Below are 144179 nucleotides of genomic sequence, written 5' to 3' on the forward strand. Positions count from 1 at the left end.
AATAATAATAATATAATAATAATAATAATAATAATAATAATAATAATAATAATAATAATAATAATAATAATAATAAGAATAATAATATATAAATAAACAATAATAATAATAATAATAATAATAATAATAATATATAATAAATAATAATATAATAATAATCATAATAATAATAATAATAATAATATAATAATAATAATAATATAATATAATAAATAATAATATAATAATAATAATAATAATATAATAATAATAATAATAATATATAATATAATAATAATCATAATAATAATACATAACTATAATAACAATAATATAATAATAATAATAATAATAATAATAATAATAATAATATAATAATAATAATAAGATATAATAATAATAATATAATATAATAATAATAATATAAATAATAATAATAATAATAATAATAAATAATATAATAATAATAATAATAAAAATAATAATTAATAATAATAATATAATAATAATAATAATAATAATAATAATATAATAATAATAATAATAATAATAATAATAATAATAATATACAAATAATAAATAATAATAAATAATAATAATAATAATAATAATAATAATAATAATAATAATAATATAATAATAACAATAATAATAAATAATAATATAAAATAATAATAATAATAATAATAATATAATAATAATAATAATAATAATATAATAATACTAATAATAATAATAATAGTAATAAATAATAATAATAATAATAATAATAATAATATAATAATAATAATAATAATAATAATAATAAATAATAATAATAATAATAATAATAATAATATAATAATAATAATAATAAAATAATAATAATAATAATAATAATAATAATAATAATAATAATAATAATAATAATAATAATAATAATAATAATAATAATAATAATATATTTATTTATTATTTATTTATTGAGACTTCATTCATTTCATAAAGACAAGGTATTAACAATAAATATCAGGGACACTTAAAACTGTCATGTATTATTCTAATATCATTATATAAAATGGGTATGCTACATGCTTAAACATTCTTTAGATATGTAATTGTATTTAACAAATAATCAATAAATAAGATAAATAGTGTTTGCTCCCGACACTTGCTGTAGCGAATAGAGTTTTATCTATATTTTGATGTGTACTTATAACTAGGACTTACAACTACAGAAAAAAAAAACCAAAACAAAGCAATTAAACTAAAATTATGAATACTTAAACTATATAAAAAAACTACCCCCTATGTGTTCCAGGTGTAGAGTAAGAATAAAAGTTTTGGCCAGATGAATTTGACCCTCCTTGAATTATTCCTAAGGCGGAAAGATAATTCGTATTCGTCCAATTAAATTCACGTTCGCTGTTTAAAATTTCCTGAAAAATAGACCCATTGAAATCGACAAGTCTTTCTACGAATCGCTTCATCAAATCAAGTGCCTATGTTGAAAGTCGTGTAATTTTGCTCTCATAATAAATGAATTCATTTGAATATCGCTTAGTAAGTGACTGAAAATTTCGACCTAAGCATTTCCGAATAATGTTCCGCTCAAAAACTTCTAATTTTTTCATCGTGGTTGGAGAAATGTTGAACCAAATAGTAAAGGCATACAGAAGGACAGGACGTATGCTAACTTTGTAGAGGAATAATTTAGTTCTAACTGATAAAAATTTGTTGTTAAATAAATTTGAAAATGCACCTTTAATGCGATTCGCTCTTTCTAAATTATAATCAGCATGTCTGTTGAATTTTAGAAGGTGGTTGAAATTAACTCCTAAGTATTTAAGGTTATCAGTGAACTCAATTTCATCACCATCCAAATGCAGCTCTAACTGTTTACTTTCCGGCACTACAGTATATTTGCATTTTCCGGAAGCATTTCTAATGCAAATTGCTTTACTCTTTGTGGCATTAATTTTAATGCCCCATTGCGAATAAAAAAATTTCACTCGGTTAAGATGCGACGAGACATGTTGAAGAGCAACTGACGGGGACTCATCGTGAGCGTAGAGAAGAGAGTCATCGGCATAAAGTAAACCCTTGGATCCATCAAATACATGGGGAAAGTCGTATATGGATATTCTATATCTATAAAAGAGGAAAATGTTTGTATGTTTGTTTGTTTGTTTGTTTGTTTGTTTGTAATTTATGGACTCGAAAACCGCTGAATAGATTTTCCTGAAAATTTCCATATATACTGCAACATCGCCTGAAAGTAACATAGGCTATATACATTTTTGAATTTCCACTTGGAACTGGAGATATAGCATCAGAATCGGAGGTACCTCCCAAAACTTTAGATTTTATATGCACATATCTATTGATTGGTTGAAGATACAGTCTCCAAATTTGGAATACGTAACGGAATTTGGAACAAAAATAAGTTTGCCAAACTATATTGTAATCGGTTCAGATTTGGATATAGCTCCCATATATATTTTCGACCGATTTCGTTCATTTGATGCCTCAAACACAATATGAATGTTCGATTCCAATGAAATTTGGAATGTGTGACGGAATTTAATCCGAAAATAAATTTGTCAAATTATATTGAAATCGGTTCAGATTTGGATATAGCTCCCATATATATTTTCGGCCGATTTCAAGCATTTGATGCACCAAACACGCTATGTATCCCCAATTTCCATGAAATTTGAAACGTGTGATAGACTTTATTTAAAAAATGGATTTTCCAAATTATATTGAAATCGGTTCAGATTTGGATATAGCTCCCATATAAATTTTCGGCCGATTTCATGTATTTGGTGGACCAAACACTATATGTATTTCCAATTGTAATGAAATTTAAAATAAGTAACGGAATTGGGAACCAAAATGAATTTGTCAAATTAAATGGAAATCGGTTCAGATTTGGATATAGCTCCCATATATATTTTCGACCGATTTCATGTATTTGATGCACCAAACACGCTATGTATTTCTAATTTCAATGAAATTTGGAATGTGTAGCGGAAATTAAAACAAATATACATTTGTCAAATTATATTTAAATCGATTCAGATTTGGATATAGCTCCCATATATATTTTCGGCCGATTTCAAGCATTTGATGCACCAAACACGCTATGTATCCCCAATTTCCATGAAATTTGAAACGTGTGATAGACTTTATTTAAAAAATGGATTTTCCAAATTATATTGAAATCGGTTCAGATTTGGATATAGCTCCCACATACATTTTCGGCCGATTTCATGTATTTGGTGGACCAAACACTATATGTATTTCCAATTGTAATGAAATTTAAAATAAGTAACGGAATTGGGAACCAAAATGAATTTGTCAAATTAAATTGAAATCGGTTCAGATTTGGATATAGCCCCCATATATATTTTCGACCGATTTCATGTATTTGATGCACCAAACACGCTATGTATCTCTAATTTCAATGAAATGTGGAATGTGTAGCGGAAATTAAAACAAATATACAATTGTCAAATTATATTTAAATCGATTCAGATTTGGATATAGTTCTCATATATATTTTCGACCGATTTCATGTATTTTAGGCACCATACACGATATGTATGTTCGATTCCAAAGAAATTTGGAATATGTAACGGGAGTTTTATTAGAAAATAAATTAGTCAAATTATATTAAAATCGGTTCAGATTTGGATAGAGCTCCCATATATATTTTCCGCCGATTTCACATATTTGATGCACAAAACACGATACGTATTTCCGATTCCAATGAAATTCGGCATGAGTGGCTAAATTTGGTACAAAAATAAATTTGACAAATTATATTGAAATACGCTCTGATTTGATTATAGCTCCCATATATATACTCAGCCGATTTCACATATTTGATGCACCCAAAGCGAGAGAGACGAAATCTGGCACCAGAAAAAATTGCCAAATTATATTGAAATCAGTTGAGGTTTGGGTATAGCTAAAATATATATTTCGGTCGATTTCTTACATGTTATCCACAAAACATGATGTATATGACCGATACCAATGAAATTCAGAATGTGTGGCGGAATTTGGTTAGAATAATAATTGTGACAAATTAACTGGAAATTAGTTAAGATTTGAATATAGCTCCCATATATATATTCTCGGCCGATTTCATATATTTGACGCACCAATTTCAATATAATATGAAAGGTGTGGCGGAATTTGATGAAAAAGTATTTTTTTTTTAAATTATATTTAAATCGAATCAGATTGGGATATGATTTTAATAAGAACCATTGACCCACAACGCTTTAGGCTAACACTAAAAAACAACACAACAATTAATTTGAAATACGCTTATTACGGCGAAGTATGTTACTATCTCGAATTCACTAATTGCAATAGAAATGTCACTCAACTTCAAAGATTGCAGTTTACTGCACGCTGGACATTTGCTATGAAATAAATAACTGATTACTGCTTTTCTAATGGTTTTGTTTATTTACGCATTAAAGTAGTGCAATAATTTTTTTTTAAATTTTTAAATTTGTTTTTTTTTTTAACCATAACATAAATTAAATTTTGAATGCAAATAAAATCAAAAGGGGTAGCGAAGCGCACCGGGTTCAGCTAGTATTATATAAATGAGGTGCTAATATGGATCCTTGCGGCACGCCGCAGGTTACATCACAAAAGGATGACAGGACGTTATCAATTTGAGCATAGAATTTTCTTTCGTCGAAAAAGCTTTTAAAAAGCTTCACTGTTGTTGGTTGAAAACCAATCTCAATCATTTTGAATAAAATACCATTGTGATAGACTTTGTCAAAGGCTTTTTCGACGTCAAGTGACACCACCACAGTGCATCGTTTTTCCCTAAGATTCTGGATAATGTCGTTGTGGAATTTCAGAAGAGCATGAACTGTTGAATTTCCCTTCTTAAAACCAAATTGATATTGAGAAATATAAGGACCCACTCAACTCAGCATCCATTTTTTCCTTAATAATTTTTTCGAACAATTTTCCAAGATTTGAAAGAAGTGAAATCGGTCTTAAGTTATTAATATCACTGTCTCCAGTTTTTTTTCTTATAGGAACAAGTTTTGCTATCTTCCAAGCTCTTGGAAAATAACCGTTGTTTATACAGTTATTAAATAATATTGTCATATACTCCAAGGCCTTCGTCGGAAATTTTTTGATGATGTAATTTGACACGTTATCCACGCCGAACGATTTTTTGTTATTCATTGGTTGTATGTTTGCCTGAAGTTCATTTAACGAAGTAAAAACCGATTCGTTTAGATTATTTAGGGCTGTTGTGGAATCATCAAACGTGTTGATAGAATCTTCTACACTTGATATGACACGGTGTATGGTTTCATCTATGTATGTTGTGTCTCTTTCGGGGGGAGAACCTTGATAAATGGAACTAAAATGATCCTTCAGCGATTCTAATTTTTGATTTACATCAGAAATATTAACGCCATTTACAGAAATGTCAGTTACTTTGGACCTATTTTTCTTACCTATAATATTAAAGATCTGCTTATAAGCCCAAGGACCAGGTTTAATTTCACTTAATTTCGAATTAAAAATGTTGGCCTGCTCTAATTCTACTTGCTCCTTTATGATTATCTTTATCAAATCAATTTGTTTTGATATCAGCAAATAATCTGGGTGGTTCCTATTAAAAGTTCGGGCAAAAATCCTTTTCAAATCTTTTTGCCAATTATACTTAACTCTAAGCAATGATTTCAATTTATCCGATGGAATGAATTTAAAATTACCTCTTTTAACCTCACGAGAATGCAACTTAACTACGAAATTGAGAGTCGCTACAAACTCCTCTATATAATAGTCAATCTCAGAATTTGTCAGATTTCGGTTGATGGGAGGATAATGGCATAGCAAAGAGTTAATAATATCTTGTTTGAATGAATCCCAATTAGTATTCTTAAATGAGATGGAGATTTCGGGGTTTTGCAAAATGAAATCAAATTGCGAAAATGAGAGGTGAAGTTTCAGAGGCAAGTGATCTGAAAATGTGGGTAACGTACTTGTTGTGACATTTTGATTGCCAATCAAATTGCTACTAACAATAAAATGGTCCAAATGTGATGAACATCTGGGATAAGTGGGATAGGAATCACAAATCCTACATACATTTAAGCTCTCGGCAGCCAACCAATTTGACAGAACCTCACCATTATAATTATTAATTGTGTCGCCCCAAGTAATGTGTTTAGCATTTAAATCTCCTGCAATTACAAGCCCATCAAAACTTAGAGAAAAATTTAGAATTACTGACAAGCCATTAATAATTAACCTGCGGTCAGAATTGCTTGGGAAGTAAACAGACCCAAACAAAAGTTTTTGAGCTGTTCCATTCATCAAAACATTGATTTCTACAAATAAATTTGGGAATTTTAAGTCAGGAATTGATATTTTCGAATAAGAAATTGTCTTTTTAATAACTATGCCAACTCCAACGGAACTCTTGTCCCTTAAAACAATAAAGTTGTCTAGGTATATATTGTTTCCCTCAGGCAAATGTAACTCCTGGAGAAACGCTATATCAGCATTACCTTGATCCAGTATTACATTAAGTTCCAATTTTCTAGCTATGTTGACTAGGGAGCCAACATTAAAAGTTACTAAGTTCAAAGAATTACGGATGGTATACATCTTGGACATCTTGCATTAATTTCAAGCATTCAGCCTTTGCTTGATCTTTTGTCATTTGTTTGTATTTACCTAAAAAATTCTTGATCCTTTCTTCTAAAGTTAGAGATTCAGGATTGCATAACATTTTGGCTACTTTTAAAAATTCCTGAATTAAAACAGGTTTTTCTTGCTTCTCTTGTGCTCTATTTGTTTCACTAAGAACATTAGCAAATGTTCTATTATCACTAGTCCAGTTTGTACCATTTACAAAACTTGACACATTTTTTATCGCAGCCATTTTCCGTACTTTTGATTCTTCAGCAATTTTGTTTCTATAAGAGAGAAATTTCTTATAGGAGCTACATCCCCTATAGCTAGCTGGGTGCCCAAAAGTATTGCAGTTAACACAAAATACTTTATCGTCGGGACCTATTTCACATGAACCGGGTTCATGTTTTTTATTACACTTCCCGCATGAAAAAGGGCGACTGCAGTTTTTCGAAAAGTGACCCCACTGTTGGCACCTCCAGCATCGAGGAATTTTTTTGGAAGCTTTCGGTTTTTCCCAATACACTCTTTGCTCAAGAATATACCTTATACCAAGAATCTCATTAGCTTTACGATTGCCTTTAAAGTTACTAAGAACAAACTAGTATCAACACCGTGTTTTCTTGAGAAATCTGTAGAAAACTTTGTTACAGTTTCTACAGTATCCGGAACGAACTTATCTATTTCAGACTTAATGTCATTTACGTCAGTTTTAAAGTATAAACCTCTGCAGACTATACTTTGACGTTTGAACTCTTTGGGAGTATATGTATAAGAAGCAATATTTTTTTCTTTTAATAACGCTATCATCTCAGTATGAGTCGTGGCATCTTTTAAAAACAATTTGCTTTTAGAATTAGATTGATTTTTAATTTTAAATTCAATTTTTTTAGCCTTCAACTGCTCAATGAGAGAAGTTATATTGACGTTCTGTAGGAAAATAGGAGCTGTTATGTATTATTTTTTCATTTACACTAGACTCAATATCTAAATTGCCCAATAGAGAAAATCTATTTGTACGATTAATATTAGCATCTGTAATAACGGTCGGTTTAAAAACATGCTTTGATAAATCAATTTCCATATCCGTTTCACGTTTACGTTTTATCTTCGGTCTCACCTCTTTAAAGTCTTGATCTACGGAAAGAATGGACATTGTATCCTGATCCCAATCATTACATAACGTTTCGTTGCTAACCCGAGATATAGAATCATCCTCAATGGTACCATCAGTTGGGCTTGGTTTGGTTGCGGCATTATCCCCAAGAATAACATTAATTGGATTTTCAAAAACAGCAGACAGCAGTTGATTCCCAAGATCTGCTTTCATAAGGTTTGATGATGTTGAAATTGATTCTTTAGGTTTCCTGGTACGATTCAAAATAGTTTTTGGAGTGGCTCCATTCGAATTATCTTTCGTTACTCCGTCGGAACTATTGGGAGGCCTTCCTCCCGCTTGCAAAAGCGTTGAATGTTTTCTCATTCTTTTCAAAAGCAAATAATTAAATGTATATTGGTCTTTATTTAAGATTACTTGAAATTCCAAAAATATTCAAATTTTCAGTTTTCTTTTTTTTTTAAATTCAATTCAATTTAATTTTTTTTTTTGATTAGAAAAGCACAACCGGCTCGTTCGACAGACAAAATTCGAATCATAATAATAATAATAATAATAATAATAATAATAATAATAATAATAATAATAATAATAATAATAATAATAATAATAATAATAATAATAATAATAATAATAATAATAATAATAATAATAATAATAATAATAATAATAATAATAATACTAAACATAATAATAATAATAATAACAATAATAATAATAATAATAATAATAATAATAATAATAATAATAATAATAATAATAATAATAATAATAATAATAATAATAATAATAATAATAATAATAATAATAATAATAATAATAATAATAATAATAATAATAATAATAATAATAATATAATAATAATAATAATAATAATAATAATGCAACGAATATGAAAATATTCTAAAAAATATATAATCCGTTAAAAATTCTGTTGAAATCTTAAAAATTCCGAATACAGGGAGTAATTTGAAACAATTCCGGTAAATATTGTACCTTAAATCGTCAAAATTCCGAATATAAAGAGGTTCGGTATATGGGGGCTATACAAAGACCTGGACCTTCAAAGATAATTTTCTATCATAGACTGTAGTACCCATTAGGAACTTTAAATACGAAATTTTAAACCATTTCGGTGAAAAATGTAGCAAAAATGTTTAACATATCGAGTATAGGGAGGTACCGTTATATGGGGGCTATACGAAGACGTGGGCTCGTATAAGTAATTTTTTGTCATAGGTTGTAGTGCACATTAAGATCTTCTAATACGAAATTTCGAACGATTCCGGTCTATAATGTAGCTAAAATCATCAAAATATCGAATATTGAAAAGTGCCGTTTTATAGGGGCTACACCCTACGCCACCTTTGTGCATTTGTTTGTAACGTGGAGAAGGAAGCGAGATAGACCCATAGTTACTTTTGAGGATCTTCATAGAATCACTTTCAAAATGCAGGTCGCATTTATTATCCGATTGAGATGAAATTTTGCAAACAATATTTGTTTGGCCCAAGGACGAACCCTATTGAAATTGGTGATAATCGGATCAGATTTAGATATAGCTCCCATATATATCCTCAACCGATTTCGATCGAGAAGCAAGTAATTCAAATTTGGATAAAATCAGTTCAGATATAGCTATGTTGTTTTAAGTCCCTCACATGCGTAATAAGCCCTCCAGATGAATTATATTTGGTTCCGGATATCAGTTACTGTTCGAAAATACTTTCTGAGATGAAAAAACTGCAACCAACTTCAGACTGCTGTCATTTCTAAGCCACTCGTCCGATGTGGCACCTTCGGTTGGCCACCAGAACTTAAGCGTCGGCCGCCATAACAGCCGATGTGGGATGTGGGCCCCACAACAGCCGAAGGTCGCTCTCTGCTCGTATTATTCGACCGTGGCATCAGAATAAATGCCGAATATTATCGCGAAAAAATTCTGGACGGTGTATTAAAGCCTTGGGCACGCAAACATTTTGGCCGCAGACCTTGGACATACCAACAGGACTCAGTACCATCGCACTGAGCACGCTCCACCCAAGAATGGTTACAAAATGAGGTTCCTCGCTTCATTTCACAATGACCAACAAAATCTTCGTCTACCAATCCGTTGGAGTATCTGGAGTAGTTTGGAAAGCAAGGTTGGCACAAAAAAAAAAAAATACCAAAGTGTCGATCAGCTCAAGCAAGCGCTTCGCCGGGAATAGGCCAAAATACAGCTGAACAACATTCCTTGGCCGTTTGAAGACCATAAATCGTGCCAAAGGTGACTAATTCGAACAAATCTAAACTTATTCTAAAATTTCATGCTATTTCCGACATTATTGCTTTCATTCAATAACATTTGAAAAAAAAAAGTTAAAAAATTATGGCGTTTGACTTTGTTGGAGTTTTTTATTTCCGTATCGGAGAAAACCAAATTCGGCAGTTGGGGTGGAGTGATAGAGCTAAAACCGTAAAATTTTATATTGCGATAACTGTTGGTGTCTAGGATTGAGATACGTAACGATTTTGCAAATGAGTACGAAAAGTGCTAAATGTTACTACATTTTGTATTAAATGAATGTATAGAGCCGAAATTTGATATTGAAGTCTCTGTTAGTATCCAGTGGTGGCCAAATTTTATTATGAAAAGACGTTAAAATAGTTGTGGACCGAAAAATTGGATGTGGGTCCATTAAGCAGTGGTTTTACTCACATCCGCCTTGGAAAATTTCAAACTGAAAGGTTTTGAAGACTTTTTAGTGTAAACTGTAAACATTTTCCTTTTATTCTTTCCGAAAAAAGGAAAAAACCTGAGGAGAACATAAAACGTGGAAGATCTGAAAAATTAGTACGATGTATGAAGTTTTGATTAACAAATTTTGTAACCTGTACAAATTGTGCATTTTGAGTACCAAAAAGGCCTAACACAAGCCGTTGGAACGAATCTAAAATTTGAAGAAAATTAGTGCAATAGTCAGCTAAACGTAGGTCCTTGACCTGTTTTAGTGAGCCAATAAATTAATCATGTGATATATTCAGATTCTAGAGGATTCTTCCAAAGGATGCTGAGTTCATTGGAAGTATTAAACGGGGAGTTTGTACATGGACTAAACCTCTTCAAAATGATAAACTACCGACAACGCTGCATACAAGTTACGGGGCTGTCGCTAAATTGCGAATGATGAGTAGGATCAGAAGCATACCGAGAATTATATGGGCGGTAGGCAATTTCAAATCATCAGACCATATGATATTATCCGTCCGCCATGCTACAGTATGCATCTTTGGAATGCTACATGTATGCATCCCTTGTGAAAGCTTCCACAGTAGAGTTTCATTCCATTACATTCCCAAGGATACTACTAACTACTACCACCGAAATCTATCGGTATAATAAAAAAATCGGGGTAATACTATTCATTCGGTACGTTTCACACTTTTCACCCAAAACCAAATTATTACACCGTCCCACTAGTGGCGAATGCACTCATCTTATGGGCATAGCATAGCATCCTTATAAATCTGAGACTATTTCAAAAGCATAGCATAGGCAAAGCACAATCGTATAACCTTGGCTTGCACCTACTACTCACCGTTCTAATACCCTATAATAATATCGCTTGTAATCTTCCGTTGAGAACAAGTGTTATAAAGGCCAGCAGGGCAATAATTAATCCTCTACACCTCGAAAACAAGAAGAGGAAGACATGTGCATTTGTTTTGTTGCAACTGAGCAGCAGCAACAATAACATGTCAACCAAAGATGTCATAAAACAAAACAACATTCATAAACAGCAACTACACACGAGCATTTCGCATATTCTTCTCAGCTACTTTGGCTAATCCTTAAAAGACAATTGAAAACAAGAATCCTTCCTAAATCATAGACCAAACAACAACAACACCACCCTACGCCTATTCAATATTTTCTCAAGAATTCTATTCAAAATCCAATATGCCAACTCAATGCGATATCTTCGAAAACCTAGACCTCGACCTGTTATGTGACCTTTTTGACCACTGCCTGTCCCTAAATTGGGAATTCCCAGTTGTAAAATTGCCGCAAACCTGAGACCAAGCACCGTGATCGCTCATGGTGAAATTGCGGACACATTCTTCGAAGTTCAAAAAAAAATCGTTTTATGACAGCATTGCTATGCCTAGAATGTTGTTAGCTATGCGCTTTCAGGAGGACACAGAACGCACACAAGCATTTTACAATCAAACATCCGATTGTATACTCTAATCTTATGTCTGTCCCTACAACCTGCAGAGTGACAATTCTCCTTTAAGATATAATCTATGTCTCCCTCTCAATTCAAAAGGTGCAGACAGGTATATATATGAGTCATATGATACCGTTTAAGTAATCAACTTTCCTTCATTCGTATTCTGTCCAACTGGAATAGCTGATATACGCTTCAATAGATCTTGGAGGTTAAAAAATAACTTAATAAAGCCATTTTACACATTGGGTGAAGTGTTTTTATACCCTCCACCATGGTCATGCCGACATTATTTACTGTAATTGTTTCAAATTTCGTATTTTTAGTTCGTTATGGGTACTATAGTCTGTGGCAGAGAATTGACCATGCGTGTCCATGTCCTTGTATAGCCGAACTTTAAATACCTTCCACCCTTTGGAACGAATTTGGAAATTTTCCAAAAAAAAAAAAAATAATAATAATAATAAATAAAACAAGTAAAAAAGCAGTAAGTTCGGCCGGGCCGAACTTTTAATACCCTCCACCATTTGGTACAAATTTGGCAATTTCCAAAAAAAAAAAAATAAAATAAAATCCATTAAAAATTCTGCTAAAATTTTACAAATACCGAATGCTTATACGACGACGTGGACCTGCATAGGCAACTTTTGTGATAAGTTATTACAATATTTAAATGCGAAACTTGAAGAAAAATCTGTTTCTAATGTAGCTAAAATCATCAAAATACCGAATATGTGGGGTACCGTTATATGGGGGCTATACGAAGACGTGGACCTGCACAGACAATTTTCTGGCATGGGCTGAAGTATCCAATACGAACTTCACATGCGAAATTTGAAACAATCCCGGTAAATAATGTCGCTAAAATCATCAAAATACCGAATATCGGGGGGTACGGTATATGGGGGCTATACGAAGACGTGGACCTACATGGCCCATCTTCTGTTTTATGCTGCAGTATCTATTACGAACTTCAAATACCAAATTTGGAACGATTCCGTTAAATAATGTCGCTAAAATCATCAAAATACCGAATATCGGGGGGTATTGTTATATGGGGGCTATATGAAGACGCGGACCTACATGACTCATTTTTTGACTTAGGATGTAATATCCGTTACGAACATCAAATACCAAATTTGAAACGATTCCGGTAAACAATGTCGCTAAAATCATCAAAATACCGAATATCGGGGGTATAGTTATATGGGGGCTACACGAAGGCGTGGACCTGCACAGATAATTTTCTGTCTTAGGTTTTAGTATCTATTACGAACTTCAAATGCCAAATTTGAAACAATTCCGGTGAATAATGTCGGTAAAATCATCAAAATACCGAATATCGGGAGGTACCGTTATATGGGGGCTATATGAGAACTTGGACCTACATGGCCCATTTACGAACTTAACCTGCCTACTGGCAAAATATACATGTGTGCAAAATTTTAGCCTTCTATCTCAATTTGTTCGAAAGATAGCGTGATTACAACAGACAGACGGACAGACAGACAGACACACAGACAGACAGACGGACATGGCTAAATCGTCTGTCGTAGAATTTTACGCTGATCAAGAATATATATACTTTGTTGGGTCTGACATGAGTATTTCGAGGAGTTACAAACGGAATGACAAAATTAATATACCCTCCATAGTATGGTGGAGGGTATAAAAAAAAATCTGCTAAAATCTTAAAAATACCGAATATAGGGAGTTACCGTTACATTGGGGTCTATACCTATACGTTATCATAGACTATTACAATCTTTGAATACGAAACTTAAAACAATTCCGGCATATTATGTCTCGAAAACATGTGAATACCGAATATAGGGAGGTATCGTTATATGGGGCTGTACGAGGACCTACAGTCTTACATACTGTAGGACTCGTTACGAATGATAAATGCGAAATTTGAAGCACCTCCGGTGGATGACATCGTTATAATCGTTAAAATACTGAATATAGGGAGGTACCGTTATATGGGGGCTATACAAAGACGTGGACCCGCATTCTCTGCCACAGACTATAGTACCCATAACGAACTACAAATACGAAATTTGAAACAATTACGGTGAATAATGTCGGTAAACAAGAACGTGGACCTACGTACCTCATTTTTAATACCAAAAGTCCTGCAGATCAAACACACATCTGAGTAAAATTTTATTAGGCTACTTCAATTCATTCGGAAGCCACAGTGATTTTCAAAGACGGAAGTACATCGTTAAATCGACATACAATCTTATGCTGATCAAGAATATATTTCCTTCTAGGGTCTAAAATGTATATTTCGAGGTGTTACAAGTGGAATGACAAACTTAATATACCCTCCATACCATGGTGGAGGATATAAAAACACTTCACCCATGACTCGAATACAATGTGTAAAATGGCTTTATTAAGATATTTTTTACCCTCCAAGATCTAATGAAGCGTATATCACCTATTCCAATTGGACAGAATAAAAATGAAGGAAAGTAGACTACTTAAACGGTAACATATGACTTACATTTGTACCTGGCTGCACCTTTTGAATTGAGAGGGAGATAGAGATTTTGTTTTAAAGGTAAATTGTCACTCTCCAGGTTGCAGCGACAGACATAAGATCAGAGTATAGCAATCGGATGTTTGATTGTAAAACGCTTGTGTGCGTTTTATGACCTCCTTAAAGCGCATAGCTAACAACATTGTAGCCATAGCAATACTGTCATAAACGACTTTTTTTTAACTTCGAAGAAAGTGTCCGCAATCTCACCATGAGCGATCTCGGTGCTTGGTCTCTGGTTTGCGGCAGTTTTACAACTGGGAATTCCCCATTTAGGGACAGGCAGTGCGTGCGGTGTACTTTGAAAGGTCATATAACAGGTCGAGGTCTACGTTTTCGAAGATATCGCATTGAGTTGGCATATTGGACTTTTGAATAGAATTCTTGAGAAAATACTGAATAGGCGGATGGTGGTGCTGTTGTTGTTTGTTCTTTGATTTAGGAAGGATTCTTGTTTGCAATTGTCTTGTAAGGATTAGTCAAAGAAGAGTGCGCGAAATGCGCTCGTGTAGTTGTTGTTTATGAATGTTGTTTTATTTTATGGCATCTTTGGTTGACATGTCGTTGTTGGTGTTACTTTATTGTCTTTCTCTTCTTTTTTCGAGGTGTAGAGGATTAATTATTGCCCTGCTGGCCCTTATAACACTTGTTCTCAACGGAAGATTACAAGCGATATTATTATAGGGTATCAGAACGGTGAGTAGTCGGTGCAAGCCAAGGTTATACGATTGTGCTTTGCCTATGCTATGCTTTTGAAATAGTCTCAGATTTATAAGGATGCTATGCTATGCCCATAAGATGAGTGCATTCGCCACTAGTGGGACGGTGTAATAATTTGGTTTTGGGTGAAAAGTGTGAAACGTACCGAATGAATAGTATTACCCCGATTTTTTTATTATACCGATAGATTTCGGTGGTAGTAGTTAGTAGTATCCTTGGGAATGTAATGGAATGAAACTCTACTGTGGAAGCTTTCACAAGAAGCATATTGTAGCATGGCGAACGGATAATACCATTTGGTCTGATGATTTGAAATTGCCTACCGCCCATATAATTCTCGGGATGCTTCTGATCCTGCTCATCATTCGTAATTTAGCGACAGTACTGTATTTGTATTCGAATAGCGTTGTCGGTAGTTTATCGTTTTTAAGAGGTTTAGTCCATGTGCAAGCATCCTTTTGAAGAATCTCTTAGAATCTGGATATGTCACAGGCCCGTCGTATTGACTTACTAAAGCAGTCCCAGAATTTACACTTGGCCATATTTAGCTGACTATTGAACTAATAGAAGACTAGAAAGTGCCCGCTACATAGTCAGCAAAAAGTCCACCCTTAAAATTTTAGATTCGTTCCAACAGTTCGTGTTAGGTCTTTTTAGTACCCAAAATGCACAATTTGTACAGGTTACGAAAATTTTAAATTAAAACTTCATACATCGTAATAAATTTTCAGACCTTCAAGGTTTTCCTTTTTTCGGAAAGAATAAAAGGAAAATGTTTACAGTTTACACTAAAAAGTTTTCAAAACCTTTCAGTTTGAAATTTTCCGAGGCGGATATGAGTAAAACCATTGCACAAGGGATCCGCATCCAATTTTTCGGCCCACAACTATTTTAACGTCTTGTCATAATAAAATTTGGCCACCACCAGATTTCAACACCAGATACCAACAGAGACTTCAATATCAAATTTCGGCTCTATACATTCACTCAATACAAAATGTAGTGACATTTAGCACTTTTCGTTTTCATTTGCAAAATCGTTACGTATCTCAATTCTAGACACCAGCAGTTATCGCAATATAAAATTTTACGGTTTTAGCTCTATCACTCCACCCAATACCAAATTTAAATCAATTTAGTACTTTTCAAACTATTCAAACTATGGTACGCATTTCTAAACCCACCTCCAAATCTCAAACCCAGATACCAATAGGGATCTCAGTATCAAATTTCGGGACTCAGGCTCTATCCCTTCTACCAATACCAAATTTAGTTCAATTTAGTACTTTTCGGACAATTGTAGTAAGAATTTTCAAAATAACTTTCATATCTCGCAATTACCAACAGTGACCTTAATATCAAATTTCAGGATTTCAGTCCTTTTATTTCTCCCATTACCAAATTAAGCACCATTTAATACAATTATAGTACACATATCCAAAACCAGCTCCTTCTCTTAACGACAGACAACATCAGTGACATCTGTATCAAATTTGAGGATTCCAGCCCCATCCCGTCACCCAATACCTAATTTAGTTCAATTTAGTACTTTTCGAACCAATTTAGTATACATTTCCAAACCCACCACCAAATCTCAATCCCAGATACCAACAGGAACCTCAATATCAAATTTGAGGATTTCAGCTCAATTCCTACGCTCAATATCAAATTTAGTACCATTTACTACTTTTTGTACAATTGAGATACCCATTTGCCAAACCATCTCCATATCTCAATTCCACATACCAACAGAGACCTCAATATCAAATTTAAGGTTTCCAGCTCTATCCCTTGATCAAATACTAAATTTAGTACTTTTTATACCCTATACCACATAGTGGTACGGGTATTATGTCTGTGTAACATGGAGAAGGAAGCGAGATAGACCCATAATTACTTTTGAGGATCTTCATAGAATCAATTTCAGAGTCGACTTATGCATGTCAGTCCGTCCGTCTGTCCATGTGCACAAAATGGACGTCGCATTTATTATCCGATTGAGATGAAATTTTCCAAACAATATTTGTTTGGCCCAAGGACGTACCCTATTGAAATTGGTGATAATCGGATCAGATTTAGATGTAGCTCCCATATATATCTTCAACCAATTTCGGGTTAATTGTGCACCAAATTTCCAATATCAGTCCAAATGACCTGAATTCATGCACATACGACCGAATTCAGTCTAGAAGCAAGATTATCAAATTTGGTGAAAATCGGTCCAGATAAAGCTATAGCTCAAATTTTGCCGATTGGGGGTTTTAAGTCCCTCACATTTGTAATATGCATTCGACAACAATGATATTTGGTGCCAGATATCTTATGGAGCTCGGAAATATCTCTGCCAAATTGTATCAAGATCGGTTCAGATTTGGATATAGCTCACATATATATATCTTCAACCTATTTCGGGTTAATTGTGCACCAAAAGGTACAGATGACCAACATTTAGGTACAACTCCCATATATCTTCAATCGATTTCGGGTTAATTGTGCACCAAATTGCTAATATCAGCCCAAATGGACTGGAGTTTGGTACTTCCGCCAGAATTCAGCCTAAAAGCAACTTCTACAAATTTCGATGAAAATCAGTTCAGATATAGCTATAGCTCCCATATATATGCTTCGTATGTTTTTGTTTAAAAGTCCCTCACACCGTTCCTCACACCGTTACCGTTACCGTTATATGGGCGCTATACTAAAACGTGGACCTATTTAGACTAAGGGGTAAAGTACTCAGAAGGAACCTCTTGTGTGGATTTTAAGACAATTCCATTTAAAATTTTTGGCTGAAATCATAAAAATACCAAATATCCGTGGGTACAGTTATATGGGGGCTGTCGTATAGTGTGAACCTATATACAGGGTGAGATGAAAAAACTGCAACCAACGTCAGACTGCTGTCATTTCTAAGAAACTCGTCCGACAAGTGTTAAAATTATTCCAGTGACATTGTTTACAAACGTACAAAAGCATTTTGGTGAGAAAAAAAAAGTTATTCGTGATGGAATTTAAGCGTGATAGTGTGATTTCTTTATATTTGGCTGGAAAACCACAAGTAGCTATCGTTAGAGCACTCCAGCATTTAAATGTGAATAAATCTTTTGTGTCTCGTACCATCGCTCATTACCATGATACTGGTAGCGCAGCCCCCCGACGTCAAGGAAGTGGACCGAAGAAAACAGCAACATCAGCAGAAATGGTTCGAAAAGTAAAGAAACGACTTGATCGAAACCCGCGCCGCAGTGACCAAAAAATGGCTCGTGCACTGAACATATGGCAATATTCTACTCGGAAAATATTGAAAAATGATCTCGGGATGAAGCCATTGAAATTCAAAAAAGTCCAAGAACTTGCACCGCAATAGAAAGAAAATAGACTCAAAAGAGCTAAAGAGTTGCTTCGCTTGGCCGAAAGTGTTGAACTGCCGAATTTGGTTTTCTCCGATGAGAAAACATTCGTTGTCCAGCAGTTTGTAAACAAACAAAATGATCGTGTTTACTTGCCAAAGAGGTCAGCTGAAAATTTGTACCTTCGGTTGACCACCAGAACTCAAGCGCCGGGCATGGTGATGGTGTGGGCCGCCATAACAGCCGATGGTCGTTCTCCGCTCGTATTAATCGACCATGGCATCAGAATAAATGCCGAATATTATCGCGAAAATATATTGGAGGGTGTATTATAGCCCCTGGGCGCACAAACACCTTGGCCGCTGACCTTGGATTTTCCAACAGGATTCAGCACCATCGCAAAAAATGAGATTCCTCGCTTCATTTCCAGCGCACAATGGCCACCAAAATCTCTGGATACCAATAAGTTGGAATATTGTGTCTGGAGTATTTTGGAAAGCAAGGTTGGCACTAAAAAAAAAAAAAAAACAAAGTGCCGATCACCTCAAACAAGCGCTTCGCCGGAAATGGGCCAAAATACCGCAGAGCAACATTCGGGCAGCGTGTGACGGTTTCATTGGCCGTTTGAAGGCCATGATTAGTTCCAAAGGTGACCAATTCGAAAAAATCGAAACTTATTCTAAAATTTGGAGCTATTTCCGATATTTTTTGCTTCCATTCAATAAAATTAAAAAAATGTAAAATTAATGACGTTTGACTTTGTTGCCGTTTTTTTATCTCACCCTGCATGGGGGCTATCGAAGACCTGGACCTGTATAGATAATTTTCTGTTACAGGTTGTAGTACCCATTATGAAGAGCAAATATGAAATTTGAAACCTTTCCGGTGAATAATGTCGCTGAAATCAGCAAAATGCCGAATGCCGGTAGGTACCGATATGGGGGGGCTATACGAAAAGCTGGGCCAGAATGGATACTTTTATGTTACGTAATTTTAAACCATTCCGGTGAGTAATGCCGCTGAAATCAGCAGAATACTGAATACAAGGTGGAACCGTTATATGAGGGCTATACGATATCGTGGACCTATATAAACCATTCTCTTCCAGGGGGTATAGTGCTTAGAAGAAAACTTCTTGTGTGGATTTTAGGACATTGAAAATTTTGGCTACAATCATCAAAATACCGAATATCGGGTACCGTTATATGAGGGCTATACGATATCGTGGACCGATATAGCCCATCTTCGAACTTGGCCTGCCTGCAGACAAAAGACAGATCTGTGCAAAATTTCGGCTTTCTATATTTATTCGTTTTGATTCTACCGTGATTAGAACAGACGGACGGACGGACGGACAGGGCTAAAGAGTCTTAGAATTTTACGCTGATCAAGAAGGTATACACTTTGTTGGCTCTAAAATTATTATTTCGATGAGTTACAAACGGATTGACGAAGTTAATATACCCTCCATACTATGTATGGTGGAGGGTATAAAAAGTTCATATACATATCTCAAGTTTTAACGTTTTGCAAATAATTCTAATGACACAGATATTCTTCTTTGTGACTTAGTCCTTTATCACTGAAAACGGCTGAATTTACACATGTACTGTTATAAACAGGGATGGTAAACATAATATGACTGCGAAAAATTGTACCCCTCGCAAATGTCACATACATGTTTATAAATATGAGTCTTCTTCCGATAGCTTCATTTTCAATGTCGTGGAAGCATATAACTTCCGAACTAGAATTGTAGTCATCCTTGACACACCGTTTTAATGCTATCTTTGTTGAGCTTTCAAGTTATGTACGTTGCGTTATACACCAAACAAGTTTGTCAAAAGTCGTTCAACTTTACTACACCCCATCTCTGGCGTTCAAATATTGTTGCAGTAACGAAATCTTTTGTAGAACGACAGCAATTTGTTAGTGATTCAATTTCTTTGCATTTATTTATAATTTTTGAAATATTTCCCAAAAATGGATTCTAAAGATTTTCAAAAAGACTTACTTCCCCTAAACGAAAGTAAAAGTGAATGGTTCCTGGTGCAATACGACCAGGATGCACAAAAATTAACCCGCAAAATTGTCAACTCCGATGATTTAATGTGGAATGAGGAATTGCTGAAGGTCGAGTCTGACAACGATGGTCAAAAGAAAAAGGAACATGTGCTGATACGTGATCAGAATAAACTGCACTTGGGTCACATCATTTACCGGGCAAAGACGCTGGAGGAATGCATCGATCATCATACATATTTACAGATAATATGTATGCAATTGGTATGTATTGAATAGGTTAGGTAAAAAATAGCGAAACAAAGGACACCAAAACATGGAAGGAAAAGTGGAAAGGCGGTTAAGCTGCCGTTTGCGAGTAAAAATAAATCGACTTAGACTCTAAATAAGTTTTTTAATAATCTCCTCCATAAAATTCTATATCGTTTTGACTGTGATCGTCTGTCTTTTGAAATCATCACATAGCTTGCAAAACAAAACTTTGCACCGACACAGTATGGGGTAGATACTGGGTCAGAGGAAATTATGTCTTTGTGCATTTGTTTGTAACAGACCTTGTGATCCATAGTTGTGGTTAGTGTTCTCCATAGAATCTCATTCTGAGTCGATTTATCCATGTCCGTCCGTCTGCCTATGTGTTTTGGCAAGTAAAGTACAGCTCGCATTTAAAGTCCGATTTAGGTGAATTTTAGCACAGTTCACTTGTTTGACCACCGGACGAATCCAAATGACATTTGTGATAATCGGTCCAGTTTTAGATATAGCTCTAATTATACCCTCAGCCATATGGCTACAAAGGGTATATGTCATTTGATACGGTCAAAACGTGCCTAGTAGTTACGGTCTTAGACCCTAGGTCTCTTTTTACCAAATCCGCTTCAGAACATTTGGAGTCGATCTACCGATGTCCGTCCGTCCGTCTGTCTGTCTTGCTGGCTGGTGCGCATGATAACTCTCGAAGGGAGTATCCGTTTTGATCCAAATTTGGTACATCGTAATATTTTTGTCAAACTTAGATCGAGTTCGGAGATGGGCAATATCGGTCCACTCCTTCTGGTACCTCCCACACAAAATGTCAAAATTTTAAAAGAAAATAATTTATTGCACACAAAGAGAAAGGATAATCCGATTTTGCTCGAACTTTACAAATCCTTATATTTTAATCAGAGCTAGGTTAGGTGAGAAAATGGACAATATCGGTCCACTCCATCAAGTACCTCCCCCACAAAGGGTCAAAATTTTGAATAATTACAACTCTTATAAAATATGATGTAAGAGTCCGATTGTCTTCAAATTTCAGATATCCCAATATTTTTATTAACCCAAGGTCTGGTGTTAAGAGGGAATATATCGGTCCACTCCTTTTGGTACCTCCCCCACAAAAGGTCGAAATTTTCAAAAAAATATATAAAAACAAGTAAGCAAATGCTACAGTCGAGCGGGGCCGACCGTTGAATACCCTACAACACTATAATCAACGATACAGTTTATATAGGCGAGATACTCGAAAGAATTCCACAAGATATTGTTAAAAATAATAAAAGAAAACCATCAGGTTTCGTTCTCTAATTTTCGAATAATAGCAACTTTAACTAATTTGCTCATTTCCAATTTATTGGTAGATGTTGCACGTAAATGGTCTTCCTAGATCTGGAACCAATATTTCCCAAAGACCTATAATCTCTCAGAAGTGGCAAAAGATTAACATTTATTATTGGTTTTTGACTGAAACGCATCTATATGAGATACAGACATTTGACTATATTCTTAAACTAAATCAGCGTTAACCAAATAGTCAGAAGTGCGTCTTTCCTGTATTTGTGAATTCTCCAAAAAGTCACTGGAATGGACATTTTCGAATTTTGTCTACAAAAGTTGGCAAACTAACTGCTTGGCTTTTGCAATGTCCGGTAACCTCCATTCAAATGCGCGTGAGGATCGGGCGATAATTACGACTTGCTGAAAATTTTGCAGTTTTTTTGATCCATTTCACCCCTAAATATATGGCGATCATCTCCAAAAAGAGTAGGCTTCTACTCTGACCCTCATCTTATCCCCATACAAAATTTCGTAAGGATCGGGCCATAAATGCGATCTGTATATGATATCCTGATATCCTAACTACTTAGTTTTGTTAGCTGTAGAAATATTATCAAATTTTTAATTCAAAATGAAAATATGCCAAAAATATGACAAAATTGAAAAAATATGAGAAAATGTTAGAAAATCAATATTTTCATCTTTAGAGAGATATTTTTATGCGATTTTTTTAGACGTTTTTTCTTTCCTGCCAAGAGGCCATTCTGAATTAATGAGAACTGTCGAAATTAGTTCAGCCGTTCTCGACATATAAGAGATTTTTCAAGCACATCTTCTTTGATAAACACATATATCGCACATTTTTATACCCTACACCACATAGTGGTAAGGGTATTATGTCTTTGTGCATTTGTTTGTAACATGGAGAAGGAAACCACATAGACCCATAGTTACTTTTGAGAACCTTCATAGAATCACTTTCTGAGTCGATTTATGCATGTCCGTCCGTCTGTCCGTCCGTCCGTCCGTCCGTCCGTCCGTCTGTCCATGTATTCTTGTGAACAAAATGCAGGTCGCATTTATTATCCGATTGAGATGAAATTTTCCAAACAATATTTTTTTGGCCCAAGGACGAACCCTATTGAAATTGGTGAGAATCGGATCAAATTTAGATATAGCTCCCATATATATCTTCATCCGATTTCGGGTTAAATGAGCACCAAATGTCCACTATCAGTCCAAATTACCTGAATTTTGGCACACCCAACCGGGTTCGGCCTAGAAGCAAGTATATCAAATTTGGAGAAAATCGGTTCAGATATAGCTATAGCTCCCATATATATCTTTCATCCGATTTGATCTTTAAGTCCCTCACATTCCTACTATGCACTCCACAACCGTGATATTTGGTACCAGGTATTAGATGGAGCACAGAAATAGCTGTTTTAAATTTTATCGAAATCGGTTCAGATTTGGACCTAGCTCCCATATATATCTTCATCCGATTTCGGGTTAATTGACCACCAAATGGCCAATATCAGCCCAAATGGCCCGAATTTTGGCACATGTGACCGAGATTAGCCTTAAAGTAAATACAACAAATTTGGAGAAAATCGGTTCAGATTTGGATATAGCTCCCATATATATCTTCATCCGATTTCGGGTTAATTGTGCACCAAATGGTCGATATAAGTCCAAATGGACTGAATTTTAGTACGTCGGACCAAATTCAGCCTAGAAGCAAGTATATCAAATTTAGTGAAAATCGGTTCAGATACAGATATAGCAACCATATATATGTTTCATCCGATTTAGTGTTTTAGTCCCTTACATTCGTAATGTTCACTCCACAACCGTGATATTTGGTACCAGATATAAAGTACAGCCCAGAAATAGCTGTTTGTAATTATATCGAAATCGGTTCAGATTTGGATATAGCTCCCATATATATCTTCATCCGATTTCGGGTTAATTGTGCACCAAATGGCCGATATAAGTCCAAATGGACTGAATTTTTGTACATCGGACCAAATTCAAACTAGAAGCAAGTATATCAAATTTAGTGAAAATCGGTTCAGATACAGATATAGCAACCATATATATGTTTCATCCGATTTAGAGTTTTAGTCCCTTACATTCGTAATGTTCACTCCACAACCGTGATATTTGGTACCAGGTATTAGATGGAGCACAGGAATAGCTGCTTTAAATTTTATCGAAATCGGTTCAGATTTGGATATAGCTCCCACATATATCTTCATCCGATTTCGGGTTATTGACCACCAAATGGCCGTAATAGCATCAATTTTGGCAAATCCGACCGAAACCAGCTTAGAAGCAAGTACACCAATTTTAGTAAAAATCGGTTCAGATATAGCTATAGCTCCCATATATATGTTCCATCCGATTTCGTCTTTAAATCCCTCACATTCGTAATATGCACTCCACAGAAATGATATTTGGTACCAGTTATCAGATAAAGCCCAAAAATAGTTGATTTTAATTTTATTAAGATCTGTTCCGATTTGGATATGCCTCCCATATATATCTTCATCCGATTTCGTGTTAATTGTGCATCATATGAATTTTGGCAAATCCGACCGAAACCAGCCTATAAGCAAGTACACCAATTTTAGTAAAAATCGGTTCAGATATAGCTCTAGCTCCATATATATGTTTCATCCGATTTGCTCTTTAAGTCCCTTACATTCGTAATATACTCTTCACAGGAATGATATTTGGTACCAGATATCAGATAAAGCCCAAAAGTAGTCGCTTTTAATTTTCTCAAAATCTGTTCAAATTTGGATATAGCACCCATATGTATCTTCATTCGATTTCGAGTTAATTGTGCAACAAATGGCCAATATCAACCGAAATGGCATGAATTTTGGCATATCTGGCCAAATTCAGCCTAGAAGCAAGGACACCAATTTTAGTAAAAGTCGTTTCAGATATAGCTATAGCTCCCAAATATATCTTCATCCGATTTCGGATTAAATGTGCAGCAAATGGCTAATATTGGTACATCAAATTTAGTGAAAATCGGTCGGATACAGCTATAGCTCCTATATATACCTTTCATCCGATTTGTACTTTAAGTCCCTCAAATTCGAAAAATGTACGATACAAGAATAATATTTGGTATCAGATGCAGCCAAGAAATATCTTCTTTTTCAGTTTTACAAATATCGGTTCAGATTTGGATATACCTCCTATATATATATTCATCCAATTTCGTGTTGATTGCGCACCAAATGTCCAATATCAGCCCAAATGTCCTGGGTTTTGGCAAATCTGACCGAATTCAGCCTAGAATCAAATACATCAAACTTGGTGAAAATCGGTTCAGATATAGCTATAGTTCGTAAAATGCACGATAGAATTAGAAAGATTTTGATTTTGTACCAAATATCTCATAGAGCTCTGAAATGCCCTGTATAAACCTTTTTACGAGAGCTCTACTAAATATGCATAGTGGTGTAGGGTATCATATAGTCGGCCCCGCCCGACTTTTGAGCTTTCCTTACTGGTTTGCTATATATCCGTTTTGTTGGATGTTAACATCAATGTAAAGATCAGAAGTAACCTTGTCATGGCTTTGTGATTTCGCTGGGATTTAAAATATTCACGGTTTAATGAAAAATTTTGAATTTTTTCAACACAAAAGTTATGGTCTATTTTACCCGCTAAATATTATCCGATGACCACCCAAATTGGTAGGCTTCTTCCCCGCCCTAAACTCTAGCTACATGCGAAATTCCGCGTCGATTGGTCTATAATTGCGACCTGTATAGCTACTGCAAAATCCGACAATTTTTCAATATTTGGTCCATTTTAACCCCTAAACTTTTGGCGATCATCTCCAAAAGAAATAGGGTTCTATTCTGGTCCAAGCCCCACCTACATTCTAAATTTCGTGAAGATCGGGCCATAATTGCGACCTGTAGAGTGATTACAAATTAACATGGACAGACGGACAGACGGACAGACGGACGGACGGACATACATAGCTAGATCGACTCAGCTCGGCGAGCTAGGAAGATCCATATATACTTTCCTATGTGGGAAACCAATATTTCGAGGTGTTACATAAATTCTGGCCCAATCAAACTTATAATACCCCCAACACATAGTGTTGTAGGGTATAAATACATTTCTGCACAGAAAGAGAAAGGATAATCCGATTTGGCTCGAACTTTGCGAATCCTAATATTTTCATCAGTGCTAGGTTAGGTGCGAAAATGGACAATATCGGTCCACTCCATCAAGTCCCACCCCCACAAATGGTCAACATTTTGAATAATTACAACCCTTATAAAATATGATGTAAGAGTCCGATTGTCTTCAAATTTCACATATCCCAATATTTTTATCAAACCAAGATCTGGTGTTAAGAGGGAATACATCGATCCACTCCTTTTGGTACCTACCCCACAAAAGGTCGAAATTTTCCAAAAAAATATATAAAATATATTTTTTGCACAAAAAGAGAAAGGATTAACCGATTTTGCTCTAACTTTGAAAATCCTAATATTTGCGTCTGCGCTAGGTCAGGTGCTAAAATGGACAGTAACGGTCCACTCCATCAAGTACCTCTCCCACAAAGGGTCAACATTTTGAATAATTATAACTCTTATAAAATGTGATGTAAAGATCCGAACGTCTTCAAATTTCACACATTTCAATATTTTTATAAACCCAAGATCTGGTGTTGACATGGAATGTATCGGTCCACTCCTTCGAAAATTATGACAGATAAAAGTATTGACAATTGTGATTCTTTGTGGGTGCGGCACCAGAAGGAGTTCGCAGATGTATATCATCTTCACAACAGATCTTGTGTTAGCAAAAATGTTTGTATGTATGAAATTTGAAGAGAGTTGGATGCTTATTTCGATTTCTTTAAGCGTTTCGTTTTTCAAATTTTTTAACCTTTTGTGGGGGAGGTACCAGATTTAATGGGCCGATCTCTACCATCTTTATGACAGATCTTGTGTTGGTGGAAATATTGAAATATACCAAGTCTAAATGGAAACGGATGTTAATTTCGCGTTTTATGAGCTTCATTGATATTCAAAATGTTGACCCTCTCTGGGGGAGGTACCAGAAGGAGTGAACCGATATATTCCATCTTCACACCTGACCTTGGGATTGAAAATATTGTGAAGTGTGTAATTTTATACGAGTTATAATTATTCAAAATGTTGACCCTTTGTGGGGGAAGTACCTGATGGAGTGTCCCGATATTGTCCATTTTCGCAAATAATCGGATTTGCCAAGTTGAGGCAAAATCGGATTATTCTTTCTCTTTCTGTGTAGTAAATTATTTTTCTTGACAATTTTGACATTTTGTGGGGGAGGTACTGGAGGGAGTGGACCTATTTTGCCATTCTCAGAGCTCGATCTGAGTTTGACAATAATATTACGATGTACCAAATCTGGATTAAATCGGATGAATAATGTAGCTAAAATCATCAAAATATCGAATATAGGGAAATACCGTTATATAGGGGTATATATATTTTTCTTTCACAGGCTGTAGTACCCCCTAGGAACTTTAAATAGGAAATTATAAACTATTCCGGTGAATAATGTCGCTAAAATCAACAAAATACGGAATATAGCGAAGTACCGTTATATGGGGTCTATACGATATGAAGGACTTATATAGACAATACACCCTGCGTGAATTTTTAGACAATTTCGTTGAAAAATTTGGCTACCGAATATGGGGGGACCGTTATATGGGGGCTATACGATATCGTGGACCAATATAGCCCATCTTCGAACTTCGAACATGCCTGCAAACAAAAGATTGGCCCGTGCAAAATTTTAGTTTCCTATCTTAATTCGTCTTAAAATTTTACGCTGATCAAGAATAATAATATTAATAAACCCTCCATAATATGTATGGAGACAGATATAAAAGTAATCATTACAACCTAAAACGCGGACCGGGTCAGATAATTATTTAATATTGTTGTGAGAACTTAATCTACCCGAAAAGTACTCAAAACATTAAATTGCATTTAATTGAGTTGGAAATTGGTATTGAAAATGGGGAGGTACCAAAAGTTGGACATACAGTAAATATTTTTGGCGACCGAATATCCGAAATGTGAAACTACACCGGATTTGGTTAAACTACAATTTTCGTTGCTTTTCCATGACAAAGAAAGGCCAAAGTCGGGCTATGCTGACTTTATGATACCCTACACCACTTTGCATATATAGTAGAGCTACACACAACAATTAAAGTTTTTATACCCTACACCACAAGGTGGTCAGGGTATTATGTCTTTGTGCATTTGTTTGTAACAGGCAAAAGGAAACGAGATAGACCCATAGTTCCTTTTGATGATCTGCATAGAATCACATTCTGAGTCGATTTATGCATGTCCGTCCGTCCGTGTGTCCATGTATTTTTGTAAACAAAGTACAGTTCGCATTTATTGTCCTATCCAAGTGAAATTTTGCACAAACCATTTGTTTGGCCCAAGGACGAACCCTATTGAAATTGGAGATAATCGGTCAAAATTTAGATATAGCTCCCATATGTATCTTCGTCCGTCCAAACGTGTAATATCAGTCCGAATAGTATGGAATTTTGCACGTACGATCAGATTGTACCTGAAAATAAGTATGCCAAATTTGATCGAAATCGGTTCAGATATAGCTATAGCTCCCATATATATTGTTCATCCGATTTGTTATTTTTGTCCTCCGCAGCCGTAATATGCACTCTGTAACAACAATATTTGGGGAAATATATCAAATACAGCTCAGAAATACATTTGCTAAATTTTATCGAGATCGGTTCAGATTTGGATGTAGCTCCCATATATAACATATCGTCCGATTTACCTTTTATTGTGCACCAAACGTCTAATATTTGCCCAAATGGGATGAGATTAGGCACTTACAACCGAATTGAGTCTAGAAGCTAGTATGTCAAATTTGGTGAAGATCGCTTCAGATATAGCTATAGCTCCCATATATACTGTTCATCCGATTTATCATATTTGTTGTTCAGGGAAATATATCAAATACAGCTCAGAAATATCTTTGCCAAATTTTATCGAGATCGGTTCCGATTTGGATATAGCTCCCATATATATCTTTATGCGATTTCAAATTTATTGTGCACCAAATTGGCAATACAAGTCCGAATTTAAAAGATACAAATGCTTCGGCATATTTAGTCCTTTGAACTTTAAATTATAATTATAATCATAGCGTGTATGATTGAATTCTCCTATAAAAACTTTTAATTGTTATGCGCAGCTCTACTAAATTAGTAAAGTGGTGTAGGGTATCATAAAGTCGGCCCCGCCCGACTTTAAGACTTTCTTTCCTAGTTTTTTTATGGGAAATCTGTGAGAATTAAAAAAAAAACAGTGATGATCGTTGAAGTAGTTAAAGCTGAATGGAACTAATATATGACAGGATTTTATCGTATTCTACTAGATTTAAAGAAGCCATTTGTGTCTGAACCGATATTCATGAAAATCTATCCTTTTAAGCTGATATTACACTTTTTAGGTACAATAAATGTGAAACCGGATGAAAATATATATGGGAGCTACATCCAAATCTGAACCGATCTCTATAGAATTTAGCAGAGTTATTTCTATGTGAGGGACTTAAATACAAAATCGGAAGAAACATATATAGGAGACCTATGGCTATATCTCAAGCGATTTTCATCAAATTTGATACACTTTTTAGACCCAACACCACATATTTGTAAGTGGTCTTTGTGCATTTGTTTGTAACATGTCAGTCAGTCAGTGCGTCCATGTATTCTTTGAACAAAGTGCAGGTCGCATTTATTATCCAACTGAGATGAAAATTTTCAAACAATATTTGTTTGGCCCAAGGACGAACCCTATTGAAATTGCTGATAATCGGATCAGATTTAGATATAGCTCCCATATATCTTCAACCAATATCGGATTAATTGTGCCCCAAATGGCTAATATAATTCTAAGTGACCTGTATTTTGGAACATCCACCGAATTCATTCTAGAAGCAAGTACATTAAATTTGGTGGAAATCGGTTCAGATATACAGGGCTGTCATAGAAACCAGTTTTGTCACTATTGGTTTTAAAAACGACAAGAAAAAATGATTTGGTGTCATGAAAATCAATGTTATCGGTACAGATATAGCTATACCTTCCATATATATGTTTCATCCGATTTGGGGTTTTAAGTCCCTCACATGTGTAATATGAACTACAAAAGAATGATATTTGGAACCGGACATCACATACTGCCCGAAAATACCTCTGTCAAATTTTATCGAGATCGGTTCAGATTAGGATATAGCTCACATATATATTTTTATCCGATATAAGGTTTATTGTGCACCAAATGGTTATATCAGCCCGAATGGACTGAATTTTGGCATTTACGACTGAATTAATAATATAAATCAGTACTTTAAATTCAGAATTCAGTCTAGAAGCAAGTAAAATAAATTTTGTGAAAATCGGTTCGGATATAGTTAAAGGTCCCATATATATGTTTCATCTGAATTGGTGTTTAAGTCTCTCACAGATATACCCTTTATCCGATTTTAAGTTTATTGCGCAAATAATGGGTAATATCAGCCCAAAAGGAGTGAAGGGGTATGCGTCCTATTGGGCTAATATTACAAATTTGGTGCACAATATCGGACGAAGATATATGTGGGAGCTACATTTAAATTTTGACCGATTATCTCCAATTGCAATAGTGTTTGTCCTTGGACAAAGCAAATGTTTTGTGCAAAGTTTCATCTTGATTGGGCAATTAATGCGACTGGTACTTTGTTTACCAAAAGGGACATGCATAAATCGACTCAAAAAGTGATTCTATGAAGATCATCAAAGGGAATTATGGGTTTAACTTGCTTCTTTCTCTATGTTACAAAAAAAAAAACTGGTAAAAAAGCAACTAAGTAAGGACCGAACTTTTTATACCCTCCATCATTTGGAAGAAACTTGAAAAATTTCAAAAAAAAAATTCCGTCGGAAAATACCGCTCAAATGAAAACCATTATATGGGGGCTATACGAAGACGTGGTCCTGCATTGGTAATTTCCGTCATATGTCATAATGTTTAGATACGAAATTTGAAACTATTCCGGTGAATAATGTCGCAAAAATCATGAAAATACCGAATATCTGGGGTACCGTTATATGAGCGCTATACTAAAACGTGGAACTATTTAGATAATTATCTTCCTGGTGGGCAAAGTACTCTTGTACCCTTGTGTGGATTTTAAGACAATTCCATTAAAAAGATTGGCTGAAATCATCAAAATAGCGAATATCGGGGGATACCGTTATATGGGGTATACAATATCGTGCACCTATATAGACAATTCTCTTCTAAGGAATAAAGTACTCACAAGGAACTCCTTGTGAGGATTTTCAGACAATTCCGTTGAAAAATGTGGATAAAATCGCCAAAATACCGAATATCGGGAGGAACCGTTATATAGGGGATATATGATATCGTGGAACTATATAGACAATTCTCTTAAGGAACTCCTTTTGTGGATTTTAAGACAATTCCATTGAAAAATGGGGGTAAAATCATCAAAATACCAAATATCGAGGGTACCGTTATATGGGGGCTATACGATATCGTGGACCGATATAGTCCATCTTCGAACTTCACCTGACTGCAGATAAAAGACAGATCTGTGTCAGATATAGTCCATCTTTGAACTTGACCTGACTGCAGATAAAATACAGATCTGTGCACAATTTTAGCTTGCTATCTTAATTCGTTTTGACTCTAGCGTGATTACAACAGACGAACAGACGGACGGACGGAATTCGACTCTGATCAAGAATATGGGTCTAAAATTATTATTCGATGAGTTACAAACGGAATGACGAACTTAAAATACCTTCCATACTATGTATGGTGGAGGGTATAACAATGAACAAAGCCATAATACCCTGACCACAGTAAAACTAGGTAAATTTGCCCATGGTAAGAGATTTTACCATGGTTTTCAGATATGTTGATTTATGAATGATTGCCATCTTTTTTGACATTATTGCTAGTCTTTCGTTGCTGTTCTTTTGGAAAATTAAGTTTTATCAGATCGTTTTACCACTGAAAACGGGAACACCACACCAACCTTTCTCATGGCACCCTTTTCTATTCGTATAAAGCATTTTAATTAATTGAGAAATAATAACAATTTCTATCCTTCCAGCTCCATACACCCCACGAGGTTAACGATATCATGGATCGTTTACATTTCAATAATAACTTCTGGCTCTTGGTCATGTACAGTCGTAGCCCGAAAAAAGAGGAACAAGTAGTCTATGCCGTCTTTCACAGGAACGATGTCATTATGAAGGTGGACTCGCATACAAACGCTCTGATGGCATTCGTTCAAGAGGGACCGGCAACATTCAAGGGAATGGTTGTGAAAATATCCAATGATTTGAGCGATATGATGTTTGTCATCGACATAATCCGAAATGAGCTGCTTAAGTCATGTGAAGAGGTAAGTTATACTGTAATAAAAATGTCATTCAAATAAATAATTATTTTTTTTATCACAATCTGGGGTCTGGGAAATTGTATTAGTTTTTGGTATAATAACCTTGGTTAGAATATAATAATATTTTTTGCAAAAAAAAAGCAAGTTAAAACCAGTAAAGAAAGTCCTAAAGTCGGGTGGGCCGATTTTATGATACCCTACACCACTTTGCTAATTTAGTTGAGCTCCACATAATAATTAAAAGTTTTTATGGGAGAATTCAATCATACACGCTATGATTATAATTATAATTTAAAATTCAAAGGAATAAATATGCCGAAGCATTTGTATCTTTTAAATTCGGACTTATATTGCCCATTTGGTGCAAAATTAATTTGAAATCAGATAAAGATATATATGGGAACTATATCCAAATCTGAACCGATCTCGATAAAATTTGGCAAAGATATTTCTTAGCTGTATATATATCAATTCCCTGAATATCGTTGTTACGGAGTGCATATTACGGTTGTGGGTAACAAATACAATAAATCGGATGAACAATATATATGGGAGCTATAACTACATCTGAACCGATCTTCACCAAATTTGGCATACTACCTTCTAGACTCAATTCGGTCGTATGTGCCGAATTCCATCCCATTTGGGCAAATATTAGACGTTTGGCGCACAATAAAAGGTAAATCGGACGAAGTTATATATGGGAGCTATATCCAAATCTGAACCGATCTCGATAAAATTTAGCAAAGGTATTTCTGAGCTGTATTTGATATATTTCCCCAAATATTGTTGTTACAGAGTGCATATTATGGCTGCGGAGGACAAAAATCACAAATCGGATGAACAATATATATGGGAGCTATACCTATATCTGAACCGATTTTGGCATACTTATTTTCAGGCCTAATTTGGTTGTATGTGCAAAATTCCATACTATTCGGGCTGATATTACACGTTTGGTGCACAATAAAAGGAAAATCGGACGAAGATATATATGGGAGCTATATCTAAATTTTTACCGATTATCTCCAATTTCAATAGGGTTCGTCCTTGGGCCAAACAAATGTTGTTTGCAAAATTTCATCTCAATCGGATAATAAATGCGACCTGCATTTTGTTCATAAGAATACATGGACAGACGGACGGACGGACGGACGGACAGACGGACTGACATGCATAAATCAACTCAGAAAGTGATTCTATGCAGATCATCAAAAGGAACTATGGGTCTATCTCGTTTCCTTTTGCCTGTTACAAACAAATGCACAAAGACATAATACCCTGACCACTATGTGGTGTAGGGTATAAATACCACAGTGCAAGCGCTTCCCCGGGAATGGACTGAAATACCGCAGAGCAAAATTCGGGGAGGGTGTGACGGCTTAATTGGTCGTTTGAAGGCCATAATTCGTACCAAAGGTGACTAATTAGAACAAATCTAAGCTTATTCTAAAATTGAATGCTATTTCCAACATTTTTTGCTTTCATTCAATAAAATTAAAAAAAAAAAAAATGTAGAAATTATGGCGTTTGACTTTGTTGCAGTTTTTTTTATCTCACCCTGTATTTGGTAAAATTTTGTATTGGGTGAACAGATATTGCTTGAAATCTGAAATTTGGTATTAGGGTCGCTGTTTATGTTTAGCCTTGATGTATGGAGGTGGTTTCGGTAATGTGTACTATATGTGTTAGAAAAGTACTGAATGGTACTCTATTTGGTATTGGGCGAAGAAGAAGGTGAAGACTACTGATGGTATCCGAGTTTGAGATTTGGTGGTGGTTTGGAAATTTGTTCGAAAAGTACTAAATAATACCAAATTTGGTATTGGGTGAAGGAATAGAGCTGAAATTCTCAAATTTGATATTGAGGTGTCTGTTGGTATCTGGAATTGGGATATGGAGTTCGTTTTTAAGAAATGTGTAACGTAATTGTTCGAAAAGTACTAAATTTGTTATTGGACGAAGGAATATAGCTGTGGTTTTTGGAATAGTGTACTATAATTGTTCGAAAAGTACTAAGTGGTACTAAATTGTGTATTGGGTGAGGGGATAGATTTGGAAAATTTGATATTGAAGTCTCTGTTGGTATCTGGAGTTGGGATATGTAAGTGGTTTTGGAAATGTGTACTATAATTGTTCGAAAAGTACCTAATGGTAATAAATGTGGTATTAGGTCAAGGAATAGAGCTGAAATCCTGAAATCTCATGGTATCTGGTGGTGGTTTTGCTTACTATAATTGTTCGAAAAGTACGGAATTGTACTAAATTTGGTATTGGGTGAAGAAATAGAGATACAATTCTGAAATATAATACTAAGATTATTGATGGTATCTGTGTTTGAGGTTTGGTGGTGGTTTGGAAATATGTCCTATATTTGTCCGAAAAGTACTAAGTGGTACTAAATTGGGTATTGGGTGAGGGGATAGAGCTGAAATTTTGAAATTTGATATTGAGGTCCCTGTTGGTATGTGGAATTGATATATGGATGTGGTTTTGAAATTGCATTCTATAATTGTTCGAAAAGTACTAAATGGTACTAACTCCTCCTCGGCAAACTTCAAAGTGAAAGATTTTAAAGACTTTTTGGTGTAAAAGGTTAACATTTTTTAAAATTTATCCTTGAAAGGAAAAATTGAAAAAATATATATAAAACCTTCGAAAAAATTTGTAAAACAGAACAAATTGTGCATTTTGAGTTATAAACAAGTAAAAAAGGAGCTAATACCCTCCACCATTTTGATGGAACTTATAATTTTTTAAAAAAAAAATCCGAAAACCACCACTTACTTTATATGGTGACTATACGAAGACAAGGACCTGCATACGAAATTTTTTGTCATAGGCTGAAGTACCCATTACGAACTTTAAATACGAAATATGAAACAATTCCAGTGAATAATGTCCCTAAAATGATGAAAACACCGAATTTCGGGATGTACCGTTATATGGGGGCTATACGAAGACGTGGACCTGCATACGAAATTTCTTGGCATAGGCTGTAGTACCCATTACGAATTTCAAATACCACATTTGAACATTTTCTGTGAATAATGTCGCTTAAATCACCAAAATACCGAATATCGGGAGGTACCGTTATATGGCGGCTATACGAAGACGTAGACTTGCATACGATTTTTTTGGTCAAAGGTTATAGTACCCATTAGGATGTTCCAATATGAAATTTGAAACGATTCCGGTGAATAATATCGCTAAAATCATGAAAATACCGAATATCGGGAGGTACCGTTATATAGGGGCTATACGAAAACGTGGACCTGTATACGAAATTTTTTGGCATATGCTGTAGTACACATTACGAACTTCAAATACCACATTTGAAACATTTTCAGTGAATAATGTCGCTTAAATCACCAAAATACCGAATATCGGGAGGTACCGTTATAAGGGGCTATACGAAGATGTGGACCTGCATACGAAATTTTTTGGCATAGGCTGTAGTACCCATTACGAACTTCAAATACCACATTTGAAACATTTTCGGTGAATAATGTCGCTTAAATCACCAAAATACCGGGAGGTAAATTATATGGGTACCATACCAAAACGTGGACCTACATGGCCCATTTTCAATACCAATAGTCCTGTAGACATAATATACATTTGAATAGAATTTTATCGACCTACTTCATTTCGTTCGGAAGCTGGAGTGATTTCCACAGACGGACAGAGGGATGGACATCGCTAAATCGACATTGAATTTTATGCTGACCAAAAATATATACTTTGTGGGGTTTACTTGATCCATATTTTTAATTTCTCCTTTCAATTCCATTGCAGAATGCCACCACGAAGCCCCATTACAAGCGTCAAGAGTTTAAGGAGAAAATTGCAATATTGGATTTTCGGATGCACTGCGAAAGTCAATTGCTGATCAAGGCCATACAGGCGGTGGACAGGAGTAAGACCCGTATGGAATATCGTTACATGTATTTGCAACATCTTTACAATATGAGCCAACAACAGCAACTGCAGCAGGAACAACAACAACAACTACAGCAACCGCAGCAATGAATGTGGTAGGAAGCCATGCAAACGAAATTGCAACAACAACGAATGACAACAACTGTCTAACAGTGAAGTTGGGAACCAAGTTCGAAACAAGATTTTTTTTTAGTTTAAGGAAACAACAAAAAAGAGGATATTCTTTTTTAACAATAAGGATATGTGTCTATATTAGTTTAGTTATCCTTCGGATATGTATATTATGCTCTGTGTGTCTGTGTCTTTGTGTGCCGAATAAATAAGCTAATCCCTGAGCAGATGTCAATACATTTTTCTCAATAAAGTCTTTGAGATTTGTTGCTCTTTCTCTCTCACTCTCGTATTTCTTTAAGAACAATAATGTATATCCTTGTACCTTTTCTTCGCCGTTTATGGCATGCCAGGGCTTTGTGTTACACTGGGTGTCGATGGCCAAAGGTAAGAGCTATTGTAGTCATCATGCCATTCATGCAAATGCCCGCCCGCCCACAATACACAACAAAACTGTAGGTGGTCAAATTGCATGCCAGGACACCTCCCGTTGGCTATTGTCAAACAATGATCATTGAAGGTCCTTTGTATTGTTTGTTCTGAGTGAGTGAGTGTGTGTGTGCGCGCTCGATCATTCATACGACCATAAAATCTAGGTTTCAATGTCCCTGAGCATCTGGAGTTGAGATCCGATCTTTGAGTGATTTGCAAACAGGTAGAAAAGGATTACCGCTCGCAAATGCAAATAAGGATATGCAATTGCACACATCCTATGACTGGCCATGCTACAGCAGATATGCCTATGTACCTGTTGGCAGGAGCCGAATGACAGGTGAAATGTGGTGCAAGGTGCAAATTCTTCTATGACAAAAGGACAGACTGCCAGACAGACGTATAACTGAGTCGAGTATAAAAACTCTGCCAGTGAATGAATCGAGCACAGTTCAGCCAGGAACATCAAACAATCAACTACTCCACAAACCAACCAAGAAAAAACTGAAAATGGTTTTCGAACAATTCGTAGCTTCATTTCCGGTTCACAACCCCTCCTACAGCCGCACCTATGTGGATATCTTAACCACTGAGCTGCGTTTGAAACGCCTCAACAAACGCCAACTGGATAGCGCCAACATGTTTGATCGCCTCAAGGTCATCATCGATCAAATGGAAGAGGCCTATCTGCCGCAACACTGCAATCAGGTGAAAGATCCCGCCTTCATTGCCGATCACAATTATGCCTTTTCGAATGCCTCATCGGGCATAACCACCTCAACATCTTCGTCCAGCATTAGCCCACCACCCGCCTTCACCGAACAACGTTACAATGTGTGCTCCACCGAACCCAGTGCCAAGAGAAAAATCATCGACGAAGACTATGAGGAATTCTCTGCCGAAGATGACACAAATTCGCCCAAAAATTATCACATGGACTCGGCGAACGCCTCACAATATCCCCAACAGCAGGGTGATATGGTAATTTTGGGACCCAATGGCACTGCCGTCGATTCTCGTTCCTACAGCAGCATTATTTGGTCCTCATCTGCCTCGGCCACAAGACAACTTTTATCGTTTGTCTTTACCGCCGACATTTTGGCCACCCACACCCTGACCGGCAAACCATCGCCCGCTTTCTATGGCCGTGAGCGCCCAGCCAAAATGCAACTGGATCCCATTAAGGCTGCGGACATAATTCACTGTGTGAAATCCAAATTCAATTGCAGTGAACGTGAAATTCGGGCGGCCATCACCACCAAATGTTCCGATACCTCCAAGAAATACAAGAGGCGTTCACAAAAGCTGCAAATGGATTTGGCAGCTTAAGGTTACAACGGAAGCGAGTTTTCTTTGTTTTGTAATTTTAAGCCGGGGGTATGTGTGTGTGAAGTTTTGTAAATATGTAAATAGCCGTTTAGATATAAGTGTTTGGATTTATGATATATAATCGTTAAAAATAAAATAAAAAATATAAAAAATATTAAAAAATTTTTGGAATTTTTAATACCTCATAAGATTCTTCGCTTCGGCGAAATGAGGTTCCATAGTCTAGCATTTTTCCCATTTTAAGCATTTTTAGTTACTAATATTCCCTAAAAATCGGGAAATATGTACAAAATTGGTCTGTTGCAGAACCTGCAAGAATCTACTAGTTTTGCATTTTTTTCGATATTATAAAGGGAAAATCGGTTATCGTAGAAAAAAAATTATTCCTGCAGTTCTGGGACAGACAAAATGTGTTCAATATTATTTCAAAAACCATCTCTAGGATCTTAACCTCCTCCATATATACAGACACCAACAGGGATCTCAATATCAAATTTTAGAATTATATCTCTCTCCCTTCACCCAATACAAAATATAGTAACATTCAGTACATTTTGTACAATTATAGTACACATTTCCAAAACCACCTCCATATCTTAATTCCAGATATCAAGAGGGACCTCAATATCAAATTTTAGAACTATATCTCTAGCCCTTTAACCAATACCAAATATAGTACCATTTAGTACTATTCGTACAAATATATTACGTACTGCCAAAACCACATTCATACCTCAGATACCACATACCAAAAGAGACCTCAATATCAAATTTTCGGATTTCAGCTCTATTCCTTCATCCAATACCAAATTTAGTACCATTTAGTACTTTTCATATAAAAGTAGTACGCATTTTAAAAACAATCTCTATTTGTCAACCTTAGATACCAACAGTAATCGAAATATCAAATTTAGGAATTCTATCTCTATCCCTTTGCCCAATACCAAATTTAGTACCATTTAGTACTATTCGTACTGTAACAGTACGCATTGGAAAAACCACCTCTATACCTCAATTCCAGATACCAAAAGAGACCTCAATAACAAATTTCACAATTTTAGCTTTATTCCTTCATCCAATTTCAAATATAGTAACATTCTGTACATTTCGTACAAATATAGTACACATTTACAAAACCACCACCAGATATAAACACCAAATACCAACAACAACCCAATTACCTTAATATTAAATTTGATATTATTAAACCAAATACCTTAATATCAAATTTGAGGATTCGGGCTCCATCACTTCACAAAATATCAAAATTTGGCACTATTTAGTACTTTTCGTACTAATATAGTATACACTTTCAATAATATACACTTTCAACTATACACTTTCAACAATAAAACCCTTAATATCAACTTTGAGAATTCCAGCCCTATCCTTTCACCCAATTTCAAATTTCGTACCGTTCAGTACTTTTCGTACGAATATAGGACACATTGCCAAACCACCGCCAAATCTGTAACACAGATACCATCAGTAATATAAATATCAAATTTTATTCCTATCCCTTCAACCAAGACCAAATATAGTACCATTTTGTACTTTTCGCACAAACATAGGACCCCTTTCCAAAACCACCTCTATATTGTACCAACTGAAACCATCGGCAATCTAAATATCAAATATCAGGATTTTAGCTTTATTCCTTCTCCCAATACAAAATTTAGTACTAGTTAGTACTTAATTGTACAAATATAGTATTAATTTCCATACCTCAATTCCAGATACCAGAAGAGACCTCAATATCGAATTTGAGGATTTTAGCGCTATTCCTTCCCTCAATACCAAATACAGTACCATTTGGTACTTTTCGTAAAATTTACAAATTTCCGAAACCACCTCTCTATATCCAGGCTACATATGAACATCGATCGTAGTACTAAATTTCAGATTGCAAACATTGTTTGTTTACCCATTTCCAATTTGTACCAAATATAGTGCTCTATAGTACTTTTCGTACAATTATAGTACACATTACCAAAACCATCTTTTTATCACAAACCTACCAACAACAGGGAGACCAATACCAACATTTCAAATTACTGGCTTCTTTCGTACACCCAATACCAAATTGTGCCAAATTTGGTACCACTTAGTACAGTTCTTACACTTGGTACATATTGTCAAAACCACCTGCATACATCAACCCCATTTCTAAGAATTGATTCTAATACCAATTTCCAGTTTCAAGATTTTACAACTATTCGTTGACATAATTCCAAATGGGAACAAAATAGTACATTTTAGTACTTTTAGTATACGTATTGTTAGAATTTCGAAAAAACCCATAGTTTTTCGATCCTACACAACATCAAAGACTTTCACTCCAAATTCAGATTTCCAATCCTAACTGTTCTCCTTATTCCAAATTGTACCAAATATAGTACTATTTAGTACTTTTCATGCACTTGTAGTACACATTTCTAAAACCACCTACATATCTTAATTCCAGATACCAACAGTGACAGATATATCAAATTTCAGGATTTGAACTATATATCTTCAACCAATACCAAAGTTAAAACCATTTAGTACTTTTCGTAATATTTAGTACGTATTTCCTAATCCCCCGCCATGTATCAAACAAACCGCACAAATTTGACCCTAATTCCAAGTTTTAATCTTCCAACTCAATCCCTTACCCAAATGCCAAATTTAGTACCATTTAGTACTTCTTAGTACGTATTGTCAAAACCATCTTCAAATCTCAATCCTACACACTAAAAGTGATCCTAATGCCAACCTAGTATTTGTACCATTTTATACTCTTCGTACGCTAGCTGAACGCATTTCCAAACGCAACTTTTTATCTGAAAACTACCCCCCCCAGCAGAGTAGCCAATACCAACATTTTCCAAATTCCCAGATCAATCCTTTCAACCAAAAAAAAAAAAAAAACAGTAAAGAAAGTCCTAAAGTCGGGCGGGGCCGATTTTATGATACCCTACACCACTTTGCTAATTTAGTTGAGCTCCACTTAATAATTAAAAGTTTTTATGGGAGAATTCAATCATACACGATATGATTATAATTATAATTTAAAATTCAAAGGACTAAATATGCCGAAGCATTTGTATCTTTTAAATTCGGACTTATATTGCCCATTTGGTGCAAAATTAATTTGAAATCAGATAAAGATATATATGGGAACTATATCCAAATCTGAACCGATCTCGATAAAATTTGGCAAAGATATTTCTGAGCTGTATTTGATATATTTCCCTGAATATCGTTGTTACGGAGTGCATACTACGGCTGTGGGTAACAAATACAACAAATCGGATGAACAATATATATGGGAGCTATAGCTATATCTGAACCGATTTCGATAAAATTTGGCATACTTATTTTCAGGCCTAATTTGGTTGTATGTGCAACATTCCATACTATTCGGGCTGATATTACACGTTTGGTGCACAATAAAAGGCAAATCGGACGAAGATATATATGGGAGCTATATCTAAATATTTACCGATTATCTCCAATTTCAATAGGGTTCGTCCTTGGGCCAAACAAATGTTGTTTGCGAAATTTCATCTCAATCGGATAATAAATGCGACCTACATTTTGTTCACAAGAATACATGAACAGACGGACGGACGGACGGACAGACGGACTGACATGCATAAATCAACTCAGAAAGTGATTCTATTCAGATCATCAAAAGGAACTAAGGGTCTATCTCGTTTCCTTTTGCCTGTTACAAACAAATGCACAAAGACATAATACCCTGACCACCTTGTGGTGTAGGGTATAAAAAAATTGTACTAAATTTAGTACCAACTTTAATTCTCAACCCTACCACCAAAAGGGATCCCAATATAAAATTTAAAAATTCCAACTGCATCCCGTTCATCCTAAACCAAGCTGTTTCACATTTAGTACAATTCGCACACTTAGTACTAATTTCTAAAAGCACTCTCTAGCGTTTCTGTTATCAAAAACGCTGGATAGTGCTTTTGATGGAAATATTCAGATGTGCCAAGTCTAAATGGAATCGGATGTTAACTTCGCGTTTTATGAGCTTAATGGATATTCAACATTTCGACCTTTTGTGGGGGAGGTACTTGATGGAGTGGACAGATATTGTCCATTTTCGCACCTGACCTAGCACTGACGCAAATATTAGGATTTGCAAAGTTGGAGCAAAATTGTCTTATCCTCTCTCGTTCTGTGCAAAAAATATTTTTTTTTGAAAATTTCGACCTATTGTTGGGGAGGTACCAGAAGGAGTAGACCGATATATTCCATCTTAACACCAGAACTTGGGTTATTCAAAATATGTGTAAAATTTGAAGACAATCGGACTCTTACGTCACTTTTTATAAGGGTTGTGATTATTCAAAATTTTGACCCTTTGTGGGGGAGGTACTTGACCTTGAGGTACCTGACCTATCATTGACGAAAATATTAGGATTTGCAAAGTTGGAGAAAAATTGGATTATCGTTTCTCTTTCTACGTAGAAAATATACATTTTTTTAAAAACTCGTTTTTTTATGGTGTATGTGCCAGAAGGAGTGGACCGATATTGTGCATCTCCGAGCTCGATGTAAGTTTGACAAAAAATTACAACGTACCAAATTTGGACCAAATCGGATACTCCCTTCGAGACTTATCGTGCGCACCGGCCAGCCAAACCGACAGACAGACGGACGGACATCGCTAGGTCGACTCCAAATGTCCTGAAAAGTATTTGATCCAAAGAGACCTAGGGTCCAAAACCATTATTTCGATTAGGTACATTTTGACCGTAATGTTACCCTCTCTAGCCATATGGCTGAGGGTATAAAAAGGAAGAGTTTTTCATTTTGCAAGTGATTGTAGGAAGAAGAGAAACGACGGCATGAACTGAAAAGAAAAAAACTTCTAAAATTTCTCTTTTCAATCGTTCTCTTTTGCAGAGCTTTTGTGTTAATAGACAATTTCCAGTGACAATTTCCACCAACTAGTGCAATTTTTAGGAAACCAGACAGACCTAAGTGTAGCACGGCTGATCATTCGGCAATCCTGAGATCCTTAAGAAAATGAATGCCATTAGATGTGAGCAAAAACACAAGTCAGTACGAATATCAGTCGACTTGGTGTAGTCATTCCGACTAACAATAATCCATCTCTAAACGGTATCGCTCTATGATCCGAGCGATCTAAAAAGGAGAATAATACAGTAGACCGTATCTTTTCTGAAAGTCTAAATATGGAATACTCATCCAACACAACGATTTTAGAACTAAAATTTTTTATTTTCAATTTTTACATTCACCTATTTCTGGCGCTTTGAAATTGCCCATCATTTGCTAATGGAAAATCAGGAATCTTTAAATAAGCAATTCACTAATAACGATAAACATGATCGCAATGTAAGCATGTATGTAAAAGTGTGCAATGGGTACAGCACATGTGAGTGTTCTTGAACCCTCGAAAAAAAAAACGAACTTTCAAAAAAGTTCCACCAGGCATTTATCGAATTTAGTCGACTTAAGATTGTAGCACCTTTCTGGGGGTGGTTAGTTTAGTTTCTTTTTCGGAATGAACTTAAATTGGTGTCTGTCGTCTAAATCTGTTTAAATTATCAGCCAACAACAACAACGACAACATTGTCTCTGCCATACAATTAGATAACTCGAAGAAAAATCTCTGTTCAAATGGTTACTAGTGACCGGAAATTGTCAAAAAAAAAGAAAAAACAAAGCAGTAAGGAAAAGTCAAAAGTCGGGTGGGGTCGACTATATGATACACCACCACACCGAATTGCACAAAATGGACAAACGTACGTCCCATTATTTGCACAATAAACCTGAAATCGGATTAAGGATATATATGGAGCTATATCCAAATCCTAGCCGATCTTGATAAAATTTGGCAAAGGTATTTCTGACCTCAATAAGATATCTGGTACCAATTATCATTGTTGTCGAATGCATATTACGAATGTGAGCGACTTAAACAACAAATCGGATGAAACCTATATATGAAAGCTATATGGAATGAAATTAGCCATTTGGTGCACAATTAACCCGAAATTGGTTGAACATATATATGGAAGCTAACTCCAAGTCTGAAGCGATCTCAATAAAATTTGGCAGAGGTATTATTAAACTGTATCTGATGCCCGGTACCAAATATCATTCTTGTGGAGTGCATATTACGCATGTGAGGACTTAAAACCCCAAATCGGATGAAATATATATATTGGAGCTATATCTATATCTGAACCGATCTACACCAAATTTGAAGTACTGGTTTATATTATGAATTCAGTCGTAACTGCCAAAATTCGGTCCATTTGGGATGATATTAGCTACTTGATGCACAATAAATCTAATATCGGATAAAGATAGATGTGGGAGCTATATCCTAATCTGAACTGATCTCGATAAAATTTGACACAGTAATTTTCGAGCAGTATCTGATGTCCGGTACCAAATATCATTCCTGTGGAGTGCATAATACGCTTGTGAGGGACCTTAAACCCCAAATCGGATGAAACGTACATATGGGGGCTATAGCTATATCTGAAGCGATTTTCTCTAAATTTAATTTAATTTTTTCTAGACTAAATTCGGTGGGATGTACCAAAACACAGGTCATTTGGGCTTATATTAGCCATTTGGTGCACAAGTAACCCAAAATCGGTTGAAGATATATGGGAGCTATTTATAAATCTGATCCGATTATCACCAATTTCAATAGGTTTCGTCCTTGGGCCAAACAAATATTGTTTGCAAAATTTCATCTCAATCAGATAATAAATGTGGATTCATTTTGTTTACAAGATTACATGGACGAACGGACGGACTGACTTGCATAAATCGTTTCAGAAAGTGATTCTGTGAAGATTTTCGAAAGAAACTATGGGCCTACATCGCTTCCTTCTCCATGTTACAAACAAAAGCGCAAATACATAATATCCTTACCACTATGTGATGTAGGGCCGAATTCAGTCCAGAAGCAAGTACATTGAGTTCGGAGAAACTCATATATGTTTCATCCGATATGTTTCATCCGATTTGCTATTTGAGTCTCTCACACTTGATATATGCATTCGACAACAATGATATTTGGTACCAAATATCAGATACAGCACTGAAATACCTTTGACAAATTTTATCGAGTTCGGCTATGATTTGGATATAGCTCCCATATATATCCTTAATCCGATTTCAGGTTTATTGTGGCATTATTTGGCTAATATCAGTCCAAATGGATTGAAATTCGGGACGTATGTTTCCATTTTGTGGAAATCGGTTCCGATACATATTTTTTAATATAATCCTTCTCGAAGTGATAACATGCAATCTATAGCAATGTTATTTGGTATAAACGATTAAATGTCTCTAGTAAAAATCGAATCAGAATTGGATATGCCTCCCATATATTAGTTCTCTCTGAAACCAAACTATAACTACTCTTTAGCCAAATGTTGATAGGTGGTATGATCTACTTGAAATAAATTATTTTGTTACGGGAGCTCTTCTAAATATGCATAGTGGTGTAGGGTATCATATAGTCGGCCTCGCCCGACTTTTGACTTTTCCTTACTGGTTTAATATAAATATAAGAACTCCTGGCGTTTGGTAAGATATAGACTTTTGGCATGTTTTTTTTGACTCGCTTGAGGGTTAAGATTTTCGACAAAAATAATTGTCCTCTTTCTATATGCGCAATATTGCTTAATACACTATATACCTAAAATGGAAGGTATATTTATAGGAGATATAAATTTCCAAAAGTTCGGAAGAGGGAAGAAATTGACCCTATGTACTAAATAGGGTGAACTAATATTTCTGCAATGGTTCCAATTTTTTTCAAATTTAGATTCTCAGCAACCAGTTGTGTCACTTTGGATCTGTCAGCTTTATAAATTGTGACAACCGTTCTGTCATCCCAATTTCTAGGGTTAGCGGATACCAATGCCGCTGAGCTTGCTGAGGTGGCCTGACAGAATCCATAAAGAATGACTAGAAAGAGACTCTCCTCCCTTGTTTAATAACGAATCGTTTCAGTTTTGGGTTTAAAATCGCCAGCTCGTTCGATGTACTTAAATAATTATCCACTTTGAACAGAGTTTTTTCTTCGAGTCTAAAGCTAAAATAGTTGTGAGATAGCAATGAAAAATCAGAAAATCTAAGAGAAGTTCATTACATTCAATTTAGTTGATGGCGAGATTTCAAGCGTATCGAACGAATGTGGGAATAAAACTTTCTTGGGGAAACAAAAATAATGTGATCTCGGAAAACGGGTGTTAACAGGATAACGCAAAAAAAGGATTTAAAAAAGGCTAGAGTTCGTAAATCAAGTGAGAGTTGTGGGAAGAGATTTTTATGTGATTTCAATTGGCGCCAAAAAAAATCTGGAGCATAATCAAAGTGAAAAGAAGTAACGGAAGTTTTGTTAAAGGATATACAATTCAAAACGTGAAATAAAGAAGGATAAATGCATTGCGATCGTAAATACGGTGAAACTTCTTGAAAACAACACCCATTGAGGATTAACTCGAAAAGTGTCATTTGATGGAAATTTTTATGAATTGGAAATTATGTAAACCAATTGTTCTTGAAACCAAATCAAAAGCTTGCTTCCAGTTTTTCTGATTTGAAAAATAAATAAAAACAATTTTTTCTTTTTTTACAATTTTTCGCCCCAGTTCGTTGGCACTCAAAATTGTGCCTTTTGTTTAAATGATATCGTTTGTTATTTTTAGATGCAATTTATTTTTTCATCATTAACTTTGTTGTGAATTTAAAAGTGAATAGAAAAGAAGAAGAAGAAGAAGAAAAAAAAAAAAAAAAACAAAAACTGAGGCGACAAGGAAATTAGACAACACTCGCCAATTAGTCAACAACGTCGTCGACGTCGTCACCCGCAACAACATCAACGTCGTCGTCAACAACGTCACTTCGAAATGTCCAACGCGAAGCTGCAACTACACTATAATGATGCCGCGCGAATGTCGTATTCTTCGTACGATGAAAATCATTATGCGGGTCAAAGTTCAATATCAACACAAACAGCCGCAAATGCCAAATATGATCCAGACGAAAATCGTGGCAGATGGGCATCAAAGACGGAATTTATTCTCTCGTGTCTAGGTTATGCTGTTGGTTTGGGCAATGTCTGGCGTTTTCCATATCTTTGTTATCGCAGTGGCGGTGGTAAGTTGTAAAGGAATTGATGTTGGAATTTTCCATCATTTCATCAGATCGAAGTTGAGATACACAAAACGATTTCAGTTTCTGATTGGATGATGAAATTTTATCCTGCGATATGTTTCTAAGTTGCCATCGATGTTCTTGGCAAATTGTAAAAGATTAAGGACTGATAGACACATCACCATTCGGAACAAGAGTTACAATGATCATAAACCAGTAAGGAAAAGTCATAAGTCGGGCGGGACCACTATGCATATTTACTAGAGCTCCCGTAACAAAAAAAAAAAAAAAAAAAATATTTGAAGTAGATCATACCAGCTATCAACATATGGCTTTGGAGCAGTTATAGTTTGGTTTCAGAGGGAACTAATATATGCGAGGCATATCCAATTTTGAATCGATTGTCACTAAATGTAACGGAGACATTTTAATCTTTTATACCAAACAATATTGCTATAGAGTGCATGATATCACTTCGAGAAGGATTATATTAAAAGAAGTAAAAAAGCTGTAAATTCGGCCGTGTCGAACTTTGAAAACCCTCCACCATTTGGTACAAATTTGGCAATTTTCAAAAAAAAAAAAAAAAAAATAATAATAATAATAATAAATAAATAAAAATAAAACACGTAAAAATTCTGTTGAAATCTTAAAAATACCATTACGAACGTAAAATACAAAATTTGAAATAATTCCGGAAAATAATGTCGCTAAAATCATCAAAATACCGAATATCAGCTACCGTTATTTTGGGGCTATACGAGGACGTGGACCTGCGTAGACAATTTTCTGTCATAGACTGTAGTATCCGTTACGAACTTCAAATACCAAATTTGAAATAGTTCCGGTAAATAATGTCGCTAAAATCATCAAAATACCGAAAATGGGGGGGGGGCACTGTTATATGGTGGGTATACGAAGACGTGGTCCTACATGGCCCATTTTCTGTCTTACGCTGAAGTATCCATTACGAACTTTATATACCAAATTTGAAACAAGTCCGGTAAATAATGTCGCTAATATCATCAAAATACCGAATATCGGGAGGTACCGTTATATGGGAGCTATACGAAGATGGCCCATTTTTAATACCAAAAGTCCTGCAGACATAATACATATTTGAGTAAATTTTTGTCAACTTAATTCATTTCCAAAGACCAAAAGACCTGTTATAGCTATAATGAGGCCAGAAGACCTGTTACAGATTACATGTCTTCTGATCATGTTACAGCTCTTCTGGGGCCAGAAGACATGCTTCAGCTCTTCTGGAGCCACAAGACCTGTTCAGCTCTTCCGGAACCAAAAGACCTATCACAGCTCTTCTGGATCCAAAAAAACCTGTCACAGCTTTTCTGGAGCCAAAAGATCTTTCACAGCTCTTCTGGAGCCAAAAGACCTGCCACAGCTCTTCTGGGGCCAGAAGACCTATCACAGCTCTCCTGGAGCCAGAAGACCTATCACAGCTCTCCTGGAGCCAAAAGATCTGTCACAGCTCTCCTGGAGCCAAAAGATCTGTCACAGCTCTTCTGGAGCCAAAAGATCTATCACAGCTCTTCTGGAGCCAAAAGACCTATCACAGCTCTTCTGGAACTCTTCTGTTCAGCTCTTCCGGAACCAAAAGACCTATCACAGCTCTTCTGGAGCCAAAAAAAAACCTGTCACAGCTTTTCTGGAGCCAAAAGATCTTTCACAGCTCTTCTGGAGCCAAAAGACCTGCCACAGCTCTTCTGGGGCCAGAAGACCTATCACAGCTCTCCTGGAGCCAAAAGATCTGTCACAGCTCTCCTGGAGCCAAAAGATCTTTCGCAGCTCTTCTGGAAAGACCTGTTACAACTCTTCTGGGGCCAGAAGACCGGTTAAAACTCTTCTGGAGCCAGAAGACCTGTTATAGCTCTTCTTGTACCAGAAGACCTGTTACAGCACTTCTGGAGCCAGCAGACCAGTTACAGCTCTCGACATAGAATTTTATGCTGATCAAGAATATATATATACTTTGTGGGGTCTAAAATGTATATTTCGAGATGTTACAAACGGAATGACAAACTTAATATACCCTCCATACTATGGTGGAGGGTATACAAATATATATCGGAGTCGAGTTCCACAAAATGGAAACGTATGTCCCCAAATTAACTCCATTTGGGTTGGTATTAGCCATTATTTGCACAATAAACCTGAAATCGGATTAAGGATATATATGGGAGATATATCCGAATCTGAACCGATTGTTGTGGAGAAAGAAAATTGTTGTGGAGTGTATATTACGAATGTGAGGGACTTAAAACCCTAAATCGGATGAAACATATGTATGGGAGCTGTAGCTATATCTGAACCGATTTTCAACAAAATTGAAGCACTTGCTTCTAGACTGAATTCGGTCGGATATGGCAATTTTCAGGTCATTTGGTGAACAAAAAACCTGAAATCGGTTGAAGATATGTACGGTCTGAAGCGATCTTGACAAAATTTGATACACTTTTTTCAGAGCTGTATCTGATATCTGGTACCAAATATCATTCTTATGGAGCGCATATTACGCATATGAGGAATTTAAACACCAAATCGGATAAGACATACGTATGGGAGCTATAGCTATATCTGAACCGATTTTCCAAATTTGATGTACTTGCTTCTAGTCTAGTCTTCAGGCCATTTGGACTGATATTGGCCATTTGGTGCACAATTAACCCGAAATCGTTTGAGGATATATATGGGATCTATATTCAAATCTGAACCGATCTTGACAAAATTTGATACACTTATTTTGGAGCTGCATCTTATATTTGGTACCAAAGATCATTGTTGTGAAGTGTATATTATGCATGTGAGGGACTTAAAGCCCTAAATCGGATGAAAAATATATATGGGAGCTAAAGCTATATATGAACCGATTTTCATCAAATTTGATGTACTTGCTTCTAGATTGAATTCGATCGTATATCCCAAAATTCAAATCATTTGTACTGATATTGCCTTTTTGGTGGACAATTAACCCGAAATCGGTTGAAGATATATATGGCAGCTATATCCAAATCTGAACCGATCTTGACAAAATTTTATAGACTTATTTCAGAGCAGTATCTGATGTCCGGTAGCAAATATCATTCTTCTGGAGTGCATACTACGCATTTGAGGGACTTAAAACCCCAAATCGGACGAAATATAAATATATGGGAGCTATAGCTATATCTGAACCGATTTTCTCCAAATTTGATGTACTTGCTTCTAGACTGAATTCGGTTGGATGTACCAAAATACAGGTCCTTTAGACTTATATTAGCCATTTGGTGCACAATTAACCCGAAGTCGGTTGAAGGTATATGGGAGCTATATCTACATCTGGTGCGATTATCACCAATTCCAGTAGGGTTCGTTCTTGGGCCAAACAAATATTGTTTGCAAAATTTCATCTCAATCGGTAAAAAATGCGACCTGCATTTACTTCACAAGAATACAGTCCGTCCTGATATCCATAAATCGCCTCTGACAGTGATTCTAAGAAGATCTTCAGAAGTAACTATGGGTCTATCTCGCTTCTTTCTCCCGGTTACAAACAAATGCACAAAGACATAATACCCTTACCATTATGTGATGTAGGGTACAAAATAAAATTGAGGCATAATGACCACAATACAAATTGGGAATATCACTAACTTATTTGAAGTTTTCATTGAGAACTCTAATTATAGTCTTGAAAATGGAAATCATTAATTTGGAGATTGTCAAAGGATATTCCGTAGATATTTTAAAATACATCCATTTTTCGTTAATAAATCTAAGAAGGTTTCCTCTGGAATCGAACTCATGACTTTGTGCTTAGGAGTCCAACATGCTATTCATCGTTCTACTACCGATTATTACGTTATTGTTCTTGAACACCATATTCTGATATCGCTAAGCTTTCCAGCTTAGGTTGTTGTACACACTTGCGTCACTAAATTTAATTCTCCATACTGGAAAAGCTTCTTATAGATACTTTTGCTTTTCGACAATAGTCATTCAATTTACACATTCATGAGGATAGTTCTACAATACTATACACATGAGTATGAATGTGTGTGTATGAATTTCGTGTGTCATGGTTTCGAGGATTGTCTGATAATTGTCATTGGTATTGGTAGGAATAGCAACTTTACCTCAAACATTTTATATATGACTTCGATTTCCTAGATCCTGCATCATTAGGTTATATAAGGCTACAGGATGCACAGCAACACTGGAATCGGCAGCGACTTAAGCAGACAATTGCCCTAGTGCACCTTGTATTAGCTCTGACAAATCTATTTCATATAGGAGACTATTTTTATACCCTCCGCCTTGAAAAGGAGAGTATATTAACTTTGTCATGCCGTTTGTAACATCCCTAAATATTTGTCGTAGATCCCACAAAGTATATATGTTCAAGATCAGCATAAAACTCGACTCAACGATGTCGCCGATGCCGTCTGTGAAATTCATGATACAGCCCACATTATTTGACGTAGAGCTTACAAAATTTGGCAGAACAATTTTTATTGTGTCTAGAATGAGATATATCGGTCCTCGTTTTGGTATAACCGCCATATAACGGTACCTCTCGATATATGGTATTTTGATGATTTTTTCCATTTTTCTAGCTCCACGTTTTCGTATAGCCTCCATATAACAGTACCTCTCGATATCCGGTATTTTAATAATTTTCCCCATTTTCCCCACGAATTTGTCTAAAAATTGGTATTTGTAGGTCATAATGGATTTTAGCTTCGCTGGCGAAACATTGTATATACAGGGTGAGATAAAACAAGTAAGCAAAGGCTATAGTCGTGCGGGCCGACCATGTGATACCCTACAACACTGTAATGTTAGAAGCCCCCTTATGTTCAAATCCATTTTGGAATATTTCGCTTTTAAAATTATGTCACGGAGCACTGCCCAGATATTACCCTCAATATTTTGAACAGAGACATTCGCCCAATATTTACGTACTCCGTCGTGCTATTAGTTGTTGCGGTCCTTTTTAAAGCTAAATGTAATCCAATGGTCAACCAAAATGCTAGAATTATTCCCTCTCTATAACTCACTTCTCAGGCGTGTCGATGTATGGTCAGGAATTGTTTTCTGTTTTTTGTCCATTTTAATCCCTAAACATATTGCTGACATCTTTGAAAACATAGGCCTAGCGATAAAATATATGAAACCAGTAAGGAAAGCTCAAAAGTCGGGCGGGGCCGACTACATGATACCCTACACCACTATGCATATTTTGTAGAGCTCTCGTAAAAAGGTTTATATGAGATATTTGGTACAAAATCAAAATCTATCTAATTCTATCGTGCATTTTACGAACTATAGCTATCTCTGAACCGGGTTTCTCCAAATTTGACGTATTAGCTTCTAGACTGAATTCGGTCTTATGTTCGAAAATACATGCCATTTGGGCTGATATAGGCCATTTGATGCACAATTAACACGAAATCGGATGAAGATATATATGGGAGATATAGCTATATCTGAACCGATTTTTACTAAAATTGGTGTACTTGCTTCTAAGCTGGTTTCGGTCGGATTTGCCAAAATTGATGCTATTACGGCCATTTGGCGGTCAATCACCCGAAATCGGATGAAGATATATATGGGAGCTATATCCAAATCTGAACCGATTTCGGTAAAATTTAAAACAGCTATTCCTGTGCTCCATCTAATACCTGGTACCAAATATCACGGTTGTGGAGTGAATATTACGAATGTAAGGGACTAAAACACTAAATCGGATGAAACATATATATGGTTGCTATATCTATATCTGAACCGATTTTCACTAAATTTGATATACTTGCTTCTAGGCTGAATTTGGTCCGATGTACTAAAATTCAGCCCATTTGGACTTATATCGGCCATTTGGTGCACAATTAACTCGAAATCGGATGAAGATATATATGGGAGCTATATCCAAATCTGAACCGATTTCGATAAAATTACAAACAGCTATTTCTGGGCTGTATCTTTTATCTGGTACCAAATATCATTCTTGTAGAGTGCATATTACGAATGTGAGAGGCTTAAACACCAAATCGGATGAAACATATATATGGGAGCTATAGCTGTTTCTGAACCGATTTTCTCCAAATTTGTTGTATTTGCTTTGGGCTGATATTGGCCATTTGGTGGCCAATTAACCCGAAATCGGATGAAGATATATATGGGAGCTATATCCAAATCTGAACCGATTTCGATAAAATTTAAAACAGCTATTTCTGTGCTCCATCTAATACCTGGTACCAAATATCACGGTTGTGGAGTGCATAGTAGGAATGTGAGGGACTTAAAGATCAAATCGGATGAAAGATATATATGGGAGCTATAACTATATCTGAACCGATTTGCTCCAAATTTGATATACTTGCTTCTAGGCCGAACTCGGTTGGGTGTGTCAAAATTCAGGTAATTTGGACTGATAGTGGACATTTGGTGCACATTTAACCCAAAATCGGATGAAGATATATATGGGAGCTATATCTAAATTTGATCCGATTCCCACCAATTTCAATAGGGTTCGTCCTTGGGCCAAAAAAATATTGTTTGGAAAATTTCATCTCAATCGGATAATAAATGCGACCTGCATTTTGTTCACAAGAATACATGGACAGACGGACGGACGGACGGACTGACATGCATAAATCGACTCAGAAAGTGATTCTATGAAGGTTCTCAAAAGTAACTATGGGTCTATCTCGTTTCCTTCTCCATGTTACAAACAAATGCACAAAGACATAATACCCTTACCACTATGTGGTGTAGGGTATAAAAATTAAAAAAAAATGTCACAAAATACTACAAAATCTATTATAGTACCATTATTGGCATTTTTTACGCGATATTTTTAAATTTTATTCTCTTATGCCAATAGGGAATTCTGAAATTGACAAAATTTGTCAAAATCGGTCTAGCCATTCTTGAGATATAAGCGTTCTAGCTAACATCCCCTTTTTTGTATATATGTATTGTATATATATCGCTATATATATCCGATAAATTTACTATCGGCATCTACGTATCGGTCAGGATTGCCCTGTTCGTCTATTTGTGATTTCCCCGGGATTAAAAATATTCGCGATTTAATGGAAAATTTGAAGTTTATTTAACAGAAATCTCATGGCCTATTTCCCCACTAAATATTACCCGATGACCACCAAAATTGGAAGGCTTCTGCCTAGCCTGAAGCTTTAGCCCTATGCTAACTTCCGCTTCGATTGATCCATAATTGCGTCCTGTAGAGCAACTGCAAAATCAGGACATTTTTCAGTTTATGGTCCATTTCAACCGCTAAATATTATGCGATCATCTCCAAAAGAAATAGGGTTCTATTCTGGGTCCAGCCCGACCTCCACTCTAAATTTCGTGAAGATCGAGCCATAATTGCGACCTGTAGAGTGATTACAAATTGACATGGACAGACGGACGGACGGACCTACATAGCTATATCGACTCAGCTCGGCGAGATAGGAAGATCCATATATACTTTCTTATGTGGGAAACCAATATTTCGAGGTGTTACATAATTTTTGGCCCAATCAAACTTATAATACTCCCAACACATAGTGTTGTATGGTATAAAAATTCAACAAAGTCAAACGCCATGTTTTTAACTTTTTTTAAATTTTATTGAATAAAAGCAAAAATGTCGGAAATAGCATAAATCTTTAGAATAAGTTTAGATTTATTCGCACTGATCCCCTTTACCACGAATTATGGCCTTCTAACGGCCAATCCGTTGAAAAATGTGGCAAAAATCATCGAAATACCAAATATCGGGAGATATCTTTATATGGAGACTATACCAAAACGTGGATCGATATTTTATCATCATTCATCCTAGACAAAATACAAATTGTTCTGTCAAATTTTAAAGCTCTACATCAAATAATATGGGCTGTATCGTGATTTCAAAAAAACTGCAACAAAGTCAAACGCCATAATTTTTACATTCTATACCTCCACCATACTATGGAGGGTAAATTAAGTTTGTCATTCCGTTTGTAACTCCTCGAAATACTCATGACAGAACCAACACAGTATATATATTCTTGATCAGCGTAAAGTCGATTTAGCCATGTCCGTCTGTTGTAATCACGCTATCTTTCGAACGAATTGAGATAGAAGGCTAAAATTTTGCACATATGTTTATTTTTCCAGTAGGCAGATTAAGTTCGTAAATGGGCCATGTAGGTTCACGTTTTCATATAGCCCCCATATAACGGTACCTCCCTTTATTAGGTATTTTGATGATTTTAGCGACATTATTCACTGGAAATGTTTCAAATTTGGCATTTGAAGTTCGAAATGGATACTACCGCCTAACACAGAAAATTGTCTATTTAGGTCCACGTCTTCGTATAGCCTCCTTACAACGGTACCTCCCGATATTCGGTATTTTGATCATTTAAGCGACATTATTCACCGGAAGTGTTTCAAATTACATATTTAGAGTTCGTGATGGGAACTGCAGTCTGTGACAGAAAATTGTCTATGCAGGCCCAGGTCTTCGTATAGGCCCCATATATCAGTACCTCCCTATTATATTCGGTATGTTGACGAGTTTAGGTACAATACCCACCGAAATTGTTTGGGATGTCGTATTTGAAGTTCAAATTGGATGCTACAGCCTTTTATAGAAAATTGTATATGCAGGTCCAGGTCTTCGCACAGCTCCGATATAGTGGTACCTCCCTATATACGATATTTTCATGCTTTTAGCTACATTATTTACCGTTTAATATGGTAATGACTTATGAAAAACAATGCCTATGTAGGTCTACGTCGTATAGACCCCAATATAACGGCCCGGCCGAACTCTCTGCTTTTTAACTTTTTTTTTTTAATTTTATTGAATGAAAGCAAAAAATGTCGGAAATAGCATCAAATTTTAGAATAAGTTTAGATTTGTTCGAATTGTTCACCTTTGGCACGAATTATGGCCTTCAAACTGCCAATGAAAACGTCACACGCTGCCCGAATGTTGCTCTGCGGTATTTTGGCCCATTTGGTATTTTTAGTGCCAACTTTGCCTTCCAAAACACTCCAGACATAAAAGTCCAATGGATTGGTATCCGAGATTTTGGTGGCCATTGTGTGCTGGAAATGAAGCGAGGAACCTCATTTACAACCAATTTTGGGTGGCGCATGCTGACTGCGATGGAGCTGAGTACTGTTGGAATGTTCAAGATCTGCGGCCAAAATGTTTGCGTGTCCAAAGCTTTAATACACCCTCAAGAATATTTTCGCGATAATATTTGGCATTTATTCTGATGCCACGGTCGATTAATACGAGCAGAGAGCTCTTAGGGCAGCCCACACCATCATCATGGCCGGCGCTTGAGTTCTGGTGGCCAACCGAAGGTGCACATTTTTAGCTGACCTCTCTGGCAAGTAAACACGATCATTTTGTTTGTTTACAAACTGCCGGACAACGAATGTTTTCTCATTCGGCAGCCCATCACTTTCGGCCAAGCGAAACAATTTTTTAGCTATTTTCTTTCTGTTGCGGTGTAAGTTCTTGCACTTTTTGGAATTTCAATGGCTTTACCCCAAGCTCATTTTTCAATATTTGCCGAATGGAATATTACGATATGTTCAGATCACGAGTCATTTTTCGGCCAATGCGACGCGGGTTTCGATCAAGTCTCTAATTTACTTTTCGAGCCATATCTGCTGATGTTGCTGTTTTCTTCCGTTGTTGCCAATTCCTTGACATCGGGCTACGCTACCAGTATCACGGTAACGAGCGATGGTACGAGACACAAAAGATTTATTCACATTTAAATGTTGGAGTGCTCTAACAATAGCCGCTTGTGGCTTTCCAGCCAAAAATAAAGAAATCACACTATCACGCTTGAATTCCATCACGAATACTTTTTTTTTGGAAAATTCTCACCAAAATGCTTTGGTACGCTTGTAAACAATATAATGAGCTGTCACTGGAATAATTTTAACAGCTATCGGACGAGTGGCTTAGAAATGACAGCAGTCTGAAATTGGTTGCAGATTTTGCATCTCAAAAAAAAAAACGAAATGACGGTTTGTTTTGTTTGTTTCTTATCCCACATTTTCTGTTGAATTTTGTGTCTTTCCTTCAAAAAGGACCTATTGCACGTTTTTCTGTTTCACCTACCCTCGTATGTAGTCCAGAACAACACTAATCGTATGTACATATAATATACCACCCAACAACCACCTGGTATGGAACGTGTGTTTTGTTTTTGTAGCTCATAAAATTACTCAACACAGAATGTTTGGGCACGTGTTTGAAATGTTGAAAAGCTTAATTCAAGCAGCTGCATTCAACATTGCATACCAAAACTGAATACCATCTGTTGCAATGAACTTAATTAGTGAGTCGGAACGATTTTGTGTTTATTTTGACGATTTGATACCAGACAGTTCCTTTTTATGAGTTAATAGACTCTAGGGAAGGTGAGGGTCAAAAAAATATTTGTAGGGTTGAGGTAATGTCGATATCAAATTTTTAACAATTTCAATCATTCTTATATAAGGTCTGGAAAGGTAGGATAAATAAGTTATTATTTTGAAACCTTGGATAATGTACTTTTGCCATTTGGATTAACGCTGGAGAACATTATCGCCCGATTGTCCATAGATGAAGTATTTATGTCAACAAAAATTGAACTAACTATTATTAGGGCTTGTGTCTAGTAACACATCCACAGTTGACACTTTTTCCACATCCCTTCGCATTCGCAGTCTGTGCAATTCAATTTAGTTCTTTGTGCAACGCAACGTATTGCCTTCGATAGCTCAGTTGGTAGAGCGGTGGACTGTAGTGTGTCGTTGTCATTGTGTAGTTTCATGGAGTGTTGGTTCCAAGCAATTAGCGGGCCGTAAATACCAGCGTGCTTACGCAGTTGGCATTGGCCTTCGCTTCGGCTATGCAAGCACCAATATCAGTCGATATCCATAGGTCGCTGGTTCAAATCCGGCTCGAAGGAAGTTCTGTATTTTTTTTTGAGAGAGTTTTATTTATTTCTTGATTTTTATAACCTCCACCATACATAGTATGGAGGGAAAATTAAGTTCGTCATTCCGTTTGTTCGGAATAATAATTTTAGACCCAACAAAGTATAAATATTCTTGATAAGCGGAAAATTCTAAGACGATTTAGCCCTGTCCGTCCGTCTGTGGAAATCACTCTAACTTCCGAACGAATTGAAGTAGATTGATAAAATTTTACTCAAATCTATATTATATCTGCAGGACTTCTGATATTGGGCCATATAGGTCCACGTTTTGGTATAGCCCCCACATAACTGTACCTATCGATATTGGGTACTTTGATGATGAAATGTCGCTAAACATTTTTCAACGGAATTGTTCCGAATTTGGTATTTGCTCGCAATGTATACTTCACAATACCTCAGCCTATGACAGAAAATTGTCTGTGCAGGTTCACGTCTTCATATAGCCCCCATATAACGGTACCTCCCGATATTCGATATTTTGGTGATTTGAGCGACATTATTCACCGGAAATGTTTCAAATTTCGTATTTGAAGTTCGTAATGGCTACTACAGCTTATGACGGAAAATTGTCTGTGCATGTCCACGTCTTCGGTAGCTCCCAATATTCGGTATTTTGATGATTTTAGCTACATTATTCTCCGATTTTTTATACCCTACACCACATAGTGGTAAGGGTATTATGTCTTTGTGCATTTGTTTGTAACATGGAAAAGGAAACGAGATAGACCCATAGTTACTTTTGAGAACCTTCAAAGAATCACTTTCGGAGTCGATTTATGCATGTCAGTCCGTCTGTCCGTCCGTCCGTCCGTCCGTCTGTCCATGTATTCTTGTGAACAAAATGCAGGTCGCATTTATTATCCGATTGAGATGAAATTTTCCAAACAATGATTTTTTGGCCCAAGGACGAACCTTATTGAAATTGATGAGAATCGGATCAAATTTAGATATAGCTCCCATATATATCTTCATCCAATTTCGGGTTAAATGTGCACCAAATGTCCACTATCAGTCCAAATTACCTGAACTTTGGCACACCCAACCGAGTTCGGCCTAGAAGCAAGTATATCAAATTTGTAGAAAATCGGTTCAGATATAGCTATAGCTCCCATATATATCTTTCATCCGATTTGATCTTTAAGTCCCTCACATTCCTACTATGCACGCCACAACCGTGATATTTGGTACCAGGTATTAGATGGAGCACAGAAATGTGATCGAGATTAGCCTTAAACAAATACAAAAAATTTGGAGAAAATCGGTTCAGAAACAGCTATAGCTCCCATATATATGTTTTATCCGATTTGGTGTTTAAGCCTCTCACATTCGTAATATGCACTCCACAAGAATGATATTTGCTACCAGATAAAAGATACAGCCCAGAAATAGCTGTTTGTAATTTTATCGAAATCGGTTCAGATTTGGATATAGCTCCCTTATATATCTTCATCCGATTTCGGGTTAATTGTGCACCAAATGGTCGATATAAGTCCAAATGGACTGAATTTTAGTACATCGGACCAAATTCAGCCTAGAAGCAAGTATATCAAATTTAGTGAAAATCGGTTCAGATATAGATATAGCAACCATATATATGTTTTATCCGATTTAGTGTTTTAGTCCCTTACATTCGTAATATTCACTCCACAACAGTGATATTTGGTTCCAGGTATTAGATGGAGCACAGGAATAGCTGTTTTAAATTTTACCGAAATCGGTTCAGATTTGGATATAGCTCCCATATATATCTTCATCCGATATCGGGTGATTGACCACCAAATGGCCGTAATAGCATCAATTTTGGCAAATCCGACCGAAACCAGCTTAGAAGCAAGTACACCAATTTTAGTAAAAATCGGTTCAGATATAGCTATAGCTCCCATATATATCTTCTTCCGATTTCATGTTAATTGTGCATCACATGGCCAACATCAGCCCAAATGGCATGAATTTTCGTACATAAGACCGAATTCAGTCTAGAAGCTAATACGTCAAATTTGGAGAAACTCGGTTCAGAGATAGCTATAGTTCGTAAAATGCACGATAGAATTAGATAGATTTTGATTTTGTACCAAATATCCCATAGAGCTCTGAAATGCCCCGTATAAACCTTTTTACGAGAGCTCTACTAAATATGCATAGTGGTGTAGGGTATCATATAGTCGGCCCCGCCCGACTTTTGAGCTTTCCTTACTGGTTTAAAGCTTCGCATTTGAATATTGACAAAAGCTACCTATGCAGGTCCATGTCGTCGTGTAGACCCTAATATAACAGCTACATTCGGTATTTTTAAGATTTTAATAGTTTTTTTAATGGATTTTATTGTTTTTGAGAATTGCCAAATTCGTTCCAAATGGTGGAGGGTATTCAAAGTTTGGCTCGGCTGAACTTACAGTTTCTTTACTTGTTCGTTTTATAATGTTTTATAGGACTACTTTACGCAATAATTACCAATGGTCCATGTATATTTAATGACAATAGTCTCACGGAAATTACATATACAGGGTGAGATAAAAAAAAACTGCAAAAAGTCGAACGCTATAATTTTTCCTTTTTTTTAAATTTCATTGAAAGAAAGCAAAAAAGGTCGGAAATAGCATCATATTTTAGAATAAGTTTAGATTTGTCGGAATCGGTCACCTTTGGCACGAATTATGGCCTTCAAACGGCCAATGAAACCTTCACACGCTGCCCGAATGTTGATCTGCGGTATTTTGGGCCATTCCCGGCGAAGCACTTGCTTGGGGTGATCGATACTTTGGTATTTTTTAGTGACAACCTTGCTTTCCGAAATACTTCAGACACAATAGTCCAACGTGCGCTGGAAATGAAGCGAGGAACCTCATTTTGTAACCATTTTTGGGTGGCGCGTGCTGTGTGCGATGGTGCTGAGTCCTGTTGGAATGTCCAACCTTTGACCTTTTTGGCAAGTAAACACGATCATTTTGTTTGTTTACAAACTGCTGGACAACGAATGTTTTCTCATCGGAGAAAACCAAATTCGGCAGTTCACCACTTTCGGCCAAGCGAAGCTCTTTTGAGTTTATTTTTTCCTGTTGCGGTGTATGTACTTGCACTTTTTGAAATTTCAATGGCTTTACCCCGAGCTCATTTTTCAATATTTGCCGAATGGAATATTACGATATGTTCAGCTCACGAGTCATTTTTCGGCCACCGCGACGCGGGTTTCGATTAAACCGCTTCTTTACTTTTCGAACCATTTCCGCTGATGTTGCTGTTGAATTCGATCACGAATAACTTTTTTTCTGGAAAATTCTCACCAAAATTCTTTTATAGGCTTGTAAATAATATAATGAGCTGTTACTGGAACAATTTTAACAGCTGTCGGAGGAGTGGCTTTGAAATGACAGCAGTCTGAAGTTGGTTGTAGTTTTTTCATCTCACCCAGTTTGGGGTTTAAAGTCCCTCACACGCGTAATATGCATTCAACAACAATTATCTTTGGTACCAGATATCGGATGCAGCTCTGTAGAAGTGTATAAAATTTTGTGAAGATCGGTTCAGATTTGGATATAGATCCCAACCGATTTTGGGTTAATTGTGCACCAAACGGCCAATATCAGTCCAAATGACCTGAATTGTTGCACATTCGACCGAATCCAGTCTAGAAACAAGTACATCAAATTTCCTGAAACTCGGTTTAGATATAGCCATAGCTCCCATATATATGTTTCATCCGATTTGGTCTTTAAGTCCGTCACATTCGTAATATGCATTCGAGAACAATGATATTTGATAGAATATATCTTATAGAGCTCCGAAATACCTTTGCAAAATTTTTATCGAGATCAGTTTAGATTTGATATATATTCTTAATCCGATTTCAGGTTCATTGTGCAAACAGTGGCTAATATCAGCCAATATGGAGTGAATTTCGGGACGTTCGTTTCCATTTTATGGAACTCGGCTCGAAGTGATATCATGCACTCTACAGCAATGCTATTTGATATAAAAGATTAAAATGTCTACGTCATATTTAGTGAAAATCGATTCAGGATGGGATATGCCTACGCCAATATATTCGTTCCCTCTGAAACCAAACTATAACAGCTCTAAAGCCAAATGTTGATAAGTGGTATGATCTACTTCAAATAAATTCTTTTGTTACGGGAGCTCTACTAAATATGCATAGTGGTGTAGGGTATCATATAGTCGAGCCCGCCTGACTTTTGACTATTCCTTACTGGTTTAAATAATCGAATTGAATTGGACTAAAATGTCTCAAAATCTAAAATAAAATTATTTTGTGAACCTAAAATGAACTTTGAAATTTTTCGAATCTAATTATATTTCTCATGGATGATGTGGAAAACATTTCGTATGAAATTTTGTAACGGCATTTATTTTGATACTTGAACTATGTTTCTCTTCTCACACAATTCCATTTCTCATTTTAGGTGCATTTCTAATACCCTATCTTTTAATGTTATTCCTCTGTGGCATTCCATTGTTCTTTATGGAAATAATAATGGGTCAGTTTTCTAGTCTGGGTTGCATTGGCATTTTTCGTTTGGCTCCGCTGTTTAAAGGTGATATCTTGGAGGATAATAACAATTTTTCCATTAATTACCATAATTTCAATCTCTATTTTAAGGTGCCGGCTTTGCCATTGTTATAGTCAATATTATCTGTACAACATATTATTCCGTTATAATCTCGTATCCTTTAATGTTTCTCAAACACATATTCTCATCGAAATTGCCCTGGGAATCGTGTGAAAATCCATGGAACACCAATCACTGTGTTGAGGTGACAGACGTAAGTTTTTAATGGAATTATGTGAGAAATGAAAGATAAAGTATTTATTTTCAGATGGCAAAATATAATTTCACAACGCGTGGAGAATTCAAAACGCCAGCGGATGAATTTTTTCAGTAAGTTATAAGATGATGAAATTTCAGTCGAAAGAGCTTAATTCTTAGATGAATTCGAATTTGAAACACTCGACATTTTCTTTATTTTGCTATAATGTATTTTTTAAATGTTTGTGGTATTTATGGTCTCCATAAAACATCACCATAGTTCATCTAAACAGGTTTGCTGGGTTGGTGGTTGTTTCTATGTTTCATCTATGGTAGAAGAATACAGGTAGATGCATCAATACTTGGGAACTTTGATATGACAAAATTTTTTAAATATTTTTTAAAAAATAAGTAGATTTTTTAATGTTTTCTTACACGACGCCTAAATTTTATATGATATGCATGTTTCAACACTATGTTTTGGGGGTATTATAAGTTTGATTGGGCCAAAAATTATGTAACACCTCGAAATAATGATTTCCGACATAGGAAACTATATATGGATCTTACTATCTCGCCGAGCTGAGTCGATCTAGCTATGCATGCCCGTCTGTCCATCTTAATTTGTAATCAAGCTACAGGTTGCATTTATGGCCCGATTCTCACGAAATTGAAAATGGTGCTGGGGTTAGGGTTAGAATAGAAGCCTATTGTTTTTGGAGATGGTTGCACAATATTTAGGGGTTGAAATGGACCAAAAATAGATTTTCCTGATTTTGCAGTTGCTCTATAAGCCACAATTATGAAATTATGACGCGGAAATTTGCATGGAGTTGGAGTTTAGGGCTGGATGGTAATCGAACAATATTTAGCGGGTAAAATAAACCCTAACTTTTATGTAAAAAAATACGAAAATTTCCACTAAAGCACGAATATTTTTAGTCCCGGTCAAATCACAAGTAAATTAAAACGTCACTTCTGACCATTACAGTCATGCTAATAGCCAAGATATCGGATATGTAGCAAAATAGGTACAGTATACAGGGTGAGATGAAAAAACTACAACAAAATTAAACGTCATAAGTTTTGCATTTTTTTAAGTTTTATTGAATGAAAGCCAAAAATGTCGGAAGTAGCATCAAATTTTAGAATAAGTTTAGATTTGTTCGAATTGGTGACCTTTGGCACGAATTATGACCTTCAAACCGTCTCACGCTGTCCGAATGGTGCTCTGCGGTATTTTGATCCATTCACGGCGAAGCGCTTGCTTGAGGTGATCGACACTTTGGTATTTTTTTAGGCCAACTTTGCTTTCCAAAATACTCCATACACAATAGTCCAACGGATTGGTATCCGAAGATTTTAGTGTCCATTGTGAGATGGAAATGAAGCGAGGAACCTCATTTTATAACCATTCTTGGGTGGCGAGTGCTGAGTCCTGTTGGAATGTCCAAGGTCTTCGGCCAAAATGGTTTCGTGCCCAAGGCTTTAATACACCTTCCAGAATATTTTCGCGATAATATTCGGCATTTATTCTGATGCCACGATCGATTAATACGAGCGGAGAGCGACCATCGGCGGTTATGGCGGCCCACACCATCACCATGACCGGCGTTTGAGTTCTAGTGGACAAACGAAGGTGTACATTTTCAGCTGACCTCTTTGCCAAGTAACTATGATCATTTTGTTTGTTTACAAACTACTGGGCAACGAATGTTTTCTCATCGGAGAAAAAAAAATTAACTCTTTAGCTCTTTTGAGAATATTTTATTTCTGTTGCGTTGCAAAGTTCTTGCACTTTTTTGATTTTCAATGGCTTTACCCCGAGCTCATTTTTCAATATTTGCCGAATGGAATATTGCGATATGTTCAGCTCACGAACCATTTTTCGGCCACTACGACGCGGGGCTCGATCAAGTCGCTTCTTAACTTTTCGAACCATTTCTGCTGATGTTGCTGTTTTCTTCCGACCACTTCCTTGACGTCGGGCTATGCTACCAGTAACACGGTAACGAGCGATGGTACGAGACACAAAAGATTTATTTACATTTAAATCCTGGAGTGCTCTAACGATAGCCACTTGTGGTTTCCCAGCCAAATATAAAGAAATCATACTATCACGCTTGAATTCCATCACAAATAACTTTTTTTCTGGAAAATTCTCACGCTTGTAAACTATATAATGAGCTGTTACTGCAATAATTTTAAAAGCTGTCGGTCAAGTGGCTTAGAAATTACAGCAGTTTGAAATTGGTTGCAGTTTTTTCATCTCATCCTGTATATGGAAGATATGGCTAAATCTGAACCGATATACACCAAATTTGAAGTATTGGGGTCTAGGATGAATTCAGTCGGAATTGCCAAAATTCAATCCATTTGGGCCGATATTAGCCAATTGGTGAACAATTAACCCGAAATCGGTTGCAAGTATAAATGAGAGTTATATTCTAATCCGATCCGATCTCGAATAAATTTGACAGACGTATTTTCGAGATTCATAGGTATCTAGTACCAAATACCATTCTTGTGCAGTGCATATTACGCGTGTGAGGAACTTTAAACCCCAAATCAGGTGAAACATATATATAGGAGCTATAGCTATATGTGAACCGATTTTCTCCAAATGTCATGTACTTGCTTCTAGACTGAACTCGGTCGGATATGCTAAAATGCAGGTCATTTGGACTGATCTTTTCCATTTGGTGCACAATTAACCCGAAATCGGTTTAAGATATATATGGGAGCTGTATGTAAATATTTCAATAGGGTTCGTCCTCAGGGCCAAAGAAATATTGTTTGCAAAATTTCAACTCAATCGGATAATAAACGCGACCTGCATTTTGTTCACAAGAATACATGGACGGACGAACGTACAGATGGACTGACATGGATAAATCGACTCAGAAAGTGATTCTAAGAAGATCCTCAAAAGTAACTATGGGTTTATCTCGCTTCCTTCTCCATGCTACAAACCAATTCACACAGACATAATACCCTAACCACTAATACCACATCTAATATCCTAACCACAGTGATAGGTCTTCTAGCAAAGGGCATTTTAATGTAATATTATTTACATATGGATGTGGGATCGTGTTTCATTAGAAGATTTGAAGACATAAACTGACTCTTGATCTAGTGGTGGATAGTAGCACTTCTTTAAATCATTAAATATATGTAATGATTATGATTTCTTTCCTTTATTTTCATGAAGTCTAGAAATTTTGAAAATCTCTAATGGCATCTATGAAATCGGATCGATACAGTGGTCATTATTTGCCGCCCTGGTCTTGTCATGGATTATGGTCTACGTCTGCATCATTAAGGGCATTGAAACGGTAAGAATGCCTAATATATTGTAACTACAATGACTTCAATGCATTCTCCATTTAGGTTGGAAAAGTTGTCTACTTCACTGCCACATTCCCGTTCATTATTCTGTTCATTTTATTTGTACGCGGTGTCACGCTGCCCGGTGCCATGAAGGGCATTTTATTCTACATCAAACCGGAATGGTCGCGTCTCATGGACTTGAAAGTCTGGGCTGATGCTGCCATACAGATTTTCTTTTCACTGGGTCCCGGCTGGGGTGGCATCGTCAATATGGCCAGTTTCAATCATTTTCGCAACAACGCCAAGGGTGATGCCATATTCATACCGATTATAAATTGTTCAACGAGTATTTTTGCGGGATTTGTGGTGTTTTCGGTGCTGGGATTTTTATCACGTAAGTATGGCTCACTTATCTACAATATAAGCTTTGCTCCATTACCTTTTTATACCCTCATCCATATGGCTAGAGAGGGTATATATCATTTGATACGGCCAAAACGTTCCTTATCGAAATAACGGCTTTAGACCCAAGTTTTCTTTGGACCAAATCCGTTACAGGACATTTGGAGTCGATCTAGAGATGTCCGTCTGTCTGGGTGGCTGGTACGCACCATAACTCTCGAAGGAGTATTCGATTTTGTCCAAACTTGGTACATCGTTATTATTATTATTATTAAACTTAGATAGAGTTCGGAGATGTTCAATATCGGTCCACTCCATCAGTACCTCCCCTCAAAGGATCAAAAAAAAGTATAACTCTTATAAAATGTGATGTAAGAGTCCGATTGTCAAATGAAACACATTGCAATATTTTTATTAACCCAATGTATGGTGTGAAGATGTAACATATCGGTCCACTCCTTCTTGTAACTCCCCAAAAAAGGGTCAACATTTTGAATATCCATGAAGCTAATAAAATATCTCCATCAAGATAAGATTTATAAAATTGGCAGATATCGGAACATTTCTTCAGGTACCTCCCCCACAAAGGGTCAAAGTTTTGAATAACCAAAACGATTTTAAAATCCGAAATAAGCATCCAGTTCTCTTCAGACTTCACACATCTCATTATTTCTGCTAACACAAGATCTGCTGTGAAGATGGGATATATCTGTCCACTGCTTCTGGTACCTCCCCCACAAAGCGTCAACATTTTGAATATCCATGAAGCTCATAAAACGCGAAATTAATATCCGATTTCATTCAGAATGGGTGCATCACAATCTTTTTATCAACACAAGATCTGTTATAAAGATCGGACCATATTTTCTGGTACCTCCCCCACATGGGGTTCAAGTTTTTATACCCTCCACCATACTACGGAGGGTATATTAACTTTGTCATTTCGTTTGTAACTCCTCGAAATACTCATGTCAGACCCAACAAAGAACATATATTCTTGATCAGCGTAAAATTCTAAGTCGATTTAGCGATGTCCGTCCGTCTGTCTGTCCATTTGTCCGTTCTAATTACGCTATCTTTCGAACGAATTGAGATAGAAGGCTAAATTTTGTACAAATGTTTATTTTTACAGTAGGCAGGTTAAGTTCGTAAATGGGCCATGTAGGTCCACGTTTTCATTTAGCCCCCATATAAAGGTACCTCCCGATATTCGGTATTTTGATGATTTTAGCGACATTATTCACCGGAATTGTTTCAAATTAGGAATTTGAAGTTCGAAATGGATACCACAGCCTAAGACAGAAAATTGTCTGTGCAGGTCCACGTCTTCGTATAGCCTCCATATAACGGTACCTCCCTATATTCGGTATTTTGATGATTTTAGCGACATTATTAACCGGAATTGTTTAAAATTTGGTATTTGAAGTTCGTAATGGATACTACAGCCTATGATAGAAAATTGTCTGTTCAGGTCCACGTCTTCGTATAGCCCCCATATGTCAGTACCTCCCTATATTCGGTAGTTTCAGGAGTTTAGGTACAATACCCACCGATATTGTTTGAGATGTCGTATTTAAACTTCGTAGTGGATGGTACAGCCTCTGACAGAAAATTTTCTGGCTGGTCCAGGTCTTCACACAGCTCCGATATGACGGTACCTCCCTATATACGATATTTTGATGAATTTAGCTAAATTATTCACCGTATATTTCAAGTTATCGAATTTGAATATGGCAATGGCTTATGACAAACAATGCCTTTGTAGGTCCACGTCGTATAGACCCCAATAAAACGGCTATATTCGGTATTTTTAAAATTTAAACAGAATTTTTTAAGTATATTATTTCATGAAAATTTCCAAATTCATTCCAAATGGTGGAGGGTATTCAAAATTCGGCCCGGCCGAACTTACTGTTTTTTAACTTGTTTGAAAATATAAACGCTCTTTAAAATTTCTCACATACAAATATTTTTGCTAACACAAGATATGTTGTGAGGAACCCCTTCTGGTACCTCACCCATAAAGGGTCAAAAAGAGTAAAAACTGTTAGTTTTTTGAATACCAGTGTCTCTGGGGATACATAAACAGGAGCGAGTAAAAAATACTTCTTCTCATTTTAGATCAAACTGGCATTCCCGTGGCAGATGTTGCCACCTCTGGCCCTGGTTTAGCATTTATTACATATCCCCAGGCCATAGCTATGCTGCCATTTTCTCAAGTTTGGGCTGGTCTATTTTTTTGCATGTTATTCCTGTTGGGCTTAGACAGTGTGGTAAGTTCGAAATCTACAACAGTGTTAAAATGGTTCACTTAGTACCTATTTTCCATTTTCTTTTTCTAGTTTGTGCAAATCGAAGCTATTATATCATCGGTATTGGATGAAATACCCAAAGTGAGACCATATAAATACGCTGTGACCTTCGTCTCGTGTCTGCTTATGTTCTCAATGGCCATACTGTTTGTAACGAATGTAAGTAGTTATAATTTAAAGGTTTGACAGATAAGGTGGGTACCATAACTTAACCGGTAAGAAGGAATCAGGACATTTTTAATTACTTAGAAAATCAATTTAAAATTTTAATTTTGATAGTCAAACATATATTACACTGTGCGACAAAATTTTCTCTTTTTTCTATTTAGTATATTTGGTATATGAAGGTTATTTTGGAAATTTATCCTAAACGTGCGAACCGTATTATGTGGGAATAAATTTGGTACAGTTTGGTTTAGGGTGAACGGGTAAATTTGAAATTTTGTATTGGGAGGTTTTGGAAATTTGTACTACAAGTCCACGAAATGTACTATATTTAGTACAATTTGGTATAGTGCTTGAAATTTCAAATTTGATATTAGGGTCGCTGTCCATGTGTAAAAGTGTAATATAATTGTACGAAAATTACAAAATTGTACTAACTTTGGTATTTGGTGAAGGGATAGAGCTGGTGTCCTGATATTTGATATTGAGGTCTTTGTTGGTATATGGATTTGAGATATGGAGACGGTTTTGACAAATGCTTACTTTAATTGTACGAAAAGTACTAAATGGTACAAAATTTGATATTGGATGTAGGAATAGAGCTGAAATCCTGAAATAGAGTATTGGGCGAAGGAATAGAGCTAGAATTCGGAATTTTAATAATGAGATCTCAATTGGTATCTGGAATTGATATATGTAGATGGTTTTGAAAATGTGTACTATAACTCTACGAAAAGTTCTAAATGGTACTAAATTTGATATTGAGTGTAGAAATAGAGTTGAAATCCTGAAATTTAATATAGATGTCACTGGTTAAGATAAGAAGTTGGTTTTAGAAATGTGTACTATAATTGTTCGAAAAGTACTAAGTGGTACTAAATTGTGTATTGGGAGAAGTAATACAGCTGGAATTCCGAAATTTAATATTAAGGTCTCTGTTGGAATCTCATTCCCTGGAAATAAGTTACTAGACATTTTTATTTTACGTTCGTCTGTGTATTGTAATCACGCTGTGTTTGCTGACTCATATCAAACGAGAATTACATCGATTGAGTTGGTTCATCATGCTTCACCACTCCCTAAGCCTCTAACATCAATGCCTCCGGCGCTAGGTGTGAAGTTCCGGGAAATGTTATGCGAAACAAATTTGTATACCCTCAGCCATATGGCTAGAGAAGGTATGTATCGTTTGATACGGCCAAAACGTGCTTCATCGAAATAACGGCTTTAGACCCTAGGTCTCTTTCGACCAAATGCGTTTCAGGACATGATCTAGCGATGTCCGTCCGTCCGCCTGGCTGGTGCGCACGATAACTCTCGAAGGGAATATACGATTTGGTCCAAACTTGGTACATCGTAATATTATTATCAAACTAAGATCGAGTTCGGAGATGGAAAATATCGGCCTACTCCTTCTGGTACCTCCCTCACAAAAGGTCGATATTTTTAAAAATCCTTGCAAATCCTAGTATTTGCATCAGTGTTAGGTCAGGTGCGAAAGGTAACAGTATCGGTTCCCTCCAACATGTACCTCCCCCCAAAGGGTCAAAATTTTGAATAATTATAACTGTTATAGCAGTTTGATGTAAGAGTCCGATTGTCTTCAAATTTCACACATCACAATACTTTTATTAACCCAAGGTTTGGTGTGAAGATGGAATATATCGGTCCACTCCTTGTAGTATCTCCTCCACAAAGGGTCAAAAGTTTGAATATCTATGAAGCTCATAAAACGCGAAATGAACATTCGATTCCATTCAGATCTGGCACATCACAAAATTTCCATCAACACATGATCTGTTATAAAGATGGTAGAGATGGAACCATTCCTTCTGACACGTCCCCCACAAAGGGTCAAAGTTTTGAATAACCAAAACGATTATAAAATCCGAAATAAGCGTTCAGGTCTCTTTATATTTCACACATCCCATTATTTCTACTAACACACGATCTTCTGTGAAGATGGTAGAAATCGGAAAATTTCTTCTGGTACCTCCCCCACAAAGGGTCACAGTTTTGAATAACCAAAACGATTATAAAATCCGAATCAATTCTCTCATAACTTGCGAAACAGGTCGGCAAACCCGACTGATACTTTTTAAGTTGTTTTTATAGAAGGCTAAAATTTTGCACACATTTTTATTTTGCATGTACACAGGTTAAGTTCGTAAATGGGCCATGTAGGTCCACGTTTTCATGTAGCCCCCATATAACGGTACCTCCCTATATTCGGTATTTTGATAATTTTAGCGACATTGTCTACCGGAATTATTTCAAATTTCTTATTTGAAGATCTGAACGGATACTGCAACCAATGACAAAAAATTACTTATGCAAGCTCACGTCTTCGTATAGCCCCCATGTAACATTACCTCCCAATATTTCGTATTTTGATGATTTTAGAGACATTATTTACCGGAATTGTTTCAAATTTGATATTTTAAGTTCATAATGGATACTACAGCCTATGACAGAAAATGGTCTGTGTCGGTCCATGTCTTGGTGGTATAGCCCCCTCCCAATATTATGCATTTTGATGATTTTAGCGTTATTATATACTATCAGCTCCTCCCTCTATTCGGTATTTTGACGATTTTAGGTACAATACTCACCGAAATGGTTTGTGATGTCGTATTTGAAATTCGTAATAGATGCTACAGCATGTGACAAAAAATTGTCTATGCAGGTTCAGGTCTACGTATAGATCCGATATAACGGTACTTCCCTATATACGGTATTATGATATTCACCGTTTATTTCGTGTTCCGATTTTAAGTATGGTAGTGGCTTATGATAAACAATGCCAATGTAAGTCCACGTCGTAAAGACCCCAGTGTAACGGCTATATTCCGTATTTTTTAAATTTTAACAGAATTTTTAACGAAATTTATATTTTGAAAATTTGGATATTGAAAGTTCGGCCTGGTCGAACTTACTGCTTTTTAACTTATTCTTCTTTTTTTATAGGGCGGCATGTACATCTTACAGCTGCTGGACTGGTATTCCGCCTCTATATCGGTTATATTGATTTGTATACTGGAGGTGGTGATGGCTTCGTGGATCTATGGCATTGATAATTTTCTGGATGATATTTACTTTATGATTGGCAAGAAACCGGAAAAAATCTGGCGCTATTGTTGGAAATATGTAACGCCAGCCATTCTTGTGGTAAGTTTGGAAGGATGAAAGGACGAGAGTGGATGATGATCCTTAGCACTTCTTAAATAACATATTTTTTCTTTTCCTTTTCAGTTTATTTTCTTCACCAGCATTATATTCAATCGCCCTGTACGCTACAACGATAAACTCTATCCGGAATGGGCGGTGGCTTTGGGTTGGTGCAGCTGTGCCATCTCAATTGCATGCATTCCATTGTATATGTTGTGGACGGTGTGTCATCGTCGCGGTAGTCTGCGTGAGAATTTGATGGCCTCGTTGAAGGCGAAATTTTGGCTACCAGCCCAGGAGGACTATCGTGTGGCCTATGCCGAATTTAAGACAGCACGCAAACTAATGGATGAGTTGAGTAGTCGGAACTTTGAGAAAGTCGAAATGCTAAGAAAGCCATAGAAGAGTCGAAGAAGTTTCCTAAAAGCCAGCAAAATTTCTAGAAAATAGAATAATTCCAGAAAAAAATGTACCAAAAAATTTAATAATTAATTATTGCAAAACATATTCCTTGTATTAGACAATTAACAAAAAATACACACACATTTTATTTAAAACTTATTTTCAATACATTAGCTTTATTTCTTAAAAAATCTCATTTTTATTTAACTATTTATCTACGGGGGGTAAAGCAAAGAATATTTACATTTGAAGTTATTCGATTCAATGGTTCCATCTATCACAATATTGAAATATATGCTTTGTACCTTCACACGCACACCACACTTTACGTTGGATTACAACACATCGTCGGTCACCTCATTCAGCTGGTGTGTAATCTCCATATTACCCATTGCTTCCTCATAACGCTGGCGATCTTCGGGCTGTGTGGGATACCAATCGGTGGGACGACAACATCGTTGAAACCGTGTCTTAAATGATCCCATGCTCTGTAGCATTGAATGGGCGGCATAACCGGGTATGAATAGCCATGGCAGGAGCATAAAAATGAAACCCAAAATAGCAATAATGACATTTGACAGCATATGCTCGTAGAAGGCCACAATAATGCCGAGTAACTGGAAGGATTAAAAAAAGAAATATTTCAAATTAAAATAATAATATTCAATGCCATTAAAAAATAAGTAAAAAAACATTAAGTTCGACCGGGCCAAACTTTTAATACCCTCCACCTTAGGGTTAAGTAAACATTAGAAGAAATGTGGCAAAAACCATTAAAATGCCGAATACCGGCAGGTACCGTTATATTGGGGCTATACCAAATCGTGGACCTACACATGCAATGTTTCGCCAAAGAAGCTAGAACCCAATATGACCTACAAATACCAATTTTCAGACAAATCCGTGAAAAAATGTGTCAAAAATCATCAAATTACCGAATATCGGGAGGAACCGTTGTATGGGGGCTATACCAAAACGTGGACCTATAATTACAATGACTCGCCACACGAACTAGGACCCTTTATGATCTACAACTACCAATTTTCAGAGAAATTCTTGAAAAAATATGTCAAAAGTCATCAAAATACCGAATGTTGGGAGGTACCGTTGTATGGGGGCTATACCAAAACGTGGACCTATAATTACAATGACTCGCCACACGAACTAGGACCCATTATGACCCACAAATACCAATTTTTAGACAAATCAGTGAAAAAATGTGGCAAAAACCATAAAAATACCGAATATTGGGAGGTACCGTTATATGGGGGCTATACCAAATCATGGGCCCATACATGCAATCTTTCGCCACCGGAGCTGGAACCCGTTATGACCAACGAATACAAATTTATAGACAAATCCGTGAAAAAAATGTGGCAAAAAAAATTAAAATACCGAATATCGGGAGGTACTTTTATATGGGGGCTGTACCAAAACGTGAACCCATACATGCAATGTTTTTCCACACGCACAGGGACCCGTTATGACCTACAAATACCAATTTTCAGACAAATCCGTGAAAAAATGTGGCATAAATCATCAAAATACCGAATATCGGAAGGTACCGTTATATGGGGACTGTACCAGAACGTGGACCGATATATCTCATTTTCAATACCAATCATCCTAGATACAATACAATTTGCTCTGCTAAATTTTGGCACTCTACGTCAAATAATGTGGGCTGTATCGTGATTTCAACAGACAGACAGACGGACATCGTTAAATCGACTTAGAATTTTATGCTGATTATGAATATATATATATACTTTATGGGGTCTACGACGAATATTTAAGGATGTTACAAACGGAATGACAAAGTTAATATACCCTCCTTTCCAAGGTGGAGGGTATAACAAGTCAGAAAATGTCAGTCGGTTTTGCCGACAGATGTAACCCTCAGCCAAGGCTCGATTATTTAAATATGTTTTGAATTCTGTTATGATTATTCTATGGACTAGGTTACGACGGAATGGGTCAATATTGATCATTTCGTGTCGGACCGGAATACAGATGATATAAATATTGCGACGTGCCAGGTTCGGACTATATTGGCTACTATCTTTACTTTATATGAAATACATGATCAATTTTAGAGAATGTTGAAATGTGCTTGAGGTACCAGATATAGTCGACCGAAGTATTCAATTTGCATGCTTCATCTAATACATATACAGATTTTGGTATGGGCAATATTTCAAGAAAATCGAACGTTTATATCCAATTTAAGGGAAACCATAATGGAATGGTCCGATCTCTACCGCTTTTATAACAGATCCTGTGTTGATAGAAATATTCAAAATAAAATAAATGGAATCGGATGTTAATTTTGCGCTTTATTAGCATAATGGATATTCAAAATGTCGTTGTGGGGGAGAGGTACCAGAAATAGTGGGCCGATATATTCCATCTTAACACAAGGCCTTGGGTTAATAAAAATATTGGGATGTGTGAAATTTGAAGAAAATCGGACTCTTACATCACATTTTATAAGATTTTTAATTATTCAAAAGGTTGACCCTTTGTGGAGGAGGTACTTGATGGAGTGCACCGATATTGTCCATTTTCACACCTGACCTAGCAATGACGCAAATATTAGGGTTTGCAAAGTTGGAGCAAAATCCGATTATCTTTTCTCTTTCTGTGCAAAAAATTTTTTTTTTTTGGGAAAATTTTAACTTTTGTGGGGGATGTACAAGAAAGAGTGGACCGATATATTCCATCTTAACACAACGCCTTGGGTTAATAAAAATATTGGGATGTGTGAAATTTGAAGACTCTTAAATCACATTTTATAAGGGTTGTAATTATTCAAAATTTTGACCCTTTGTGGCGAAGGTACTTGATGGAGTGAACCGATATTGTCCATTTTCGCACCTAACCTAGCACTGACGCAAATGTTAGGGTTTGCAAAGTTGGAGCAATATCGGATTATCGATTCTCTTTCTGTGCAGGAAATATGTTTTTTGGAAATATCGACCTTTTGTGGGGGAGGTACAAGAAGAAGTGCCCATCTGCGAACTCGATCTAAGTTTGACAAAAATATTACGTTGTACCAAGTTTGGATCAAATCGGATAATGCCTTCGAGAGTTATCGTGAGCACCAACCAGACAGACGGACATCGCTAGATCGACCCCAAATGTCCTGAAACGGCTTTGGTTCAAGGAGACCTAGGGTTAAAACCGTTATTTCGACTAGGCACGTTTTGGTCGTATCAAATGATTTATACCTTTCTTAGCCATATGGCTGAGGGTATAAACATTTTGCACAGATCAGACTTTTGTGTGCAGGCAGGCCAAGTTCGAATATGTGCTATTTAACGGTACCCCCGATATTCGCTATTTTTGATGATTGTAGCCACATTTTTTAATGGAATTGGTTTAAAATTCACAGAAGGAGTTACTTCTGTGTACCATACCCCCTTGGAAGGACATTTTTATAACGGTACATCCCGATATTCGGTAGATGATGATTTTAGCCACAACTTTCAAAAGAATTGTCTGAAATTCCACACCAGGAGTTCTTTCTGAGTACTTTAATACCTGGAAGAGAATTGTCTATATAGGTCCACGATATCGTATATCCCCCATATGACGGTACCTCCCGATATTCCTAATTTGATTATTTTAGTGACATTTTTGTTCGGAATCGGTCAATCATTCAAATTTCGTACTTGAAGTTTTAAGCTCGTAATGAATACTACAACCTATGAAGGAAAATTCTCTATAAAGGTTTTCGTATAGCCCACATATAACGGAATCTGACTTTATTGGGTTTTTTGATTATTGAAAAGAATTATTTCTAAATTTGTATTTAAAGTTCGGAACGGGTACTTCAGTCTATGACAAAAAATATGCGGGTCTTCGTATATCCCCCATACAACGGTTTTCATTCATGTGGCATTTTTGAAATTTTTCAATATCCTTCAAAATGGTGGAAGGTATTAAATTGACCGAACTTAGCTGCTTTTTTATTTGTTTGCATTTAAAATGGTGGATTTTTAGAGAGTATCTTTAGATCCTGAGCGGGGATTTTTGGGATTATTTTTAGATCGTAAAACCGTGTTTTTTTTAGGAATTATTGCTAGTTATCGCGTGATTTTTTGTGGGAATAGTTGTCGAACCTTGGATTTTTTATAAAACATCTTTAGACCTTGAAAATTTAAGGTATATTTTTAAATTCAAATTTTTAAGGAAACTTTTAGACTTCGCAAATTCAATATTTTAAAACAATATTTTTGAGATTTGGAAGAGTGGATTTTAGGGAGGATTTTTTAACCCTTGAATCACGCAATGTTTAGGGATTTTTTTTAAACCTCGAGTTATATTTGGGAATATTATGAACTATTTTTAGGATTTTTTTACCCTCAGACGTATGGCTAGAGAGGGTATATATTATTTGATACGGCCAAAACGTGCCTCATAGAAATAACGGTCTTAGACCCTAGGTCTCTTTGGACCAAATCCGTCTCAGGATATTTTGAGTTGATCTAGCGATGTCCGTCCGTCCGTCTGTCTTTCTGGCTGGTGTATACGATAATCCAAACTTAGAACATCGTAATATTATTGTCCAACTTAGAATGGAGACGGGCAATATCGGTCCACTCCTTCCGGTACAACCCACACAGGAGGCCAAGAAAAAAATTATAATAATAATAATTTACTGCACAGAAAGAAAAGGGATAATCCGATTTTGCTACAACTTTGCAAATCCTAATATTTGCATCAGTGCTAGGTCAGTTGAGAAAATGGACAATATTGGTCCACTCCATCAAGTACCTCCCCCACAAAGGGTCAAAGTTTTGAATAATAATCACTTTTATAATTTGTGATATAAGAATCCGATTGTCTTAAAATTTCACACATCTCAATATTTTTATGAACTCAAGGTCTGGTGTGAATATGGAATATGTAGGTCCAATCCTTCTGGTACCTCCTCCACAAAGGGTCAACATTTTGAATATCAATGAAGCTCATAAAACTCGAAATTAAAATCCGATTCCATTTAGACTTAACACATCTCAATATTTCCATCAACACAAGGTCATATAAATATGATAGAGATCCGATGATTTTTTCTGGTACCTACCCCACAAAGGGTCAAAGTTTTGAAAAACCAAAACGATCATAAAATCCGAAATAAGCATCAGGTTCTCCTCATATTTCACACATTTCATTATTTCTACTAGCAAAAGTTCAGCCGTGAAAATCTACTCCTTCGGGTACCTTCTCATAAAAGCTCATAAAACGTGAAATTAACATCGGATTCCATTTAGGCTTGGTACATCTCAACATTTTTGTCAACACAAGATCTATTATGAAGATGGTAGAAATCGGGCCATTCCATCTGGTACCTCCCCCACATAGGGTTCAAGATTTTGAGCCCGCTCAAAAAAAGCAAAATTAGCATCCAACTCTGTTCAAATTTCACACATACAAACATATGAATATGAATAAGGTCGAAATGTTCATAACAGAAGTATTTGAATATTCGAACATTGGCTGATGGTATGCATCTGTCGACAAAACCGACTGATACCTTTGCATTTGTGTTTTTTATTGAAGTATGGAATCAAAAGGAAAATTTTGGATGGACACCTGACCAAGAAGCAGACCTCGAAGCATTGATCTTGATCTTGGATTATTATACGGACCATTATTGAAGGGTGTATTTTCAGAAGGCCCACCAGATATCAAGCGTAGGCTACTCAGGGAATATTTTTAGATGAGCGATCAGATATTGAAACATGGATTTTTCGGGAATATTTTAGATGGACCACCTGACCTGGAAGTATTGATTTTTCGGAATTTTTTTAGCAAGACCTCGAAGCTTTGATCTTGGACTATTAAATGGATCATCACACCCCAAAACCAAGATTTTTTTATTGCATTTTTTTAAGAAGCTCCAACCGACTTCGAAGCTTGGACCCTTGAGTAAATAGTATTTTTAATGACACTTACCAATGCCAACAGCATACCCATTGGTGCCACGAATCTCAAAATATTGATATTCCAGGTGGAGAAACGATGATTGGTCATAAATTCAAAATCACGTTGGAAACGAACCCGGCCATATATCCAGAGGACGACCAAAATTAATAGTAAATTAATGGCCGTATGAGTGGTATAAGTATCAACTGCCAGGGCCGTGAAATAGGTAACACCGTGCTGGAAAAGTAACGGGATATTAATGAGATTTTTCTGTTTTGATTTCCGAAATATCGTGGCAACTTACATTCGATGTAAAATATAAAGAAACCGCTGTCATCAGACCAACTAAGGCCATTGAAACTTCCAATTTCTTTTCGCGAAGTTTGACGAATTCATCAAATATTGTGGTTAAAATTGAATTCAATTGAATTAGCTGTAATGGGAATATTATGAGTAAAGTGAATATTTGCATATCTCAAGATTCTGATTCGAAAATATTTGCTCAATTTTGCGTGGATATTCCGAAACTTTTTCGAAATCTCAGCCATTTTTGCCCCTAACTCATGATAATGAAACTACTCCAGCCAAAACTTACAATTAATAACATGCCACTAAGGAACAACATGAAATACAACAGCATCGACCAGAAATTGGGCCAAGGCATATCGGCCATTACACTGCCACTGGAAAGATACAGGGTCCAAATATTCTCCACTTCCGAATAGTAGTTGTTTTCCGTTTTAACTGTATAAAAAAAAGAAATAATATATTTTTCATAAAAAAAAGAATATTTTAATAGTCATCCTTACCTCTCAAATAGACCTCGGTAAAGTTCTGCAACATATCTATGCCCAAGATGAGGAAAAATTGCCCCAGTCCAATTATCCAACTGTACTTGACAATGTTCGTTTTGAATTTATTATAACTTGACAGGGTTATGAATAGACCCCAACCGGGACCAAAACCCGATATACCATATATCGGTATGGCAGCAATACCAGCACCAATATCCCTCCATGTCGGTATGAAGAGATGACGATACACTTTCTCAGCTCCGGGCAAAAAACTGAAACGTATCAAAAGAAACACCAAAATTCCGAGTAAAGTCCAAACGCAATAGCGAACAATGACACCGAACTGAAAATAGATTAGAATACATTACAAAGGTCTTGCAACAAGAAATTGAGAAAAAGTTCAGTTAATTACACTGTGCAACAGAAACAATAGCAAGTTAAACAAGTAAAAAAGCTGTAAGTTCGGCCGGGCCGATCTTTGAATACCCTCCACCATTTGGAACGATTTTGACAATTTTCAAAAAAAAAAAAAAATAAATAAATAAATAAAATCCATTAAAAATTCTGTTAAAATCTTAAAAATACCGAACGTAGTCGTTATATTAGTGTCTATACGATGACGTGGACCTGCATAGACAACTTTTGTCGTAAACCATTACTATACACAAATGCGAAACTTGAATGAAAAAATTCGGTGAATAATGTAGCTAAAATCATCCAAATACCGAATATCGGGAGGTACCGTTATATGGGGGCTATACGAAGACGTGAACCTGCCCAGACAATTTTCTGTCTTAGGCTGTAGTATCCATTACGAATTTGAAATACCAAATTTGAAATAATTCCGGTGAATAATGCCGCTAAAACTATTAAAATACCGAATATCGGAAGGTCCCGTTATATGGGGGCTATACCAAAACATGGACCTGCGCAGACAATTTTCTGTCTTAGGCTGTAGTAACCATTACGAATTTCAAATACCAAATTTGAAACAAATCCGCTAAATAATGTCGCTAAAATCATTAAAATACCGAATATCGGAAGGTACCGTTATATGGGGGCTATACCAAAACGTGGATCTACATGGTCCATTTTGAATGCCAAAAGTCCTGTAGACATAACATACATTTGAATAAATTTTTATCAATCTACTTCAATTTGTTCGGAAGCTAGAGTGATTTCCATAGACGGAGAGACGGATAGACGGATGGACATCGCTAAATCGACATAGAATTTTATGATGATCAGGAATATACATACTTTGTGGGGTCTAAATTGTATATTTAGAGATGTTACAAACGGAATGACAAACTTAATATACCCTCCATACTATGGTGGAGGGTATAAAAAGTATCAGTCGATTTTGCCGGCAGATGCATACCCAGCCAAATGTTCGATTATTCAAATATATGTTGACTTGTGCTATTATTATTCAAATTGTTGACCCTCCATGGAGTAGGATTCGAAGGGATGGGTCAATAATCTCTATTTCGTATCGGACCTAAATAAATATGATATAAATATTGCGACGTGCGGGATTGGACTATATTGGTTCTTTCCGTCACTTTAAATGAGACATGTGAAAATTTTAACAAATGTTGAAAAGTGCCTGAGGTACCAAATATAGTGGACCGAAGTATACTCCATTTCCACACTTCTTCTAATACAGATACAAATATCGGTTTGGGCAAAATTACAAGCAAATCGAACATCTGTATCCAATTTTGTGCGAAATCATAAATTTCATATTCATCTCAGGTTTCTAGTTGAGAAAAATATTTAGATAAAGCAATTTGTTTGTTCCGCAAGTTATGACAGATAAAAGTATTGTGATCCCTTGTGGGTGAGGTGCAAAAAGGCGTTCTTAGATATACATCATCTTCACAACAGATTTTGAGTTAGCAAAAATATTTGTATGTGTGTAATTTGAAGAGAGTTTGATGCTTATTTCGCTTTCTATGAGCGCATGGTTTTTCCATGTTTTGAACCAAATGTGGGGGAGGTACCGAAAGAAATGGTCCGATCTTCACCATCTTTATAACATATCTTGCGTTGATGGAAATATTGAGATGTACCAAGTCTTCAATGGAATCGGATGTTAATTTCGCGTTTTATGAGCTTCATAGATATTCAAAATTTTCAGCCTTTGTGGGGGAGGTACCAAAAGGAGTGGACCGATATATTCCATCTTAACACCAGATCATTGATTTATAAAAATATTGGGGTGGTGTGAAATTTTAGACAATCGGATTCTTACATCACATTTTATAGGAGTTATAATTATTCACAATTTTTACCCTTTGATCGAATGACCGATATTGTCCATTTTCGCACTTGACGTAGAACTGATTCAAATATTAGGATTTCCAAAGTTGGAGCACAATCGGATAATCCTTTTTTTCTGTGAAGCTTTTTTTTTGGAAAATGTCGATCTTTGGTGGGGGAGGTACCAGAAGGAGTGGACCGATGTATTCCATCTTGGCCCAGACATTGGGCATACACAATTATTGGGATGTGTGACATTTGAAGACAATCGGACTCTTACATCACATTTTATAAGAGTTGTAATTATTCAAAATTTTGACCCTTTGTGGGGGATGTACTTGATGGAGTGGACCGATATTGTTCATTTTCGCATCGGATCTAGAACTGATTCAAATATTAGTATTTGCTAAGTTGGATCAAAATCGGATAATCCTTTCTTTTTCTGTGAAGCATTTTTTTTTTGAAAATGTCGACCTTTGGAGGTGTACGTACCATAAGGAGTGGACCGATATTGCCCATCTCCGAACTCGACCTAAGTTTAATAATAATATTACGATGTACCAAGTATTTACCAAATCGAATACTGCCTTCGAGAGTTATCGTGCGAACCAACCAGCCAGGCAGATAGACAGACGGACGAACATCGCTAGATCGACTCCAAATGCCCTGAAACGGTTTTGGTCCAAAAAGACCTAGGGTCTAAGACAGTTATTTCGAGGAGGCACGTTTTGGCCCTATCAAATGATGTACATATGGCTGAGGGTATAAGAAATGGCACCAATATTTATACCCTACACCACATAGTGCTAAGGGTATTATGTCTTTCTGCATTTGTTTGTAACATGCGGAAGGAAGTTAGATAGACCCATAGTTACTTTTGAGGATCTTCATAAAATCACTTTCTGTCCATGTATTCTTGTGAACAACATACAGGTCGCATTTTTTATCCGATTGAGATGAAATTTTCCAAATAATTTTTGTTTGGCCCAAGGACAATTGTTGAAATTGGTGAGAATCGCTTCAAATTTATATATAGCTTCCATATATATATTCAGCCGATTTCGAGGTTATTGTGCACCAAATTGCCAATAAATGTCCAAATGACCTGAATTTTGGTTCATCCCACTGAATTCAGTCTAGAAGCAAGTACATTAAATTTAGAGAATATCGGTTCAGATGTAGCTATAGCTCCCATATATATGTTCAATCCGATTTGGGGGGTTTAAGTCCCTCACATGCACTCCACCTGTATGATATGTGGTACCGGACATCAGATACTGCTCGGAAATACCTCTGTAAAATTTTATCGAGATCGGATCAGAAAAAAAAAATTTATCGAGATCGGATCAGATTAGGATATAGCTCCCATATACATCCGAATTAGGGTTTAAAGTGCCTCACAAGCGTAATATGCATTCCACAACAATGATCATTGGTGCCAGATATAAGATACAGCTGTGAAGTAAGTGTATCGAATTTTGTCAAGATCGGTTCAGATTTGGATATAGCTGACATATAGATCTTCAACCGATTTGGTGTTAATTGTGCACCAAATGCTCAATATCAGTCCAAATGACCTGAATTTAGGCACATCCGACCGAATTCAGTGTAGAAGCAAGTACATCAAATTTGTTGACAATCGGTTCAGATATGGCTATAGCTCTAATATATATGTTTTACCTGATTTGGGTGTTTATGTCCCTCACATTCATAATATCCACTCCACAGGAATGATATTTGGTACCAAATATCAGTTACAGCCCAGAAATACCTCTGCCAAATTTTATCAAGATCGGTTCAGATTTTTATGTAACTTCGATCTACATGGGGTGTTGGGTATCATACAGTCGGCCCGCCCGACTTTTGACCTTTCCTTACTAGTGAAGTTTACATAAATGTACGAAACTTGATATAAACAGTTAAATCATTGCCATGGGCATAACATAACTTACCGTTTCGGTTTTGAAAAATCTGTAGACTATAACTGCAACAATGGCCCAAACAAACAGGGCACATAGAATCAACTGCCACGACATTGAGTAATCCACATCATTGTAGTCGAACAGATTCAGGTCGTGGAATAGGGAACTTGAAATAAAAAAGAAAATCGGAAGCAATTATATAAAAATTGAAGAAAGTGTATTCAAAACTTACTGGAAATACAAAACGGAGGGTATATGATGATTAACATAATTATCATGGTATGAAGAAGTTTCATTTGTCCCCTCCCCAGATCCACTGCCCTCAATAAATTCGGTGAGATTACCAAATTTCATATTACACAACTGAAAATAAAAACTAGCAATTTAAGTTGATCCAATCGTAATGTCTCTCCTTTCAACTTACATTGATTTCCTGATCCTCGGTTAGGTTCTGGGCCCATGTTTTAAATCCTTCACAACTCCATGGCAAGGTGGGATTCATTGAGGCAAAGAAATACAGCAGTGGCACCATGGCAAATATGCTATAGTAGGTCAGCACACAGATATTCATGGCCAGGGTAACATAACCAATACCTGTGGGAGAGAGGTTAATTTCGGGGTTTGTGTGGTTGATTGAGAAATATTACCTTTAAATAATGGCGCCAAACGAAACGATGATATAAACCCACTGCTGGAAAACTGACCCATAAACGATTGTATAACAATAAATGGTATTATATAGACAGCCAAGCTGATAAGATAGACGGGCAGGAAGGAGACAACTGGAATTTGATGTAAATATTTGGAAATTAAAAAAAAAAACATTTTTAACAAATTTCGAAGCCCCCCCAGCCTTATTACACGTCATAAGAGACTCTGATTCCAAACTACAGAATTCTAGCTCATTCCGTTTGTCTAACATAAAATTTTCATACTTTTCGTACCCTTTTAACAAATTTCGAACCCTTTTTACAAATTTCGAAAAGACCAAGTCTTGGCGAGTAACCTGTAAAAAGGGTTCGAAATTTGTTAAAAGGGTACGAACAGTACAAAAATTTTGTGTTAAACAAACAGAATGAGCTAGAATTCTGTAATTTGGAATGAGAGTCTCTTATGTAGTGCAGGATAGATGTACCGAAGGGTTTTGGAAATTTATGATTACAAACGTTCTAAAAGTCTATCATTTGGTATTATGTGAACGGATAGAGGTAAAAAATTGAAATTTGGTATGAGTTGGAAAAGTAAGTTTGATATACGAAGGATATTTTGGATATGGGCACTAATTGTGCCAACTGTACTAAGTGGTACTAAATTCCGAAGAATCTGGTTTAGGGTGACCAGATGAAGCTGGAATTTTTAAATGTTGTATTGGGGTCCCTGTTATAGGTAGATTTGTGATAAAGGCGTGGTTTTGGAAATGTGTACTACAAATGAACGTAAAGTACTAAATATTCCTATATTTGGTACAATTTGATATTGTATGAACAGATAGAACTTAAAATATAAAATTTGGTATTAGGGTCGCTATTAATATGTAGCCTTGACATGTGGAGGTACTTTTGGAAGTGTGTATTTTAATTATACGATCCGAAAAGTTCAGAATGGCACTATATTTGGTATCGGATGAAGCGATAGAGATACAATTCTGAAATTTGATATTGATCTGAGGTTGAGATTTGGCGGTTGTTCGAAAATGTAGCCGATCTCTTCACTTGGGTAAAAAAAAATTTTGTCATAGTTTTTATACCCTACACCACATAGTAGTAAGGGTATTATGTCTTTGTGCATTTGTTTGTAACATGGAGAAGGAAACGAGATAGACCCATAGTTACTTTTGAGAACCTGCATAGAATCACTTTCTGAGTCAGTCCGTCTGTCCATGTATTCTTGTGAACAAAATGCAGGTCTCATTTATTATCCGATTGAGATGAAATTTTCCAAGCAATATTTTTTTGGCCCAAGGACGAACCCTATTGAAATTGGTGAGAATCGGATCAAATTTAGATATAGCTCCAAATGTCCACTATCAGTCCAAATGTACCAAATGTCCACTATCAGTCCAAATTACCTGAGTTTTGGCACACCCAACCGAGTTCGGCCTAGAAGCAAGTATATCAAATTTGGAGAAAATCGGTTCAGATATAGCTATAGCTCCCATATATATCTTTCATCCGATTTGATCTTTAAGTCCCTCACATTCCTACTATGCACTCCACAACCGTGATATTTGGTACCAGGTATTAGATGGAGCACTGAAATAGCTGTTTTAAATTTTATCGAAATCGGTTCAGATTTGGATATAGCTCCCATATATATCTTCATCCGATTTCGGGTTAATTGACCACCAAATGGCCAATATCAGCCCAAATGGCCCGAATTTTGGCACATGTGACCGAGATTAGCCTTAAAGCAAATACAACAAATTTGGAGAAAATCGTTTCAGAAACAGCTATAGCTCCAATATATATGTTTTATCCGATTTGGTGTTTAAGCCTCTCACATTCGTAATATGCACTCCACAAGAATGATATTTGGTACCAGATATAAGATACAGCCCAGAAATAGCTGTTTGTAATTTTATCGAAATCGGTTCAGATTTGGATATAGCTCCCATATATATCTTCATCCGATTTCGGGTTGATTGTGCACCAAACGGTCGATATAAGTCCAAATGGACTGAATTTTAGTACATCGAACCAAATTCAGCCTAGAAGCAAGTATATCAAATTTAGTGAAAATCGGTTCAGATATAGATATAGCAACCATATATATATTTCATCCGATTTAGTGTTTTAGTCCCTTACATTCGTAATATTCACTCCACAACCGTGATATTTGGTACCAGATATTAGATGGAGCACAGGAATAGCTGTTTTAAATTTTATCGAAATCGGTTCATTTTGGATATAGCTCCCATATATATCTTCATCCGATTTCGGGTGATTGACCACCAAATGGCCGTAATAGCATCAATTTTGGCAAATCCGACCGAAACCAGCTTAGAAGCAAGTACACCAATTTTAGTAAAAATCGGTTCCCATATATATCTTTCATCCGATTTAAGTCCCTCACATTCGTAAAATGCACTCCACAGGAATGATATTTGGTATCAGATAAAGCCCAAAAATAGTTGATTTTAATTTTATTAAAATGTGTTCCGATTTGGATATGCCTCCCATATATATATTCATCCGATTTCGTGTTAATTGTGCATCAAATGGCCAATATCAGCCCAAATCACCTGAATTTTCGTACATAAGACCGAATTCAGTCTAGAAGCTAATACGTCAAATTTGGAGAAACCCGGTTCAGAAATAGCTATAGTTCGTAAAATGCACGACAGAATTAGATAGATTTTGATTTTGTACCAAATATCTCATAGAGTTCTGAAATGCCCTGTATAAACCTTTTTACGAGAGCTCTACTAAATATGCATAGTGGTGTAGGGTATCATATAGTCGGCCCCGCCCGACTTTTGAGCTTTCCTTACTGGGTTTTTTTTAATAACTTCCGAGGAGAATATACCAGACAAAAAAAAACAAGAGAACTGGTGAGGATTGGTAGCTCTTTCCGAAACCTAGGTATTCCATGCCTTAAACATTACCATCGTTCTCCGCCAATAAACAAACGTTGTTTTCATAAAAACAACAATAAAGGGATTAAGATTGACCAATTTGCAACAACAAAATACTATGGTATCCCGAAAAAACAATTCAACACTATTCTATAGGAGTTGTACGAAAAGTTCTTAATTGTACTAAATTTTTTATTGGGTGAAGCGTTTGGACTGAAATCTTTAAATCGATATTGAGGTATCTGTTGGTATCTGGAATTGAGATATGGGGGTGGATTTGAAAATGTGTAGTATAATTGTACGAAAAGTGCTATATTTGGTATTGGGTGAAAAAATTGAGATAAAATTCTGAAATTTGATATTTAGAAGAAGGGATAGAGTTTAAATCCTGAAATGTGATATGGATTTCCCTGTTGCAGTCTGCGGTTGAAAGAAGGAGCTGGTTGAGGATATCCCCACTATAATTGTACTAAATGGTACTAAATTTGGTAACGGGAGAAATTAATGAGGCGAAATCCTGACATTTGATATCAATATAGATATCTGAGGTTTAGATATGGAGATTGTTTTTAAATACGTACTATAATTGTTCGAAAAGAACTAAATGCTACTATATTTGATATAGGGTGACACTGACGCTGAAACCTTGAAATTTAGTATTTAGTGTCTAGCAACGCGATATAGAAGGGTTTTGCAAATTTTTACTAAAGTTATACGAAAAGTACTGAGGGTTACTAAATTTGACATTAAGTGAAGGTATGGAGCTGGAATCCTCAAACTTGATCTGGAATTGAGATATGGAGCTGCTTTTGGAGTTATGTACTGTAATTGTTCGAATAGTACTTAATGGTACTAATTTTGGATCACTGTTGTGTGGTGTCTAGAATTTAGAGAGTTAGATTCTTTTGGATATGCGTACTAAATGTTACTAAATTTGGCCTTGGCAGAAATTCTGAAGAATAAAAACTCTCGTAAAATGTTTAACAACCGTCTATTGTTAACCGATCTACTTTAAATACATCCGTCCCAATTTTTTGTCGTTTATAAGAGCAATGGAATATATCAGTCCACTCTTTCTCCCCCACAAAAGTTCAAAAATTTCGAAACAAATCAAATACATCTCGTATAAACCGAGATGAGGACTCGTTAAATCCATGCTTTGAACGTGGTTTTATTTATGTAAAATTTAGATTTCTCATAAAATACAAGATTATTCACCACTTTTCTTCAAAGTACACACACGGCATAATTTCTACCATAACTAGATTATGGACAAATGATTAGGGTATATCATTGCTGCCACATATTATGTGTCCTAAACACGTATTTGTGCAAAATTATGAGACTTTAACCAAATGGGATGAGATAACAATTGGACTTCTGAAAGAACCGGATATTTCTTAAATTTGTATGAACCTATTGCAATTTATACTTTGCAATTTCATAATTGACAACCATTTTGCGCCATTTATATAGGTTAGGGTTGAGTTATCATTTTGTGATTTTTTTTTTAAATTTCACTTTACATTTTACAATTTTTTTTCATTTTTATAGCTATATGGCTATTTCCCCTTAATAGGTATATGAACATGTGTATTTAAGTGGTAGACAGCATCTATACGTGCAATATAATGCTTAATTATATAATAATTGTAATCTTTGTTTTCTTTCGATTATAAAATTGTGGTTATCAGTAAATAATATGTTCACATCGTTTACAGTATATTATACATAGTTATACGTACGTCTGTATGAATATTTCTTATTCCAGGGACTATTGTATTGAAATTTGAAAAGTTTTCATTATCAATATATTAAATTATTTTCATTAGAATACATGAACATATATACATAGTGTATATATATAAATAAAAAAAAATTGCAAAAACGCGATAATTCGTGTTTTTATCAATAATTTCTAATAAAAAAGTACCGGTACATGGAATCTTTTAAATGCCATTGTAAATGGTGAAATATTCAATTCACCGATGAAATTTTATGATTAAAATATATGTCTTTCATGTAACTTAAAAATAAATCGACTTGACTCAAAGCCAAATCTCAGTAGAACATAAAAGTAGAAATAAATAGAGAAAGGCCGATGCACGGCTTTTAAAGACTTACATCGCAAAGTAACTTAAAAAGAGGGGATAAGTTCCGCCGTCTTCAACACTTTTATAGATTTTCGGATTAAAATTCCTTGGAATTCCTTTTAGGTATATAGTATCTTCGGCAATAATATAGATAACAATGCGAGGATATAAGTCAAAGAAGACATCGAAAGTCTAACTCTTTCCTAAATGCCAGGAATTCACATATATTAACCTGTAAGGAAAAGTCAAAAGTCGGGCGGGCCGACTATATGCATATTTAGTAGAGCTCCCGTAACAAAATAATTCATTTGAAGTATATCGTACCATATATCAACATTTGACTTTACAGAAGTTATAGTTTTGTTTCTGAGTGAACTAAAATAGGGGAGGCATATCCAATTCTGAATCGATTTTCACTAAATTTGACGGAGAATTTTAATTTAATAATATCATTTGGGGAAGGATTATATTAAAAAAATATATATCGAGCCGAGCCACAAATTGGAAACGTACGTCCCGAAATTCACTCCATTTGGGCTGATATTAGCCATTAATTGCACAATATACCTGAAATCGGATTAAGGATATATATGGGAGCTATATCCAAATCTGAACCTATATCGATAAAATTTGGCAAATGTATTTCCGAGCTTTATAGGATATTTGGTACCAAATATCATTGCTGTCAAATGCATATTACGAATGTGAGGGACTTAAACTCCAAATAGGATGAAACATATATATGGGAGCTATAGCTATATCTGAACCGATTTGATTTGATGTACTTGCTTGTAGACTGAATTCGGTTGGATGTACCAAAACTCAGGTCAGTTGAACTGATATTGGCCGCAATTAACCCGAAATTAGTTGAGGATACATATGTAAGCTATATCCAAATCTGAACCTATCTTGGCAAAATTTACATACACTTATTTCTGAGCTGTGTCTGATATCTGGTACCAAAGATCATTGTTGTGGAATGCATATAACGCTTGTGAGGGATTTTTAACTCCAAATCGGATGAATATATGTGGGCTATATCTGAATCGATTTACACCAAATTTGATGTACTTGCTTCTAGACTGAATTCGGTCAGATGTGCCAAAATGCAGGTTATTTGGGCTGATATTGGCCATTTGGTGCTATTGGCCGAAATCGGTTAAAGATATATATGGGAGCTACATCCAAATCAGAACCGATCTTTATAACATTTGGCAGAGGTATTTCTAGGCTATATCTGATATCTGGTACCAAATACGCTTGTGAGGGACTTTAAATCCCAAATCGGATGAAACATATATATGGACGCTATTGCTATATCTGAAACGATTTGCACCTAATTTGATTTACTTGATTCTTGACTGAATTTGGTTTGATGTGCCAAAATTCAGGTTATTTGGACTTATATTGACCATTTGGTGCACAATTAACCCGAAATCGGTTGAAGATATATGGGAGCTACATCTAAATCTGATCCGATGATCACCAACTTAAATAATGTTCGTCCTTGGGCCAAACAAATATTGTTTGGAAAATTTCATCTCAATCAAATAATGAATGCGTACAAGAATACATGGACAGACGGACGGACGGACTGAAATGCATAAATCGACTCAGAAAGTGATTCTATGAATATCCTCAAAAGTAACTATGGATCTATCTCTCTTTCTTCTCCATGTTACAAATAAATGCACAAAGACATAATACTCTTACCACTATGTGGTGCAGGGTATAAAAAGAAAACACATATTTTTTCACTTGTAGTACATAAATTTCGAATGCAACTTTCGAATTCAAAGTTCGCAGAAGAAAGTTTTATATATTTCACATATAAACCGCAAAGAGTATTGAGAATTGGACAATATTCGACCACTTTTTCTAGTCCTGCCCAAGAATATATCAAAGTATAAGAAAGAGTTTGGTTCAGGGTGAACGGATGAAGTTGGAATTTTGAAATGTGTACTGCAAGTAAAAGTATTAAATAGTACTATGTTTGGTACAATTTGGGATTGGGTAAACATATTGTTCTTGGAATCTGAAAATTGTTATTTGGGACCCCGTTCATGTGTAGCTAGGACATATGGAGGGGGTTTTGGAAATGAGTGCTAAATGGTACTAAATTTGGTATTGCATGAGGTGATACGGCTGTAATCCTCAAATATAATATTGAGGTCTCTGTTGGTTTCTGGAAATGAGATAGGAAGGTAGTTTTATGGAAGTGTGTACAATAATTGTTTGAAAAGCACTAAATAGTACTAAATTTGGGATTAGGTGAAGGAATAGAGCTGAAATCCTAAAATTATAGAGGGCGTTTTGTATATGTGTACTATAATTGTTGGAAAAGTACAAAGTGGTACGAAGTTCGGTATTGGGTGAAGGAATGTGGCTGAAATCCTGAAATTTGATATTTAGATAACTGTAATTATCTGAGGGTGAGATTTAAAGGTGGGAGATTTGAAGGTGAAATTCGTCCTATATTTGTACGAAAGTACTAAATGGTACTAAATTTGGTATTAGGTGAAGGAATAGGACTGGATTCCTCAAATCTGATATTGACATATTGAAAATTCTATATAGATGTCACTGTTGGTGTCTGCATTTTTAATACAATGTCCTTGAGAAAAATGCCTAGTTTAACTGTACGAAAATAACTAAATGCTACTATTTTTGGTATTGAGTGAAGGAATAGAGTTGCAATTCTGAAATTTGATATGGATATTACTGTTGGTGTCTGTGGTTGAGATATGGAGGGGGTTTTTTGAAATGTGTACTATAATTGTTCGAAAAGTACTGAGTGGTACTAATTTAATTATGTATCTGAGGGTATACAATTTAATTTCATGATTTTTGCAAATGACTTGAGTTATGATTATTTAAACTGTTGACAGTTTATGAGGGAGGTTACACAGGAGTGGGCCAATATTTTCTATTTCGTATCTGACACAGTCTGATATAAATATTACAACGTACAAAAATTAGGACCATATTGACTACTTCCTTCACTTTATGTGAGACATATGTTAAGTTTTGGAAAATGCAAAAAAGTGCATCCGATGGACCCAAGCATTCCATTTCATCTAATACTGATGGAACAAGTAAAATAGTATCAGTCGGATTTGCCGACAGATGTATACCCCCAGCCATGAGTTATGATTATTCAAACGGTTGAGCCTTTATGGGGAAGGTTCTAAAGCAGTTTGCTAATATTGACCAATTCGTATCTGACGTAAGACTGATATAAATTTCAAGACGTGCCAGATTTGGACTATAACGACTACTTCTAATACTTTATATGAGATATGTGTAAATTTTTGGAAAATGTGGAAATAGATATAGCGGAACAAAGTATTCCATTTTCATACTTCATCTAAGAAGGGGATGGCGGATTTATATTATCTTCAAAACAGATGTTGTGTTAGCAAAAATATTTGGATGTGTGAAATTTGAAGACAGTTGGATGTTTACTTCGCTTTCTTTGAGCGTTTTGTTTTTCAAAAATCTTGAACCAGAAGAAATGCTTCTATCTGTACAATCGTTATAACAGATCTTGTGTTGATGGAAATGCTGAGATGTAACAAGTCTGGATAGAACCGGATGTTAATTTCGCCTTTTATGAGCTTCATGGATATTCAAAATGTTGACCCTTTGTGGGGGAGGTATCAGAAGGAGTGTCCCATTTATATCCCATTTTCACACCAGACCTTGGGTTAACAAAAATATTTTGATGCGTGTTATTTGAAGAGAACCACATGTTTTTTTCGGATTTTATGATCGTTTTGGTTATTCAAAATGTTGACTCTTTGTGGGGGGAGGAACCAGAAGAAATGGTCCGATCTCTACCATATTTATATCACATCTTATGTTTGTGGAAATATAGGGATGTGACAAGTCTGAATGGAATGGATTGTTTATTTCATGTTTTATGAGCTTCATGCATATTCACACTTTTGACGCCTTGGGGGAAGGTACCAGAAGGAGTGGACCGATATATTCCATCTTCACAGCAGATCTTGTTTAGCAGAAATAACGTGATGTGTGTAATTTGAAGAGAAGCGGGTACTTATTTCGGATTTTATGATCGTTTTGGTTATTCAAAATGTTGACTCTTTGTGGGGGAGGTACCAGAAGAAATGATCCGATCTCTACCATCTTTATAACAGATCTTGCGTTGATGGAAATATTCAGATGTGCCAAGTCTAAATGGATTAGGATGTTAATTTTAATGTTAATGAGCTCAATGGATATTCAAAATTTCGACCTTTTGGGGGGGAAGTACTAGAAGGGGTGGACCGATCTATTCCATCAAGGCACCAGACCTTGGCTTAATAAAATGATTGGGATGTGTGAAATTTGAAGACAATCGTACTCTTACATCACATTTTATAAGAGTCGTAATAATTCAAAATTTTGAACCTTTGTGGCAGAGGCACCAGAAGGAGTGGACCGATATTTCCCATCTCCGAACACGATCTAAGTTTGACAATAATATTACGATGTACCAAGACAAGACGGACGGAGAGACATCGCTAGATCGACTCCAAATGTTCAAATAGACCTAGCTTCGGAAACCGTTATTTCGATGAGGCACATTTTGGGCGTATCAAATGATATATACCCTCTCTAGCCATATGGCTGAGGGTATAAAAAGGTTTGGGCCAGAAATATTGGATTTGGGTAAAATCTACACTAGCTGCTTTGTTTGCTCGTTTTCTCTTAAATATGTAAACTTTTTTTCCGATCCCAGCAATGATGCAAAAATGATAAAATTAATGGATTGTGGGACGCTCTGGAAGGCAACTACCTTAACCCCAATTGGGGGTTTACCACAAACAATTTTTATACCCTACAACACTATGTGTTGGGGGTATTATAAATTTGATTGGCCCAAAAATTATGTAACACCTCGAAAATATTGGTTTCCCACATAGGAAAGTATATAGAGATCTTCCTATCTCGCCGAGCTGAATCGATCTTGCTATGTATGTCCGTCCGCCCGTCTGTCCATGTTAATTTGTAATCACTCTACAGGTCGCAATTATGGCCCGATCTTCACGAAATTTAGAATGGAGGTGGGGCTAGAACCAGAATAGAAGCCTATTGGAGATGATCGCATAATATTTAGGGGTCGAAATGGACCAAAAACTAAAAAAAAATCTGATTTTGCAATTGCTCTACAGTTTTTTTTTTTTTTTAATATTTGCAATTATCGTTCGATCCTCACGAAAATTTTCACAAGGGTAGGGTTAGGCTCAGAAGGGCTAGGCCTATTGTTTTCAATAATGTCCGCAATATATTTGGGTGTTTAAATGGACCAAAAATAGAAAAAAAATTCCTGAACACAATATTGAAGCCAATCTTCACGCTTAAGAAGAGAGTTAAGGACAGGAAAGAATTGTGGCATTTTGAATGACCACTGGATTATATTTAGCTATAAAATGGACCACAACAACTAACAGCACGACGGAGTGCGTAAATATTGGGCAAATGTCCTGGTCATATCTGGTCAGTGCTCCGTGACATAATTTCAAAAGCGAAATCTTCCAAAATAGATTTGGACATAAAGGGACTTCTAACATATTGTAGTGTTGTAGGGTATCACATGGTCGGCCCCGCACGGCTATAGATTTTGCTTACTTGTTCCCATTGCTTAAGTATTTTTCCCCTTTTGAACAGTTTTGTATTTATTTCATTTGGCACAATTTGTTTACAACTCACCTCCCGATTCCATTGTCAAATACCATGACATCGAGAAGATATCAATGCGAAATGCCAAACTCAGGCCGGCATAAATAAAATCATTCGGATGCAGCCAATTGCCGCGTTGAGTGTCGGGCACAAAGGGCTGGCGCCCGCTCTCATATGACGTCTCGTAGACCATGATGGTCGGGCAGATTTAGCGCGTTTACCAGCAAATGCAAAATACCTTAGAAGCGGGCTGCTTTGCGTTCTGTTTACTTTGCAGGCAGGCAGACTGGCGTTTGCGTTTTGTTTTTATTGTTTTGCACACAGAATAAATAATAATAACAACAAATTTTCTATGAACTTGACATTGAAAATATTTTATGAAGAACGCACATTCGGAACGATGTCGTATGTCTGTAAGTGAGAACGATAATTTATATTTTTTGTGTTTGATTGACAAAAAAAGGAGGCGGCGTTCAAATGCAAAAAAAAGAAACGGATCAAGGTAATGAGACTTGCGTTTCACTCAAACATGGCTGAGGTTTTATGCCTTGTTATTTCCGGATTTTGTGTTGTCTTAATAACTTTAGCACTAATTTTAATTAATCTCGTTATTGCTGATGTTGTTGTTGTTGTTGTATTCATTCAAACTTTTAATTGATATTAATTTTTTCATTCAAAAAGCGCGCACACATACGAACACACACACACTCGCACCCGATGCAAAAACATATTAAATATATGTATGCTATTACGGCTATTACGTTGAGGAGTGGTGGGGGGTGGCGAGGTGAGCACGGATTTGTTTGTTTTTTCTTGTTGTTGTTTCAATATTCAAATGCATTGAAAGCAGCAGCGTAAATATGCAGCGTTCTAATTAGTCGAAGCTTTGACGAACAACTAAACGATCCGTTAGCTAAACAAATCAAAAAGCATTTGATCAATCCCCCCAGCTGGTGGCAGAGAAATTCCGAATGCTCTTAAGCTTTAGCCAGCGGCCACCACACCATATCACCAACGAGAAATTCATCCACACGGAGTAACTGTAGCACACACAACAAGTGCAGTTCTGTGATCACTGCGAACGAACGACACAAACCACGGAGAGATGATCTGATGTCAAGCGATCGAGCGAGCGAGCGAGTGATCGCTTGCTCATTCGTATGCAAGAACAACACACATCATCCGCAAGTGGCATCCAGCTGAAATCGTCACTGTCGGAGGTTTTCTTTTTTTATTTTTGGTTCACACAATGGGTAATTTTGTGATATTTGTTAACATTCATGTTGAGATTGAAAGTGACCTAAACGAGGGAGATCACCTCTTTTTATATTAAATATATTTATCATAATTATTATTCGTTTAATCCGAATCGCATTTTCTTTAGCGCGGTTAACGAGAACCAGTCGCCGGGTCCTACATTTTAAACAAACCTTAAAATTGCGAGATCTAAGTCCTAAAATGGCCTTTGGCCTAAATCCTTCAGAAATTTGGAACTTAAGGGGATATGTTATTTTGATTATGGCGCTATAGAATATTGCAGATTTCAACTGAGACCACAATATCAAATTTCAAAAATCTAGCTCTATCTCTTCCCCCAATACCCAATTTAGTACCACTTGGTCAGTATTTCAGCTTTATTCAATCACCCAATACAAAATTTAGTACTATTTAGTACTGCCTTTACACAGTGAGATGAAAAAACTGCAACCAACTTCAGACTGCTGATATTTCCAAGCCACTCGTCTGACAGCTGTAAAAATTTTTCCAGTGACAAATTATTACAGGGTGAGATAAAAAAACTGCAACAAAGTCAAACGTCATTATTTTTACATTTTTTTTAAAATAAAATAGCATAAAATTTTAGAATAAGTTTCGATTTGTTGGAATTGGTCACCTTTGGCACGAATTATGGCCTTCAAATGGCCAATGAAACCGTCACACGCTGCCCGAATGTTGCTCTGCTGTATTTTGGCCCATTCCCGGCGAAGCGCTTGCTTGAGGTGATTGACACATTGGTATTTTTTAGTGCCAACCTGGCTTTCCAAAATACTCCAGACACAATAGTCCAATGGATTGGTATCCGGAGATTTTGGTGGCCATTGTGCGCTGGAAATGAAGCGAGGAACCTCATTTTGTAACCATTCTTGGGTGGTGTGTGCTGAATGCGATGGTGCTGGGTCCTATGGTTGGAATGTCCAAGGTCTGCGGTCAAAATGTTTGCGTGCCCAAGGCTTTAATGCACCCCCAGAATATTTTCGCGATCGATAAATACTAGCGGAGAGCGACCATCGGCTGTTATGGCGGCCCACACTATCACCATGGCCGGCGCTTGAGTTCTGGTGGCCCACCGAAGGTGCACATTTTCAGCTGACCTCATTGGCAAGTAAAGACGATCATTTTGTTTGTTTACAAACTGCTGAACAACGAATGTTTTCTCATCGGAGAAAACCAAATTCGGCAGTTCCCCACTCACCACGCGAAGCAAATCTTTAGCTCTTTTGAGTCTGTTTTCTTTCTGTTGAGGTGTAAGTTCTTGCACTTTTTGGAATGATGTCACCCCTGGTGATAAGTTAGGACAAATGGAAAACCCAATTTCTGTATTACAATGGAGGACCCTGGTACATAGAATCTTATTACAGATACAATTTAGATGGCAAATTGACGGCGTCAATTCGCTGATACGACTTCATACTTTGGTATTGAAAATTCACATCACGCACAGACAAACAAGCAACACAAGAAACCCACGTCTGCTTAAATGGTGATGGAAAATTGAATATTATTTTTGCCAATGGAAAAATGTTTTTCGTTTTTGTTTTAAGTGATATAAATGTATTCAGAATTAGCAATAAGCGAGCGATACGATACGATTGAAATCAAGAAAACAAGTGTGAACGTGTGTTGTACGAACATGCGATTGCAGTCGCAGGGGTGTTCCCTTAATTATTTCCGTTTGTGATCATGGAAAATAATAAATTATTTGTTTACTAACACACTCATACACATGTGGGGGAGGGAGTGTGGGAAATTCCGCAATATGAAATTAGGTCAATTGCTTTTTTTCCGCATACCAATGGGTATAGAGGGCTTCAAACCCCGTACTATAACCATTTAACTTTGTTATTTTTATTTGATTTCTAATATGTTTCAAACGTATCAAAAAAAAAAAAAATTGTTTCCAGTACCGTTAAGATATTTGAAGGTGGTTTAGTGATAAGAAAATCCCGCAAAGATGAAAGTTCCCATTTGACATGCAATTGTTTTTTTTTTTTAATTATTTAATTACAACGCTGATTAGGTTCCAAGTGATGATCTTGGAATCTTCAATAAAAATTGTGTACTAAACGACAGAACAATAATATCAAGTTCAAGGTTTTGAAAATATAGAGCATTTCATTATTTGTTTTCATTCGCCGTTAAGCTGATAAAAATAACACAATATTTCTCTATGGTATATGTGCATATATCATCTTCCAAAAATGTGGTCAACGTACGCATTTGTCAAATACAATTGACGCATACATATATTAAACATGTATGACACAGTGACATAAATATGTTAAACGTTGGGCGCCATTGTACAGGGTTGCCCATATTCGACGGACCTTTGGGCCCATTCCAATCGACGAGGCTTGTCCGCAGGCAACATTCTTTGCGTCAATGGAATTTTGTACGGGAAAAATGCAAATCAATGCGAATAATCCGTTGTAAAGTGGACCGAGCCATGCCCAACTGCTGAGAACGGTGTTTTTAGGATGTTCTTGGGGACCTCTCAACACTGGCTCGTACGGCAGCGATATTCTCGGCCGATCGCCTTGGTCGACTTTTATATGGCCTCTTCGGATTAGAAAGAGCCTTACCAGTCGAAAATTTTTCGTATAAACGCTTAATGGTGTTCTTAGAAGGCGCACTTCTCACATTTTTTTCACAATTGACTTCTTCTGTTGAATGTAAATTTCAACTATTTCATAGCGCTCGCGTGGCGTGTATTGGTTCATGGTAAAAATCTGCTTGGACTTACGCTTCAAATGCGGTATGTCATTAACCGATGTGACATCTCTGTTATGGCGTTGCCAAATGGGTTCGTCGAATATGGGCAACTCTGTATTAGGATGATACTTTCTAGGTAAAGCAAGTGAGAGCCTCCAAAAGTCCAAAAAAAAAAAAAAAAAAAACAGTAAGGAAAAGTCAAAAGTTGGGCGGGCCGACCATATGATGCCCTACACCACTATGCATATTTAGTAGAGCTCCTGTAACAAAAGAATACAACCTATCAACAACCTGTAGAGCAGTTATAGCTTGGTTTCAGAGGGAACAAATATATGGAAGTCATATCAAATTCTGGATCGATTTTCACTAAATTTGACGTAGACATTTTAATCTTTTATACTTATTTAGTATTGCTATATCACTTCGAGAAGGATTGTATTAAAAAATATATATCGGAACCGAGTTCCACAAAATGGAAACGTACGTCCCGAAATTCACTCCATTTGGGCTGATATTAACCATTATTTGCACAATATACCTGAAATCGGATTAAGGACGTATATGGGAGCTATATTCAAATCTTAGCCGTTCTCGATAAAATTTGGCAAAGGTATTTCTGAGCTCTATAAGATATCTGGTATCAAATATCATTGTTGTCGAATGCATATTACGAAAGTGAGGGACTTAAACAACGAATGGGGGAAAACGTTTGAAACATATATTTGGGAGCTATAGCTATATCTGAGTAGATTTTCTCCAAAATTTGATGCACTTGCGTCAAGACTAAATTTGGTCGGATGTACCAATATTTAGGAATCGGTTGAAGATATATACGAGAGCTATATCCAAATCTTAACCAATCTTGATATAATTTGGCAGAGGTATTTCTTAGCTGTATGTGATATCTGGTACCAAAGATGATTGTTGTGGAATGCATATTACGCTTGTGAGGGACTTTAATCCCCAAATCGGATAAAACTATATATGGGAGCTATGGCTTTATCTGAGCCGATTTACACCAAATTTGAAGTACTGGTTTATAGGATGAATTCAATCGTAGTTGCCAAAATTCAGTCCATTTGGACTGATATTAGCCATTAAACCTGATATCGGTTAAATATATATTGGAGCTACATCCTAATCTGAACAGATCTCGATGAAATTTGACGGATATATTTTCGAGCAGTATCTGATGTCCGACCAAATATCATTTTCATATTACGCATGTGAGGGACTTAAAACCCCAAATTTGATGTACTTGCTTCTAGACTGAATTTGGTGGGATGTACCAAAATTCAGGCTATTTGGACTTATATTGTAAAAATATTTGTCTGCATTGTTGTGCATTTTAAGTACCAAAAAATTCCTAACATGTACTTTTGGAACGAATCTAAGATTTGATTTCGCTGACGAAATAGCGGGAACTTGCTAGTATTCTATTATACTACTCAGAATGTTTCAAAAGTCCAAATCCACTATTTTAGAGGGATTACGTCGAGAACAAACATATTCTACATCAAACTTCACTATAAGTTACCAAAGAAAAGAAATCACCATTTCCATTTTATTTCAAGAAAATATTCCATCAATGTTGCCAAAAAACTCGGAAACATTTCCAAATTTTCCTCTGCATTTTTTCCAGTTGATACATGAAAGTATAAAAAATAGTTGTAATCAGAAATTACCAAAAGAAGAAAAATTCTGCACTAAATTTTACTATAAATCTCAGACTAAAACTTATATTTAGATTAAAATTTTATAATTATTTATTATTATTATTTTCAATTTTAGTCAAAATCTTACTACTTTTAGATGTCAATGATTACTTCTCAATTGAATAACGAACTTAATATACACCCTCATCACTGGGTAGGGCAAAAACAAATTAACTGTGCCTTCACATCGACGTATTAAATACGTTTTCCTCATACATGTGAATATGTGTTATTGTGTTTCATTGTGTGATGCTACAAAAAAACATTTATTGTGACACAGAATTGATACGTGTTTAAATGCATACGGACATGCAAAAAATATATTATAAATATATATTATCTCGGGAAAATAGAAATGCATTTACAAGGAATTATTTGTTTGTTTTCTTTAATTTACTTGGCTGACTCAGTAGCTGTCGCAATCAATAATGTATGGAATTAAAATAAATTTTTTTTTCGAAATAAATTTTCCAAACCTTTATACATATCTCGTAGACATTGTGTGGGAAATTCCTATCGTTAGGTTTGCGTTTTCATCATTATTTTGGTAGTGTTTCCAGAAAAAATCAAATCTCTACATCTTATTTTTACATCAGAAATTTATAAAAAATTAAAAATGCAGTTTAGGCTCGAAGAAGTACTTCATATGACTATATGCCAAATTCTCCTACAAGACATGATTTTGGAAGGATGACGTCAGAGAAATATATATTCTTCATTAAATTTCACTATAACTCTATTTCCATTATATATCAAGTAAATGTTTGTTTCAATTTGCAAAAAAAAAAAGTAAAAAAAATAATTCCTTTTTTATACCCTCCACCATACTATGGAGGGTATATTAATTTTGTCATTCCGTTTGTAACTCCTCGAAATATTCATGTCAGACCCAACAAAGTATATATATTCTTGATCAGCGTAAAATTCTAAGACGATTTAGCCATGTCCGTCTGTCTGTCTGTGTGTCTGTCTGTCTGTCTGTCTGTCCGTCTGTCTGTCTGTCTGTCTGTCTGTCTGTCTGTCTGTTGTAATCACGCTATCTTTCGAACAAATTGAGATAGAAGGCTAAAATTTTGCACACATGTATTTTTTCCCAGTAGGCAGGTTAAGTTCGTAAATGGGCCATGTAGGTCCAAGTTATCATGTAGCCCCCATATAACGGTACCTCCCGATATTCGGTATTTTGATGATTTTAGCGACATTATTTACCGGAATTATTTCAAATTTGGCATTTGAAGTTTGTAATGGATGCTACAGGCTAAGACAGAAAATTATCTGTGCAGGTCCACGTCTTCCTGTAGCCCCCATATAACGGTACCCCCCGATATTCGGTTTTTTGATGATTTTAGCGACATTGTTTACCGAAATCGTTTCAAATTTGGTATTTGAAGTTCGTAATGGATACTACATCCTAAATCAAAAAATGAGCCATGTAGGTCCACGTCTTCATATAGCCCCCATATAACGGTACCCCCGATATTCGGTATTTTGATGATTTTAGCGACATTGTTTACCGAAATCGTTTCAAATTTGGTATTTGAAGTTCGTAATGGATACTTCATCCAAAGTCAAAGAATGAGCCATGTAGGTCCACGTCTTCATATAGCCCCCATATAACGGTACCCCCCGATATTCGGTATTTTAATGATTTTAGCGACATTATTTACAGGGATTGTTTCAGATTTCGTATGTGAAGTTCGTAATGGATACTTCAGCCCATGCCAGAAAATTGTCTGTGCAGGTCCACGTCTTCGTATAGCCCCCATATAACGGTACCCCCCATATTCGGTATTTTGACGATTTTAGCTACATTATAAACAGATTTTTCTTCAAGTTTCGCATTTAAATATTGTAATAATTTATGACAAAAGTTGCCTATGCAGGCCCACGTCGTCGTATAAGCATTCGGTATTTTTAAGATTTTAACAGAATTTTTAACGGGTTTTAATTTTGGAAATTGCCAAATTTGTACCAAATGGTGGAGGGTATTAAAAGTTCGGCCCGGCCGAACTTACAGCTTTTTTACTTGTTTGTCATAGATTTTCGTCGTTGTTATACCCTACAACACTACAAAGCAAAGACATAGAAGTGTAAAGATGGGATAAGACAAAGTCAAGATATGGCAACCCTGTGAAAATACCTCTGTTGTTATGATATCGTAACAACATAGTTAGCAATGTCAAGCGATTAAAACCGCTTAGGCAATATGCAATTAACTGGGAAAGTAACACTATGTGTTGGGGGTATTATAAGTTTGATTGGGCCAGAATTTATAAAACACCTCGAAATATTGGTTTCTCACATAGGAAAGTATATATGGATCTTCCTAGCTCGCCGAACTGAGTCGATCTAGCAATGTATGTCCGTCCGTCCGTCTGTCCATGTTATTTTGTAATCACGCTACAGGTCGCAATTACGGCCCGATCCTTACGAAATTTTGCACGAAAGTGGGGTTGGGGTCTGAATAGAAGCCAATTTCATTTGGAGTTGATCGCCAAATGTTTAGGGGTTGAAATGGACCAAATACTGAAAAAATGTCGGATTTTGCAGTAGCTATACAGGTCGCAATTATAGACCAATCGACGCGGAATTTCGCATGTAGCTAGGGGGAAGAAGCCTACCAATTTGGGTGGTCATTGGATAATATTTAGCGGGTAATATAGACCATATTTTTTGTGTTGAAAAAATTCAAAATTTTTCATTAAACCGTGAATATTTTAAATCCCGTCGAAACCACAAAGCAATGACAAGGTTACTTCTGATCTTTACATTGATGTTAACATCCAACAAATCGGATATATAGCAAAATATGTGCGATATATATGTCTATCAAAGAAGATATGCTTGAAAGATCTCTTATATTTCGAGAACGGCTGAACTGATTTCGACAGTTCTTAATCATTCAGAATGGCCTCTTGGCAGAAAAGAAAAAAACGTCTAAAAAATCGCATAAAAATATCTCTCTAAAGATGAAAGTATTGGTTTTGTAAAAATTTTTTGGAATATTTTCATTTTGAATTAAACATTTGGTAATATTTCTACAGCTAACAAAACTAAGTAGTTAGGATATCAGGATATCATATACAGATCGCATTTATGGCCCGATCCTTACGAAATTTTGCATGGGGATAACATGAGGGTCAGAATAGATGTCTACTCTTTTTGGAGATGATCGTTATATATTTAGGGGTTGAAATGGACCAAAAAAACTGCAAAATTGTCAGCAGGTCGTAATTATCGCCCGATCCTCAGGCACATTTGAATGGGGGTTACCGGACATTGCAAAAGCCAAGCAGTTTTGGATGGCCATCCAAAAATATTCAATGTGCGAAGGAGTTTGCCAACTTTTGTAGACAAAATACGAAAATGTCCATTCCAGTGACTCTTTGTAGAATTCACAAATACAGGAAAGACGCACTTCTGACTATTTCGTTAAGGCTGATTTCGTTGAAGAATATAGTCATGTGTCTGTATCTCATATAGATGCGTTTCAGTCAAAAACCAATAATAAATGTTAATCTTTTGCCACTTCTGAGAGATTATAGGTATTTGGGAAATATTGGTTCCAGATCCAGGAAGACCATTTACGTGCAACATCTACCAATAAATTGGAAATGAGCAAATTAGTTTAAGTTGCTATTATTCGAAAATTAGAGAACGAAACCTGATGGTTTTCTTTTATTATTTGACACAATATCTTGTGGAATTCTTTCGAGTATCTCGCCTATATAAACAGTATCGTTTATTATAGTGTTGTAGGGTATTCAACGGTCGGCCCCGCTCTACTGTAGCCTTTGCTTACTTGTTTGTCATAGATTTTCGTCGTTTTTTTTTTTGAACTGGTGCTTGAAAGTAACATAAAACTTTATTTTACACAGAAAGTTTCAAAAGTAGAAATTAAGAATATTCCATTCGATATTTATATATTACAAGGAAATTATTTCTTTGTGTTTCGGGCAGTTAATTTTTATACGTTTCCAATATAAGTACTTTATTTTTGTAGGAAAGTGTCAAGGGAATAAATATTAAAGGTCCAATTTCATTATGACTCTCTGAATAAAATAAATGTGTAACATTAATCTATATCTATAAACCAGTAAAGAAAGCCCTGAAGTCGGGCGGGGCCGATTTTATGATACCCTACACCACTTTGCTAATTTAGTTGAGCTCCACTTAATAATTAAAAGTGTTTATGGGAGAATTCAATCATACACGCTATGATTATAATTATAAGTTAAAATTCAAAGGACTAAACATGCCGAAGCATTTGTATCTTTAAATTCGGATTTGTATTGCCCATTTTTTGCAAAATTAATTTGAAATCGGATAAAAATATATATGGGAACTATATGCAAATCTGAACCGATCTCGATAAAATTTGGCAAAGATATTTCTGAGCTGTATTGTATATATTACTCTGAATATCGTTGGTACGGAGTGCATATTACGGCTGTGGGTAACAAATACAACAAATCGGATGAACAATATATATGGGAGCTACAGCTATATCTGAACCTATCTTCACCAAATTTGACATACTACCTTCTAGACTCAATTCGGTCGTATGTGCCAAATTCCGTCCCATTTGGGCAAATATTAGACGTTTGGTGCACAATAAATGGTAAATCGGACGAAGTTATATATGGGAGCTATATCCAAATCTGAACCGATCTCGATAGAATTTAGCAAAGGTATTTCTGAGCTGCATTTGATATATTTCCCCAAATATTGTTGTTACAGAGTGCATATTACGGCTGCGGAGGACAAAAATAACAACTCGGATGAACAATATATATGGGAGCTATAGCTATATCTGAACCAATTTCGATAAAATTTGGCATACTTATTTTCAGGCCTGATTTGGTTGTATGTGCAAAATACCATACTATTCGGGCTGATATTACACGTTTGGTGCACAATAAAAGGCAAATCGGATGAAGATATATATGGGAGCTATATCTAAACTTTTACCGATTATCTCCAATTTCAATAGGGTTCGTCCTTGGGCCAAACAAATGTTGTTTGCAAAATTTCGTCTCAATCGGATAATAAATGCGACCTGCATTTTGTTCACAAGAATACATGGACAGACAGACGGACGGACAGACGGACTTACATGCATAAATCAACTCAGAATGTGATTCTATGCAGATCATCAAAAGGAACTATGGGTCTATCTCGTTTCCTTTTGCCTGTTACAAACAAATGCACAAAGACATAATACCCTGACCACCTTGTGGTGTAGGGTATAAAGAGGAAAAGGTTTGTATGTATGTTTGCTTGTAATTTACGGACTCGAAATCCGCTGAAGAGATTTTCCTGAAAATTTCCAAGTACACTAAAACATCGCCTGAAGTAACATAGGCTTTAAAAATTTTTGAATTTCCACTTGGAACTGGAGATATGGCATCAGAATCGGAGGTACCTCCCAAAAATTTAGATTTTATATGCACATATCTATTGATCGATTGCAGATACAGTCTTCAAATTTGGAATGAGTAATGGAATTTGAATCAATAATAATTCTGCCAAATTGTATTGAAATCGGTTCAGATTTGGATATAGCTCCCATATATATTTTCGGTCGATTTCATGTATTTGATGCATTAAAAAACCTGTGTACCTCTAATCTCAATGAAATTTGGAATGTGTAACAGAATTTAAAACGAATATACATTTGGCAAATTATATTTAAATCAGTTCAGATTTGGATATAGCTCCCATATATATTTTCGACCGATTTCATTTGTTTGATGCACCAAGCACGATATGTAAGTTCGATTCCAATGAAATTTGGAATGTGTGACGGGATTTGATCAGAAAATAAAGTTGTCAAATTACATTGAAATCGGTTCAGATTTGGATATAGCTCTCATATATATTTTCGGCCGATTTCGTTTATTTGATGCACAAAACACGATACGTATGTCCGATTCCAATGACATTTGACATGAGTGACTAAATTTGGTACAAAAATAAGTTTATTTAATTATATTCAAATGGCTTCAGATTTGGATATAGAGCCCATATATATCTTCGGTCGATTTTACATATTTGATGCACGCCTCACGATATGGTTGTCCAATTCCAATGAAATTCAGAAAGAGACACGAAATTTGGTACCAAAAAAAAAATTGCCAATTTATATTTATTAGGTTATTATTATTAGGCCGAAGTCATGTATGTTATGTACCAAACACGATATGTTCGGACATATGAAATTAAAAATGTGTGGCGGAATTTGGTTACAATAATAAATTTGACAAATTAATAAGAAATTGGTTAAGGTTTGGATATAGCTCCCATATATATATTCTCGGCCAATTTACATATTTGATGCACCAAACACGGTATGTACCTCCAATTTCAAGTAAATATGCAAGGTGTGATGGAATTTGGTGTAAAATTAAATTTTGTCAAATTTTATTGAAATCGGTTCAGATTGGGATATGGTTTTTTTTTAAAAAGCATTGACCCACAACACCTCTGCATTGCTACGATTATTACGGGAAAGTATGTTGCTACCTCTAATTCTCTAAAGCAAGAGAAATGCCACTCAACTTCAAAAGATTGGAGTTTCCTGCACGCTTGGCAATTTGCTATGAAATTGAGAAATCCGAAGGACAAACCCTTCGAGTACGCGGACTAAATTTGGCATGTTTTTAATCCTAAAAATATTCGTATATGAAATTTTGAATGCATATAAAGTAGTTTCAATTTTTAGAATAAGTTTAGATTTGTACGAATGGTTCACCTTTGGCATGAATTATGGCCTTCAAACAGCCAATGAAACCGTCACACGCTACCCGGTATTTTTGCCCATTCCCGGCGAAGTGCTTTCTTGAGGTGATTGACACTTTGGTATTTTTTAGCGCCAACCTTGCTTTCCAAAATACTCCAGACACAATAGTCCAACGGATTGGTATCTGGAGATTTTGGTGGTCATAGTGCGCTGGAAATGAAGCGAAATGAATTTTGTAACCATTCTTGGGTGGCGCTTTCTGAGTGCCATGGTGCTGAGCCTTAAGTAAACAAGCTGACCTCTTTGCAAAACTGATGGACAACGAATGTTTTCTCATCGGAGAAAATCAAATTCGGCAGTTCATCACTTGCGGCCAAGCGAAGCAACTCTTTAGCTTTTTTGAGTCTATTTTCTCTCTGTTGCGGTGTAAGTTCTTGCACTTTTTGAAAATTGAAAGGCTTTACCCCGAGCTCATTTTTAAATATTTGCCGAATGGAATATTGCGATATGTTCAGCTCACGAGCCATTTTTTGGCCACTGCGACACGGGTTTCCAACAAGTCGCTTCTTTACTTTTCGAACAATTTTTGCTGAGGGCATACATCGGGTTGACAAAACCGACTGATGTTTTTAAATTGATTAATTCAAATTAAATTTAATAACACAATAAGGATACGTCTAAAGCTTTTATTTCGGTATTTAACTATTTTAACAATTATTGCACAAAATTTAGAATAAATAACAAATCACTCTCGTGGGCGGTTTTTATGCTCTCAAATGACTTCCTCATCTTTCAGTTCACTCAGTGTCTGAGTTATTTCCACACTACCCACCAGCTGTTCATACTTTTGTTTCTCCTCAGCTTCGACGGGGTACCAATCTGTGGGGCGGCAGCAACGTAGGAAACGCATTTTTAACGAACCCATCGAACGAGACATTTGATAAATGACAAAGCCGGGTATTCCCAGCCATGGAATGGCTATAAAAATTATGGCACATACATCGATGACAAGTGAAGTGATTTTATGTTCATAATGCGATATAAAGAAGCCACCGATCTGCCAAAGAAATTTGGAGAAAAAATCAGAAAAAAAGAAATTGAGAATAAAATGAAAGATTTCCTTCTTACCAAGGCCAAGACCATGCCCAGTGGTGCCACAAATCGTAAAATATACACATTCCAGGTGGAAAAACGATGGCTCGTCATAAATTCGAAATCTCTCTGGAACCGTTCTCGACCATAGATCCAGAGTACTATCAAAATCAGCAACAGATTTATGGCAGTTTGTGTGTTATATGTATCGATGGCCAGAGCCGAGAAATAAGTCAGGCCATGCTAGTTGAAGAAAATTACAGATTAATCGATTGATTGATATTTTCTCTTTACATATTGTTACATACATTTGAAGTGAAGTAGATGGAAACCGCTGCCAAGAAACCTATCAAACCATAGGCCACCTGAAGTTTTTTCTCTCGAAGGAAATCGAACTCATCCAGAATTGAGGTAAGAATGGTATGCAACTGGAGAATCTGAAAGAAAAATAACAAAAATATGTTAATAAACATTAGTTAGGATATCCCTCCTACAAGCATAGTATGGAGGGTATATTAAGTTCGTCATTCCGTTTGTAACTCATCGAAATAATAATTTTCGACCCAACAAATTATATAAATTCTTGATCAGCGTAAAATTCTAAGACGATTTTGCCCAGTCCGTCCATCGGTCCGTTTGTTGTAATCAAGCTAGAGTCAAAACGAATAAAAATAGGAAGCTAAAATTTTGCACAGATTAGTCAAGCTCAAAGATGGCAAGCTCAAAGACGGCAGGCAGTCAAGCTCAAAGATGGGCTATATCGGTCCACGATATCGTATAGCCCCCATATAACGGTACCACCCGATATTCGGCATTCTGATGATTGTAGCTACATTTTTTAATGGAATTGTCTAAAACCCCATTCTAGGAGTTCTTTCTTAGCACTTTACTCCATGGAGGAGAAATTTCTATAGCCCACATACAACTGTATTTGCCAATATTCGGTATTCTGATCATTTTAGCGATATTATTCATCGGGATTGCTTCAAATTTCGTAATGAAAATTGTCTTTGCAGATCCAGGTCTTCGTATAGCCTCCATATAACGGCACCGCCCAATATTCGATATTTTTATGATTTTAGCGACGTAATTCACCGGAGTTTTTTAAATTTCCTATTTAGAGTTCGTAATGGGAACTACAGTCTATGCCAGAAAATTGTCTATGCAGGTCCAGGTCTTCGAATAGGCCCCTACCTCCCTATATTCGGTATTTTGACGAGTTTAGCTACAATGTGCACCGAAATCGATTAAAATTTCGTATTTGTAGTTTCTAATAGGTACTACGGTCTGTGTTAGAAAATTGTCTATGCAGGTCCAGGTCTTCGGGTTATACGAATATCTGAACATCACTATATATTCGGTATTTTTTATCGCAATATTCCATTTGGCAAATATTGAAAAATGAGCTCGGGGTAAAGCCATTGAAATTCCAAAAAGTGCAAGAACTTACACCGCAACAGAAAGAAAATAGACTCAAAAGAGCTAAAGAGCTGCTTCGTTTGGCCGAAAGTGGTGACCTGACGAATTTGGTTTTCTCCGATCAGAGAACATTCCAGCAGTAAAAAAACAAAATGATCGTGTTTTCTTGCCAAAGAGGTCAGCTGAAAATGTGCCCCTTCGGTTGGCCACCAGAACTCAAGCGCCTCTCGTTTTAATCGAACGTGTCATTAGAATAAATGCCAAAATATTATCGCGAAAATATTCTGGAGGGTGTATAAAATCCTTTGGCACGCAAATATTTTGGTCGCAGATCCAATTATGGTTACAAAATGAGGTTCCTCGCTTCATTTCCAGCGCACAATTGCCACCAAAATCTCCGGATACCAATCCGTTGGACTATTTTGTCTGGAGTATTTTGGAAAGCAAGGTTGGCACTAAAAAATACCAAAGTATCGATCACCTCAAGCAAGCGCTTCGCCGGGAATGGGCCAAAATACCGCAGAGCCGAATATACCGAAATATAAAGATTCATGGTTATAACTCTATTCCAAATTTATTTGATTTGATACCAAGAGTTATCTAAATATTAAATTTCAGAATTTTATCTCTAACCTTTCATCCAATACCAATTTTAGTATCACTTAGTACTTTTCATACAATTATAATACACACTTTCAAAACCACCTCCATATCTCAATCCCAGATACCAACCTACATATCTCACTCCCAGATACCAATAGTAAAATTTCGGGATTCCAGTTCTCTCTCTTCACTCAATACTCAGCACTTTTTGTACAATTATAGTACACATTTCCGAAACCACGTCCAAATGTGCTGGCTACACATGAACAACAATCCAATTTTCAGATTTCAAGCGCTATCTGTTCACCTAATATCACATTGTACCAAATAAGGTACTTTTTAGTACTTTTCGTGCACTTGTAGTACATGTTTCCAAAACTACCATTACTAAAACTACCACAAATCTACCTCCAGCTGGGACCCCAATGCAAGATTTCAAAATTCCAGCCGCATCCATTCATCCTAAAATAAGTTGTTCCAAATTGAGTACCATTTAGGGTCTAAAACCGCCCTAGTTCCCTTTGGACCAAATCCATTTCAGGACATTTAGAGTCGATCTAGCGATGTCCGTCCGTGTGGATGTCGGTCTACCTGGCTGGTGCGCACGACAACTCTCGAAGGGAGTATACGATTTGGTCCAACTTTGGTACATCTGAATATTATTATTCAACTTAGATCGAGTCCGGAAATGGGCAATATCGGTTCACTCCTTCTGGTACCTCCTCACAAAAGGTTGAAATTAAAAAAAATATTTTACTGCACAAAAAGAGAAAGGATAATCCAATTTTGCTCTAACAATGCAAATCCTAATAATATCAGCATCAGTCCTAGGCCAGGTGCGAAAATGGACAATATCGGTCCACTCTATCGAATACCTCCCCCACAAAGGGTCAACTTTTTGAATAATTATAACTCTTATAAAATGTGATAAAAGAGTCTGATTCTCTTCAAATTACACACATCACAATATTGTTTTTATGCCATGCCATATGGTTGGGTTTGAAGATGGAACATATCGGTCCGCTCCTTCTGGTACCACCCCTGCATAGGGTCAAATTTTTGAATAACCGTGAAAATCATAAAACGCGAAATTAACGTCTGATGCCATTCAGACTTGACACATCTCAATATTTCTATCCAAACAAGGTCTGTTATGAAGATGATAAGGATTGGACTATTCCTTCTGGTGCCGCCCCACGAGGGTAATAATTTTGAAAAACCAAAATGAGCATAAAATCCGAAATAAGCATCCGGTTCTCTTCAAAGCTCACACATCCAATTATTTCTACTAACACATCTTCTGCTGGGAAGATGGGATATATGGGCGCACTCCCATATCTTGAAAAAGGTCCCTGTGAAAACGCGCTTGAGGCTTACATTTTTAATCAAAATAATCCACGCAAAACAATACGTTGAAAGGTTTCAAATTTCAAAAAAAACCTCCACACTTACCATTAACAACACACTCGACCAGAACAACATGAAATAGAAAATAATCGACCACAAATTAGCCCAGGGAAAGTGTGTCAAAACACTACCCGTTGACAAATACAAAATCCACATGTGCTCCACTTGGGCATAATAGTCGCCGTTGGTCTTTTCTGCAACAAAAAACGACAATTAAATACAACATTACCTATCAGAATCCCAACATTGCCCTTTACTCACCTGAGAAAAATGTCTCACTCAAATTGGTCAAAAAGTCCAGACCGATCATCACCACAAATTGTCCCAGGGCAATTAGACAACTTTGTTTGATGACATTTGTGCGAAATTTGTTAAAACTGGACAGTGTCAGGAATATGCCCCAACCGGGTCCAAATGCCGCCATGCCATGCATGGGTATTGTTATGATACCCGTTACAATATCTCGCCACCGCATCGTAAATAAGTGACTGAAAACATGGCCCGAGCCGGGTAGAAAACTGAAGGCAATCAAAAAGAAAACCATGAGACCTATAACCACCAGAACAGAGTAACGTACAATTGTTCCTATCTAAAAGTGGAGAGAGTTTAATTTCTTATAATTCAAGGTAATGCCTAAAATGACTCTTACCACTTCGGTCTGAAAGAATTTGTAGACAATTACAGCTATAATGGCCCATACCATCAGAGCGCACAATATCAACTGCCAACTCATTGAAAAATCAAAGTCATCATAGCGGAACACTTTCAGGTCATGGAACAGATATCTGCAAGTAAGATGAAAAATTATATGAAAATCTTTTAATAGGATTGTTTGCATTTCTATTCTGAGCCTGAGCTATTTGTTTAAAATAATGGATCACAATTTTTATACCCTACCGCATAATGATAATGGGTATAATGTCTTTGCGCATTTGCTTGTAACGCGGAGAAGGAAACGAGATAAACCCGTAGTTAATTTTGAGGATCTTCATAGAATCACTTTCCAAGTCGATTTATGCATGTCAGTTCATCCGTCTGTCCATATATTCTTGTGAACAAAATGCAGGTGGTATTTATTATCCGATTGAGATAAAATTTTCCAAACAATATTTGTTTGGCCCAAAGACAAACCCTATTGAAATTTATGATATTCGGATCAGACTTAGATATAGCTCCCATATATCTTCAACCGATTTCGGGTTAATTGTGCACCAAATGGCCAATATAAGTTCAGATGACCTACATTTTGGTGCATCCCATCGTATTCAGTCTAGAAGCAAGTAAATCAAATTTGGAGAAAATCGGTCCAGATATAGCTTAGCTCCCATATACAAGGTGAGATAAAAATAAAATACAACAAAGTCAAACGCCATTCTTTTTACATTTTTTTCTAATTTTATGGAATGAAAGCGAAAAATGTCGGAAATAGCATCAAATCTGGCACGAATTATGGCCTTCAAACGGCCAATGAAACCGTCACACGCTGCCCGAATTTTGCTCTGCGGTATTGGCCCATTCCCGGCGAAGCGCTTGCTTGAGGTGATCGACACTTTGGTGTTTTTTAGTGTTAACCTTGCTTTCCAAATACTCCAGACACAATATCCGATTGGTATCCGTTGGTGGTATTTTGGTGGCCATTGTGCACTGGAAATAAAGCGAGGAACCTCATTTTGTAACCATTCTTGGGTGGCGCGTGCTGAGTCCTGTTGGAATATCCAAGGTCTGTGGCCTAAATGTTTGCGTACCCAAGGCTTTAATACACCCTCCAGAATATTTTTGCGATAATATTCTGCAACGAATGTTTTCTCATCGGAGAAAACCAAATTTAAAACTTTATTGAATATTGGGTAAAATGATAAAGCCGAAGTTCTGAGTTTGGATATTTAGGTCACTGTTGGTTTCAAGGCGTTTCATATGGAGACCTTAAAATAGTTTAAGACTGAAAAATTCGATGTGGGTCTATTCTGCAATGGTAAACTCCAAAAAATTTTGAAGAATTTTTGGTGTAAAAGGTACATATTTTCCTATAATTATTTCAAAACATTAGTCATTATTTGCGCAATAAACCCGAAATCGGATTATGAATATATATGGGAGCCATATTCAAATTTTAGCCGTTCTCGATAAAATTTGGCAGAGATATTTCCGAGCTTTATAAGATATCTGGTACCAAATGTGAGAGACTTAAACACCAAATCGGTTGAAACATATGTACTTGCTTCTAGACTGATTTCGGTCGGATGTACCAAAATTCAGGACTTTTTGACAGATATTGGTAATTTCGTGCCCAATTAACCCGAAATCGGTTGAGAATATACATGGGAGCTATATCCAAATCTGAACCGATCTCGACTAAATTTGAAACACTTATTTCAGAGCTGTATCTGATACTAAAGATCATTGTTGTGGAATCAATATTACGCGTGTGAGGGACTTTAAACCCCAAATCGGATAAAACATATATATGAGAGCTATAGCTATATCTGAACCGATTCACACCAAATTTGAGATACTGGTTTAAAATGACAAAATTCAGTCCATTTGGGCTGATATTAGCCATTTGGAGCACTATAAACCTGATATCGGATAAAGATATATATGGGATAATCAATGCGACCTGAAATTTGTTCACAAGAATACATGGACGGACTGACAAGCGTAAATCGGCTCAGAAAGTGATTCTATGAATATCCTCGAAAGCAACCATGGGTCCATCTCGCTTCCCTCTCCATGTTACAAACAAATGTAGAAAGGCATAATACCCTTACCACTATGTGGTGTAGGGTATAAAAAACTTGAATAATATTACTTCATGAAGACAGTTGATTCATAGATTTAACTTCGTTTATTCGCCCTATATTGTTATTCGCAATGATTTAAGGATGGCTCTTTTTTGGGAACGATTATTGTGTGAGCTCTTCTAGAACCCATACTTACTGAAAATACAATACCGATGGTATATGGTGATTGATAAACACATACGAGGACGTATCATTACTGGACGTATCATTTGCGCTGATATCTGGTTCGGTTTCATTACGTATGTATACATTGCATATCTGAAAGAAAATAAGTAATGATGATTCCATTCCATTCTCTTCGGAAATCTCACATATAAAACCTACATTTATTTCCTCACTTTCTGTGAGATTTTGCGCCCATGTCTTAAAACCCTCGCAACTCCATGGCAGTGTGGGATTGAATGAGGCGAACATATAGAGCAGCGGTACCATGGCAAAAATACTGTGATAGGCCAGAATGAATATGTTCGTTATAAGTGAAACAAAGCCAATACCTGCAAAAATTATTGTACATTGTTTAGTTTATATTTGTGTGTACTGGATTTCTTACCTTTAAATATTGGAGACAGTCGAAATGCTGATATAAATCCGCTGCTGGAAAATTGTCCCATGTAGGATTGTAACACCATAAGGGGCACAGTGTAGATAACCATGCCCAAGAGATAGACCGGAATTAGGACAAGAACTGAAAAAAAAAACAAAACAATTATATAACTTTGTGTAAAGTACGATAACAGTTTCTAAAAAAGTTATTTTAAAAGAGGTAGCGCAAAAAAAAGAGACTCCATAAAAAGGGGTACTTTCGGATGAAAACCTTAATATAAATGAGGTCCAATTGATTATTGTTTGACAGAGGCCTTTGTACCTCTGATACCAAATAACATTGTTGCATAGTGCCTGATATACAAGCCGAGATGAAAAAACTGCAGTAACTTCAGACTGCTGTCATTTCTAGGGCACTCGACCGACAGCTTTTAAAGTTATTCCAGCGACAGCTCATTACATTGTTTACAAGCGCACAAAAGCATTTTGGTGAGAATTTTCCAGATAAAAAGTTATTCCTGATGGAATTCAAGCGTGATAGTGTGATTTCTTTATATTTGGCTGGAAAACCACAAGAGGCTATCGTTAGAGCACTCCAGCATTTAAATGGGAATAAATCTTTTGTGACTCGTACCATCTCCCGTTACCGTGATACTGGTAGCTAAGCCCGACGTCAAGAAAGTGGAGGGAAGAAAACAGCAACATCAGCAGAAATTTTTCAAAAAGTAAAGAAGCGACTTGATCGAACCCCCATTGCAGTGGCCGAAAAATGTCTCGTGAGCTGAACATATCACAATATTCCATTTGGCAAATATTAAAAAATAGGCTCGGGGTAAAGCCATTGAAATTTCAAAAAGCGCTAGAGCTTACACCTCAACAGAAAGAAAATAGACTCAAAAGAGCTGAAGAGTTGCTTCGTTTGGCCGAAAGTGGTGAACTGCCGATGGGAAAATATTCTTTGTCCAGCAGTTTGTAAACAAACAAAATGATCGTGTTTACTTGCCAAAAAGGTCAGCTAAAAATGTGCAGCTTCGGTTGGCCACCAGAACTCAAGCGCCGGCCAATTGTGATGGTGTGTACCGCCACAACAGCCGATCGTCGCTCTCCGCTCGTATTAATCGACCGTGGCATCAGAATAAATTCGGAATAGTATCGCGAAAATATTCTGAAGGCTCAAACCTGAAACTTGGCTCAAACCTGATATTCTTGATACAGAAATATTTCCCGATAATTATCTAATTTTCAGAAAGGACAGATTGAATAAAAAAGGTGGTGGGGTTCTGATTGCAGTCCACCACTCGATTCCTTCGGAAGCTGTCGATATTTTTGTCGACCCAAATAATGAATTTGTTTGTGCAAAGCTAATAGTCTTTGGTAATACAATATATATAACCTGCTCTTATATTACACCCAATTCAGGGGTTGAAACTTACTTAAATCACGCTGATCTTATTGGAAAAGTTTCCTCTTTGCTAACAGATAACTCTACTTTGATTTGCATGGGTGATTTTAATCTTCCTAATGTTTCTTGGGTCTCGGGTGATAATAAATTAGATTTTGTACCCTCTACTTACCCAGTTGTACTCGACGCTTTTTGGGATAAGATTTATGAACTTTGTTTATACCAAGTAAATTTTATACTCAATGATAAGGAACGACTCCTAGATTTAATTTTCTCATCTTCCCTAAATATTTCGCTTTGTAGAAGTCCTCCATTTGTAATTCCTGAGGATACTTATCATCCAACGCTCCTTTTAAACCTTGAATTAAGGAACACTCTGTCCAATATTACTGTTATTAAAACTTTATCTAGTAGGCGAAATTTTGCGAAGGCCAATATACCCCTACTACGCTCTCTCTTATCAGGTTCTATGTGGTGCATCAATGGCGACATTGATTCACGTGTTTCTTAATTTTATGAACAGCTCAATTTATCTCTAGCTAGCTCCGTACCAATGGCAAAACCATTAGTTGACCAAGGCCCTGCTTGGTTTACAACTACACTAAGACGTCTATGTAATATTAAAAATAGACTTTTCAAAAATTTCAAAAAATCTAACACTGCCGTAAATTATTCAAAATATTCCATGGCAATAAATAGATATAATTCGGAAAACTCCAAATGTTATTCTCAGCATTTAGCCCAAATGCGGCAGAATTTATTAAACAATCCTAAGAATTTCTTTAAATTTGTAAACTCCAAAAGGAGAGCTCAGAAATTTCCCTCCAGCATGAAACTTGGTAGTAAAGAGTCAGACAATCTTGAAATTGCAAATTTATTTGCTGACTTTTTTCAGTCATCCTATACCCAGGGCACATCTAGAGGCCCTTGCGAAATTCATACCACTTCATTGAATCACTTTCCCTGCATTATCTTAACCGAAGACGAAGTCTTAAATGGTTTAAAGACATTACGCTCCTCATTTTCCCCTGGCCCTGACGGTGTTCCAACCTATATTTTAAAATCTTGTGCTAGAGAATTATACTTACCATTGACTAAGATATTTAATTACTCCTTGAAAATAGGTTATTTTCCAAGATCGAGTTTTGTTACTCCACTCCATAAATCAGGCAATAGACGTTTCATAGATAACTATAGATGTATTGCTAAGTTAAGTGCCATTCCTAAACTTTTCGAACTCTTAGTCTCACGTCGGATGTCACATTTTATAAAAAGCATATTATCACCTTTTCAGCATGGTTTTATGAAAGGCAGATCTACCACTTCTAATCTTTTAGAATTTGTGTGCCATGTTCACAACGGATTTATAAATAAACAACAAACTGACGCTATTTATACAGACTTCAGTAAAGCCTTTGATACCGTAGTGCATAAGCTTTTGCTATATAAACTCGATACTATGGGTTTTCCGACAGCTCTGTTAGGCTGGATTTCATCATACTTGGAGGGTCGTACCCAAAAAGTCATTTTCAATGATTCATTTTCAAAAAAATATTGTTGTTTCTTCTGGCGTACCTCAGGGTAGTCATTTGGGTCTTTACTTTTTGTTTTGTATCTTAATGATCTCCCGGATCACATTCGATTCTCTAAAATACTAATGTATGCTGATGATGTGAAGCTTTACATGCATATAAATTCCCTTGACGATTCGACTTTCTTACAGTACGATTTACATTCCCTTGTGAACTGGTGCAGTGCCAACGGTATGTCCCTTAATCTTAAAAAATGCAAAAAATTTTCGTTGTCACGATCTCAGCCAATACATTCTAACTACTTTATTGGTTCATACAAATTACAAAATGTTGATTCCTTTACTGACCTCGGTGTTATTCTAGATCCTAAACTACGTTTTCATTTACATATTAACTCATGTGTTAATAAAGCCAAGTCTTTACTAGGTTTCATAAAACGCTGATCTAAAGAGTTCGATGATCCATATGTCACCAAAAGATTATTTGTAAGTTTAGTTCGCCCAATATTAGAGTACGGATGTATTCTGTGGAGTCTTTTTTATAAATGGTACTCAGATAAAATCGAATCAGTTCAAGTTCAATTCTTGATTTTTGCTCTACGGGGCCTTAACTGGAACCCGACAGAATTACTTCCAACTTACGAAAATCGTTTACTATTAATTGATCTCCCAACACTTGAAAGGAGGCGGTTTATGCTAAGAGCGTTATTTATTATCAAATTAACACGCGGTTTGATTGATTCTCATTTTTTAACTGGGAAGTTACTTATAATATTCCTTCTCGTAGAACTCGTCATTTCGAAACTTTGAAGTTATCTCTCGCAAGAACTAATTTCGCAATCAGTAACCCATTGAGATCTTATGTGTAATTTACAATAGTCTATGTAATAGTATTTGTTTAAGTAATTCGTTGAACTCTATTAAAAGATCTATTCTCCACATGTGATTGTATATGTTCACTTACCTATTTTTTTTTTTATTTTAAAAAGCTCATTTTTGCGGCACCTGATCTACATCTCCCTTTGCGGAACCAGTAGACCCAGCCTTTGAGCACTAGTTGTCAGAATCTTTAAGTTCATTTTAACGGCACCTAGTCTACAATTCCCTCTGCGGAAACAATAGACATCAGCCTTTGAACAGTAGTCTTTGTTTAACATATTATTTTCACTGTTATTTGTTCATATTTGTTATAAATGTTATATTTTTGCTCTAATTCCTATCTCTATAGTGTATTTTTACCTATTACTTTGCCGGCTGATGTACTAGACTGTAGCTGGCACCACTAACTCACAACTAACCCACCATTCCCGGTCTTTGGTGTGTACGCGCTCCCTACGTATGGGGAGGTCGCCCCCTCGGTCGGCAGGGGTGGGAGTGAGAGGCGTGGGAACGAACGACAAAAAAAAAAAGGACGTATTATAGCCTTGGGCACGCAATCATTTTGGCCGCAGACCTTGGACATTCCAACAGGACTTAACACCATCCCACTCAGCACACCCCACCCAAGAATGGTTACAAAATGAGGTTCTTCGCTTCATTTCCAGCTCACAATGGCCACCAAAATCTCCGGATATCAATCCGTTGGACTATTGTGTCTGGAGTATTTTGGAAAGCAAGGTTGGCATTAAAAAATACTAAAGTGTCAAGTGTCGGCGCTTCGCCGGGGATGGGCCAAAATAGCGCAGAGCAACATTCGGGCAGGGTGTGAAGGTTTCATTGGTCGTTTGAAGGCCATAATTCGTGCCAAAGCTAACCAATTCGAACAAGTCTAAACTTATTATGAAATTTGATACTATTTCCGACATTTTTCGCTTTCATTAAATAAAACTTAAAAAAATGTAAAAATTATGGCGTTTGATTTTGCTGCAGTTTTTTATCTCACCCTATATGCGTGAGCTATAGCTATGTCTAAATCAATTTAATGTAATGTACTTGCTTCTAGACTAAGTTCGGTCAGATATGCCAAAATTCAGGTCATTTGGACTGATATTGGATATTTGGTGCACAATTAACCAGAAATCGGTTGAGGATATATATGAGACCTATATCGAAATCTTAACGAATCTTGGCAAAATTTTGATACCCTTATTTCAGAGCTGTATCTGATTGCTTGTACCAAAGATCATTGTTGTGGAATGCATAGTACGCTTGTGAGGGACTTTAAACTCCCAATCGGATAAAACATATATATGGAAGCTGTAGCTATATCTGAACCGATTTAAACCAAATTTTAAGTACTAGTTTCTAGGTTGAATTCAGTCGTAATTGCCAAAATTCAATCCATTTTGGCTGATATTAGCCATTTGATGCACAATAAACCTGATATCGGATAAAGATATATGTGGGAGTTATATCCTAATCTGATCCCATCTCGATAAAATTTGACAGATATATTTTCGAGCCGTATCCGATATCCGGTACCAAATATCATTCTTCTGGAGTGCATACTACACATGTGAGAGACTTAAATCGCCAATTCGAATGGAACGTATATATGGAAGCAATAGCTATATCTAAACCGATTTTCTCCAAAATTTGATATACTTGTTTCTAGACTGAATGCGGTCGGATGCGCCAAAATTCAGGCTATTTGGACTGATATTGCCAATTGGGTGCATAATTAACCCGAAATCGGTTGAAGATATATATAAGAGAGCTATGTCTAAATTTAAACCGATTCTCACCAATTTCAATAGGGTTCGTCCTTGGGCCAAACAAATGTTGGTTGGAAAATTTCATCTCAATCGGATAATAAATGCGTCCTGCATTTTGTTCACTAGAATACATGGACAGACGAAGGACGGACTGACATGCATAAATCGACTCAGAAAATGATTCTATGAATATCCTCAAAAGTAACTATGGGTCTGGCCTTCCTCTCCATGTTACAAACAAATGCACAAAGACATAATACCCTTACCACTACGTGGTATCGGGTATAAATGTTTAGTTACACACATCGTAACAGAATTAACAAATCATCTGCTGGCAATTAATTACTCCCCCCCCCTGGTCTGTTGTATTCTCCCTCTGGACTCAATTGAAAAAAGTAAAAACACCCATTATTTTGTCGTTAATTTGTTTACAATAATTTGCTTTAATTAAAAAATTACAAGTTGTGATAATTAATTAAAGTGGTACGAACCAAATTTGATTGGCTTTGTTCACACCATGACCGTGTAAAACAGCTATAAGTTGTTAATAATTATTTGATTGGTCAACCGATAGTTTATTGTCCATGTCAGTTTGAATAAAATCGTCGAAGTAGATTAATTTATGAACAACTAGTTATCGTTGCTGTGTGTTACAAGAATGCGGAATCATAATGACGATTTCTGGCCAATGGTAATGATGGTTTCCTCAATTGAATTTCGGATGATTTGTAGCCGTATTACCGTTTGCAAACGAGGATGAGGTGTTTATCGGTGTTTAAATAGTTAACGTCGAAGGGTAACCTAAATGGGAAATAGAAAATTACAGTGCAATTTTAGGTATGTCAACTGAAAAAATATTCTTTTTATTCGAGTTAGTTTCAGAGACAATAAGGCCACATACGCTGTTGTGGCTAAATATTGAAACTTTATGCCTGAGTTGTGTCAAATTCCTATTGAGAATGGTAGCTCTTGGGGAGCATATTAAATAGACCACATAACAAGTTAGCCATTTTTGATTGTGGTGTGCCAACAAATCAATTGATGAATATTTTTCTTGAACAGTTCGTTTCTATAACTCAATGCCTTCAACACGATGGGTTTGCTTGGCCGAAAGTGAAGTGGTGAACTACCGAATTTGGTTTTTTCCGATGAGAAAACATTCGTTATCCAGCAGTTTGTAAACAAACAAAATTATCGTGTTTATTTCCCAAAGAGGTCAGCTGAAAATGTGTACTTAAAATTTGGTGTAAATCGGTTCAGATATAAGTATAGCTTCCATATATATTTTTTATCCGATTGGGGGTTTAAAGTCCCTCACAACAATGATATTTGTTACCAGAAGTCAGATACAGCTCTGAAAAAAGTGCATCAAATTTTGCCAAGATCGGTTTAGATTTGAATATAGGCCCCATAAATATCCTCAACGAATTTCAGAACAAAAAAAAAAAAAAAAAAAAAAAAATTTGCTGTGAAAAAGATCTGCCAATAGAACTTGAGTCGAACCCGGAGAATTTCTAGTGTATAATTCCCATATGCTAATTTGCAATAAGTTCGAAATATATACTACTTTCCAGAGAACGGCCCTTGTAAGCCATCATCCACACCAAATATGCCTGATGAGCCGCTTAACCAACGGCGAAACGCGTCGCATAGTGGTGAGTGTGTGATAGTGTCTATCTGGCTTTCCATTTCACTGCAAATCTCAGATCATTAAGTTCGTCTCGAAAGAGAAATCAAACACAATTTCGGGTTGATTGTGCACCAAATAGCCAATATCAGTCCAAATGACCTGAATTTTGGCATATCTGACCGAACTGAGTCTAGAAGCAAGTACATTACATTAAATTGGTTTCGATATAGCTATAGCTCCCATATACAGGTTGAGGTAAAAACCAACAACAAAGTCAAACGCCTTAATTTTTAATTTTCTTTTAGTTTATTGAATGAAAGCAAAAAATGTTGGAAATATCATCAAATTTTAGAATAAGTTTAGATTTGTCACACGCTGCCCGAATGTTGCTCTGCGGTATTTTTTCCCATTCCCTACGAAGCGCTTACTTGAGGTGATCGACACTTTGGTATTTTTTGTAGTGCCAACCTTGATTTTCAAAATACTCCAGACACAATAGACCGACGAATTGGTATCCGAAGATTTTGGTGGCCATTGTACGCTGGAAATGAAGCGAGGAACCTCATCTTGTAACCATTCTTAGGTGGCACGTGTTGAGTGCGATGGCGCGTCCTGTCCTGTTGGAATGTCCAAGATCTGCGGCCAAAATCTTTGCGAGCCCAAGGCTTTAATACACCCTCCAAAATATTTTCGCGATAATATTCGTCATTTATTCTGATGCCACGGTCGATTAAAACGAGCGGAGAGCGACCACCATCGGCTGTTATGGCGGCCCACATCATCACCATGGCCGGCGCTTGTGTTCTGGTCCACATTTTCAGCTGACCTCGGCAAGTAAACAGGATCATTTTGTTTGTTTACAAACTGCTCGACAACGAATGTTTTCTCATCGGAGAAAACCAAATTCGGCAGTTCAACACTTTCGGCCAAGCGAAGCAACTCTTTAGCTCTTTTGAGTCTGTTTTCTTTCTGTTGCGGTGTAAGTTCTTGCGCTTTTTGGAATTTCAATGGCATTACCCCGAGCTAATTTCTCAATATTTGCCGAATGGAATATTGCGATATGTTCAGCTCACGAGCCATTTTTCAGTCACTGAGATGCGGGTTTCGATCAAGTCGCTTCTTTACTTTTCGAACCATTTCTGCTGATGTTGTTGTTTTCTTCGGTCCAATTCCTTGACGTCGGGCTACGCTAACAGTATAACGGTGACGAGCGATGGTACGAGACACAAACGATTTATTCACATTTAAATGCTGGAGTGCTCTAACGATAGCCACTCGTGGTTTTCCAGCCAAATATAAAGAAATCATACTATCACGCTTGAATTCCATCACGAATAACTTTTTTTTCTGGAAAATTCTCACCAAAATACTTTTGGACGCTTGTAAATAATATAATGAGCTGTCACTGGAATAATTTTAACAGCTATCGGACGAGTGGCTTGGAAATTACAGCAGTCTGAAATTAGTTGCAGATTTTGCATCTCACCCGGTATGAGGTTTTGATCAAAAAATGTTTGTCAAACTGATTATATTGTGCATTTGGAACGAATCTAAAATATTAAGGTGCACTTTTCGCTGACCAAGTAGCGGGCACATGCTATTCAAGTACGAATTGATCAAGTAGCGGGCACATGCTATTCAAGTTGAACATTGATGTGTTCCAAAAAGGTTTGATGCAATGTCACAGCAATTTGTTTTCGTTCATTTCTTGGATTTTTGTAACAGGCAGGTATTGTAGAGGGTATAAAAAACTAAATACATTTAACGTCTTTAAAAATTTTTCAGAATTGAATAATAATTTTTTTCACAATTCCAGCTCCAGTTTGTATTGTTTGGAAAATATAGTTTCGAATATTTAAATAATAATGAAATATGAAATAAAAGCTAGCGGCAGTAGTTTCGTCTGGCCATCGATGGATGGATGATTAACTACAACAACAACAGCCAAATATTTTTGTATATAGTTTTTTGTTGTTATTGTCCGCCCCCTTTTTTATTTGTTGTTAAACTGGTTTTTTCTGTGTTTGTTTTGGACATAAAACTATCAATTTTTATACCCTCCACCATAGTATGGAAGGTATATTGGGTTTGTCATTCCGCTTGTAACACCTCGAAATATACATTTTAGACCCCACAAAGTATATATTTTCTTGATCAGCATACAATTCTAATTCTAAGCCGATTTAGAGATATCCACCCGCCTGTCCGTCTATTCGTCTGTGGAAATCACTCTAGCTTCCGAACGAATTGAAGTAGATTGATAAAATTTTACTCAAATGTGTATTATGTCTTCAGGACTTTTGATATTGAAAATGGGCCATGTAGGTCCACGTTTTGGTATAGCCCCCATATAACGGTACCTCCCGATAATCGGTATTTTGATGATTTTAGCGACAATATTCATCAGTATTCTTTCAAATCTTGTATTTGATGTTTGTAATGGGTGCTACAGCCTATGACAGGCGATTGTCTTTGCAGGTCCACGTCTTCGTATAGCCCCCATATAAGGGTACCTCCCTATATTCGGTATTTTGATGATTTTAGCAACATTATTCACCGGAATTGTTTCAAATTTGGTATTTGAAGTTCGCAATGAATACTACAGCCTAAGACAGAAAATTGTCTGTGCAGGTCCAAGTCTTCGTATAGCCCCCATATAACGGTACCTCCAGATAATCGGTACTTTGATGACTTTAGCTACATTATTATTCGATTTTTTTCTAAGTTTCGCATTTCGCAGTTCCATGACGTCGTATTGACCCTAATATCAAGCTACATTCGGTATTTCTAAGATTTTAACAGAATTAACGGATTTTATTTTTGTTTTTTTTTTTGAGAATTGTCAAATTCGTTGCAAATGGTGGAGGGTTTTCAAAGTTCGGCCTGGCCGAACTTATAGCTTTTTTACTTGTTTTTCTACAATTTTGCTTACCTCCAGTATCGAATGATGCCAGCAGAGACATCGAAATAATATCAATTCGAAATACCAAACTTATGCCGGCATAAATGAAATCCTGAGGGTTCAGCCAATTGCCACGTTTGGTGTCGGGCAAAAACGGCTGCCGTCCACTTTCGTAGGACGATTCATAGACCATGATGATCTGGGTTTACGTTGGCTTTTCGCTTCAAATTAGTTTGCCAACAAACACTCAATGGAAATACCGAATTACCGCTGAACACTCGAATGTTTTCAATATACCGCACTTCCGTAGAATGTCTCGCGTTTAAACAAATTTCAAAATAGTGACTTAATTGATTCCATTGTTTGAGTTCTAATACATGTTTTGAGTTTTTTTTTCGGTTTGATTTGGATTTGATGTTGTTTTTTTGTTTTCGGTTGTTGGCTTGCTTGTTTTGATAATAATTAATAATTTTATTCCGCACTGACAATTAGTCGAAGCTCTGGCGAGCAACTGATGAGCAGATTTCCTAAACAGAAAATTTACTGACAAAATAAAAAAATAAAAAAAAAAAAAAAAACAAAAAATCAACGACTACGACAATGTAATTATTATCAGCTGTTGGAATAGAAGTATTGTTGTTGTCAGTCAGTCATACAAAAATGGAGATCATTATGATCATCATTATCGCCTTTGTTATCAGGATGCAAATGCAAATCACATTGACCTTGATTTCTCTAAGGCTATGGTATTGAAAAAAAAAATTCTACTTATTTATGGTATTTTTTTTTAATTTTAATTAATTAAATCATTTTGATTTTTCCATTTCGGTGAAAAGCTAAGAAAATAGATTGCAAATAAAACGTGGAATACATTTTAATTAGGTTGTACACCCAGAAAATAGGTTTTGGTCCCGCAAACCGTGAAAGGGGAGGGGGGAAAGTACGGGAGAAACTTTAGCTAGGCTTTGGATAATCTATATTACTGGAAGAGTAAAGTAATTGACTGACTGGCTGATTGACCGACTTACTTAACGACTCATCAACGCCCAGACGAAACGGCTGAAGCTAGAATCTTGAAATTTTGGGTAAGGGTCACTCTTGGCCCGAAGGTGTCAGATAAGGCTGGTTTTTCTTACGAAAAGTATTAAAAGTTATTAAATATGGTATGGTAAGTTATTATTGTATTTGAGGTATTTGAGGTCACTGAAGGAGTGGATGATAGATGTAAAAAAGGGTTTTTGGATATTCGCAGTATGAGTGTACGAAAAGTACTAAAATGTACTACTGGCACCATTTCGCATCATGTGAACGGTTAAAGCTAGAAACTTGAAATTTGGAATGGAAATCAAGGTGGAGGAGTAGAGTCGATATAAGGAGATAGTTTTGGAAGTGTTTACTCATGGATACGAAAAGTACTAAACGGTACTAAATTTAGTACAATTTGAATTTTGAGGAACGGATGGAGCTGAAATCCTGAAATTTGAAATTAACATTATTGGCGGAGAGTAGGATTGGGATATAGAGGAAGTTTTCGAAATTTGTACTTATACGCACGAAAAGTACTAAATTGTACTTAATTTGGTACAATTTGGATTTGGCTAAGCCGATAGGGCTAAAATTCTGAAATTTATAATAAAGATTAGTGGTGTGGTCTAGGATAGGGTTATATAGGAAGTTTTGAAAATTCGTACTTATCTGTACTAAATTTGGTACAATTTGAATTAGGAAGATCGGATGGAGCTGAAATCCTGAAATATGAAATCAATATTAATGGTGTAGTGTAGGATTGGGTTATGTAGGAAATTCGTATTTATCTATACTATATGGTACTAAATTTGGGACAATTTGGACTAGGAAGAACGGATAGAGCTGGAATACTAAAATTTGAAAATAACGTTACTGGCGGAATGTATGATTGGTATATGGAAGATGTTATCGAAATTTGTACTTATGTGCACGAAAAGTACTAAGTTTAGTACAATCCCGATTTAGGTGAACCGATAGAGCTGGAATTCTGTTTAGAAATAGAATTACTATTGCATTCTAGGATTGAGAAATGTAGGTACTTTTCGAAATACGTACTTATGCGTATTAAATGGTACTAAATTTGGTACAATTTAAATTTTGGAAGAACCAATAGAGTTGGAATCCTGAAATTTGGAAAAAAGATTTTTGAGAAATGTTTTGGAAATTCACACTTATGTGTACTAAATGGTATCCAGAAATTTAGAAATAAGATTTCTATTGGACTGCATGATGTAGGTAGTTATGAAAAATTCAACTTCAGTGTACTTTAGTACTAAAATTGGTACAATTTGGATTTGGGTGAACCAAAAGTGCTGGTATCCTGAAAATTAGAAAAAATATTATTGTCGGGTTGTAGGTTTAGAATAAGTAGGCAGTTTTGGAAATTTGTATCTATATGTACTTTTGGGACAAATAGGATTAAGGTGAGCCGATAGAGCTGGAGCTTTGGAGTTAATATTACTGCTGGGGTGTAGGATTGGGTTATATAGAAGTTTTGGAAATTCGAACTTATCTGTATTATATGGTACAAAATTTGGTTAATCCTCTAGGGCTAGAATCCTGAAAATTGGAAATAAGATTACTCTCGGAGTGTGGGATTGGGATATGTATGGAATTCCGAATTTTTATATTAAGGTCACTGTTGGTGCAAGCGGTTAATATATGAAGGTGGTTTTGGAAATATGTACTAATTACAGTACTAAATTGGGTATTTGAGGAAGAGATAGAGCTGACATCTTAAAATTTGATCGGTTCCGAAGGTGGAAATTTTATCCCAACTCAACTCCCAATAAGTCTATTGTTACGCGTATTGTGTGGCACCTCTTGTTGAAACCCCATGGATATCATGTCGCGGTATAGCCTACACAACTGTGAAAGTTCACACATATTTGTAGAATTAGGGTCCAGCATATTACAGCATATTTGTAGAATTAGGGTCCAATGATGCCACCAGACCATAACCGCAACAAATTGTGTCTTTTTCTGGATGCATGGGTAGTTTTTGCAATACATTTGTGTGATCTTCGACAATTTTACAAACATTCCTTTTAAAAAGTCTTAAATTTCAACTTTCTTCAAACACCTTTTCACCGTCCCCACACTGAACACATTTTTTTCAATATTTTTTTATTTAATTAATTATTTCAGTCTTTATTAAAAATATACATATTTAATTATTTAAATTTAATTTAAGCATTTTCAACAATATTTTCATCATCGAACACTTCATCATCCCATTTTAGATCCGTTAGAGGATGCGACATATTGGAACTATTTACGGTCTCCTCATATCGCACACGTTCTTCGGCTTCGATGGGATACCAATCGTTCGGGCGGCAGCATTTCAAAAAACGTTCCTTCAAAGTACCCTGTGATCGGTACAGGGTGTAGATGATAAAGCCCGGAATTGAGAACCAAGGCAACAGCTTTATGAAAACATCAAAGAAGTTGGTGGAATGACCGCTAAAGGCGTAATTGAATAGGATTATGAATGATACAACAACCTGGAAAGAAAAATATAAGAAAAATTTAAGTAACTCAAATAATACTCAAATCATAAAAAAATTGGAAATTTAAAATATTATGTGGGAATACGCACTGACTCAAAACATAAGAGGATGATAATTAAAAAGGTGTTTCAAATGTGACAATTTAGGCAGATTTTTTTTTTCTGAATGTAAGGGCCGATTACACATCATGTTAGAGTCCCATGTATAGTGATTTTCTACATTAAACATTTTTATAGCATGCTTTTAAGAGCTGATTTAAAATAAATACTATACTTACATATTTATCATATCTATAATATTCTCACACAAAAAATATATTAATATACCCTATACTATAAAACATTTTTCTCTGACCTAAAATTTCTGAGGAAAGCCTAAAAGTATGCTATAAAAATCCTAACGATGTAAATTTGACTTCACGTATGACTCTAATATACATTGGACTGCAAGTATGACTCGTACTTTTTATACCCTACACCACATAGTAGAAAGGGTATTATGTCTTTGTAACATAGAGAAAAAAGCGATATAGACCCATAGTTATTCTTGAGGATATTGATAGAATCACTTTATGGGTCGATTAATGCATGTCAGTCCGTCCGTCCGTTCGTCCATGTATTTTTGTGTAGATCGCATTTTTATCCGATTCAGATGAAATTTTCCAATCAATATATAGTTCGGCCCAAGGACAAAACCTATTGAAATTGGTGATAATCGGTTCACATTTAGATATAGCTCCCATATATCTTCAGCCGATTTCGGGTTAATTGTGCTCCAAATGGCCATTATCAGTCGAAATTACATGAATTTTGGCACATCCGACCGAATTCATCCCAGAAACAAGTACTTAAAATTTGGTGAAAATCGGTTCAGATATAGCTATAGCTCCCATGTATATGTTTCATCCGATCTTTAGTAGTTAGTGTTAAAATTTTTGTCAGGATCAGATGTGGGTATAGCTCCCACATATATCTTTATCTGATTTTAGCTAATGGCTAATATTAGTCTAAATTACCTTAATTTTGGCACATCCGACCGAATTTAGTCTAGATGCAAGTGCATCATATTTGGTGAAAATCGGTTCAGATATAGCTCCACATTCGTAATATGCATTCGACAACAATGATATTTGGGTATCTTATAGATCTCGAAAATATATTTGCCGAATTGTATCAAAATTTGTTCAGATTTCGATACAGCTCCCATGTATCTCTTCAACCGATTTCGAGCTTATTGTGCACTAAATGGCCAATATCAGCCCAAATGACCTGGCACATCCGACCGAATTCAGTCTAGAAGCAAGTCCATCAAAGTTGTTGGAATTCGGTTCAGGTATGTGGCTCCTAAAGCTCCCATATATATATTTCATCCGATTTGGGGTTTAAAGTCACTCCACAACAATAATCCTTGGTGTCAGGTATCAGACACAGCGCAGAAATAAGTGTTAAAAATTTTGTCAGGATCGGATCAGATTTGGATATAGCTCCTATATATATCTTTATCCGATTTCAGGTTTATTCTAATATGAACCCAAATGGACTGAATTGTGGCACTTCTGATGGAATTCAGCACAGAAGCAAGTACATCAAATTTGGTGATAATCGGTTCAGATATAGCTATAACTTCCATACATATGTTTCATCCAATTTGGGGTTTTAAGTCCCTCACATGCGTAATATGCACTCCACAAGAATTATATTTGGTACCAAATGTCAGATGCATCTCTGCCAAATTTTATCAAGATCGGTTCAGATTCGGATATAGCTCTCACATATATCTTCAACCGATTTCGAGTTAATGGTGCACCAAATGGTCAATATCTGTCCAAAAGTCCTGAATTTCGGTACATCGAACCGAGTTCAGTTTAAAAGCAAGTAAATCGAATTTGGAGAAAATCGGCTCAAATATAGCTATAGCTCCGATATATATGTTTCATCCGAATTGGTCTTTAGGTCCCTCACATTCGTAATATGCATTCGACAACAATGAAATGTGGTTCCAGATATCTTATAGTGCTTGGAAATACCTTTGCCAAATTTTATCGAGATCGGCTAAGATTTGGATATAGCTTCCATATATACATCCTTAATCCGATTTCAGGTTTATTTTGCAAATAATTGGTGTTATTTGGTATAAAAGATTAAAATGTCTCCGTCAAATTTAGTGAAAATCTATTCAGAATTGGATATGACTCCCCTATATTAGTTCGAAACCAAATCATAACTGCTCTAAAGCCAAATGTTCAGAATTGGATATAGTTCCCAAATTATTACTACTCTAATGCCATGATACGCATTCAAATAAGGTTCATAGTTGGTATGATCTACCTCACATAAATTCCCAATATAAAATTTTTTGTTGCGGGAACTCTACTAAATGCCCATAGTGGTGTAGAGCATCATCAAGTCGACCCCGCCCGACTTTTGACCTTTCCTTACTGGTTTGTTATAAGTATGACTTCGGAGAAATTATTCAAAGAAAATTCATATAATCCAAGAAGCTTATCCAATACATGTAATTATTGGTACTTCTAGGAGTTTTCAATGCTTCTGATGCAGCACAATTTCCTTAAAGAGTTTTTTTATTCATTTTACACTCACCAATACCACCAACATGCACAATGGGGCAAAGAATCTCAAAACATACACATCCAATGTGTCGAATCGTTGATTGGTCATAAAAAATATGTCACGCTGAAAACGTTCGCGGCCATAGATCCAGGTTACCAATAAAATTAGAAGTAGATTCACCAGCGATTGACTTATGAAAGTCTCTAGCATTAGATTTACACTTGACTCGTAGCCACTCTGAAAATACGCAAGAACAATTAAACATTTGAAAATAGATCAATTATCAATTTTACAAGTTAAAAGAAGTATCGAATAATTATTTTAAAATTTTTTAGATTTGTAAACATTTAAAATGTTGACCCCTTTTTAGGGTAGATTTTTAAGAAGGGATGGGTCATAAAATTCTATATTCACATTGAATCTTAGGTCTACTGAAACATTGAGATATATTGAGTTTAAAAAGAATCACCGACATGCATCCATGTTATAAGGGTTATACGTCTTGTGTTTGTAGATAAATTTCGATGTGCAAATTTTGAAAAGAATCGGATGCTCATTTGTTCCTTTGTGGGGAGGTACCAGAAGGAGTGGTCCGCTATATCTCATCTTCTAATAAAAAAAGTTAAAACCAGTAATATGAAGTCAAAATCCGGGCGGGGCCGACTATATGATACTCTACACCACTATGCCCAATTTAATAGAGCACCCGTGACAAAAGAATTTATATTGGGATTTTTTTTTTAAAGTAGATCATACCACCTATCATCCTTTGGCTTTAGAGCAGTTATAATTTGCTTACAGAGCGAACTGATATATGGAAGGCATGTCCAATTCTGAATCAATTTTCACCAAACTTGACGGAGACATTTTTATCTTTTTATCATTGTTATAAAGTGCATGATACCACTTCGAGGAGGCTTATATTAAAAAAAATATATATCGGATGTAATCATAAGACCCGAAATTCACTCCATTTTGTCTGATATTAGCCATAAGTTGCACAATAAACCTCAAATCGGATTAAGGATATATATGGGAGCTATGTCCAAATCTGAGCCGATTTCGATAAATTTTGGCAAAGATATTTCCGAGCACTACAAAATATCTATGGGATATATATGGGAGTTATAGCTATATCTGAACCGATTTTCTCCCAATCTGATGTACTTGCTTCTAGACTGAATTCGGTCGGATGTGCCAAAATGCAGGTCGTTTGGATTGATATTGGTCATTTGGTGCACAATTAATCCGAAATCGATTGAAGATGTATATGGGAGCTATATACAATCTTGAACCGATCTTAATAAAATTTGTCAGAGGTATTTCTGGGCTGTATCGGATGCCAAACGTCATTCTTGTGTACTCCATAATAATAATAATAATTACGAATATGAGTGACTTAACACCAAATCGGATGAAACTTATATATGGAAGCTATAGGTATATCTGAATCGATTTTCACCAATATTTGAAGAACTTGTTTCTGGGCTGAATTCCGTCGGAAGTGCCAAAGTTCAGTGCATTTTTGCTGATATTAACCATTTGGTGCACAATAAACCTGAAATAAAGATATATATGGGAGTTATATCCAAATCCGACCCGATCTCGATAAAATGCGCCAAAGGTATTTCTGCACTGTATCTGATATCTGGTACCAAAGACTATTGTTGTGGAGTGCATATTACGCATATGTGGGACTTAAAACCCCAAAGCGGATGAAACGTATATATGTGAGCTGTAGCTATATCTGAAAAGATTTTCACCAAATTTTATGTGCTTGCTTCCAGGCTGAATTAGGTCGGATATGCCATTTGGACTGATATTGGCCATTTGGTGCACAATTAATCCGAAATCGGTTGAAGATATATATGGGAGCTATATCTAAATTTGAACCGATTCTCTTCAGTTTAAATAAGTTTGGAAAATTTGATCTCAATCGGATAATAAATCCGAGCAGCATTTTGTTCACAAAAATACATGGACCGGCGTATGAACGGACAGACGGACTGACATGCATAAATCGACTCAGAAAGTGATTCTATGAAGATCCTCAAAAGTAACAATGGGTCTACTCGCTTCCTTCTCCATATTACAAACAAATGCACAAATTCATAATACCCTTACCAATATTCGGTGTAGGGTTTAAATATCTGCTAGAAAATGCGGATAAAATCACCAAAACACCAAATATTCGAATGTACCACCTTATGAGTAAGTTTAAATTCCAAAAATACAGAAATTTGGGATATACTGTCGTTTCGGGGCTAGAAGAAACGTGGAGCTACATAAACAATGTTTTGCTACAGGAGGTGGAATCCGTCACAACCTCTAAGTGCCGAATTTTAAACAATTTCGTTTGAAAAGTGATCTAAATCGTCAAAATACCGAGTATCGGCAGTTATTTTTGTATGGGGGCTATTAGAGGACATGCACCGACATGTCTTATGTCTTATTTTACTCATAATGGTTCGATGTTTTGAAGACTTTTTACACACCGACTTAATTGGAAAAAAATAGAAGCGAATTCAATTCCGATACTTTTATTTGTACAGATTTTCTCCTGGTGGAGGAATTTTTACCCATCCGAACTTAACTCGTTTTACTTGTTTTATTAATAATTTTTACATTCGCTTCACCTTTACATACCAATGAAGAAAAGTACAGCGACAGGATGGCCATTGGTGCTATAACGTACAGGGTGAAACGCAACTTTTGTTCTCGGAGAAAGACAAATTCGTCGAAAATACTCGTCAATATCGATTGCAGTTGTATGACCTGAAAGAGAGAAAGAGATTTTTTTAAATATTTAATCTGAATGAATTTTTTTCTTCTTTACCATCAAAACTACAGCAGCTAAAACTAGCATAGAATAGAATAAAATTGACCAAAAATTGGGCCAACCTAAGGCTGCCAAAGAACTGCCGCTTGTTAGGAAAAATGTTCCAAATTGTGTCTGCTGGCGAAAGTAGCGGTCTTCAGTTGAAGCTGCAAAAATAAAAAAGTCAATGTTGGAGTGCAGGATCGATGTACAAAAAGTTTTTTAGAAAATCGAAATTTAAGGTCACGAAAAGTTTGATCAGATAGAGCTAAAACCTTGAAATTTGGTGTGAGAACCAAATGAGAAAAGTATGTTTGATACATGAGGGTGGTTTTGGAAATGTGTACTAAGTTTAAGAACTGTTCTAAATGGTACTAAATTTGGAGCAATTAGGTTTAGGGTGAGCGGATGAAGCTGGAATACTGAAGTTTTGCATTGGGGTCGCTGTTGGTGGTAGGTTTGTGATATAGAGTTGAGTTTTGAAGTGGGTACTACAACTGCACGAAAAGTACTAAATAGTACTATATTTGGTACAATTTTGTAATGGGTGAATAGATTGTGCTTGAAATCCGAAATTTGGTATTAGGGTCGCTGTTCATGTGTAGCCTGGACATATGAGGCATGGTTTTGGAAATGTGTACTATATATGTACGAAAAGTACTAAATGGTACTATACGTTTAGTATTGGTTGAAGGGATAGAGATACAATTCTGAAATTTGATATTTAGATTACTGGTGGTATTTGTGTTTGAGATTTGTCGGTGGTTTGGAAATGTGTACGATAATTGTACGAAAAGTACTAAATAGTACTAAATTTGGTATTGGGTAAAGGAATAGGGCTGGGTGAAGGAACAGGGGTAAAATCCTGAAATTCGATATTAAGGTCTTTGTTGGTATCTGGGATTGAGATATGGAGGTGGTTTTCGAAATGCGAGTTATAATTGTACGAAATGTACTAAATAGTACAGAATTTGTTATTGAATGAAGGAATAGAACTGGTATCCGGAAATTTGGTATATGTGATTAAGACATGGACGTGGTTTTGGAAATATGTACTATAAATTTACGAAAACTACCAAAAGGTACTAAATTTGGTGAAAGTATAGAGCTGGTATCCTGAAATTTGATATTGAGGTCTCTGTTTATATATGGTATTTACATATGGAGGTGGTTTGGAAAATGCGTATTATAAATGTACAAAAAGTACCAATTTGTACTAAATTTGGTATTGAGTGAAGGAAGAGAGCTGAAATGCAGAAATTGGATATAAAGGTCCTGTTGGTATCTTTTATTCAGATATGGAGGTGGTTTGGGAAATATGTACTATAATTGTACGAAAAGTACCAAATGGTACCAAATTTGGTATTAATTGAAGGGATAGAGCTGGAATAACGAAATAGGTTATTGAGGTCTCTCCCTCTCTTTCTATATATATTTGGGATTGAGATATGTAGGTGGTTTTGGAAATGTTTTCTATAATTGTACGAGCAGTACAAAGTGGTACTAAATTTGATGTTAGAAGCAGAGACCAAACTGAAATATGAAATGCTGTATTGAGGTCACTATTTGTATCTGAGAATGAGATATGGAGGTGGTTTTGGAAATGTGTACTATAATAGTACGAAATGGACCAAATGGTACTAAATTTGGTATTGCGCAAAGTATAGAGTTGGAATCCCGCAATTTTGATATTGAGGTCTGGATTCATATCTGGTTTTTATAATTCCAGGAAATTTCCTTCCGACTAAATTTACAAATTTTTTTTTTTTTAACATCCGATTAAATGCGATTAAAATTCCTCTTTTTTTGTTTTTTTTTTTTTAGAATTAAAGTTCCGCTTTAAGCCTTATTTTGTAGACAAATGTTATATACTTCGGTTTCGATACTTACACTTCAAATGCAGATTTATGAATTTCTCCAACATATCCAAACCGAAAATTACAAACATCTGACCGATGCCAATTATCCAACTGCTTCGTGTGATATTTGTTCGAAATTTATTAAAACTTGACAGGGTAATGAAAAGACCCCATCCCGGACCAAATGCCGCGAGACCATAAGCGGGTAATTTTCCCATTTCCGAAAAGAAATCATCCCAGTTGGGTTGAATGATTCGTTTATAGTGTTCCACTGTGCCCGGAAGAAATGAATAGCGCACGATGAAAATCAGCAATACACTTAGGATAATTTGGACGGAATATCGCACAAATTGACCAATCTGAAAAAAAAAATCGGAATTTTTATAAATTCAATAAAAGTAAATTATGATTTATTCACTTTTTCTGTTGATGTTAATTTGTAAAATATCACAGCAATTATGATCCACAGCAGTAGAAGGGTTAATACCAAATGCCAGGACATGTGAATATTTAAGCCCAAGAAACTGTATTTGCCAAACAGATTGCTGGAAAACACAATTTTGAGATAAGAAACTTAGATAAAGTTTTATTGGGATTTTAGACTTACTAAAAATACAAAGATGAGGCCACGGATTTATAGCAACCTAAAAAATCGCAGAAAATTTATTTAAAATCATATAAACGTTCCAAGTCCTATACTTACCCCCCTCACATGGATCATCGTCCACAGATGGACACAACTAAGAAAAGGGTCAAATTTATTTATTATTAATAAATAACTTCCACTTCCATTTCGCTCAAAATAATCCATACCACAACTTACAAGTACATCCTCTTGCGTCCACTTTCGTATGCCCTCACAGCTCCATGGCAATGTCGGCTTGAATGAGGTCAACAAGTAGAACAATGGTATCATGGCAAACACGCTGTAATAGACCAGGACACACACGTTCAGGAACAATGAAACATAGCCAATGCCTTTTACAAAAGAATGTATTTTTAAGATTTTTTTTATTAATTGATTTTAAGGAAACTTATCTTACCTTTGAAAAGTGGACATAACCTCAGCGCCGATATAAATCCACTACTTGAAAATTGACCCAAAAATGATTTCACAACAAGCAATGGAACTACATACGACGCCAGACTGATCAAATATGCTGGCAGAAAGCCACTTACTGAAAAACAGAAGATAATATATAACTGGGAAGCCAAAAGGACACAGTGACAAAGGATTAAAGCTTAAGTATAAATGCCCAAAAACGACATATTTCTCGAAAATATTTGATATCACTTACTATGCCTATGGATGATATGCCTCAAATAATCCATTTTTGAAAAAAAAACGAATTTTAAGTTATTTATTTAAATTTTAGTTTCCAATTGTTAAAGATTTTTACATAAAAAGAAGGCAAACAAATAAACTCAGCTGGTCCTACTTTGTAAAATCCTCCACCAATTTGCAAATTTCCAAAAATTTTTACTCTAAAATTATGAAAATACCCAACATGGGGTGGTGCAAGCAAATGGGGACTTAATTAACGTTTTATGGACCTGTAGAGCCAATTATCTGCCCGAGAAGGCCTATTGCGAACTCCTCTTAACAATCTTGAAATATTTTCCTTGAAAAATGTTGCTAAAATCGAAAAAATATCAAATATCGTGGACTTGTATGTATCCTCTATAGTATAGTGGATGACATTTAGATTAATAGAATTATATGGAAAATAACACTGTGTAGCAGCCAATCTGTGGAGGTGCGAAATTCCAAGTGGAGGTAAGAGTATTCGGTTAGTAGATCCAAATTCCAAAAAGCAGTTTGGGTTCCCTCGCCATACCTCCATAAAGCCCATTTATAACTATAACCATTTTAAAAATTATCAGTCGGTTCTGCCGACAAATGTATGCCTTCCGTCAATGTTCGTTACCGTGATACTGGTAGCGTAGCCCGACGTCAAGGAAGTGGACGGAAGAAAGCAGCAACATCAGAAGAAATGGTTCGATCTAAACCCGCGTCGCAGTGGCCGAAAAATGGCGCGTGAGCTAAACATATCGCAATATTCCATTCGGCAAATACTTGAAAAATGAGCTCGGGGTAAAGCCATTGAAATTCCAAAAAGTGCAAGAGCTTACACCGCAACAGAAGGAAAATAGACTCAAACGATCTAAAGAGTTGCTTCGCTTGGCCGAAAGTGGTGAACTGCCGAATTTGGTTTTTCCGATGAGAAAACATTCGTTGTCCAGCAGTTTGAAAAAAACAATATTATCATGTTTACTTGCCAAAAAGGTCAGCTGAAAATGTGCACCATCGGTAGACCACCAGAACTCAAGCGTCGGCCATGGTGATGGTGTGGTCCGCCATGGCATTAGAAGAATGGTTACAAATTGAGGTTCCGCGCCTCGCCGGGAATGATCCAAAATAACGCAGAGCAACATTCGGGCATCGTGTGACGGTTTCATTGGTCGTTTTAAGGCCATAATTCGTGTCAAAAGGTGACCAATTCGAACAAACCTAAACTTTTTCTAAAAGTTTATGGTATTTCCGACATTTTTTGCTTTCATTCAAAAACATAAAAAAATGTAAAAATTATGCCGTTTGACTTTGTTGCAGTTTTTTTTTTATTTCACCCAAATCTGAACCGATTTTGATAAAATTAAGCAGATGTATTTCTGGACTGTATCTGATATCTGGTACCAAATATTAGTGCATATTACGAATGTGACGGACTTAAACACCAAATCGGATGAAACATATATATGGGAGCTATGGCTATATCTGAACCGATTTCCACCAAATTTAATGTACTTGTTTTTAGACTGAATTCTGTCGGATATGCTAAAATTCAAGTCATTTGGATTAATATTGGCTATATTTACCCGAAATCGGTTGAAGATATATATATATATATATATATATATATATATATATATATATATATATATATAGGAGCTATATCCAAATCTGAATCGATCTTGACAAAATTTGATACACTTATTTCAGAGCTGTATCTGATATCTGGTACCAAAGATCATTGTTGTGGAGCGCATATTACGCCTGTGAGGGACTTTAAACCCTGAATCGGATAAAACATATGTATGGGAGCTATAGCTATTTCTTAACAGGGTTTCACCAAATTTGAAGTACATGCTACTATGTCGGACACGCCACAATTCATTCCATTTGGGCTGAACATTTCTGAGCTGTATCTAAAATCTGGTACCAAATATCATTCTTGTGGAGCGCATATTACGTATGCTAGGGACTTAAAACCCCAAATCTGATGAAACATATATATGGGTGCTATAGCTATATCTAAATCGATTTTCTCCAAATTTGAAGTACTTGCTTCTTCAGGTCATTTGTGCTTATATTGGCCATTTGGTGCACAATTAACCCGAAAACGGTTAAAGATATATTGGAGCTATATCCAAATCTGATTCGATTATCACCAATCCGTGGGCCAAACAAATATTGCTTGCAAAATTTCATCTCAATCGAATAATAAATGCGACCTGCATTTTTTCACAAGAATACATGGACGAGCGGATGGACGGGGGACTGACGTGCATATATCGACTCAGAAAGTGATTCTATGAAGATCCTCAAAAGTAACTTTGGGTCTAGCTCGCTTCCTTCTCCTTGTTACAAACAAATGCACAAAGACCTAATACCCTTACCACAGGGTAAAAAAAGCTCCAGGTCTTCCCCATCCTTCAATATCCATGATAAAATATTAAGTCCCTTTTAGTAATTTTCGCACTTTTGTCAGATTCTTGACTCTTCCAAATCACTTGTTATATTTAATTACACAATATTTAATTGTTATCATTCACTTTTTGTTAGAATTTCCAACTGTTCGGAATATGTGTCAGATTAAAAATTAGAGCACGTATTTTCAAAACCCTTACTTTCTTGGTACAATATTAAGTACCTTGTAACATTTTTCGTGTATATATATATATATATATATATATATATATATATATATATATATATATATATATATATATGACTTTTGCGACACTATTCATCGGAATTGTCTCAAATTTGGTATTTGAAGTTCGAAATGAATGCTACAACAAAAGACAGAAAATTATCTGTGCAGGTCCACGTCTTCGTATAGCCCCCATATAACGGAACCTACCGATATTGGGTATTTTGATGACTTTTGCGACATTATTCATCGGAATTGTCTCAAATTTGGTATTTGAAGTTCGAAATGAATGCTACAACCAAAGACAGAAAATTGTCTGTGCAGGTCCACGTCTTCGTATAGCCCCCATATAACGGTACCTCCCGACATTCGGTTCTTTGTTGATTTTAGCGACATTATTCAACGGAATTCTTTCAAATTTGGTATTTGAAGTTTGAAATAAATACTACAGCCTAAGACAGAAAATTGTCTGTGCAGGTCTACATCTTCGTATATCCCCATATAACGGTACCTCCCGATATTCGGTATTTTGATGATATTAGCTACATTATTCACCGATTTTTTCGCATTTGAATATTGTAATGGCTTATGACAAATGTTACCTATGCAGATCAAATGTAACAGTTACATTCGGTTTTTTAAGATTTTAAAAGACTTTTTTACGGATTTTATTGTTTTTGAGAATTGCCAAATTCGTTCCAAATGGTGGAGGGTATTCAAAGTTCGGCCCGGCCGAACTTACAGCTTTTTTACTTGTTTTTTCAAAATCTTGTCATTTATTTTATGTTTACAGTAGTCAGTAGGGCATATAAAAATCATGCTATTAACTCTATCCTAAATGGTTTATTAAGTACCATTTAGTACTTTTCGTTGACTTTAAGCACAAAACTTCCAAAATGTCTTTCCGAACACGATTTTAATTGTCATAGACAAAGCTTAAAACACAAGAATTCAAAAAATTGACTTTTGTTATTACATTTTTAATGGTTGCTACGCCTCTGATCTGATTCACTTGAATTTCTTATCATCTTTTGATGCACAGACAAATGTACAAATATATGTGTACATGTTTACTTTCACAAATCAAAAAAAATTTGCTTTCATTCTTTTGTTTGTCACTTTGGGATTTTGAATTCCAATGGGGGAAAATTTCGAAAATCACATTTGAATTTTATTCAATTATTTCAAAATTTTTCAATAACTTATTTGTGACTTCACTTTCCACACTCTATTGATTTTTAATTTTTTTTTGTTGTACCTCCAGTTTCCACCCTGGCGACCCATGTTAGGGCAAAAACATCTAAGCGAAATCCTATACTAAGACCAGCATAGAGAAAATCACTGGCCTTTGACCAATATCCTCGTTTCAAATCGGGTAGAAATGGACTGCCACCACTTTCGTAGGATGATTCATAAATCATTATCGCGACGTTCAAGTGTTTTTGTTTTTTTTTTTATTTATTTGTTGAGATGTTTTTATTTTTTTAATTCTGTGGTCTTAATCGTTCGGAATACAATCACGGTTTGAGAAAAGAATTTTCAATTCTTAAGTTTTAATGTGAATGAAATGATATTTTTAATTTCGTAGAAGTGCACAATGAGAGATGACAGTTTATCGCTGCAGTTGGGGAAATTCTCAATATTTTGTTTTTTTTTGTTTTCAAGAAAACCTCTAAAAATGCTAATAATATTGGTCAACGCTGATAACGATTTGGTTTGAAAAGGAGATCTTGCGGAGAAACTTAGTGAAACTGTGAATATTATTTACTCTATTTGAGAAATATGTTCATGTGAGTGGGAAAGTATTAAATACAGAGGTCAAGTCGAAAAGTTCGGTATCATATGATACCAAATTAAACATATCGAACTTTCTTCAGATTTATTACACTGGTTTGTGGTGGTGGTTGTATTAAAACCACAAATGGCGACATTTGTCATAGGTTTCTGCATTATGGCTTGGTGAATTTTTTATAGACACCTATAATGCATGAAGAAAATTGCCCATTGTAGCTCATTTTTATACCCTACACCACGTAGTGGTAAGGTCATTATAACATTGTGAACTTGTATGTAACATGGAGAATGAATCGGTCTATCACGGTTATTTTTGAGGATCTTCATAGAATCACTTTCTGAGTCGATTTATGCATGTCAGTCCGTCTTTCGTCCGTCTGCCCGTCCATGTATTCTTGAGAACAAAATGCAGATGGCATTTATTATTCGATTGAGATGAAATTTTTGCAAATAATATTTGTTTGGCCAAAAGACGAATCCTATTGAAATTGGTGATAATCGGATCAGATTTAGATATAACTCCCATATATCTTCAACCGATTTCGGGTTAATGGCAAATGGCTAATATAAGTTCAAATGACCTGTATTTTGGTAAGACCCACCGAATTCAGTCAACCAGAAATTAAATCAAATTTGGAGAAAATAGGTTCAGATATAGCTATAGCTCACGGGGTGAGATCAAAAAACTGCAATAAAGTCAAATGCCATAGTTTTAACTTTTTTTTTTTTAATTTCATTGCATGAAAGCCAAAAATGTCGGAAATAGCATCAAAGTTTAGAATAAGTTTAGATTTGATCGAAGTGGTCACCTTTGGCACGAATTATGGCCTTCAAACGGCCAACGAAATCGTCACACGTTGCCCGAATGTTGCTCTGCGGTATTTTGACCCATTCCCCGAGAAGCGCTTGCTTGGGGTGATCGACACTTTGGTACTTTTTAGTAACAACCTTGCTTTCCAAAATACTCCAGACACAATAGTCCAACGGATTGGTATCCGGAGATTTTGGTGGCCATTGTGCGCTGAAAATGAAGCGATGAACCTTGTTTTGTAAGCATTTCTGGGTGTCGATGGTGCGATGGTGCTGAGTCCTGTTGGAATGTCCAAGGTCTGCGGCCAAAATGCTTGCGTGCCCAAGGCTTTAGTGCACCCTCCAGAATATTTTCGCGATAATATTGGCAGTTATTCTGATGCCACGGTCGATTAATTAGAACAGAGAGCGACCATCGACTGTTATGGCGGCCCACACACTCACCAGGCGCTTGAGTTCTGGTGGCGCTTGAGTTCTGGTGGCCAACCAAAGTTGCGCATTTTCAGCTGTATACAAACTGCTGGAGAAGGAATATTTTTCATCGGAGAAAACCAAATTCGGCAGTTCACCACTTTTGACCAAACGAAGCAACTCCTTAGCTCTTTTGAGTATATTTGCTTTCGGTTGCGGTGTAAGTTCTTGCACTTTTTGGAATTTCAATGGCTTTACCCCGAGCTCATTTTTCAATATTTGCCGAATGGAATATTGCGATATGTTCAGCTCACGAGCCATTTTTCGGCCACTGCGACGCGTGTTTCGATCAAGTCGTTTATTTACTTTTCGAATCATTTCCTCTGATGTTGCTGTTTCTTCCGTTCCCTTCCATGTCGTCGGGGAGCTACGCTATCAGTATCACGGTAACAAGCGATGGTACGAGACACTCTAACGATAGCCACCTGTGGTTTTCCAGGCAAATATAAAGAAATAACACTATCGCGCTTGAATTCCAC

At 36.0% G+C, this 144179-nt stretch overlaps 6 protein-coding genes and 1 non-coding gene across 7 annotated transcripts; 4 read left to right on the forward strand and 3 right to left on the reverse strand.

The window, feature by feature from the left end:
* Positions 1–20478: 20478 nt before the first annotated feature.
* Positions 20479–37021, forward strand: LOC105261982 (uncharacterized). The gene is made up of 3 exons (XM_011295230.3): positions 20479–20889; positions 32386–32682; positions 36478–37021. The coding sequence occupies exons 1-3, from the start codon at positions 20587–20589 to the stop codon at positions 36709–36711; spliced, it is 834 nt and encodes a 277-aa protein (XP_011293532.2). The 5' UTR covers positions 20479–20586; the 3' UTR covers positions 36712–37021.
* A 405-nt stretch (positions 37022–37426) lies between these two features.
* LOC105261981 (protein insensitive-like) lies at positions 37427–38621 on the forward strand. The gene has a single exon (XM_011295229.3). It carries the CDS (start codon positions 37675–37677, stop codon positions 38491–38493), a length of 819 nt encoding a protein of 272 aa, XP_011293531.2. The 5' UTR covers positions 37427–37674; the 3' UTR covers positions 38494–38621.
* Positions 38622–46649: 8028 nt separating this feature from the next.
* On the forward strand, positions 46650–73371 carry LOC101891767 (sodium- and chloride-dependent glycine transporter 1). The gene is made up of 11 exons (XM_059131323.1): positions 46650–46802; positions 47208–47658; positions 63086–63217; positions 63283–63446; positions 63501–63562; positions 66645–66768; positions 66824–67157; positions 69287–69438; positions 69508–69636; positions 72610–72810; positions 72895–73371. Exons 2-11 carry the CDS (start codon positions 47409–47411, stop codon positions 73210–73212), a joined length of 1866 nt encoding a protein of 621 aa, XP_058987306.1. The 5' UTR covers positions 46650–46802; positions 47208–47408; the 3' UTR covers positions 73213–73371.
* Positions 58436–58637, forward strand: TRNAY-GUA (transfer RNA tyrosine (anticodon GUA)). Its single transcript has 2 exons — positions 58436–58472; positions 58602–58637. It is a non-coding gene; the product is annotated as a tRNA-Tyr (tRNA).
* A 30-nt stretch (positions 73372–73401) lies between the features above and the next one.
* On the reverse strand, positions 73402–96499 carry LOC101891596 (sodium- and chloride-dependent neutral and basic amino acid transporter B(0+)). Its single transcript, XM_005185902.4, has 10 exons — positions 95507–96499; positions 84772–84906; positions 84549–84718; positions 84357–84487; positions 84155–84290; positions 79953–80280; positions 79739–79887; positions 79448–79576; positions 79174–79380; positions 73402–73829 (listed from the first exon to the last, which is right to left on the reverse strand). The coding sequence occupies exons 1-10, from the start codon at positions 95667–95669 to the stop codon at positions 73548–73550; spliced, it is 1830 nt and encodes a 609-aa protein (XP_005185959.2). The 5' UTR covers positions 95670–96499; the 3' UTR covers positions 73402–73547.
* A 12090-nt stretch (positions 96500–108589) lies between these two features.
* Positions 108590–126421, reverse strand: LOC101891415 (sodium- and chloride-dependent neutral and basic amino acid transporter B(0+)). Its single transcript, XM_005185901.4, has 10 exons — positions 125938–126421; positions 115796–115930; positions 115570–115739; positions 115382–115503; positions 113094–113229; positions 112706–113033; positions 112490–112638; positions 109324–109452; positions 109052–109258; positions 108590–108980 (listed from the first exon to the last, which is right to left on the reverse strand). Exons 1-10 carry the CDS (start codon positions 126098–126100, stop codon positions 108696–108698), a joined length of 1824 nt encoding a protein of 607 aa, XP_005185958.2. The 5' UTR covers positions 126101–126421; the 3' UTR covers positions 108590–108695.
* Positions 126422–129049: 2628 nt separating this feature from the next.
* LOC101891239 (sodium-dependent proline transporter) lies at positions 129050–142153 on the reverse strand. The gene is made up of 11 exons (XM_005185900.4): positions 141884–142153; positions 137734–137868; positions 137514–137668; positions 137394–137430; positions 137298–137334; positions 137109–137235; positions 136722–137049; positions 134850–134998; positions 134660–134788; positions 132044–132250; positions 129050–129437 (listed from the first exon to the last, which is right to left on the reverse strand). The coding sequence occupies exons 1-11, from the start codon at positions 142044–142046 to the stop codon at positions 129123–129125; spliced, it is 1782 nt and encodes a 593-aa protein (XP_005185957.2). The 5' UTR covers positions 142047–142153; the 3' UTR covers positions 129050–129122.
* Positions 142154–144179: the final 2026 nt, after the last annotated feature.

This window comes from Musca domestica, unplaced genomic scaffold (assembly GCF_030504385.1).
Source record: "Musca domestica strain aabys unplaced genomic scaffold, Musca_domestica.polishedcontigs.V.1.1 85, whole genome shotgun sequence".
Taxonomy (NCBI): domain Eukaryota; kingdom Metazoa; phylum Arthropoda; class Insecta; order Diptera; family Muscidae; genus Musca; species Musca domestica.

Coding starts and splice junctions, on each gene's coding strand:
- LOC101891415 (XM_005185901.4), bottom strand. CDS start 126,100: ATGGTCTATGAATCGTCCTACGAAAGTGGACGGCAGCCGTTTTTGCCC. Junction 115,504..115,569: donor CAGAAAGTGAGGAAATAAAT/GTAGGTTTTATA, acceptor ATTTTCTTTCAG/ATATGCAATGTATACATACG. Junction 112,639..112,705: donor GAGTGAGACATTTTTCTCAG/GTGAGTAAAGGG, acceptor TTTTTGTTGCAG/AAAAGACCAACGGCGACTAT.
- LOC105261982 (XM_011295230.3), top strand. CDS start 20,587: ATGGATTCTAAAGATTTTCAAAAAGACTTACTTCCCCTAAACGAAAGT. Junction 20,890..32,385: donor AGATAATATGTATGCAATTG/GTATGTATTGAA, acceptor CTATCCTTCCAG/CTCCATACACCCCACGAGGT. Junction 32,683..36,477: donor TGCTTAAGTCATGTGAAGAG/GTAAGTTATACT, acceptor ATTCCATTGCAG/AATGCCACCACGAAGCCCCA.
- LOC105261981 (XM_011295229.3), top strand. CDS start 37,675: ATGGTTTTCGAACAATTCGTAGCTTCATTTCCGGTTCACAACCCCTCC.
- LOC101891767 (XM_059131323.1), top strand. CDS start 47,409: ATGTCCAACGCGAAGCTGCAACTACACTATAATGATGCCGCGCGAATG. Junction 67,158..69,286: donor GGTGCTGGGATTTTTATCAC/GTAAGTATGGCT, acceptor TTCTCATTTTAG/ATCAAACTGGCATTCCCGTG. Junction 72,811..72,894: donor TAACGCCAGCCATTCTTGTG/GTAAGTTTGGAA, acceptor TTTCCTTTTCAG/TTTATTTTCTTCACCAGCAT.
- LOC101891596 (XM_005185902.4), bottom strand. CDS start 95,669: ATGGTCTACGAGACGTCATATGAGAGCGGGCGCCAGCCCTTTGTGCCC. Junction 84,907..95,506: donor TTTGACAATGGAATCGGGAG/GTGAGTTGTAAA, acceptor ATCAAATTCCAG/TTGTCTCCTTCCTGCCCGTC. Junction 84,291..84,356: donor CCCTCCGTTTTGTATTTCCA/GTAAGTTTTGAA, acceptor TTTTATTTCAAG/TTCCCTATTCCACGACCTGA.
- LOC101891239 (XM_005185900.4), bottom strand. CDS start 142,046: ATGATTTATGAATCATCCTACGAAAGTGGTGGCAGTCCATTTCTACCC. Junction 137,236..137,297: donor GCCTCATCTTTGTATTTTTA/GTAAGTCTAAAA, acceptor TGTGTTTTCCAG/CAATCTGTTTGGCAAATACA. Junction 137,050..137,108: donor AATTAACATCAACAGAAAAA/GTGAATAAATCA, acceptor TTTTTTTTTCAG/ATTGGTCAATTTGTGCGATA.